This window comes from Agelaius phoeniceus, chromosome 4 (genome assembly GCF_051311805.1).
Source record: "Agelaius phoeniceus isolate bAgePho1 chromosome 4, bAgePho1.hap1, whole genome shotgun sequence".
NCBI classification, from domain to species: domain Eukaryota; kingdom Metazoa; phylum Chordata; class Aves; order Passeriformes; family Icteridae; genus Agelaius; species Agelaius phoeniceus.
The window spans coordinates 52,143,245-52,252,187 of record NC_135268.1 but is presented as its reverse complement, the minus strand read 5'-3'; the positions used below and the strand labels follow the sequence as shown (position 1 = coordinate 52,252,187).

The 108,943-nt window shown below is 39.4% G+C and overlaps 1 protein-coding gene across 10 annotated transcripts; it reads left to right on the top strand.

Annotated features, from left to right (window-relative positions):
* The first annotated feature begins 4,532 nt into the window (after positions 1-4,532).
* Positions 4,533-105,531, top strand: TBC1D1 (TBC1 domain family member 1). Of its 10 annotated transcripts, none has more exons than XM_077177616.1 (22): positions 4,533-4,701; positions 12,243-12,765; positions 53,032-53,565; positions 56,599-56,688; positions 57,681-57,785; positions 58,387-58,519; positions 59,929-60,020; positions 61,621-61,731; positions 65,163-65,291; positions 66,354-66,440; positions 67,526-67,815; positions 68,854-68,982; positions 71,363-71,482; positions 72,706-72,845; positions 83,540-83,725; positions 87,521-87,682; positions 89,516-89,674; positions 92,678-92,922; positions 93,358-93,517; positions 97,758-97,927; positions 100,627-100,797; positions 103,728-105,531. In XM_077177616.1, exons 2-22 carry the CDS (start codon positions 12,349-12,351, stop codon positions 103,923-103,925), a joined length of 3,828 nt encoding a protein of 1,275 aa, XP_077033731.1. In that variant the 5' UTR covers positions 4,533-4,701; positions 12,243-12,348; the 3' UTR covers positions 103,926-105,531. The 10 variants fall into 10 exon arrangements, with proteins under 10 accessions (XP_077033731.1, XP_077033730.1, XP_077033738.1 ...); XM_077177615.1 differs by lacking the exon at positions 4,533-4,701 and adding an exon at positions 4,813-4,946; XM_077177623.1 differs by lacking the exon at positions 4,533-4,701 and adding an exon at positions 5,201-5,673 and having other exon boundaries at positions 68,824-68,982.
* The last annotated feature ends 3,412 nt before the right edge of the window (positions 105,532-108,943 follow it).

Here is a 108,943-nt window from a genome sequence, read left to right as displayed (position 1 = left end):
CAGTTTGGCCTTTGATGAGCTACACCCAGGGCTGGAGAAGCTTTGTGGGTCTGCTAATGTTAGAAGTTTGGAAGCGAGACCTGAAATGTGCCCATGTATACTGAAACATCCTTAGGATGGCTTTAGAGCATCCTCAGAAACAGTACAGACATAGATGACCTAATCTTTATCATTTTGTCTTCCTAAGGTCAAGAAATTTACTTGCTCCATTCCTTTCTCTATTCCAGACAGAAGTTCACAACTTTGGGGGGGTGGGGCAAAACAAAAAAAATAGCCAAACCCACAGTGGTTTTTATCAAGCTGCTTGAGCAATTACAACAAACTACAAAATTACAAGAGAAAACTTGTTATTGCTAAAGTCTTTACTAACCTTGTCTTGCATCAGAGAAAGAGGATCTAGAACTGAAATAAAGAATCAAAACAAAGGCAGCAAGACTTTAGCAAAGAGAGAAGTTAGTATTGCAAGTCAGAATGGGTGTTAAGCTACAGTTTCTTCAGAGCCAGTCTAATTCTTCACTAGAGTGTTGTGTAAGATAATGACGCCTACTTAGACATTGTTAATCCCAAGACAGAAATTGTAATACAGACAAATGTAATTTGTAAAAAAGCAGCCTTGAACTGGGAGCAGGTGCACTAGTATTTTATCCAGAAATGGGAATTGCCATGACTGGAATAAAGAGTGCTTGCAGCCCAGACTGAACTTGGGTGTAAGGGAATTCTTGGCTGTTTCTAGAGAAAGACACATCCCTACATTACCAAAAACATTTAAAATTAGCCTGTTTTTTGTAACAGATGGAAACACAATTCTTGTGACAGTTATAAATATTGATTCTATAGGAGATCAGGCCTATGGGACTAGAGGGAAAGACTGAGAAGAATTAGCACAGTACTCAAAACTCTGCCAAAAGAAAACCCTAAAACAGTAATGCTTTAAGAGTAGACCAGTGGACTTCACTTGAAGGTTATTAGTTTTTTACAAGTCCCAGTATCATAAAATTTACTGAATAAATTAAAATTCAGGGATGCATTGGAACAGTTTGGCTGGAAGGAAGTAAATACATATCATCTAAGTAGTATGAACTTAGTCCACTGCATATTGTGTAAAAGTATTGTTATGATAGTCAAGTATTGAGTTGCAGAAGGATTTATTTAATAATTTTGCTGTATACAACAATTCATACAGGATAACTGGAATTAATTCTAAAAGAAGGTTTATTATATGAGGAATTTTCATTTTGTACAACATGTCCTTAAATATGTAACTGATTCACCCACAAAGTTTCTGTAAATAAAGTTTTTCTCCTTGCTAATCCTTTTAAAAATTCCAGTGGTCATGGGTTTTATTTTCACACACCACCAATAAGCAAATCTTATGTCCTTGATTAACAATCACTGTGCATAGCAACATTAAAATGATATTAAATTAACAGTTGTTAACCACCAGCATAAGTATTAAGAAGTTTGGGGATTTATAGGATTCTGATGCTGAAGGCATCTGGATGCCATATGTATATCTAATTAATTGTAAATAATCACCAGTAAAACAGTTTCCTGTCTATAAGTACAAAACTAATCAAAAGTAATTAAGCTGAATTGCTTCCCTCCCCAGTACATTTTTGCAGTATGTAAGATACACATTCACCGTGGTATTAGTATTTCTGATCAACTTCCAAGTAGAAGCCAACATCACTCTGCTCTATAGCAATTGCCAGATAACTGAAATGAGGTCATGGACCATCAGAACATTGTGAATAATGGGATAAGACCATTAAACTCTCCAATTATATCCTAACACCCACCTAAATAAACTGTAGTATACATGATTGCATAGAAACAGCAGCTTCCAAACAAAAAGGAGAAGCTTAAAATACATAAACATTGGTAAGTAATTTTCAAAAGTACGTATGGGAATGAAAGAGAGAGGGGATTAATCATGACATCTGAAAGCCTCAAAACTACAGAGACAGCAGCAGGCAGGATCTGTAACAGTAGCTCAAATCCTTCTTGAATACTCATCAGTGATAATAGAAAGCCTCTTGTCTACAAAGATAATCGCTAATTAATGTCACTGGCATGTATTGCTACAGCATATGCAGTGGATAAATGTGCTATAATAACAGTTGTGCAAATTTTGTTTATGAATTGAGGTTATATCTATAAATAGCATCTGGAGATACAATGTCATTGGATAAGAATGTAGGACTTCATCCAGAGCTCTCTAAGTCAAAGCACTGCAAAATAGTTAGTAACACCCCTTAATAATGTACTAAACAAATTTACATGACAGAAGTCACTAAAAAAGACTTTTATATAATAACAATAGAAAAATCATCATTATGGGTAACATAGAGGGAAAAGCACAGAAGCTTACAAGGCAACTGAAACACAATATAGGTGCCTACATTCAAATTCACAATCCAAAAACATTACTGCTCAGCTGCTGCCCAGCTATGGAGCAACTTGAACTCTGAAAGCATCTTGGGTGGAAACTTCCTGTTTGCCTTGTGGTACTTCAAAGGGTACAGCACCAAGTTCTGCCCTCACTCGTGGCCTGGCACATTCAGCCTAAATTTATATTGCTCTACAATCCTAGCCCAGCTGGGACCAAGTGAGTAGATACCTCTGGTCCTTAACCTACAAAAGAAGCTTCATTACCCACATGTTCTCACAGAGTGCTCCATACAAGCCTGTATATTCAGGTTCTGTACAAAAGGCAGTGGTGGGGTTTTCCTTGCATTTTTTTTAGAATGTGACTGGACAAAGAGAAAATGGTTTAACTGGTGTTATTTTTACATCATCTTTGCAGGATGTGGAAAGCACTGCTTGATTTTCCTCCTCAGTCTGAGGAAGTTAATGTGGTGGTATATGCTTTAGTTAATAGGCTACTGTAAAGAAAAATCTAACCTGTGAAGGAAAAAAGAACAGAGATCTACTCTTTCAGAAAATAGAAAATTATTAGAAAGTCTGGTGCTCATAGCTTTCACATGAATACGGGGACGCCGGTCCCTAGAACACATAAAAGTGTTTAAGCTTTAGGGACTGGAACATAAAACACTCATTGTGGTTCTTTTTTATTGCCCATACTTAGTTTCATCAGGAAACAGAGAAGGAATGCTGTCCAAAGTAGCCTGAAAGGTGATGATTAGGTAACACGGACTGCAGGCAGGCTGAACATTCTGGGGCTAATTTCTTTCCCAGTATCAAAGAGGAGAAAGAAGAAAGTATTTCTAATTGTGACACTCTAGTATTGACTTCTGTTGTTGTGCAAGGATTTTCCAAAAGCGAGAAATAGTCTTGTAGAATCCTTCTCTGTTTCATTATAATTTTTGAAAAGCAACAGTGAAGCAGTAAAAAAAAGTCTTTCTAAGATCATTAGCTGATAATTGGGGAATGCATGAGCCTTGGCTGAAGTGCAGGAGCTGTCTGGGTGGGAATTGCAGTTCACCTTCTGATAGAGCATGGTTACCAGAGGCATATAATGTTCAGACAGGCTTAAAATGAGCAAAAGGGCATTCTTGACTCAGGTACTGATATTGGGTAATAACTGGAGTAAGCATTGTCCTTAGCTGAGATGTTTTAAAAACTAAGGCACTGATTGCAAGGAAATGGCATTCCTGTTTCCAAGGACCGTGAAGGGGACACCGAAAATCAAGAGGCACTCATAGGAATTCCCATGTCTGAAATGGAAGAAGCCAACCTTGACCTGAGCACAGGCTGGGAACAAGCTCTTTGGGTGAACTGCTACTTACATACCTCAACTCACTTTCCAGCGAAGTATTTTACTGTGCTAGGAAGTACACCCAGATGCCAAAGGTCATGGAGACACAATGGATTTTGTATCTACACTTTGAAAGTAGGAGATGTGCTTGAATAGCAAAATCTGACTTGTTTTTCATAATCTGGGGCAACGTTGTGCTTGCATTTGACTGCTCGACTTTTTCCCTCACAGCAACAGAGCAGATTTCCTGTAGAAAGCCCTGATTCTACAAATGTGCACAGGATTAAAAGAAAATCAGTGGTCTTACTGCCAAGAAGTAGCAGTTGAAATTGAAAATTAATTGAGTGCAGAAGTGGTTTGCACAACGGGGATGTAGGATGCCTTAATCTTCTCCACTTGCAGAGAAGTATAATTGAGTCTCCGGATCCATTCATGCCTTATCATTTCTGGCAACTGGAAGACCAACTAATACTTACTCTTACAATGATTTTATGCATATGCAAGTGTGGTTTCTTTGAGGAAGCCGTCGAGGTGACTCAGGTAAGCTCTCTAAAGGCTGCCCTGCGCCCAGGGCCGGGCCCACAGCCGAGTGGGGACTTGACCGCTTCAGAGCCCGCGAGCCGGGCCAGCTCCAGCTTTGTGAGCCGGGCCAGCTCCAGCTTTGTGAGCCAGCTTCGCTCGCCACTTCAGCTGACCCCGCCATTCGCCCACTGCCGCAAGGCGACAACGACACGCTTCCCGCGGGAGATCAGAGGCTGTGCCGACACACGAGGCAGCGCCGCCGAAATGCACATCGAGAGGAACTTCATGGGCCAGGGGAGGAGGCTTCAGCTGCCCGCTGTCGCGACATCGCGCCCCCCTGTCGCCGTGCCGTCCGCCCCCCGGGGCCGGGACCCGCCGCCTGTTGCTATTTTCGCCCGCGCTGGCGAGCGGCCCGGCCGGGTGTGCGGCGAGGCTCCGTCCTCGTCCCGGCCCGCCGGCAGGTAGGGGTGGGCGGGCAGCGGCGAGTGGCAGGAGGCAGCGGGCAGGGCAGGAGGCGCTGGGCAGTGCAGGAGGCGGCGGGCGGGCAGCAGCGAGGGGCAGGAGGCGGCGGGCAGCCCCTGGCCCGGCCCGGCGCCCGTTACCGGCCCCGCCCGCCTCCCCGCGCGGGAGGTGCCCGGGCGCGCCTGGCAGCCCGCGGCCGCTGCCCGGCGAGGGCACTTCCCTGCGGCGAGCACATCCTGCGGCGGTAAGCAGCGCCCGGGCACCCCCGGACCCAGGCCTGTCAGGGGGCGGCGGTGGGGCCCGCCGTGCCCCCACTGTGGGCCGGCCCGGGGCCGAGCAGCGTTTTGGGAGGGTGGGGGGAAGGAGGAAGAGCAGCTCTCGGCGCAGAGGAAGTGGAGAGTTGTGGCGAGGAGTGCGGCACCCGCCGCGGGCGGCCCGTGCCTGCACCCGCGCTGTGAGGGGGGAGCCGCCTCCGGCGCCGGGCGGGTCGGGCCGGGGCCCCGCTCCGTGCTGCTGCGCGCTCCCGGCGGGTCCCGCCGTCGCTGCTAACGGGGCTCCCGGCGAAGGCGCAGCTCTGGCTGCGGGAACAGCGCTGTTGCCGGACGGGGCGGCCGGGCCGGGGACGGGGGCGCCGGTGCCGCTGTTCTGGGAGAGTTGGCTCCTCATCAGAATAACCAAAAGACCGGCTTGAATTTAATCTGTCAGTGACCTGAGGTGCCTTTAGCTCCTTTTCTCTCTTGTCCGCTGTTCCCTCGCCCATCTATGCAAAACAGGTGGGTGTAACTCCTCCCAGAGCCCGCTCGGTCTCAGGGCACCAGGCGGCTTTCCCCGGGGAGAGCGGACCTTTGGCACCGCGGCACGGCCGAATGTAACTTTCAGTCTGCCCACGGCGGCGCAGTGTCCTTATGGCCCTTTAAATTCGCGAACTAAGCCTACAAAGGAATGATCTCTTGAAACTGCGTTCACGAGAGGTATGAAACGAATGTGGTTATTTATAGCGCACTTTGAAAAGATCGAGGCCTTTGTGTGCTGTGTTTTATTTGGGAGAGAGGCTAACATGGCAGATCTGCTGTAGGAACCTTTAGTAGTGCAGATGGTGGGATTTGTGTCTGCGTTAAGCCCAGAGATTGAATGGAACATCGTGGGTCAAATTTAATAAATTTTATATTTTCTGAATAGCGAATACCTCTGAGCTGATGCATATGACTATACTTTTAACAGTACTTTTAACACACTTGGTAAGTGCTGAAATAGAAATTTGTCACGGGTTGTTATATAGGAATGCTGAAAATCATAGGTAATACACAAAAGTAGAAATATTTGCAGGTGAGAAAAACGACAGGATGGAAGGAAAGTGAAACACATTCAGTGATATGTGGATGACTTGACACTTTTTTCACTTTAATTTGGTTAACTGCAAAGTCACATGCAGGCATTTTGGCTGTGGATATGCAATTGAATAAAAATGAATTGAATGGTATTCATAATGTAATTTACGTAGCAACCTTTCTTTTACAGATTTTTTTTTTTAGTGCATTACATTCATAGAATAGCTCAATATTTTGTTCAGGTTTATATGAGGCTGAGTCAGAAGACTTCAATCATCAGCATATTAATTTCCATGGACTTGATTAAGGAAATAGCAACAGGTGTTAAGGGCAGGAACAGTCAGCTATTTTCTTCATTTGATAGTTGATTTTAAATGTGTATACTTGTAATCAAGAACATACTACCATTTTGTTGCAATTTTTTTATTAATAGTCTATTTATAAAACTTACTTGAGGAGTGATATTAATGCTGGCTATACTGGTAAATATTTTAGGTGTGTTTATTACTGGAACTAGTACCAGAGTATATGGTTATGTTATTCAGCACCCAGTCTTGACTTGCTAACAGCATTTAAGCATTAAGCCTTTTAAAAATCAGCATTTAATGAAAAAATAATGGAAATTAAAACTAATTTCTCAGGTAAATTGGTTTCTGGACTTTTGCATGCTTTTGGCCACAGCAAACCATAGCTTCAGAGGCAAACAGCAGATAATAAGTAGCTAAGAGATAAAAAGAATATCCTTGCAACAAGAGGTATGTGTCATGCTTCCAAGTGCCCATTTGAATTAAATAAAAAAACTTTTTGAAGGCTGTTCTCAGCAGTGACTCTGCCATGACATACTTAATATATTTCCTCATTTATGTTTTTCTATATATCCTGCTAGGTGGATAGAGAAATCTGTCAGCTTGAGCAAAGACAATGTAAATTTCAGTTAGGGATCAGAAAGAGAGGGAGACAAGTGGTATTTAGTTCTGGCTAATGTTCCAGAGTTCTGGCTGCAGGCCAGGGCTCCTCATAATCCTTAAGTAGTATGATATTTCTGCTAAAATAATCAGTGGTGAAGTGCAGTCAGTACCAGTGCCTCTGGTTCCATTTGTCAACAGGGTTCAGTGCTAATGCTGTGCAGAGAAGAGCTGAACAAATTTATGCTATTTAAGACCAGCTGTTTTTCATAAGAGCTTGCTATAAGGTTGCATTTTTTGCTTAGCTTCTTGAAGGGGAGGAAAACTGACTTACAGAAACTTACATAAACTAAAGCTGCTGTTACGTCCTGAGCCTGACGTGGAGTAACTGCGCAGTTGTTACTCAGAAGAGCTGCAAAGGTCGAGGATGATGGCATCTTTCTGTTCAGCTCCCAGGTCAAACCCCTCATTTATTCATTGCTGTGTGAAAGCCCTGACTGCTTCCTTGCATGACACATCTTCCAAGCTCGTGAGTTCTGCTGTGAGTCCCAGCACTCCAACTGCTACCAAAGCAGGGAAGGAACTGGAGCAGGGGAAGGGTTGCTTAAGTCTGCAGTTACCAATGTTCTGAACAATAGTTTAAAACTTTTGGCTGCATGTCTGTATTGAATTTAGTCTGGTTGAGAAGAAAGGACAAAAGAAGGATGACACTTCACCACTGTCAAAGTTTCTGCATTTTTTTTATGGGGGGGTGGTGGTCTTTTGGTTTAGAACATTCTCTCTCCTCTCTGTCTTTTTTCTGTATCAGTTTGAGTCTATCCCAGATTTGCCTGGTGTTCCCCCAGGTATACAAACCTGATTTTCAGTACCTCACTTTCCCAGGTTACTAACACAATAACCTCACAAGATTCTCCTTCCTAACCTCAAAGCTTACCTGACTTCATCTAACCAACTGGCACCTGGAGCCAATACCTTGCCCTTGAGAGTGAGTGAGTTTTTAGGAATGCTGTCTTGCATGATCCAATGCTGCTTACACATGTACCTTCACATGGGGTCCAGAATAGCAGAAATAATGAGTTGTGTAGCTCTCCCTTTCATGCTGTCTTGCCATCACCCTCACTTCTCCCTGAAGGGATCCCTTTTAACTTGGTGGCATAACACGGTGAGAATGTAACTTGATTTTTGAGAGCAAGAGACTAATATATTTTTTTTAATTAGGTTAGGGTTTTAAAAAACACACTATCAGATTTTGCTAGAGCAGGACCATCAGTGTAGTGTTGCATGCTTTCTAAGCCCCCCCACTTGTGAGAAGTGGCTGGGTTGATCAGAGCAAAAGAGAAGCTGAGGGCAAAGGGCACACATATGTTCCCATGTGTATCTTCCACATTAATGAGTCAGCCTGGTGTTCCCAAGTATAGAAGGTAGGGATAGATAGATTAATGTGGTTTGTGAAAATATCTTATGTGTTACAGTTTGACTGGCTGTTTTTGTGCTGATGGAGCAAATACATCTGAATCAAAGCAGGCTAAAGAGTAGGAGCAATAAGGTTCATATTCTCTATATCTCTATAAACTGTGTCTGTTTATATCTCTATAAACTGTGCAAAGCTGTCAGCTGAGGAGTGCCACTCAAGCTGTTCTCAGTTTTGAGTGCACAGGCAACCAACACCCTTCAAAAGATGCTGGTGGAGAGGAGAAAGAGGAACTGTCCCAGTTATGTCTGTGAGCACTGGGAGAACAACTGGAGACATCCAGTGTGCTAAGCACAGCCCAGAGTAATGAAGCTGAATGGTGCTTAGAGCTGCCAAAGGAACATCAAAGTTGAGGTAGAAGAAAACTAGTGGAGAGCTGTATTTTTATATCTTGTCTATTCCCTTTTTGGATTAGAGGTGAAATAAACATTTAATAAGCATGAGTTAATCAGACACTTGGGAGGAAGAGGAAACTTGTTTGAGCCTACTGTACTAATGCGTATGGTAAACTCCCATGGCACCTGCAGAGCCAAATTTCAGAGGGGATGAACTGAAAGGTGGCAATCAGAGATGGGTAAAGGTGCTAAAATTCCAAGCAGTGGAGTTAGGGCAGACATGGATGGGCTGAGAGCATGGCTACTCTTTGGGCATAATGTGTGCCTAATTTTATGGCTGGGAATAGGCCTGTTGAGAAAAACAAAACTATTTTTAGGTCTGAATTAAGCATATACATAAATACTTCATGGTCTTGAATTAAAACCTAGTCCTCAGGGGAAACTTGAAGGACATTAACACCAGCAGCTTGAAATTGGCATAATTTCTGGTGGGATTTGTTTACAAGAAGTGACAGGAGGGGAAAACAAAGAAAGAATGGCTGGGAAAGGGAAATGGAACATGCAGAACAGTAATATACAGAATGATACGGGTTAGATAAGGAGACTTTCTGGTGCTGCTAAATTTATGCTCTGAGAAACTTGCACTTTCAGCCTCTCCTAAAACCTAGCATTTTGACTTCTACTTAACTGATTTGATTTAGTAGTAAGTGTTTTTCTTTGGAAAAAACAAATTGGAGTATTTATGCTGTTGACTTTGCAAGGTGTTTATTTTTGTTAAAAAGAGATGAATGCCAAGAAGCTTCACATTTACATTAAATACATTCCAGCAGTACAATGTTTGTTTAAGTATGACACAGTATCAACCTTGGGTTTTTTATATACTGTTCAGTCCTCAGAGCTAGCATGCAAAATAATGTAATATATTGTGATATCCATTTCTCTTTGAGGCTGCATTGCCTCATAGATCTAGGGTAAAAGAGCAAAAAGAAACTTGAAAAGTTGCTAGAAACAAGGGTGACTTTGTTGTATTTCTACATGTCTTTAATTACATTTTTTTAAGAAGGGTTCTCAGAAAACACAAATAAGAAATTGGCTACAAAAAGTATGTGGCTAATACATCATTGTCTGTATGGTAGCTCAGTTCTCTTGTTTTCAACTAAGAATGAAGTTTTCTAAGGCTTTCTTATCTGGAGATTATTATCTATACCACTAAGTGACAAGAGCAGTAGAAGCTAAAACCTCGATTTTTATGTAGTTTAGACTACACAACATGGTAGTTACGAATGAATCCAATCTTCCCTGCAGTTGCTGAACTATTTTTCATTGTTGCAGTTAAGGAGAAAAGGTTTGTAATAGTTCGTGAAAGAAGAGATCATTCTGATACTTGGCTGAAGGAAAACTGTAATGGTAACTGTGTTTAGCAGTCTGTGTTGATAAGGTGTAAAAATGCTTCCTGCAGCTGCTATCCCATTTAGAACCCCAGAATCATTGATGTTGGAAAAGATCTCCAAGATCATCACGTCCAGCATTTGACTGAACACCGCCAGGTGGATTAGATCATAGCACCAAGGACCACATTCAGTTGTTTCTTGAACACTTCCAGGAACAGTGACTCCACCACATCCCTTAATGCCATTTCATTTAGGATGTAATGCATTTATATCAATCTCAAAGATGCTTATTTTCTTGCTCATTTGTGAAATAAACAAAAAAGCCTCCCAACTGTAGTATACTTAAAGTGAGGCATACAAATTCTTGATTTTCATGGCCCTTTTTCCCACACCTCCCATGCCCAGATACACACAGAGAGGTTTGTGAAAAGACTTTAAAAAATTTGATCTACACATCTAGAATGCTATTTATTATTAATTCGTTGAATAGTATCTTGAAAACTTGCACTCTTGCTAAATTTGCTATTCTTGGAACTGGTAATGCTGGCACAGTGTTCATTTGTCAAAAGATGAAAAAGTTTCAAAAAAGTAAATGTATCCAAAGATGATTTCTGCAGCACTCTTGTTTTTACAGTTTGCCAATTACTGCAGAAACATTTTTCCCCAGAGGGACATTTACAGATTAGTTGCATTTTAAACAGCTCAAAATTAATTTCAATCTTGAAATTTTGGGGGCTTTTTTAATCCTGAAATTTCCCTTCATTTTCAACTAGATGAAAGACTGTTTGAACCTCAGTCTGAAAATGTTATTACAAGAGCAAAAGAAGGACAAAGTTCAGTGGAAACTCTTGAGAAAAACAGTGCTGATTTTGATCATATTTGTAGATGAACAAAGACAATAAATACTGTTACCAGAGTAAACAGATGGCACTTATTCAAAACTTGTTCAAATGTAATTAAAATGTTATTTAAAGATATCTTGGTACCATTTATGTTGTTTTTAATAGGTCTTATCATGGGAAACTCTCATAAGACTCTTGGTAAGTTAGTGTCCTGGTATTTAAACACAGGCAATTACAGGCCTGTCAGCCTTGCATCAGTCTCACACAATATAATGTAACAGCTGAAGCTAGGGGCAATTAAAGAGGAGTTAAAAGAGGGTATATAACAAATGCCAATCTTTGTGTTTTCATGGACTGCATTTAGTGAAATGGAATTTATAAAGAAATGCAATTATTGGATTTCATTACTAAAAGTACTAATACATAATAACAGTAGTGGTCGTGGATATAACAGGGTTACAGCAGGGTTGTGTGTAACTTTGATATTTGATCCATTTGATATTTTAAGAAATGAAAACTATACAATGTCAGTCTGGCTAACATTTAAGTATTCCTGTCTGGCTGACCAGTGTTAAAATGCAACCATGAATTGTGATTGTCATCTGGTTCCAGAACGCTGTAAGGATTGTTGCTTGTGACTGCTGTCTGAAAGGTTTTTTAGTGATCACTCTGTTGACTGTTGTTAGCATTTTTACATGACAGTCATTTCTAGGGTGTTATTTATTGAAAAAATCTGATTGAAATAATCACTGGGCAAACTATACCTAAGGAAACAGCTTCATGTTAGTAGCCAAATTCAAAGTCATCCACCTATGGACAAGAAAGTTGTCAAGCTGACCCTTTTATTTCCCCAGATGTAAAGGTGTCTTAGCAGGCAGTGACTTCAAGTGTCATGAAGGTCAGAATAGCTCAGCTGAGTTCTTCCTGTGATAACAGGATTGAAATAGGCCCATGTGATCTACATGTGCCTGTCCATGAAACAGTCACAGGCTAGAAAGAATGTTCATTGTAATTTAGTTACTCATTAGATAGTTGAGCTAAGGTTATAAAGCAAATTTTAAATCACCACTGTCTCTTTTCCAAGCAATGTATGTATTACAATTATGTTTGCTGGATCTGAAATAGTAAGGCCCAGTGTAAAGAGGGGGAACTTGCTAGATGGGCCATGGTGGCTCTCTTCTGATGTTAAGCTATTAATTATTGGTGTTATTGAGAGTTGGTTTTTCATAGAGTTCCAGCACCTACATAACTCTTTCTTTTCCTTTCAGAACTCTTCTGTTCCTTAATCAAAGGAGCCATCCAGCATGCAGATAATGTCATTCCATGGAACTGAAATATCAGTGAATTAGTCCAGGTTCCCTAAAGGACTGCAAAATGGAGCCAATAACTTTCAAAGTTAAAAAGTGTCAAACACCTAGTGATTTCTCAGCAAGTTTCAGTCTCCAGCTCGTGGGTTCTCTCCCAGTGCATTCCCTAACCACTATGTCAATGCTGCCTTGGATTGTGGCCGAGATCCAATTGCTCAGTGCAAAGTCTTCCAAAGAAGAACCCAGCGCCAGCCAAATTCGACTTTGTGTTTCACCAGCCAGTTTGCGGTGTGAGCCAGACACAGGGGAAACCCAGCAGTGGGATCCTTTAATTTGTTCAAGTTTATTTGAATACAAGCCACAGCAGGTGCACAAACTGATTCACAACAGCCACGATCCAAGCTACTTTGCTTGTCTGATAAAGGATGAAGCAGCAAATCAGCAAAGTATCTGCTATGTATTTAAGGCTGATGATCAGACAAAAGTAAGTAAAAAGAAAAGAACTAAAGCAAGCATCCCTGGAGTTGCTTTTGTGCTGTTTGAATCCTTTCACTACACTGTAAAAGCTTAAGGTTGTACTTGCAATTAGAGATGAGATCTCACTACGACTTACTCACTTTATTTGAAGTTAATTGCTCAGTGAAATTGGAGTGAGCTGCTCAATATGTGTAATGAAAGGTGTGTACGTCTCCTACAGGATTAGGGCCTGAATTTCATCAGCTTAAAAAACATTTTAGTTTGGGATATGGACTGAAATCTTGACCCTCAAGTTGGTGAGAGCTTTTCTGTTGATGTCACTAGGGCTAGTATTTCACCCTCGAGTCACTGTGAACTTTATCTAATCCTGCACTCAGACCTCTCAAATTTCTGTTTTCCTGATGTGACTGGGAAACAGAGATACCTCCTTTCTCAGAAAGAGGAGAGGGTAGTGTGGAGCCTCCATATGTATCATATCTCTAACAACAGGACCCTATGGAAACCTTTTCCTAGCTCTTTAATTCTCAAAGCCTGGCAGGCAGTTTAAAGAGTGGGAGAAAGGCACAGTCTTTGCACCTCTGTGACATGCAGGCTTGCTGCTGCATGGTGTGAGACAGGAATTGGGTATGCATGTCTGGCAGTGGGTGAGATTTGGCTTACTCTGCATTTCCTAACCAGTTCCTAGCCACTTGTGTCTTTGCTGAAAAAGTGGAACCTTTAAAACTGTTGATCTCTTCTGCTTGAGAGAAATGCAAGACACTGACTCTCATGAATGAGTAAAATGAGTAAGATTTAACACAAAGTTATTGTGAACTACTGAGGACAAAATGGTGACATATCCTTCACCTCTTGAATGTCAGCTCTGGTCTCCATAATGTTGGAAAACAGCATGCTCACTTGACTCATAGGAGGTGTCCTGCTGAAGAACCCTGGAGGTATTATGTTAATGTACACCACACATGGGATTTATGCCAACCTGCCCAATAGCAAAACGTTGTACAGTTCCAAATCCGTGGTCTCAAGCTTACAGCTCAAAACATATGGAAACAGCTTTAGTTAAATCCTCCCAGATAAAACTGCAGTTCCAGTAAATTAAAAGGCAAATACATTGTAAATCATAAGCATTCAAGTGAAAAATCCTGTCAAGTTAAATGTGGAATACCAAGTCTATGTATGTAAGAGCAGAAATAAGGAATAGTTATTTCAAAACTTGGCATTGGATAGCAGCTGGTGAATGCATTTTTCAGTTTGCTTCTGCATTTACTTGTGCTTGTGATTTTCCAGGATTATTGTGAAAACACAGTACTGAATACCTCCAGTACATTTTCTTAAGCATTTTCTTTTGCAACAAAAGATTCAAGTACTTTTTCTTCATGTTTGATCAAATTCCTGGACATGTTTGAAATGATCAAGAACAAACTAAGTCTCTAGTTAAATTTGCAGCTGTGTCTGCATGTTTTTGGAGACAACACCCACAATTTTTGTATGCCTCTTTTAACTACTTAGTTCTAGGTTCACACAGATATCCATCCTTTTAAAAACTGCCTTCCACCTGGTCTCTTAACTTGCCTCGTGTGCAAGAGTTGTTTCTCTTGACTTCTTTGCGGTCTAAGTAGACATCTAATCAGCATTTGTGGACCTATGTTTTAACAAAAGGGTAATGGAAATGCCAGATGTTCTTACCATCTAAAGTGAAGCCCTGCCTCTTTTACTTAAATTTTGCATGATTTCTATGTTTTAAGTTCTTTGTGCTTTGTAGGGTGTTGTTACTTTGCCCTGAATATGGTCATACAATGCCTTTTAGGTAATTGATGTTTGTGTATTTATCAGGAGGAGGGAACTGATGTTACCTGTTTTGCAGATGCCCAACTCGAAAGGCTAGGGAGTGCACACATACCTTTGTTACAAACTGAAGGTGCTGTTGTTAAAAACCAGTGAGTTGGGATGAAGGATTTAGGATTGTTAGTACAATTTATGTTCAATTTCAGAAGAAATAAATTTTAGAAATTGGACTTTTGCAGCCTGTGCAACTCAGCAGATTCCTGTGCTGGCACTCTTGTTTGTAAGAACTCTTTTTTTTCTATTTGCTTCAGGTCTGTAGAAGAATCACAGCAGTCCAGATACATTTAGTCACAGAATTTACATGTTCATTACAATCTTTAGCGAACAATCTTGGACACCCAGACTTTTGTGATAATTACTAATTACAATAATATTTTAAACTGCAAGAGCCACAATTCTTTGTGCCTGCATATATAAATCTGTAGTTGGGTTGTATTTGACAATTATAAGTCACATCGGACTGAGGATTTGAAGTAGAAGGTAATTTGTGGCTTTGCAAATAAGTTCTGTTGTATATCCTCACCTTAAGATAAGTAGAATAAAAGGGGGGCAGAAGTATGTCTGTGGGAGAAGTACAGTAGGAAGATTAGAATGTTAAGAGAAAGGCAGTTGAGTAGAAGACTAAACAATTAAAGCCTTTAAGAGGAGGATAAGAAACTTGAAAGTCATGCAGACAAGCATAGCACTGGAGGTGGTAGAAAGTACAGAAATCCAGGAATGGTCAGGCTTTTAGCATCAGTTAGGCTGCAATCAATTAACTGTAGTTTTACTCCTTTATAAATACAAATTGAGCAAGAACATACATCTGCTTAGTGAGGGATTATTTTACTGTTTAATATGAGAGTTTTGTTAATGTTGCTGGGTCATATTTAGCTCAGCTCTAGAGTTGATGGAGGTGCATGCGATGCCATGCAATATTTTTCCTGAATACAAGGCTCTTGGGTTCGTTGTTCCTGCATTACCAGCACAGCCACTTTAGAGAAGAAATCGTAGACAGGTAATTAACACTAAGTAATGTCAGGATTGTTTGCAAGGAATTCTTTGTTATCCTGCTCTGTAGCAGTGAAAGAAAAGGTAGTGCCCCATTGTGGTCTTTGTCTTCCCTCTATAGGATCTGCTGTAATTGTTTCCACTGTACCATCATGGCAATGGGTGGCTCACTTTCCCTGCTGGCTAGCAGTAAGTAGGGAAGGATGAGATGGCATTACTTATAAAGAAGCATGTGAATATGGAGATGATTTCACTCTACTTTGTGCTTAAAGGATGGGTTGCTGTGCCTAGAGAGAGCTTCTCTTATGGTTTAGAGTCTTCTTTCCAAGTCAATTTGTCAGACATGGGATCTGGAGTGTTCCTTCCTTCATATATAACTTCAGTAAGTTTCCACTAGTTACAGATAGTGGAGTTTCTTACCCTTACACCCTCATTCTGCAGAGATTCTGATGTGGCCTCATGATTGAATAATTTCTGCCTGAGGGTGGGGCTGAAGCATTAATGAATATTCTTTGTAGGTGCTCAGGAATGGAGCTGGATTCAATTATATTGCCTGCAGGGAGCTTATGAAGGCTACTTACAGGTCAGGTGACTAATGGTGGGGGAAGCTGTGGAAAAATTAAATTTCCCCTAAATCTGTTTGCAGAATAGTTCCTTTAGGATAAGAACACAGCCTTGCTGAACTTCAGCCTTGGTGAGAGTGCTTGGCTACTGTAGGAGTGCAATGGAAATGAAACCATACGTGCTCCACCCTCTGTGTCTCCGCAGTAGCCTCTGGTCTGACATTTGCTTACATACTACAGAAGTGTGATGCTATTGATATCACTGTTGTTGTTGAAAACTATGTACTTTAAAAAATTACTGGCATTTTAGTCCTCCATTTGAGATGTGCTAGTTCTAAACTGTTTGGAACTGCAGGTGAGGTGTGCCGTTTCCTTCCTGAGCTCATTCTCCCCAGCTTTCCTTCTGTATGAAGCCCTGTTTTATCACATCATTCCCTCCAATAAATGAAAGAGATAAATAATGTGAGGCTAAGGGCATGCTGTAGCAGGGATTCCCCCTCCAGCAGATGCAAAGTAGCCAAAGCATTACGGAGGATGAGTAATTTCTGTTCTTATTTTCAGCTTGGAAAAGTAATTCCAGATGTCATTATGTTGATCCTTCTTTGGTGTATCGAATAATTTGTTTTACTTAGGTATGTTTAATCTTACTTGATAGATGTTTGGGCTGGCAACTGGAACATGGGTCACTAGTTTATCTGACTCATGCCCTGAGCTAGTTTAGATTTAAGGCAAGTTAAGGTTGTGCTGTCCTTTATTATACTTTTATATTTATTGTAAATGAAGATTAACAGTTCTAAATTTAATGGTTTCACAGAGGTCTGAGTCAAAGAGGACATTCAGTATCTCGGCCTTTTCCCATGTCCTGTGCTCCATTCAGCAGCAGGCGCACATTTTCCCAAGCCTATCTTCTGTCACCTACATAGCTATAAAGACTTTTTTGTTGCCTTTGGTAGAGTCAATTCCAGGTGGACTTCAGCTTTCCTAATCATGTCTCTGTCTTGGGTTGGCAAATTCTTATCGAGGCTCTCTGGAAACTGGCTGGATTGACTATGCCCTCCTGTGTTTTTCTTACAGCAGATATTTGAGTGGTTGAAGTTCCTCATCAGGACCAGGGTATGCTAATGTGAGGCTACTCTGAGCTGTCTGTAGAGTGCATCATCCACCTATTCTTTCTGATCACAGGGTAAAATAAATTCCTGTATGCGGAGCAGAAGTTGGGAGACACTGTCATTTTTTAGTTTATTTTTTTAGTGAAGCAGATGATCAGAATGCTTGAAAGTTTCCCCTTTTTTATTCTGTGATATGAACTGGAGGTTTAGAGAATTTGAGGGAAAGCCTAGAAACTTGAGCCTGATGTCTTGCAAGGAAAATATTTCTGTGACATTACTAATGGAGAACTGGAGTATGAAGAAGGGTAAAAAGTTCAGGTCAGATTTTTAAAGGGTTACATTTTGTACTGGTGTTTTTGTTTGTGTGGGTTAGGGTTTTTTTCGTCCCCAAGAGTCTGCGCACAAGTTGTCATAACAGCCTGTAATATATGCTTCTGTTTACCAGAGCAGTTAATGCTGTGATGGCAAAACACTGGGTGGAACTTCTCTGCTTAATAGAAGAATATTGCCTGTGATTTAAACAGGATCACAGCTGCATAAGACATGCACAAGTCTGTGTGCTGCTTCTGAATCTTCTCTCTGTAGTGTCATCAGTCAGGGACAGCTTTTGGCCCAGGCAGCTGCAGGAGTGTTACTGTGAGAGTTGCATTGTCTGTAGGATTGCAGCAGATGGGGACACCTGCTCGAAACCTGAGCCTGCTGATTGACTTCACCTGTGCCAAATCTGCCCCAAGGCAAACACAGGTAGAACCCATCTCCTTACACTGAGGAACTTTTTGAAATGTAGCACCTGGCCTGTTGTGGAGCTTTTTAGTTACAACTGTGATGCCTTCTGTTGTCTGAGGTCTTTGTGTTTTTTCACCCATTGCTTCAACAGTTATTTTGCTTTTAAACAACCTTCACCTACTTTCATGAGTTAAAATAGCTTATGCACTTAAGTAGATGATGCTGTCTTACCTGGAATGCAGCACTCTGTTACATGTTGTTTATGATCTGATTATGTGCTGAAGAAGCTGGTTTCAGATAATCAACACTTGGCTCTCTGTGAGGCTGCACAGAGCTGAACTTCACATTATTCATCTATAAAAGGAATGGCAGGGGCCCAGTGAACTCCTAAGCAGTTGTTGTGAGGCTTGGCTTCATGACTGTCGATTCTTACACAACGTGTTTTTACTTTGGACTTTAAGGTATAGCCTCACTAAGTATCTATTTTTAATAGCACCATTTCCTTTCTTAAAAGAATTCAGGGAAGATCATTTTAAAGGTAGAGGTGATCTTTTTCTTCTGTATTTTACTGCCTGATGAGTCAAGGGAGATTAAAACATGGTCCTTCTTTTACAAAAAACATAAAACACTGAAATAAAATTAAGTAACTGGACCAATGTCAGTGCAAGTGAGAACTTAATTTGGCTGTTTTCTGCCTCCTTATGCACCTTTGGGGGTTTTGATTGAATCTGTGTAATTGAAAACTGCTAGCACTGCTTTTTGATTTAGGACATCTCTCCTGTCTCCCACATACTAACTGAAGAAAATGTAAAATACAGAAGGAGAAAAAAAAATGCAGCAGAACAAATGAAAAATCAAATACATATTTGTGATGTGCACATACACAGTCCAGTTTATAAAGTAGGTCAAAGTTTAGCTGTGTAAATCCCAGCAGAATATCCTGTATAATGTGAACAACCAGCTGTGCTTTCAGTACTCTCACAATTAATCAAGCTTTACAGGCTTCTTGAGTGTGAGTGTGATGACACCAGTTCTATCCTGGGATCTGTTTGAACAATCCATGTATGTGAGCTATTCTGTCAGGGACCTTCAGTGGCCAGTGACTCGGTCCCTAGCAGCGTTATTCCAAGCCTTTATGGGGCTCTTGTGAAATCTTTGAGTGACTTTGTGACATGTTGCATCAGCTAAGTGCTTCTGTGTTCACTCTCATTTTATAAAAAAATACTGTGGGATTTCCCTAAACCTTTTATGATTGCTGTATGGAGGAAGTAATTTGTGCAATACCAGTGCTGCTGAGTTACAGTCAGAGATAATGTCTGATCAAGGAAGCTGAAATTAATCACAAGGTTTGCAAAAAGAGTTGCCTATTCCCTCTCTTACAGCAGCAGCAACATAAAAATTATATATTCTTGTGATTTCTTATCTTAGTGTAATAGTTAACTGTATAGTAAACTGCATCAGATGGCATTTTTCATGTATTTTTCAACTTAAATAATACTGAAAGTAGCTGTGTTCTACTTATGATGTTACATGCACTTGATTTTAGGGTAAGAGTTCATGCCAAAGCTATTTATTGTCCAAGGCTATTAAGGAGTAAGGAAAAGTTGTTCCTTCACTTTTTCATGGTGGAGATTGTAGCAGAAATACAAAACAGTAGAACTGAGGCAAAAAACATAATTAGTGGATTTATGATGGCCTCTCATCTGATTACTAACCACTCTTTTTGTCTTATTTGTGGCCTATGATGTCCAGCACAGGTAACTGGAGCCGTGAATTTCTAAGCATCCTCTGTATCTGTAGAAGAGTTTTCTTTAAAAGCTTCTCTTCACACAGAGAAGAGCTTCTGTACATATCTCCAAAGAGAAGCTCACTCTTACATCTTAACCAAGTTAGAGTCAGCTTTTCATGGCCTTGTAATCCTTTGTTTGCTGATTTGCACAGTCCCACCTTTCCCCCTATTCTTTATACTGTGGTATCACTCAGTGATGTGTTTCAGAGTAATTTGAATATTCCAAAGGAAAAGTGATAAAGTTTCAATGAAATCAGCATCCTAACATGATCACAGAGCAGTTTCATGTGCAGTGTGTGAGAGTCAGAGCATAGCCACCTAGAACCTGACCTCAGATCCCCAATTCATTCAGTCTTAAACTGCTGTGGGGTTTTAGTTCAAGTGTAATCTGTGATGGTACACTGAGAAGATTTTATAGCTGTCCTCTGTCAAAAAAAGGCAATTCTGTTATTCTTTTCTCTTCTGATCCATCCCTTGATGTTATTCCTTGGTGTTTTCCCTTGTGCTGGCACTAATGTTTGTCCAGCTCTGTGTTGAGCTGCTTTAGGGGCTAAGGTATAAGAAATTAATTTCATTTTTCTCCAAAACCCATTTGGTGCACCTTGCTAGATCACCATAGATGTTTTTTTGTCAAATTTCAAGTAGACATAAATTTGGCAACTAAAGTGAGCATAAAATATTTTGGGACAAGGATTTCATAAGCGGGTGAGGGAAAGAGAGTGTCACACCAGGAGTACTCCAAAGGGATTGGGCTGCTGTGGAGCAGAAACCTCTTGTTCTTTCTTTGTAAGATGACATAGATCTTAAAAGTAAGACTGTAAGGATGGAGGTGCAGGGACACTTGCAGGCTTCTTTGGCCTCTGCACACAGAGCCACCTTCTTTGGAGCATGGTGCTTGTAACACCAAGGTGGTGGAGTCAATCCCCATATGGGCCATTCACTGAATAGCTGGACCTGGTGATCCTTGTGGGTCCTTCCCAACTCAGAATATTCTCTGAAAATGTCACTGACATTGAAATCTGTCCTGCTAATAATGTGTGAGAAGTAATCACTGCATACTTGCCTAATGAGTCCAAAGTAGCCTTGCTCTAAAAAGACAAACATCAGAGGGTGGGTGGGCTTCAATTGGGATACTGTCTATCCACATATTGCCCAAACACTAATCATTTTAAAAGTCCTCAGCTTCACAACTTGTAACAATAACAAAATATTTAGCAACAAAGTTATCCAGCTCACTTTACTATGGTGTAGTAGTCTGATTTCTGCAAAGGTGTTGGATGCAAGGTGCAAACAAAGTGAATGGGTCCCTCATTGCCTTGCAGCCTCATCAGTCCTACCGCTTCAAACGCCCAGCAACCAGGCAGTGCTGGGCAAATCAAAAAGCCCAAACCAAACTGAGAGACTTGTGCCCATGGAAAAGTTCTGATTGAGAAACGGAAGGAGTGTGGAAATAAAAGTTGTGTATACAGAATTAAGAGTTCAGAAAATACTGTTTGATTTATAGCAATATTGAATATAAGCTGCATGCACACTACTATATAAAGAAATACTTAATGATGAAGGAGCTCCAGTGTATTTTCTCAGTTATCCACTGCTGAGGCTTACTGAAGTTAAGACTAGAAGAAGTTTGGAAGTTTGACTGCTGTTTTGTTGATCTCTGAACTCAAGCCAGAAAGTCTAATCTAGACTCACTGGATGGTTTTTATTTTTTGTTTAATTACTTAACACTCTTAAGTAATACAAAGTATGCACAGTTGTGAAGTTCTTAAATTAATTTTGTGGATACTTGGTGCAATGGTAGCTGTATGCAATTTAAAGCCGGAAAGTAGCTATATTAGAGAGGGGGGAACTGCTTTGAAAATAACAGTTTTTATTTTAAAAATCAGTCTTACCTTAAACAGTGTTAGTTGTTGTGATGCACAGTACAATAACATATTGAGGACAGTGTGATTTAGTTAGCAAAACCGAGAAGATCTTTTTTGTCAAATACATGAATAAACAAAGGCTATATCTGTCATGTAGGTTAGTACAGTCTCTACAGACAGACTCAAGAGTGGTTCTGGCTCCTATCTGGTTGATACCAGTTATCTTTCCTCAAGACTAATAAAACCAAAACCTCCTTTTTAATTTACTTTGCAAGTTTCATTAGGAAGCTTGGGCTTTAGCTCACTTGGAGCTACTTAAACATGGACATTCCTGTTCAGGCAGTTGTATTTTCTTCTTTTCAGATTTTAAAATGGCCTAAAAGACAAATGCAAGCCATCCACATTCAAATTTGAGGATGCCAAGTCATAAATTTTGATACTGAGTAAATCATCTTCCTGAAATAGCTCCTTATGTTTCCATGCAGTTGACTTTTCATTTAGAGTTTTGCCTTTCCTGGGCTGACATTTATGCTGTGCCCTCAAGGTCATCAGATGGGGGCTCTTTGGCTGTAGTGGAGCAGAAAACCAAAGCAGAGGAGGCATATATAACTGCTGTATTTACTTTAGCAGCACAATCTCCCATCCTGTTAAATGTCAAAGTGAATAATGGTAGAAAATCATTGTCGTAAAATCAGTGCTTTCCCTTGCCTGGTGTAGACACAGTTGTTCTCTATTTCTGTTTTTTTTACCCTCTCTGTGGACGTCAAGTTATGGGAAGGGCTGTGGGAAATATTTTCCTAAAGAATGATTTGTGTGACTGGACAAATACAGGCTTAAATGGATATGTGTGTTTGCCCTAAAGGTTGATCATGGAGGATCTGATACAAGGATTGAGTGGATAATGCCAGCTTATACTTGGTTTGTCCTTTGTATGAAGCTGCTGGTCAGTGTGGACTTCCCCTTTCTTTCCCACCCTCCCCCCCACTTTTTCCAGAGTGACAGTAATTGAGATCTATTGCTAGTCATAAAAACAGCTTCACTGATGATGATTCTTCTTGCATTGGTTTAAGTTTGGTCCTTCTACATAACTAATTGAACACGTTTCATGTGCAAGCTTCTTTAAAAGACCCCCACAAAACTAGCTTCACACAGGCAGAATGTGCTTCAAAATTGTATTTCTAGTAATCATTATGTGATTTGTCGTGTTACTTTGTTCCTTATATGCTATGCTTCTACTTACAAATGTGCAGAACTTGCAAGGAAGGGAATAAAAGCTAGATTTTATAACTTCTCATTTGAGATTTTTGAAAGCTATGTTCAGCACAAAGGTGTAAAGCAGAGCTTGCACTGAATATCTGGTGGTGTATTTGCATCTAAACCTGTGGCTAACTGAAATGGAGGTGTTTTTTTGAGAGTCAGAAAGCAAATTGTACATAAATCTTATTTCTGAGTCTTTGAGGCTGAGATCTGTATGCACTTTAACTTCAGGCTAGGTCCTTTGAAGGCAATGGATATACTTGCAGCAATGACTTTGAACATGCTTGTAGATACTTGCTTGGTTAGCACCTATAATACATAATATATCATTCAGCTTGGTTTTAGCCCTAGATTTTTTTCAATGACAGTTATGTTGTTCACATAGAAAAAGAAGGTTTCCAATACCTATAATTAATTCATTTAGAAAGATTTTTAATGAAACAGAAATACTTTTAAAACCAGACAAGAAAAATTATAATTCAAATACAGGAATATATTGAGGATGATTAACGTGGTTGATTCAACACCACTAATACAAAACTTAGGTTTCTTTCCTTATTTAAAATTCCAAATAGAAGTATGCCATATGTCTATGAAGCAATAATTTACTAAAGTTTTAAGAAGAGCAAAGCCCCGTTTATCACTTATAAATCTCTGCAGACTATGAAAACCATGTTCTAATGTGCATCTCCTAGTACAAATAGTGTTGGTACCTTCAGAGGTCTCTCACTGCAGCTGAATTCAGAGGCATTTCTAGGAGTTTTGTTATCATGTTAGGATGGCCTTTGTTGGATCAGCTGTCCAGCAGCAATGAGGCACTTCAGTTTTCCTGACTTAATGCAGATTTCAAAGCGACACAGTAATGGGTACTGACACACTGGAACGAGGCACTCTGATTCCCAAATCAGGACTGGGATTTAGGAGAGAAAGCAGTTGCTTCTGAGGAGCTCTCTGCAGTATCTCTGCTGCTGTGGAGCACTGTACAGTGTTCCTGACAGTAGCATTTGTAGCCAGGCCGGTAGGAAGCTTTTCTAATTGCAGGAAGAGAACTTCATTGTTCTTGAAAGGGATTATTCCCCAGAGTGCATAACTCCTTTTGTCCCCCCAATCCCTTCGCAAGTTTGCAGCTTCATCAGGGTTTGAGATGAGGTGTTTAAGTGCCACTTAGTGGCTGTCCAGAGCAAATGTAAGAGCCTGCGATTGCTGTGACAGTTTTCACCTCTTCTGCTTTCCACCAGCAGGAGAATTGCTCACCTTACCGTGGAGATAGTGAAGGCTTAATCTAAAACTGGTAAAAATCAGTTGAAAGATACTGGTGGGTTTTCAGTTAGAAAGTTTCAGTAGTGTAATTTCCATTTTACTTTTTTTCCCAAATTGTCCACCTGAAGTTCTGTTTGGGTTCTCCTCGTGAGCTTTTTGGGGTTTTTGTTTTTCATTGGGCTGTTTTTTCAATATTTTTGCAATGCCTCTAAAAATATTGGAATGAGATTGTATTTTACTATGTAACAAGAAGCAGCACTATGTAAAGTCTGTGGAACAGAAATAATGCTGTTTCTGGAGTTCATTCTTGTGTGTTAAATTTCACTAACATTGGTTAGTGTTTGACATCAGCCACTGTTCTGGGGTGTTTCAGCTCCCCTCAGCAGAATATCTGATAGATGTTAAACCATTAGCTCTCGGTCATGTTAGGAGCTTGCTATAATAAAGTTTTTATGTGTGCAAGGACAAAAGTTTATATTCTAGAAACTTGCAGGACTTCTGGATATTCTTTACATGTATGTTATTAACCACATACTGAACCAGATACATCCTTAAGACACATAAAGGTATAGTAGCAACTTGATCTGTGATTTAAGTGGGGGCAATTCTCAAATGAATAGCTTTTACATCTCAGAGTGCATGCATTGCCTGTATGCAGGCTTCCTCTTTACTGGGAGGAGGTTTTTCAGTGGTGGTTCTGCAGAGAGTTCATGTACTGCAGAAGACATGCTTCAAGTTTTTCTTTAGAATGGAGCTGTCTTTTTTTTTCCTTGTCTTTCAGTTTTTGTGTTTAATAGAGTATCCATAAGCGTGCTAGATTTAGAAGAGTCAGAAGAGTTCCCAGGAACCTCAAATAAACAAAACACAGATTTCTGATTACATTTCTTGTTAAAGTTACAGAACAGAAACTGTCAAGGTCTCAAGATAAACCTCTTTGCACATGTTGAGACAATGTACTTCCAGCAAGCCATATAAAACCTAGATATGTGACAAATTTTCCTTAGCCAGATAACCCTCAGTGACCTGACTTTAAGTACACACGTTTGCACAGGCATGTCAGCCTGTTCTGGAAGTCTTGATGCCAGCTTGAAACATCAGCTGAATTAGACTTACAGACTAGACTTTTGTCTTTTGTTGTGAGCAAATTCAAAGCACTTGTATGGGGATGACATTGTGGATCTACAGTGAGAGAAAGTAATACTTGATTCTTATTAAGTTCTTGTTGTTTGACTGTATATCACAGCATTTGGCATAAGAGAAAAAGCTGGAAAGATTGATTAAAATGAGCCTTCATTCGACTCATAAATTATAATTGAAAGTAATCGGACATTTGAGAATTTAATATACCCTGCATGAAATGTTCTGTTAATTGTCTTTATCAATGATCTGGACGAGGGGATCGAGGGCACCCTCAGTAAATTCACAGATGAGACCAAAGTGAGTGGGAATGTTGATCTGCTGAAGGGCACAAAGGTTCTGCAATGGGATCTGGACAGGCTGGATAAATAAGCCAAGGCCAGTTGCAAGAGGTTCAGTATGGCAAAGTGCTGGATCCTACACTTGGGTCACAGCAATTCCAGGCAATGCTATGGACTGGGGGCAAAGTGGCTGGAATGTGGCCAGAGCTGGCTGAGCATGAGCCAGGGTGTACCGAGGTGGCCAAGAAGGCCAATGGCATCCTGGCCAGTGCCAGAAGTAGTGTGGCCAGCAGGACCAGGACTCAGCACTGGTGAGGCACACCTTGAGTCCTGTGTTCAGTTCTGGGCTCCTCACAACTGGAAAGACATTGAGGGGCTGGGCCAGAGAAGGGCAAGGGAGCTGGTGAAAGGTCTGGAGCACAAAGCTTATGAGGAGCAGCTGAGGGAGCTGGGATTTTTTGGCCTGGAGAAGGCTCAGGGGAGACTGGATCACTCTTTTCAACAATCTGAGAGGAGGTTGTAGTAAGGTGGGGATCAGCCACTTTTCCCAGGTAACAAGTGACAGGATGAGAGGAGGTGACTTCAGTTGCACCAGGGAAGGTTTAAATTGGATATTAGGAAAAAAAAATCCTCAGTAATTGGGTTCTCAGGTATTGGATCAGGCTGCTCAGGGAAGTGGTAAAATCACCATCTCTGGACGCATTCAAAAATGCGTGCATGTGACACTTGAGGATATGGTTTAGTGGTGAATATGGTAGTGCTGAGTTAGTGCTTGGACTTGATGATCTTACAGGTCTTTTCCAACCTAAATTGATTCTATGATTCTAAAAGACCTGCTCAGATGACTTCTGAGGTTCACTTATCCATTTGAGTCTTTGCACCCGTGAACACATTCAGATATGTGAGTTAAGACTTAAAAATTATTCAGATATGTGAGCTCAGACTTGCAAGTTGTAGCAGTATCTGAACTTACCAGATCACTTCAGTGAAGAATTCAACTTTCTAGCCCATCCATCTAGTTTTGTGCAGGTTTCTCCTGGAATGCCAGAGTTCCCTGTTGCTACTAGGAATACCCAGAAAGGAGGAAATGGGAAAACTGACCCATGATTAGTTATGTATTTATTTATGTATTTATGTACTTCAATACTGTCAACTAATATTTCAGACTTTATTCCTGAAAATATGTACACATTTCCAAATTTGATGAGTCTTACATGAAATGCTGCTGCTCTCTCCCCTTCTTGGTGACAAGATGGTTAACAGAGCCTGTGGTGAGGGGCTGTGTTGGGTCTGTGGATCTGTGGTTTTTGGAAGGCTGACTCAGCATGCAGAGGCTCCCATTGTTCTGGCACAGGGCCGGGAGCGCAGTCAGCACATGTGGGTGAAATGTGCAGCAGTGACTTACAGTAGTATATCCTGAGCCCTTTGAAGCAATGTAGCTTTATCAAAACCACAAAAGAGCCATAAGGACAAATCCTGCTGCTGTATTTTAAAAGCCTCTCTGTTGTGTGTTATATTTCACAAATGTTTTCCAGTGTGTTTTTTAGGAGTTAAGACAGAATTGTCTTCAAGTAACTAAATGTGGAATGTTGTTTGTAAAGAAACCTGGAATTGTAAATTTCTGAATGGAAAGCCAGCTGTACCATGGGAAAAGTGATTTTTCAGATTGGTAAAGACAGTGTTTGAATCTTGGTTTGAAAGATGGTTTATTGCCATTTTGTGGCTTTTGCTGTAATTGAAAGACAGTATGATTTAGCCAAAAATACAAAAGCAAAAGAGTCCACATCACTGGCAAAAATACACTTGATGGGTTAATAAATCTGCAGAAGAGGGTGGAAAGGGGAGAGATTAGAAACAATAAGTTAAAAATGTGTGCAAGGGATCACTGCCAATAAAATTTTCCACTTTCAAGACGCCTGAGAAGGAATATAATCAACAGCACAACATAGCCAAGTAAAAGTCACAGATAATTTAATAAAAAGGCAGATTTATGTGTTCCATACAAAGTTACTGTACATGCAGACTATTAAGTTATTAGGTTCCAGTGGTATTCCCAATTTCATATTACACTGGAACTACCTAGGGAAGGACTGTGCTGTGGCTTGTAACCAAATGGAAGGCTGGTGATGAGAAGTGATGCAGAGCAAGGGTTGGGCAGGCAGCTGAGTGCACTTCTTAATCAACTGCAAGGGGCTGCAGTAGTTCTCAGCTGGCTGCTACAGTTCTTCCACCAGGGTTTTGTCCAAGAGCACCCGAGCAGGGCAGCTTAGGGTATGAGAGCAACCTTACAGACATTAAAATTTCTTCAGCTTGATTCTGGAAGAGAACAGGACAATATGGTATTTGTTTCCTCTTTTTGTTATCTCTGCTTAAGATGCATAAGGATATAGTAACAACTTGGTCTGTGATTTTAGTGGGGGCAATTCTCAAATAAGTAGCTTTTACACTCATCTGCTTATCATATGTGAACTGCTATATTGCTCCATTGACTTTAGCTAAGTTCTGGACCCTACACTTACTGAGAGATAAACCTGAACTGATAGTTCTTATTGTTAAGCAATTCCCAGGAAAACCAATAAATGTTTTGGTTTGGCAGTAGAATAGTTAACACTTAAAGTTTATTTTAATTGTTGGAGTTTTTTCAGTTTACTGAAATGGGGATTGCTTTAGGGAACTAGAGTATAAGCCCATTTGAATCTGTATACTGTCTTTGGGGATGGTGCCTGAATTAAATAATGAGTAATCAGTGCTGTTAGAAATAGATTTATTAAGTAAATTGTGGAGAACTGAAAAGACTGGCTACTTTCCATGGCTCTCCATTCTGTGGAGCTCAATATACTTCCCATGTCTCCTACTGTTGCAACTGAGGTATACAAAATAATATGTCTAGGACAGTGGGACTATTTTTGTATCTATAATTAATTATGTGAACAAAGAGCTAAGCTATAACTCTGTAAAATGATGCATACATTATTCCTTATTTTGTATTACTCATTACTAGAATTTTCTAGTGGGCTACAGTAAACTAACATGGACTACACTAAACTAACATGAAGTGTCATGTAATGGAAATAGACATTCATAATATATATGTCTCCCATAGCATATGGGGAATTGATAAAATTATAATTATGTTTTGATTTTAACCAGTCAAATGAGAGGTGTCATGTTCTGTTCATAGGTTTTCCTCAATGTTTTTAGACATTTTTTACTCTATAACTTATCTGTTATGGAAGTAGAAGTGTTAGTAATTTGGAGGATTTTTTCCACTGTGAGGTAATGCTTCTTTACAAAGGAAATGTAACCTGTCTTCAAATCATTTGTCTTTTTCCCATCTGAGTTAATCATATAAGCTTCAAGATCAACAAGCACTTTAAGTATAACTTTTAACTAATTGCATTTTGAAAATGTTTTTTAGACTTTAAGAGGTTTTTTTATTCTCCCGAGACCCGTGGTGCTTGTAGGAAGGAAGGAAGCAGCAGGAAGTTGATAGAAAAGGGTGCAAAGTCCTTTCAGGGCCAAGTGTCTAGTGCCAGGGGACATTAATGGCAATTTGATTTTCACATGTTTTGCATCCCGGTGCCGGGAGAGTTTTAAAATAAGCAGTCTTGCATAAGTAATATTTTATGGTTTATCCAGTTGTATCAGGGTGTGTGTGCAGGTGTATGTCATCCTTGTGGCATCTGCTGCCCTCTCCCCAGAGCCACCTCAGCATGGACAGCTCAGCTAAGTTATCCCTCAGCTTGGTGACGCTGGCAAGACCAAAAGCTACTACCCTACAAGGAGGAAAAACAGGAGGTTTCCAGCTGTTTCAGCTGCAGTCAAGACTTAGCTGATTATCTCAAAGGCTTGACCTGTGTGTTTGTCATTGCACACTGGGAGCATTCCCATTTATTTTGAGCTCTGTAATTTGGTTCTGCAGTTTTCTAGTTTGCTTTACCTGTTTTCTGCTCTTCCTGCTCATTTCACAGCTTCCAGAAAACCCTCATTACTAAATAGAATAAATGTATGGAACCTCTGATGTCTCTTTGTGGCAATTCCCTCTGTGCTCTGAGTTTCCCCGTTGTGCATTTGCCACATCATCCTTGTGGGTTTTCTGCATCCAACTATTCAGATCAAAATGATCTCCTCACAAGATATCTTTGTAAATCTTGCTTGGACTTATCTGTTGATTCCGGCAGTGTTTTTCCACTCTTTTATAGAGATCTGATAGTTTGATTACAATTAGATCATTCAGCAGTGTACATTTCATCTTGGTCAAATGCAAACATATAATTATACTTGAGTGGAATTAGTCAGAACCCATGGCAAAGTTCCTGACAGCTTTAAGCTTTCTTTGCTGTCTGTGGGAAGACAAAAAATACTCAATCCAGCATAAAGCTTGCCAATCCAAAGTTTGCTCATCAATGTTTTCAGAAGTGTTTGAAGTGGTACAGTGATTTCAGTCCAGATGTGCTCTTTGCATCAGATGACCCTAATATTTATGAATGGGCACCAATGGACCCAAAGCTAGATTGTGTTACCATTAAGCTGATTATGTATAGCCTTGGTTACCTTTACAGAATGATGGGTTCCACATGCTGTGAGTAGTATTTTCTCCAGTCCCTTGTTTGACTAAGGATTTCATGAAAACCCTTCCACTCTGAACTGGAAGAAAATATTTAGTATTTTCTGGAGCAAATACTAAGAAATTATCCATTCCATTCAAGGTAACTGACTGATCATCTCAGCATCTGCTGTCACCCACAACTGCCTTCTAACAGGGCGTAAGAAAAGCAGAAACTGTTTGCTCTAGATACAACTTTTCAAATGAAAAAAAGAATGCCTAAATACTTTCTGGTCCAAAACAGACCCATGGGAAAGAATCTGAAGATGATGGTAGCCAATCAGGAAAGCTGCTTCAACCTTATGAGGTGTTTTATCCTCTAATACTCTCATGACCTCACTCCACTTATGTAACCCTGCCTCTAGGATATGACTTGCCCAAGGAAGTCTTCAATTCCACTGTCTACTGAGTGAGTAACATGGCCTGTGTGCTCTAACACTTTTCTCCTACAGGTGTAAGATCACCTTTCCCTTCCACATGTTGCTTTCCCTCAGTCCTCTTGCTGAGGTGCAATTGAGCCTCAGCACATGGTAACCCTCTTATGCTCTGACACTGTTGGAGAGAGAAGGGATAGTGGTGGTAGAGAAGAGGACATCACCAGCATGACTTTCCATTCCTGAGTGAGAAATCCTAATATCACTTGAATCAAAGCATTTTAGCAATTACAAATCTTGTGGTGGAAAATACAATGATATGTAAGCTAAACCTACAGGAGAGGTTGGAAAGGACTCTGGTGCTGAATCAGTGCCCAGCAGCCTTGTGAGGAACTGTTCTCTTCTGTCTGCTGCAGGGGCAGTGAATTGCAAGTTATCTCTGGGCACTGGCCCAATGTCAGCATTTTTCATATTTGCTACTGGTTAGCAAATAGCCAGAAAATTTCACTCACAGTACTAAGAAGATTATCCAAATCTGTGTAATTTCTGTTTCCACTGAGTATCTAGAAACCACCAAGAATGTCATCCCAGGTGCTTTGGTGGAAGCTGGATTTCATCTTTAGCATGGGCAGTGGGCTCCTATGCACTTTAATTCAAAGGGACAGCCACTACTAGCCTGTGGTTAGGTGTTGGGTCTTGCTGTTGTCTTTCATCAGGGGGCTGGTGGAGATCTGGTTTGGTGAAGTAATTGGTTTTATGATTAATATTTCATTTTGTATTGAGAAAAATATTTGCTTATAATTTAGCCAAAAGAAGTAACAAAGCTTACTCTTCTCTTCTCCACAGTATCTATTCAGAAGCCACTGAGTTAGGCTTGATTGAATCTTTGGCTAGGATGAAATCCAGAGGATTCATTACTCTTTTGTGTTGATGGATTCAGATAAATCATTTTTTGCATCTTGCATTGTATGAAGGTGCCATAGAAGTCTGGTGTTTCCCTAGACACCTTTGTTTTGGCATGATTTATTACAGCTGCATCTAAGAACCAAAACATTATTACATTTTTGAATTCACATCACAAGCAGTACTCTCTCATTAGTTATTTTCTTTTTCTCTTTTTTCTCTGATAAAGTAGAAACCATCACACCTGGAACTTTCGGGAAAGGATGCGACAGTACAAGAGGGAAATCCTAAAGAACAGTGAGAAATAAGTGATAAAGGATAAAAATAGTGGGTGTTTTTGAACAAAGACTAAATATTGGAAAGTGATAATTAATGGCAGGTGTACTTTTTTCTTGTATTTTTTCCACCTGAATTTATCAAGACTTTCTTGTGTACAGGAAGGAAGGAGATAAGTGAAAGTTGCAAGTGAATGTGGACAGAGGGGATAATTCATGAGAAGAATAACTGCCAAAGTATGTTTAAGAAGAAAAAACTTTACATGGGAATGGGATCTGCTTTAAAATCTCCACTAGTGGTAACACAAGAGCAACAGGAGAGGCCAGTTCTCAGGTACCACAGTTGTGGCTATACCCTTAATGCAAGTTCTTGTGAGATATCATTCAGTGATGACACATTGTGAAGAGTCACAAAGATATTTATGGTCATTAAACCTAGAGAAACTGAAATCAGAGGAAAATTAGTCAGGAATACTCCTTTTTTGAGTTGAAAGGTCAACTGTACCTTCCTTTCTTCTTAATATTTCCATATGTCTCCCCTCTCTTTTTATATCTATTTCATTCTCCAAATGGCTTCTTTAAATGGAGAAAACTTCGTTGGAGAAAAAATCATGGGGGTATTTGTGTAAATTTATGTAGGACATCTGTAGAACAGAAAGATCACCTTTCTGACGATGGAAGCTCTAAGTTGTGTCTTTGAAGTATTTTAATTGTTGCTATTTTAAAAACAGCCACAAATATCTTGCTAATACTTTCCATGATAACATGAAACAGCTTATAGGACTGAGGGGTTTGTTTTGATTTTTAAGAGATCATAGACTTGGATAAGATGGTGTCAAGTGCTACCTACTATTTATGCAATACAGATGTTATTCCCTGACCCTGAATTTTTCCATTTCCCCAAAATGGGTATGTCGTATTTTTGGAGAGAGTTATCTACACAAGCCAAACTTAAAATACTAAAATACAGAAGTTCTCTTTTTAGAAATTTGAACATTTTGAAAAATGAACCCAGTTATTGTTCCCACTACATTTCTAAATGCATCTTTTTTGGAAGGTAAGCATCAGAGTGACCTTTTCATTTACACTGAAGAATTTCATGCATTACCAAGTGTTTTTATAGCTGAACACTTAAGCCTCACTTCCAGCTGTTTCCCAAATGCCAGTGTCCCCACTTCTCCTTCCTTCAAGGCCAGCATCTAGCATCTTTTTTTAACAGATGAATTAAAGCAGAGAGAGCAGTTACGTAGCATGCCTGAAAGTCATGTTAACAGCAGAAACTGGAATTCATTCATTGTTACTCTATCTCCTAATTCAGTATCTTCACCACAAGACCACTCTTCTACCCAATTCTATAGAAGCATGTAGAAGTTTTCAGAGTGCATTTAAGATACAAATGTCACTATAACTACATGCAACAGATTTCAAAGTTAAGTAGTGTGAAGTGACACACTGGAGATGGCTGTTTGAGCCAGTTGCAGACAGGGTGAGAAGCCAGATATTCTGACTGACATCAGTGTGTAATGTGGACTCTTGGGCAGGTGTGTGTATTGTTAGTTTAAAATTGTGTAAAGATGTCAGGAAGGGGGAGCTGGAAAAACTCCCAAGCTGGCAGGACCTCCTCACAGAAAGGGGAAGAAATACTTACTTAGAAGTAATATTGTTCACACTCAGCATTAGAGAAATGAGACTCTTGAGACTCTCATGCTGCCATCAAATATAGCGGTTATGCTGTTCAACTATGTGCAGCACATAATGAGGAGGAGCATTCTGCCTTGCCCATGCCCTCAGTTACTTTATGAAATAAAAGTAGAGTTCTCTGAGTTTAGGGCCCTGAGAACAGATGTTATTTTTTCATGTATGTACCCTGTATATCATGAACAGTAGCAGCAGTGAATATTTCTCCCTCTATCATGCCAGTAAGCCTTTAGAGACTGCTACCAGAAGGGGGATCAGTCATATTTTGTTACTTTTTGGGCTTATGGCTAAGAGCATCTGTACAATCAAAATGTCCATGGCCACGGCCAATATCATAATGACAGAGAGAGCCATTGGCCATCTTTGTGAATTATCTCTAATCTGTAGAAGTATTAGAAAATGGAACTCCATTCTCCGTTTATGAATATCTGAAATGCATTTGCTAAGGTTTTCATTTCAGAAACTGTAGTTTGGGTACAGCCTGAGAAGAATTGCCTTTGTGTTACCCCTTCATCCATCTGTGGCCCATTACAGAGATGCAGCAGTGCTCAGGCACTCACCAGCACCAGTTAGGAGGTGAAAGAGCTCTCTGGCTGCTGTTCCCTTGTTTGCTTTGCATGAACCAAACCCAGGGCTGTAGGGTCATGCAGTCTGGGGCAGATGCCAAAACTGCCCCTTTTCTGCCTCAGTGAGCTGTGAGATTGGCTCTGCTTCTCCCCAGCCCACGTGTGTGGATGTCACTCTTCCCCTCCTGGTTTCATTTAATAATTCAAACAACTGGAGCAGTGTCAGCTCTGACCTGGAGATCATTCCATTGGCCATAAGTGTGCAAGTGCAAGCATGTGCAGGGCACTCTCACAGTGCGGTAGCTGTCTCAGTGAGAGTGTCTTTGGGCAAAAAGAAGAGTTGAATTTGGCACTTCATCATCTAACTTTGACCAGCTGAATTTTCATTCAGAAGTGCATAGCAGACCCCTATGCTTTTCTGTTATGATTGTGCAAATCTAGTTCTTCATGTTGTTTCTGAGGTGGTGGAAAATAAAGGGCTTTTTGTTTTTAGCCTAGTGGATTATTTCCTGTGAACTCCAAGCCTTTTTTTTTTTTCCTGGTTCTGTGCCCTTCCTCCAAGCTCAGGAAAATTAGTTGTCTCAGGCAGTCCTACAGTCACTGAGTAGGAGAGGAGGATATTCACAGCCAGCTCAGCCGGAGCAACGACAGGAATGAGCATTCCTGGCTGAGTGGCAAGTAATATCCCTTTACCTGCCGGAAGCATGTACACCACTGCCTGGCCTTCCACGACAGTCTGATTTCTGGAAGTTGAGCTGCTAGCATGTGATGTCAAATGCCATTAGCTAACACGAATGGCAAGACAGACTGGAAGTATAACATTTCACAGTGGTTTCAAACAGATGCTTTTTCGCTCGATCCTTTAATGTTAGGAATAGCTTCGATGCCGGGATGTTCCCGGGAAGTTTTAGGTAGGAATCCCGCGGTCAGCGCTGCACTACGTGGCCGGGCAGCGCGCGGCGGCGGCCGGCGGTTGCCTGCGTTGCCGGGCGCGCTGCCGCAGGGCGAGCCCGCTCCCTTCCCGCCGCCGGGATCGGGCGGCCGCCGCCCGGGCGCGGGGAGCCCCTCCGGAGGCGGAGCGCGGCGGGGGCGGGACGCGGCCGCGGCCCTTCCTTTCCCTTCCCTTCCCGCCCCGCAGCCCCGCGGCTCAGCCGGCGCCGCCACGGGCAGTGTCCCCGGCGCGCAGGGCTCGCGGTGCCGCCGGCCGGCGCTCGGCGGCGGGGACCCTCGGGAGTCCGCGCGGGCCCGGCGCATGAGGCGGTGGGCGCGGCGGGCGGGAGAGGCGCAGAGGAGCGGCCGGAGCCGGGGATCGCCGCGCAGGAGCCCCTAGGATGTCACCATTGTTCAGCTGGGTGGCCAAGGTAGGCGGCGCGGCGCCCGCCGCCCTCCGCGCTCGGGAAGTAAAGTCCAGCCTTAGGGCTTGCAGATGTTCGCGTGTAATTTCCAGGCAAGTCAGTCACCCCGGGAAGAGAGCGGAGCCCTGCTGTATTGTTCAGCCAGGGAAAAGGAGGAGCACTCAAAGTAAAGTCAACCTGCAGTCTGACATGGCTTGGGTTTAGGGGGCTAAAAGCGAAGCTGCAGACTTGTTCTGCGTTGCTACGGATCTGCAAAAGGGGAGAGCTGAAATTAACTGCTCGGAAGGCCCGATCTTAGTGCCTTTTGAAGTCTAACGCTACTTTTGCACTCTGGGGAATGTGTAACAGCGCTCCCACTGTTTGTTTTGGAGTCTTTTTTTTTTTCCATGGTTTTTGTCATGCTCTGAATTTATGAAGAACAATAAGTTGGATTTTAGTGGGACACTTACATGTTTTACTATGACAATGCATGTGTCGTGCTGTCTTCTACATCTGTGTGTCTAGGGCTTCAGTAGGATTTTCCACTGTAACTGGAATTACATATGGATGCAAAGCGGTAAAGATGGTTAAAGATCTCTAGAATATAGTTTTGAGCTGATGTTTAAAAAATTCTATAGTAACCGTCATTATGAATTTAGGATGAGCTGCAAATGATGTTCTGTCTCAAGGCACAGTTCAACATGTAGGAAAGGACAAGTGTGTGAAACAGCTGTACGGCAGTCAAGAATTGTAGGTTCCTTGAATAAATTAGCTGGGGGAAAAACGTATATCTTGAAATTCAACAGACAGTGTAGGCTGCTAGGCAGACAACATAAAACCTGATTCTCCCTTCTCTGTTGTCAGGTGTAAATGGTCAGTTGCTTAATTACTTCTGCATATCTGTTCCTGAATATTTAACAGGTGAAATACCAACCCTCAGAAGATACTAAGAGGGAAGTGCTTGATCTGTGACTGTAGTCTTTGTTCAGATTCTCAGATAGAAGGATTTTCTCTATTCTGTTTTAAAAAGAGACTGACTTTTAGACACACCCTGAAAAATGGAAATGTATCCTTCTGTCTTTCCACTTGCCTTTTTTCCTCGGGGTGAAGACCTGTTGGGTGGAGCACGTGTAGTGACCTCTCCTGTCACTCCTCAGGCTCTGTCTCCTGCATAACCTCAGACCCGGTTCCCGTGCAGTCTGCAGAGTGATACCGGCTGATGCCCGTCCCGGCTCTTTTAATGTGCTGGTCTCCTGTGCAGGTGGCTGCTCTCAAGGACGGGTGATGCCATTGAGTTGCCATTGAGTACGTACTTCAAGGATGCCCCAAAGGCATGGCTCATTTCCTTCCCTCGTTGTTCACTTGCCGGCTGGGCAAGGCAGCTGGTCAGAGAGCAGTTGGTGTCGGAGGAGGTCAGAACTTGCAGCACACGGAGCTCACTGTTTTAGAGAAACAATCTCTTGCACAAACGCACTTCAGAGTGCTTTTAGGAGTACTTTCTGTGCTTTCAAAACTAATTATTTCAATACTGGTTCTTCTCAACTACTTTGTTTTATTCTTTTGATGGCCATTAATTGTCAGTACTAATTTGGGAGGGGGAAAGCAAGGCAGTGTACTGCCTTGATAGAAATATAAAATGAGGCTCTTTAATAGACAAAATTTTCCTGCCTGCCAAAATCTGATCAGTTAAAATGTGGGAGCTATTGCTGTGGGCTTCAACACAAATGCAAGCTATTCCAGTATTTATAAGATGGTGGCCCATTCCAGAACAGGGAAGGACTGTAGGAGGAGGAAACTGCCCCCCTCAAAGGAAAGCTGTCCCCTTGCATCTCTTACTTAAAAATGAGTGACCTCCCACTTAAGTAAGTCACCAGGCCTGCAGATATTTACATGTGAAGCAATTTACTCCCATGTGCTATGAAATTGACTTCCTGGTGTTTGTATAAACATTACCTTTTAATATATCTTGTTTACACATTTTTACCTGCAGTTTCACCCAGCTTGTCTGTTACCAACATACAGGCTCCTCAGGGCTGAATTTTGCAGTGCTGCCAGGCTCAGCCATGGGGTCCATTCTGGGCTGGAGGATAAAGCCCCACTTGAGTCATATGTGGATTGACATTGCCCCCATTGGCCATATGGAGGCTGGCTGAACCCCTGTATATGGTTCTGTGGGTAATGAATTCTAAAGAACTTACTTGTTTTACTCTCATACAATTATTTAAATAAAAAAGAATAGTTATACCTGTTTTTCCTGCATGGTTTGATACAAAGTTAGACAACTGACTTAAAGGAAACCTTTGACTAAGCACCTGAAAGCAGAGTCTCTTGGAAGTGTAAACTATGTTTGCACTGCTCTGAGTAGAAAATACAGTTTTGTGCTTTGGCAGATACACCAAGACTATTCATATTCAGTATAGATCACTGAAGTAACTGTTACTAAAAGTAATCATTGTGGGCTTGAAAAATGTCACAAAAAACACATGCAGAGTTTTAGTGGCAAACTGACACATTATTAATTCATTAGTAGGAGGTAATAATACAGTGACAAGTGTTAGAAATAATTTTATTTCTGTTCCTATAATATTTAATACAGCTTTAGTAAAAAAAGAGATTTGTCTTAGTTCTTTACAAATTGCTTAATTTTATAATGCAAGTTTCTATTCAGAAGCAGCTTTACAGAATTAGAGAATTGATTAGAGATTGATGAAGAAATTGAAACAGTTCTAAGTGCAAGAAACTGTATAGAGAGTTTTGAGTAAATGTGTCCTCAGATTCTCAGCTAGCTATGAAATTTATATAGTTTGTCTGTCTAGTTACAAAAAAAGGCACTGTGTATAATTTAATAGCTGTGTTCAATTAGTTTTGTCTGAAGGATTATAAACTGACAAGGAACCAGTAAAGAAAATGACTAAGATAAAATGCAAAGCAAAGTTACACAATTTAATTCAAGGTTTCTTCTATAATTATTAAGAAATGCTCCCTCCTGAGGGGAGCTGCAAGTGATAGAGTGTGGTGCTGAAGCTTGAGTAACCTCCACTTATTGCCACCAGCACTGGAAGAAAAGGGTGGGTTTACAGTGTAGCTGTCCCCAGCTGGGTTGGCTAATCTTGGACCTTGAGGTGAGAAAGCCAAATGGATTCCTTCTCCTATGAAAGTCAGATTTTTTGGGTATATTCACAGTAGATGCTCTGAAATTCCCAACAGCAAAACAAGAAGTAAGTTTTAGTTTGGTTTGGTTTTTTTCAAGGATTTCTGAGTCGGAAGGGCCTATGAGCCTTCCGCAGTTTGGGAAGCTCTCAAGCCATCAACAAAGAAAGTTTCTGTCCTATTCAGTGCAGCAAGATGTGGTTACTTGGCTTGTGCCATGAAACATTACTGAAGAAGTAATCATAATAATATCAGACATGCCACTTATATTTCTTGTAATCCTAATACAGCTTTTTATTCTGTGTTAGAATTGATATTGCTGCTGTTTTGCCATCATTCCTACTATTCCTATTCTTTGTATAAGAGAGTGCCTAGTAGACCTCTGGAAGAGCATGCATGGGAGTAATGATATACTTCTTAGTTTAGGTCAGAAGCTACAAAAGAAATTAATTTGCCTTCTGCAAAGGAATGAAGAGGAATGAGAGATTAAAAATCATGATGGCCACGAAATGCTCCTGCTTTTTTTTTGTCCTTTTTAAGGGTGTTTTGAAAGGATGGTTTTGGCTTTTTTTGCTGGTCTGTTCTAAGGTATGTCACATTCATTTATGAGGATGTTTTGCTCAATTTTAACTGACGTGCCTCTGTCTTTTATTCCCCACAGCTTCCAGCAAAGTTGAGCACCTTTGGTCATCTTTAATCCCTCAGTGAATGATTTACATTTTAGCCAAACAAATCAAGTTTTGGTGTCTTCAGGAGCACTCATAACCAGCCATTTTAAAATAGTCTAGAGCCAAAAAACTTACACATGTGTTAAACCTGTCTTACTTTTAAGCTCATCTTACTTATGATAAATTATTTGGGTAGGTGAATAAGTGGTGATGGTATTCTATGGGGTGCAACTCTTGTTTGTGCTAGTGCATTTATCCCTGATAACCCTAATCGTAAAGGAATTTGAACACTTGCATACTGTATCAAGAATCAAGTAGTTAATAGAGAGCTAGTGCCAGGGAAGAATTGGGAATTGCTGAGGAGGGAAGGCTCAAAAGCCACAGTTTTGCTTGTGGAAGAATCTCCTTGAAGCCATTGACGCTGTGGGTAGGGCTGAAAGGACAGACCCTCACTTGTCTCCCAGGCTGGATGCGAGCAGTGTAGCAAAGAGAAAGTGCAGATTTCTGCCAGAGCTGTGTTTTGGTGCCCAAGCTTGCACAATGCCCTTGTCAGAGAACACTACGTTTCTGCTCAGTGTGATTCTCCAGGTCAGTTTCTGTTGGGGTAAAATGTTGTTGCCAATTGACAGCTTTCAGATAAATGCTGATTATCACCACATACCAAGAGTTGAAATGCTCTGCTCTCTGTATGCCAGTCACTCCCGCCTGCCCCTGCGGGGGCCCGGCTGATGACTGAGGAATATGCGCTCAGCATTGGAAATGAAGTCAGCCCTGTGGTGAAACCCCTCACTTACTCAGCACTTAAGTTCTCTTTGGAACTATTTGCTTTTTTCTTCATCCTTCCATTTCTTTTTGTGGATGCCAGGCTCGAATTGCACCTGCTCTGCTTAGGTGTTCCCCATTTGATGGGAGAGGGCTGGAATAAGGTCGCTCACATGGCTTTTGTGTGGCTGCACAGGTGTAGCAGGGCAGTGTCCTCTGCATTTGTCAGCTACATTAGGGGTGCTTAGTAAGGAGCAGAGCTTTCCACAGAGAAATTCCTGGCCATGTAGATTGCAGTTTAGCAAGGTTTTTCTCTTGAATCATTTATGCCTTTCTGAATTAATTTCTCATGAGTATCTTCTTTCAGGTTCATGTTGACCTTCAGATTTAACAAGCCAAGCCTGACAAGGTAGCTGAGCTTGCTCTTTTGTACAGGTTCTGTCCTCTGCAATTCAAAACAGAACTTTTAGCCTGTAGTCTAACACAGTTTGTTTTTCTTTGCTGACAGGCACTCTGGAAGTTGGTGCTAGCTGTCTTCATGTGGTTAACATGTTCTGAGCCAACCAGTAGCAAAACTACTAGTAAATCCTGCAGGATTAGGGAAAACCCCAGATTGTATCAAAGATAGATAATACAGCTAAGGGTTTGTTTGGGGTTTTTTTCCATATATACGTTTGTCTGCAGCACTGCAGTTTAACTTTATTTCCCTTACATTTGATGATTTAAAATACTGTTTCACATCATAGTCTTTTTTTGAAAGGCTACTGTAATGAAGCAGTCTTTTATGTGTACTAGAGGTGTTCATGAGAACACCAAAGCAGCAGTTCCATTCTGTGTCCCATAAATAGAAATATCCTTAGGGAAAAGCCAGGTAAAGAACCTCTTTACTGTTTGCAACTTCCCACCATCCTGCATGTAGAAGCTGCAGCATTTCTGAGAACCCTGTGCTTTAAGGGGTTGTCAGAATTTTTTTACTGGGCCATCAGAGGTTGACTAATGACTTAACAAGTAAATCTTCAATAGAATTATTCAATTAATAGCATTACAGCTTGGCTTTTTTTTTTTTTTTAATAGAAGCCTTTACAGCTCTACTGTTCAAGCTGAAATACTTATGGATGGCAATGACTCAGAGGAAAAACATTCTAGTCTCTGTTTTGGTAGTATTTTACATATCAGTTAAGATACACAAAATATGTTAAGAGATGCTTACTAATTTGTATAGGGAGGTGAGGCAGCAGAGCTGGGAAAAGCAGCCAGAACTCAAAGAGCAGAAACTGAGGCCGGGGAATGGCTTTAGCTACTGTGTATTGGTTTTATCACTGAGTTAACTCTACTGAGTTGTATTTGAATTGTTTTCAGTTATTCTTGCTTTTAAATTGAGTTAGAATAACAAATCATGAGATGCATTAATGCATAAATATAGAATTTTAATAGGAGTGTTTTCCCAGAATCACAGAATCAACTGAGTTGGAAGGTACCCACTAGGATGAAGCCCAGCTTCCTGGCCCTGCACAAGACACCCCCAAGAATCACACCATGTGCATTGTCCAAACACTTCTTGAGCTCTGTCAGGCTTGGTGCTGTGACCACTTCCCTGAAGAGCCTGTTCCAGTGCCCAGCCACCCTCTGGGCTTTTTTGAATATCCAACCTAAACTTCCCTGACACAGCTGCAGGCCATTCCTTCACATCCTGTCACTGGTCATCATAGAGATCAGTATTTGCCCCTCCTCTTCCCCTCATGAGGAAGTTGTAGACTGTAATGAGGTCTCCCCTCAGTCTCCTTTTCTTGAGGCTGAATCAACCGAGTGTCCTCAGCCAGTCCTCATACGGCTTCCCCTCAAGGCCCTTCATCATCCTCATCGCTCTCCTTTGGGCACGTTCTAACAGCTTTATACCCTTATTATACTGTGGCACTCGAAACTGCCCCCAGCCGTCGAGGTGAGGCTGCACCAGCACAGCAGAGCAGGACAATCCCCTCCCTTGCCTGGCTGGCCATGCTGTGCCTGATGCCCCCCAGGACAGGGCTGGCCCTCCTGGCTGCCAGGGCACTGCTGGCTCATGTTCAACTTGTCATGGACCAGGACCCTCAAGTCCCTTTCCATGGCACTGCTGTCCAGCATCTCATTCCCCAGTCTGTCTGTACATCCAGGTTTGCCCCATTCCAGGTGCAGAATCTGGCACTTTCCCTTGTTAAACTTCTAGATTTGGTGATTGCCCAGTCTGCTAGTTTATTGAAGTTGCTCTGCTGGGCCTCCCCACCTTTGAGAGAGACACAGCTCCTCCCAATTTTCTATCATCTGCAAACTTGCTTAGTATCCATTTTTTAAAGTAAAATCTTTCTGAAATCATGGTCTTCTTGCTGAGAAGCAACAGGGAGGTTCAGGCACCTTTGCAGTAGACCTGTTTCAGGGGACTAGCGCATAACAACAGTTTTCTGCTGCCTCTTTTCCCTTGTGCTTTCAAGTTCCCAAAAGGCCAGGCCAGTATTCCTGGATCAGCTGGCCAGGTGCACAGAAGCTGCAGTTCTTAGCCTGGATGAAATCCCCTGTAGGTTACATTTATGTCAGTAAGTGCCATACAGCAACATGTTGTTCAAGGGGGGCTGCTGGTGCTGAGGATAGGTTCTATGCCTCACTCTGGGAAGTGACTTTCACTTTGAATTGGCCCTAATTTGGTGCTCTGAACCAAATGCCTGTTTGCAGTGAAATGTATCGCAAAATGAAGGTTTAGTTCTGTGTAAATGGGTGACAGTTCTGGTGTTTTGAGACATCCCCATAATGTCATCTGTCACACAAGAAGTGGAATGGGAGAATCCACCCTCAAACACATTCCTGGTTCAAAATAAAATAGTTAAGTAGTCACACCAGATTATACGTGAGAGTCCAATTAGAGAGGCTGGACAAACAGCATACACGTGGCTTTGGCTGTGTGGACACACTGTGGCACAGTGGATGGCCCCGATGGAGGGAGTGGGGGCCCATCAGGGAATTTTTGTTTTATTGAGATATTGACCTTTTGGCTAGTGCTTAGTGAAAATATCAGGCCTGAAGAGGTTATCTGGGATTTCTGTGCCCTAGACTTCTGTCTGTTACTAACTGAAAAACTGTGAAGAGAGTATAAAAATGCTTGTTGCCTTCCATTCTCAGGGCACTGTGTATGTAAGCACATATGTTGATGGTCACATTTTAAAACCAAACCAAACATTATTCTGGAGTATCTGGAAGCTTCTTTCCGACTCAAAAAGTTGCTAGCTTTGAACATGTGAATGTTTCTCTTTATACCTTTGCAGCACCATCACTGTAATCAAAAGCATGGTTTTTTTTCCAGGGAAAACCTTTGATATGCAGCTACCAAACTGGATTTTCAGGTACAGATATTCTGTGAAATTGCAGGTTTGGGGAAAACAGGCTGCTTATGCATAGTTGCACAGGCACACTCCCTCCTACTGAAAATCGCAAAGCTGAGCTAAACTAAACAGCTCCTTTCTTTTTCAATGAACCATTTTGGGGAATTTATGTGTTTATTTCAAGGAGCTATATAGCCAAATATCTTACTTTTACCAGCTCTTAACAGTTGCCTCACTATATTTACTGAACTACTGGTCTGCTGCTGTAGTACCAATGAGGTGAGCTCACTGAAGCCGTTGTCATGGAAATTTGGATGGTTGGCACTAAATGTTTCATGCTGGTTTTGTTTCTGTGGAGCTTTTTATAGCTTCTAATCTCCTCAAATGCAAGTCATGGAAAAGAAAATTTGTAGAAGTGCTTTGGAGTTTTAGACAATTGTGTACAAGGGGCCTGTCTTTAATACAGAACCTGAACCAGTAATATGTTTTGGAATTTCAGATTTGGGTATGTCCCATTGGAATATAACCTACAGTTTATCATTCTGTGAAAGCAACATTTCTGCTTGACATACAGTCATTGAGGGCTGACCATTTTAGACTAAAGCATATTTTTTTGTATGCAAACAGTTCATGCAGCTGATGTGGTTTTGTTTATGAAATGTGGAATCATAAAAAAATTGTTTATTGTAGGTTGTTATAATTCCATCAGCATTTTTTTCTTCTGTTTTTTTTTTTTTCCTGTGTCAGCAGAGAAGGATGAAAACTGGTGAACTAACTGCTCTTTTAAGTGAAAGTCAGAGTAGTTTTCATGGGATGTTTAGTCATTACTTTCCCATCCTGCTCTCCTGGGAGTTGACCTGAGGCAGCTGAAATCTGTTACTATATGACAAAGCAGCAAATGTGCTCATCCACAAGCAAATCAGAATTTTGTACCAATCAGGCAGAATGCTGGAAAAAGCTGATCAGCTTCTTCGCTCCAGTTCCCCTGGGGCCTTTGTAAGTTTAATTTTCAAGTAAGATTCTTCCAGTTAAAAACATCATCTGTCCCTGTGCCGCCCACCAGCAGCCCCAGGAGGAAGGGCTGTGTGGCTGGCTGCTTGCTTTGGAAGTTTGTCAACTCTGTTGTCAGAGTAAGAGATGGTGTTTTACTCTGCTGCAGATAAAACTTACACATCGTGTCAACCAAAAGCATTCATAGGTTGACTTCTCCCCACTAACTTCCTTTGTGAAAACATCAAAATAAATTTTGAGGGGAGGGAGATTTTGACACACATTTGGGTCAGCTGTCAAAAACGTTATGTCAGAAATAACCTTAGTTGTAGTGAGGATACACATGGAGTTTTCTTCCTTTCTTGATTTGAGTTGGATATTGATTAGAAGGACAGGAGAATTTCAGGCTTTTTTTAATTTGTAAAGAAATTATATTCACTTTTGTCTGTTTTGCTAACCCCTATTTTGCCAGCTGTACCAATTTTGATAACTGCCAGAAGCCCAGGAACAAAGGAGACCAGGAGAGAGCCTGTATGCTATTGTACAAATGAAATTTAATCTGATTAATAATTCATAGAAAAAGTTACTACCTAATTTCCTTTTTTAAGTCCTGATATTGCCTTTCAGTTATAAAAGACAAATTCTCCACCCTGCCTCAAAAAAAATCAAAACAGAAAAGAACTCTTGTAACTGAAAGCTTTGACATGCCATTGCTGTCTTGTTCCATTTATAGCTATTTAAGAATAGGCTTCCTTCTGTTTCCCACCCCATAGCCTCCAGCAAAGTCCCCAACCTGTCTCAACCCTGTGAAGGGAGCTGCTTGCAGTTCCATCTTGCACCTCTCCCAGAAAAAAGGATTTCATCTCTGTTGATAATGAATGAGCACAGATATTTCTAGGTATTGCTTTACAACAGGTATTGCCTTATTGTGCAGTACTCACTTTGGAAAATGTGAGCCAGGAACTCTGTAGGTATTACCAGCAACTAGACCAGACTAGAAATGCTGTTTTCATTTGTGAAATTGTGTGAAAAGAAATCTTTGAAACAAAATATGGAGAAAATACTTCTGAAGATGTTAATGCCTTATTTGAAATATCTTTTCATTTATTTCACAGTTGTTCCATATAAGTTTGTGGTACTGAATGGAGGAGCTGATAAAACTGTGCGGGATGAAAATAAATGGTTTTTATTGTAAGGACAGAAAGGACTGGGCAAATATGAATTAGTGAACACCATGTAATAAGCACACCAGGTGTATGGCAGAGTACACCTGTATTCTTCCCAAAAGCACACCTTGAAGGAACAACCCCTTCCGAACCAATCAGGTGGTGTTGCATTTGGAGGTATTCTGAACACACACTGGGACTTTGCCAACTGCAGTTTGCTTTTGGGTCATGCATTTTCATGGGGAAGGGTCTGAAAGTAAGAAGCAATCCAGGACATAGAAGTTTATTTATGGAGAGTAGCCAGCTTTTTTTGTATTACAGGCTTCAAATAAGGTATGTCTTAAAAGCATATATAAGAAACCCTTTAAGTGTATCAGCAACAGCATGCATCTCTCCTGAGGAGAAAGCACCATCACAAAACAGAGCAGTCCAACTTCAATAGAGTACTGAGTACACTTAAGTTCTACTTCTGAGCTTGTTTACAATACTCCCATCAGCAGGTTCTGCAAATACTAGTTTGGTTTGTTGTTTTTTTTTTTTTTTTCCAAATGGAAAGAAAACCTTTTTGTGCCTCTTTAAATTACATGGAGTGCTCTCAAACTCACATGATTTTGCAAAAAGTGTACACTTTTCTGTCTGGCTGAGGAATCATGAGGAATGTTCTCAAGCTGAGATTTGCCTGTAATATTAAAAGGAATGTGATACTGTGAAAGTGGCATACAGTACTCATGACATCAATCTGCAGTACTTTAACAATATTCTGGAGCTAGCACTTGATGTGTGTGGAAAGTCGAGTCTCCTTTAGTGCTCTTCGTGATAATGTGTAAACTGTAAAGAGTATGCGTTGGCTACATGGAGCTCCATTCTTCAGCCTACTGTGCTTACTGTGTCAGTCATCTCAGACAATGCTAGTGGCACTCATCCAGGTCAAAAAGAACTAGATTTAAGCAGAGAACTCTCTTCTGCCCCACACAGAATATCCTCTGAATTTTAGTGCAGTTTCATCAGCTTTTTAAAGCATCCCTGCAAAATTTGAGTCTTAGCCTTATCACCCTCACTTATCCCTTTCTCTGTATAATGCCCATTCAAACCTTACTAAGGAAACCATGCCCACAAATAAATATGTGTATGACTCTTCTTCCTTTCATGGGCCCATGGTGATACTCAGCTGTTGAACTCTCCCTTATTAAGGCTGAAACAACACCTTTGTCTCGCTTTTTGTGGGTTTCACAACCCTTCCTAAGCAACACACCTGCACTGTGGTCAGTCCTGCTGGCTGTTACCCTGGCTACCCCTCTCAGCCCTCCCGTTGTGCTCCAACTTGTTCTCCTTTTCAAAGGACATTCCTGAGTTCCCTGGTTAAGTGAGACACCCAGTGCATCTTATGTACTATAGAGAGAAATGTGTTAGACCAATGTGTGTGGCTGGTGAAGCTGCTAAGAGTGCCACAGTTTATAGCTGGTTTATGAGCAGTGAGGATACAGCCGCAACATTTTGGTTTATATGTGTTGAGAAGTGAAGTCATGGAGTAAGAGTGACTTGTCTCTCTGTGCAGCTGCCAATCTGAATTACTTAGGGAGCTGTTGGTAAGAATGTCACTTTAGTTCTACCCCTGGTGCACTTGCTATGCACAGAAGAATTGATAGGAGCTTGCAAGGACAGTCATCAGCCAGGGACTGGAAGAGCTGTGAGCTCTGTTGTTCCCTGAATTAAATCTGGGTTTGAAAGTGGTTTTGTGGGAGGAATAAAAATCAAATAAAATCTGTTTATTAAGGGTCAATGGGTAAAAATGTTTTGAAACGAGAATTGAAGTTAATGACTGGAAAAAGACAGGGAGGTGTAGGAGACTGTAGACCATTCTGTAAGCAAGATAACAGAAGAAGAAAAAGCCTCTGAAGACATTTGAGATAAGGCCTGACTATAAAAAGCCTTTCACTGAAATAGAAATGAACTGAAAAATTTATAACTCTTTTCTACCTTGAATTTCTACTACTATCAGAGACTAAGAAAATTTTGTCTTGGTATTCCTTTGTGGACTTAGCTGGATGTAACCCCCAGCATCTCATCAAAGTTTGAAGTTGTATCTAACTTGGAAGTTTGCCTTGCTTTATGTGGGAGACTCCACCATCAGAGGTCACTTCCAAATTAAGTCATTCTGTGATTTTGGAAGGAGAATTAATTAAAATGCTTTTGGTTTAAAAATGCCAAACTTTATATCCTATGAGTGGAGAAAAGTGTTTGAGAAGTCAGGTGACTACTACTGTGGGTTAAGGAGTGGTAAGGACAGGAAATGCTGATTTGCATTGATTTCTGGAAAGTTATTTTGCCACCGGTGTGCTGAAAACAGACCAGCTGCTTTTTATTACATATCAAGCTACTGAAAGAAAAACTTCTATGCAGTCTTTTAAAAAATGCAAGTAAATAATGTGCTATATTACCTTTTATCTGTGTTGTTTACAAAACAACATGTTTAAAAAGAATATGTTAAAAAAATTATTTTAATTTCTTCATTCTACTGCTTTTACAAATATTCCATGATTGTAAATAACTTACAGGTGACAAAAATATTGCTATCTGTCCTGATACAAATAGACAGCTTCTCCCATGATATAGCTTCTCCCATAAATAGCTGTGTACCCTATCTTTTCTGTAGCAATACTCTCTACTAAAATCAAGAAGGAAAGATACTAACAGCAAAGAGTATTAGATTTCTTGACATATTTTATTGAGCCTGCTCTATTGATCAGGAAAGGAAAGCAAGTAAAAGTACTTAAAAATAATTCTGATGTCCTCTCTAGCTTGAGTAAGCTAGCAAAATTCAAGCAAAACATCTACCTGTTTCAAGAGTTTTGTGAAAGATTTTCAAGGCTTTGTTCTAGCTGCGGTGGTATGAGACCTTCTGAGGTTCAACCTAAGAATCTGACCCTAATGTTTTTCAGTCTCCAGCAATTTCTAGACTCTGTTGCATAAGACCAGTTCCTGTCAGCACAGGTCTGGCTTAGGTTAAACAAAACCCCCTATTGTCCTTGAAATCGTTAAGCTGGTGCTTGAGCCTTATGCAGAGACTGGTAGGTATAAACAGGTGGATTTGTACTGCAGGTATAAACATTCCATAGCATCTAGAATAATAAATTATCCCACTTTTTTCTTTTTTCTCCTAGTCCTCCTAGCTGATGTGTTAGCAGTTCTTTTTCTGTGGCACATTTGCTTTTTTAGCTACTATGTATAAAAGAAACTAATCTTTTTTTTTAGTCTGGTCTTACTTACCAAAAGTCAGCTGTTGCATTTAGCTGTTACTGGGCTCTTTTCATTAAAATAGTTTCTAACTCTTTCTTACATCTACTGACAGGATAAAGACCTTGACCTCTTACATGCTTGTATGTAAACTTTCAGGGTGACTGCTAGTTTCAAGGGGTAAAAATGCAACTGCAATTTATGTGAGGGGGAAGAGCTATTCTTTGTTCTTCAGATGCAGCAAACCCATGCATGCTTAAAAATTACTGCCTTTTGTATTTATTTGGTGCATGGCATAGAAGCTGTAGCTATTTGTCTTGTAACTGAGTAACATGCACTAGGAAGTCCTAGGTGTTGGTTTGTATTTTGCTTGAATAGCCACAAGCCAAGTCATAAGAATACTCAGCATTTCAATTCCCTGCTTTGTCTCTGCAAAGTAAACATTTTCATTATAGCAGAAATAATGTGGTCTGCTTTAAAAAACCCACAAGTCCAGTGTTATTTTTAATGGTTATAGATACATGATCTTTTTCTGACTCGAAACACAAAACCTTTTCCCTAGTACATTTCATTTGTGTCTTCTGTTCAGCAGGCGTATTTGGCCTGAAGTGATAAGAAGGTAATGCTGTGTTTGGTAAAGGTTCATTGTTGCTTACACTGATGTTCTGTACATAGTTTTGTGGGTTTGGGGAAATAATTTTAGGTCAGCAGCAGTGGTTTTTCTGACTACAGAAATAATCTTTATCCACTAATTATATATTTGTATTAATAAACAACTCAGAAAACACTTAAGAATAGAAGTATGCTAGAAGAGAGGATTTCCATGGCAGGAAGAAATCCTAACTGTGTGCAACAGACTTTTCCCACTGGCTTAGCAAGTTCAGGTTAGAAGGCACAATTACCAATAGGTATGTATAAAAGCAGTTGGTATCTAAATCCCCAGGGTGACATAGGGTGGCCCCTCAGGAGGTCATCTAGTTCAGCCCCCTGCTCAAAGCAGGGTCACCTAGAGCAGGCTGCTCAGCCCATGTCCAGTCAGAGTTTGCATATCCACAAGGATGGAGACTCTGCAATCGCTCTGGGCAACCTATGCCAGCTTGTAATTAAGTTACCTTTGTAATTAAACAAAAAAGATAAATATCTTATGTATATAATGTATCTTATGTAAACATATTGTGTATCTAATTCTTGTGTTCAGAAAGAGCCCACAGCCTTTAAAAGACTCCAGGCAACATTAACTTAATTCAGGAGCAATTTCATCCTTGCTGCTTTTTGATATAAATTGAAGAGCCATAAAACCTGATTCTGTTTACATCCTAATTAATTTTTGGTGGTTTGCAAGAGATGTGGTTACTGATCACCCAGTGGCATGCTGCTTAATCTGGAAATGTTCCAGCTGTGCTTAATAAACATTTGCCAAGATAAAGCCTACATCTTTATTCTAATAACCTGAAATAATTATATTTATTTTTAACTACTGTTTACTTCATGTTTATTTACTAAGCATCCAGGCCTGTTCACTTGGAGAGCCAGTGTCAGAGGATACAGAGGGCAAGTGGATTGTTCATTTTCCATATTGCATAAAAAGTCTGGAGTGGTACAGGTAGATAAAAAGAGCACAAATCTTGATCAGGCAAAGAGCAGTTCCAGGGCAATAACTATTTTGGATTTGTTTTTTTATTCATCATGGATCTTGTCTTTACTAATAAAAATAGATAAATGTTTAACATACGTAAGTATCACAGGAAAGTGAGGTGATGATCTGCTGCTTCTGCTGCTTCTACATCAATTGCCTAATCATAAGTAATAAAATTTTATTAGCAGGCAGAAAATTTTTTTAGGTCTGTAAGTGAGAACAGAAGAGTCTGTGTTTTTTAGTAAGTGTAGCACAGAAGCCAGCTGTTACTTATCAATGACATGATTCAAGCCCTAGCATGTGTGAAAATAAATAAATAAATACTCCCCTTGATTTTTCATCAAGAGGCCTGCTTGGTCTCCTCAGACACAAAGTTTATTAACTACTGCAAAGTCCTTCTGTGTGATGTAGTGTCTTTCCCTAAGCACTGTCTGTATATAAAATATAGCCATTGTTGAATAGCTATTTTGTCAGTGTTCAAGGTGTTTGTTAACAAAAAACACTGAAGAAGTTAAATTCAATAAGTGCATAGATGTGCTGGATCCCTAATGCCTTGTCAGAGCTTTAAGCTCAGCTGTAACCCTTGCAGCACCTGCACTGCTGGAAACTGTCCTTACAGTCATTGACATGTGTATAGCTGGGGGAGCTTAACTGTGGTTGAGATAGTGGTCCTCTTTTGGGAGCTGATGTTCCTGGCTTTACCAAAGTAAGCAGAGTTCAGAATATGCCTCAGTCCTTTGCTGCTGCCTCTGCAGCCTCAGCAAAAGTGGAGGTGCTATTGCTGGTCTCTGCATGTATCCTGGGCAGCTCAGTAGTAAAATTGCCTATGGCTGGTGAGTCCTGGCACTCCCACAAGAGTAAAACATGTTTATTAAAAATTGCTAAAAAAGTTGCAGCTTCAGATGTGAGTTGAGTGAAGTTTTACGTTTTACTGTAATTCTGATATGTTATACCACTCAGAATTGTTTCTTTGAAGGAGTGTTGAGTATATAAAACTGAGGTAGACCTTAAACTCACTGTAGAGCAAATGCATATTGTTTAAGGTACTAAAGATTTATTATACCCTCAATGTTGTTCTTGCATATGATGAAGTTCAGCACAAAGCTGCCTGAGCCCAAGGCTTTCTGACTGGTTTGTGACATATCAGAGAATGGACTTAAAAATTCCTGACCCTGCTTTTCTTGCCCATTCTTCCCTATTGTCTTTGCTGAAAGATTAGCTAATGATTCATGCCTTGCGCTGAAGGGTGAAGTAATGCTTCCTGAGTTCCTATTTTGTAATGTGTTACTGTTTTAAATCCACTAGCTATATGTCTGTGAATATCTATCTCTCTCTCTATTTATCTATCTATCTGTCTACCTACCTACCTACCTGCCTATCTATCCATATCTTTATCTTTGTTTCTTTGTCTATAAAAGGAATCATATTGAGGTCTTTATGAGCACCCAGAATATTCATTCAATTTTCACAGTTCAGATTTTTTTCCCCTCAAAGTCCTTTGCTGTTTCCTCAGTTGGTTTATGCACATTACTGCATTATGATTAAGCAATAGGTAACTGTAAAAATGTCTGAAAAAAAACAGAGGCCAAGTCTCCAAAATATTCTCTAGGTTTAGGGATGCCTTTTCTCATAAGGGAGGTGGTTCTTCTGGGCTGCTATTTTAGTCTGCCATTCCCGGGCTTCCTTCTGTACTATCTGCAACCAAAAATTTGTAAGTAAAGCGAGTTCCAGTTGATGCTTGACAGGGGAAATCTGTTTTGTCAGGAAATTAGCACACTTTGCATGGATTTTTCTCAAAGTAAATTTAGTAAATAAAACTGGCAGAATTAGCAGTTGTAATCATAGATGGTGGCTTCACATTTTTCGTTACCGCAGGAGCAGCACAGACTGCAGAAGAACCTTAATCTCCTGGGTCAGTCAAAGCAGTGTGATGTAACCAAGCACTGGCCTGGCAGCAGCTTAGCAGAGAGCATATGCCTATCACTACCATATCAGCAGCTGAGACCGTTTACTGTCCCTCATGTGTCACATGGCAGTTTGGGTTCAATTACAACATCTGTGATCTGTAGCAGACTGCTGTCTCATACAGTTGCCCTGCAAGTCATACTGTATGTGAGGTAATATTATTCAAGAGTGTCATCTAGGATAGCAGAATAAAAATGAACATGTAAAATAATGAATATAGTTATTAAAAATTACAGCTACTTACATTTTAAAAAACCCCACCAAACTATCATAACAATGTAATATGCTATTATGAAGGGGAAAGCAAATTTGCAAGAGACTCATTAACCTACATGACATGAGTGTTTGAGTAAGAGAAGGGAGTAAAAAATAACAGATTCAATAACTTTACCAATTAATCAGTCCATGGCTTCTTGTATGCTTTTTGAAGTACTTTTATCTTTCATTTTGGGTTGGAATGTGTCACATTATGAAGGTTGCTTCAGTGGCAAAAGTTTTACTGAAGATGAGAAGAGCATTGCAAGGGATAAAGTTCTTTTGAGAAAGTGTTGATGATGATGAACTCCTGGCAAGGAGACAAATGAGAAATTCCTCTTCTCAGTGTTTAACCACTATAATGTGTCTCTTGAATAAATGCAAGATGACTTCAACTAGTCTTTTATTTTTGAAATTAAATCAAAGTGTCCTTCCAGGAAAATTACAACAGGCAGCCTCTTGATTTTGCAATTTGTTTGTCATAAAGTGCCAGATGCTAATGTGTATTTTTTCCCCCTCTTGTAGGTGCCTGAGATTATAAGCTCTATTCGACAAGCTGGAAAAATTGCCCGTCAAGAAGAGTTTCAGAATAATCTCTCAGATGTTGAAGACCCTTTTGCCAAAAAGTTTGAGGTGCTCTTCTGTGGACGGGTAACAGTAGCACATAAAAATGCACCTCCAGCACTCATAGATGAATGCATTGAGAAATTCAATCGTGCAAGTTGTACAAAAAATTCAGATTTCAGCTCATCATCCCAACAGCATGAAACTGCCAATAACTTTGGAGGTTTCTCTTTCAGCAGCAAATTGCGGTCTGTGTTCCAGCCCTTGGTCAATGAAGAGGAGGAAAAAAGGCCAATTAGGAAATCTTATTCTCAACCTGGACTTCGTTCCTTTGCTTTTAAGAAGGATTTCCAAGAGGGAAGCCTTAGGAGTAACAGCTTTGTCAGGTCTTTTGAAGAAGATGCAATTTCACTGAACCTAAAAAGTCAACTCATCTATGGACACAGTGTTGTGCAGCCAACTGACATTGCAGAAAACCGGACTATGTTGTTTACGGTAAAGCAAGATTTGCTGCTTCGGGTGGCGTTTTCACGTCTTGGAGTTTGGAGTGGCAGACACCAAAGCAGATGTTCTGACAGATGGCAGTTACTTCTTTGATAACTTAATTGCAATTACCAAAGCCTAACTTAAACTTGCCTGTTTCTCTGGAGAGTATTACTTGTTAGTGAGAATTGGCTTACATATTTTAAATAAGTTTATATTAAATAGTTTAAAACAGTACTACCTGAAACCTTGGGCTTCTAAAGAAAGCTTTTAGAAAGTTACTGCAAGTTAGTAGGTAGTTGTGCAATTGCAGAATGCAATTACACTAGCTAGTAACAGCAGAAATAAATTTCCAGGGGAATGAATTATCTGTAACTAGAGCAGAAGGACCAAACCATGACTGGGAGCTAGTAGACTTTGTCCCATGATAAGCAGTGTAATTGATGAAGGTGCTCCTGCTGCCAGCATGTTTGTGTAATGGTGGAGTAGTAGCAGAATAGCTTCCTATGCTACACCACATGTGCTTCCACTCCTGCCCTGCTTTGGTGTGGTTAGCAATGCCCTTGCCTTGATAGGTGAGCAGCAAAACTATTTTCTAAGAACTGAGAAGCAAGTAAGGAATGTGGTATTTGCTCCTCTTACAATCCTCATGATAGATAAGCTGTATGTTACTTAGCTTGTGTCTTCTGAGCATAATACAAACCTGGAGCTGATTCTGCAAAGACTGACTCTCATAAGGTCATGTTGGATCCATCAGCTGCTGTTGGAGCTGGGCATTCTTAAGGCCAGTAATGGAGTGTGTGCAATTACAGGGTTTTTAAAGCAGAGAAAGAGAATCCTTAAGGAGGATTGCCACTGTGTTATAGCTGTAAAAACTAGCATGCAGAAAATGTCATAGTCACCTATACCTGAATTAAAGCTTCTGTTTGGTTGTGGCAGGCTGAGATCAAACAGTGAGTGCAAGAAGGTGGAGAGATGTTTCTTCCCTAGTAAAAAGAAAGCCGTCCATGTTCACGTTCTTCCCCTGAGCATGTATTTCACATAGAAAATACAGTACCCTTTGTAATAATAATGCCGAATTTTAAATAAATCGTTACTCCATTATTGATTCATGGCACATATTTTAGAAATAGAGAGATTATAGTTGGGCTGGGTAGATCCAGATCCTCTTACTCCAGTGAGTGAATTTTTAATTTATATTAAATAGATGCAGCAGTTTTCAAAGACACCTGCAGCTTCAGTCTGAATATAATGTCAGTCACCTGCTGGCAGCCACATTTCCGAATTGTGAGGCTTTGCTGATCTGGCTTTATGTCTTGGGTTGTTTTGTGTCCTTTCTGTCTGGGAAAATATTGTTTAGTATGCACAGCTGTATTCTTTTCCTATTCAGCCAGTCTAAATTCAGCTGAATATAAGGAAGTGAAGTAACTCTAGTTTGTGCCTTCAGTATCCACAGGCAGCAGATGATGGCAGAGCTGGGTTTGTTGGTTGTCTTTCCCCGGTGTTCAGCAGGCTCCAAGTCAGGGAATGCAGGCAGCATGGCTGGGTCTCATCAGTTTGTGTGTGGCTACATATGGAGTGCTTACAAATAGCTTAGTATCCAGAGGAAAAAAAATGGTTGGTATATTCTCACTTAGTTACTTAGATTTTGCCCAGGACTGAAGCAAAGGTTGGTTGATGCATGACGTGTGAAAAATATTCAGATTAATTATTTGGCACCTCTCCTCACTTGATTCAAACAGTCCTGATTTTCATATCTTCTTCCTGAAGAACTGCTTTCCTAGCCAGTTTCTTAGGATTTGAGGAGGGGGTATTTTTAGGTTTTTCTCCTGGCTGTGCATATTGAGGGGGAGGGGGAGGAGATTAATTGTTTTGGGTTTTTTCCTCTTGTTCAGTTGACTTCAAATGATCACTACTGCCCAAGGGCCAAATGTGAAAGAATTATGTGAAACTGAACAATGAGAAGGAGGCTCTTGCTGCGGGGAGGGGAAGACAGCAGCAATCAGGAGCTGCTAAGTAGGTGTTGGGAGGAATAGCCCCATGAACAGAGGCAAGATCAGCCCCAGGGACAATACAAGGAAACCAGCAGGCATCTGGGGAGAACCATTGTGACTGGTTGAAGTGAAAGGAGAGGTAGAAGGTGAATGCACAGGGCCATTTTTAGACACACAGAGGTGGCACATCTGACACAATCTATTCACACATGAGATTTGTCCCTTCCCATTTCTTAAGGAAGTACAGTTACATTGGTGCTGCTGATGGTTTTGTGAGCTTCTTTTGGGATTTGGTACTTTGATTTGATTGAGGCAGGTTTCTCCAAGTCATACTCATGAGTGGATCCAAATTCCACCTGCCTTCCTAAAATCTGAGACTTGTTTTTAGCATTCTCTGACATGCTATAAAATATGGAAAATTTAGGTTTTTTTTGTTACTATCTTACAAAGATGTTGCTAGAAGCTGAAAAAATGAAAACAGTAGTTTCACCATAAAAATGCCCTTTGCCCATCAATACTTAGCATCATCTTTTGATTGTACTAATGGCCTACAGATTAAATTACATTAGAAAATATACTCCAGTAATGTCATTTGTATAGTTTTTGAGTTATGTGCCATAAATAAATAAATAAAACTCACAAAAATTATTAGGTAGACTACAGGAAGAAATACACGCTTGGTTTTAAATTTTAAAGCAGTCTCATTAGGTAGCTTCTGTGACTGTGGAACATTCCAAGACTGCCGAAAATAGGAAAAGGGAGTGTGAGTGTGTTTCTCTCAGTGCAAAGTAGGTTACTTTTGATACAATATTGCTCTCATCTGTTTAAACATTGTTTTCTTGGCTCATTAAACCTCAGTGCCATAATGTGCAGAGCTCTCAATGCCAAATCAGTGTTGTTTCAGTATTCTTTCTGGTAGTAATATGCTAATTGCTATAAATATACAGGTAGAAAAAGATTGGGGTCTGTATTCAGGAAACATTTTATTGTGGGACAAAAGGAAGTGTAATGTTACTTTTTAGCATCTTGCAATTTATTTTGCTCTTTTTAGATTGGCCAGTCTGAAGTTTACCTTATCAGTCCTGACACAAAAAAAGTCGCAATTGAGAAAAGCTTTAAAGAAATATCCTTTTGTTCTCAGGTAAGATTGTAGTGTATTCTTTTTATCTTTTTTTTGTTGTTGTTTAAATATTCTCTACTTGTGAATGCTCATGTAATCCTCTTTCCTTGCACGCCGCATGGGTTCTCTCAACAGCAGTTTCATTGATTGCTATTGAAAAGCTGCTAATTAATCAGTAATTTTATAAGACCATTATTCTTCTTTCATGCTTTGCATTGTGATTTCTGAGATGAAGACTCACTCCTGTGTGCAGTGGGTGAATAATATTAGCTAGAAGGAGCACACTGGTCAGGAACACACTCTTGTTTGAGATTGCAGTGAGTGTGATTCACAGTTGTGCAAGTCTTGGGATCTCTGAGCCATATTTTTCAAGAAGTGAGAATGAAAGGAGAAAAATTATATGGAAGAGTTATCTGAAAAAGACTTTAAAAATATGTTCTTTTCAAGAATGTAAGTTACATGTGTTTAAATGAGGACAGTCCTCTGCAATGCAGAGGTAGTACATGTGGGTAGGTGTGTGTCAGAGACTCCTCATTCGCTCCTAACCCCTGTTCCTTGTGCCACAGAGTTTGCTTCTCTGTCCTCTGCCTGAGTTTTTTTTTTTTTGTTTGTTTTGTAGGTTTTGTTTTCCATAAATTACTTTTTTTCTTTTTAATTTGATGATAATAACTTTCATCACTAAATATACAGGTACATATTCTAAAAATTTCAGAGTAAAATACATTTTGAATAGAATTTATTAATCTCTGGGTCTGCTGTATGGGTCTTTTATAATTCATCCATTAAAAAGAAAATGAAAAATAAAACAATGTCTGACTTAATTGAAATTAAAGTTTAATGAAGTATTAGGTTCTATAGCAGGACAGAATTTTAATGGCCAGATGTCTTTAATGTAGCTCTAAGAGAAATAAGTGTATGTAATGCTATTTTGTTATTTTCTTCCTGAAAGAAATACAGGTACAAAACATTGAAAGTGGGTATTCATTGTTTCATTGCTGTTGTTTCTTTCCTAGGGAATTAGACATGTGGATCACTTTGGGTTCATCTGCAGAGAGTCTTCAGAAAATGGAGGCTTCCACTTTGTTTGCTATGTGTTTCAGTGTACAGATGAAGCACTGGTAAGTGAAAGAAAAGAATAGCCAAATAGAATATTTGTCTTCTATTGCTCTATGCTCTGATTCTGCTGAATGTCATCAAATCCTATTCCACTCAGAAATACAAAAATGTAACTAATATAGCAGTCTGCAAGAGACCTTTTCATTTGTTTCGAGGGCAGAAGTTAAAATCCTCTTTAAATTCCACTAAATCTTCATTTCACAAACTACGTTAGACCTTATGCTTCTTTTTTGGGGAGAGTTTTCTCTTAGGGCACCTGTTCTGAAAGTCAGGACTACATTCCTGTGCTCTAAGTAAGACCAGTGCATCACAACTGCAGTAAGCTTTTTGATCATAGACAAGAAAGGGGTTTGAGATAGAGGGTAGGATCTTTCATTAGACCACAGTAATAAAATTGGGTGGTCTGGAAGAGGCATGAGTTCATGATGAGTTTTATTGTACTTGTGTGTTTGTGCACCGAACCAACATATGAACAGCTTAGGTTTTTAGTCATAAGCACATTCCCAAGCAAAGGGCAATATTATTCTAAAAGACTGTTGTGTTTGTGTTAAGGAAAACAGTAGAAGAGTGAAATTCTGTTCTTCTACATGCTGTTCTTTTCAGGTTGATGAAATCATGATGACATTGAAACAGGCTTTCACTGTGGCTGCTGTGCAACAGACTTCCAAGGCACAGCCCCAGCTCTGTGAAGGGTGTCCTATGCAAAGTTTGCATAAACTCTGTGAAAAGATAGAAGGTGAGGTTTAAAGAATTTTCTGGTTGAATATTTTTTGTGGCAGTTTCACTGGGGGACAGTATGTAAAATCCTAAGGAAATTAATGCTTAAAATGTCCTTGGGACTTGGGGTGTAAAGTTGAGAGCCAGGTACTTTTATTTAGAGGACTGTAGTGTCAGGTTTTCTGTAAAGTAAGAAGAATTTTCTAACAAGGGGTAAGCTCCTTTATTGTGTTTTAGTTGAACTTTTAAAAACTGTTTCCAAGTGTAAACATTAGCAAATTGCAGCTTGTTTTGCAGCTTGTTTGGCAGAAGCCTGTAGATAAGGAACCTCTGAAGGGTAGATGCTGCAAGAGCTGTGACCTGCTGTCCTATTGAGTACACTTAGATACTGGCATTATGCTATCACTAAGCAGGAACTGAACAGTATGCTTTTCATATCTGTGTTTGTCTGCTCCTTCATGGAAATGCAGAAATTAGAATTGTCGTTGTTGCCCAGGAACAGATGTTAAAGTCATAAAAAATCTCTTTATGTTTCAGCAAATTTCACTGTTAAATTTTGTTCATTTAAGTGATGTTTGAGGTGAATAAAGGGCAACAGCAGCTTGTCAGATCACGTGGCAGTGGCTTGTTGGACCAAAACCTGCCTAATTTGATGAATTTGATGAAACTGGACAACTTCCAAAACTACTTCCACTCTATTTTGGTTTTCAGCTAGCTGTGATTTTTGGGAAGTTTTTTAAAGGCCAATGTCCCTTAATGCCTTCAATTGTGCCATCCTGTTAATTGTATCATCTGCTTCTGAAGGAGATATTCCATGATCAGAAACTGAAGTGCACAATACTGTTGATGGTTTGCTGTTTTTCCACAGAAAATAGAGGAAACAAATTTAATCCAGGAAGAGAACAGAAAAAATAATCTGAATGAAAGGGTAGTCTGCTTTAGACTGTCAATAAATGTTTTCATCAAAAGGAAAAGTAAGACCTTCACTAACAAGCAATAAATTTCCTTGTTTTCAGAAGGGCCCACAACATAGAAATTGGAGAAAATGAAAGGGAATTCTGTTTATACCATAAACGATATCCAAGCAGCACTGCATGAAACACCAACAAAAGAGTCTGCTAAAATGCAGTAGATTGTGGGTTTATTTTATCTTGTGTGATAATGTAGTCTTCAGCTAAGAGTATAATCCTGGTCTGTGCTCAGTAAATCTCCTCATTGCAGAGTTCATGTCCCTCATTTTAAAGACATGAGTTTAGTAGTAGCTTTAAATTAACCTAGAGTTCTTTCTAATGCCCTCTTATGAAATCATGGAATGGGTCAGCTCAAATAATTGACAAGCTTTGGCTTAAATTGTCAGCATATTTATGTGATTGATTAATTCTGAAAAATTTGACCCTCTAATTTGTTCATTTTTGTTCTTCTTGGTAGGGTTGCCCCCTTCTAAGACTAAACTGGAACTACAAAAGCATCTAACCACACTAAATAACCAGGAACAGGCCTCTGTTTTTGAAGAGGTTCAGGTAAGCTTTGTTTCCTACAAGATTTTAAAGCAGCTGGTGTTTTTTGCTAACATCTGTGTAAAACACAGAAGTCATTTTCATTTTTTGTGAATCATTAATTTTTTTACATAATAGACTGTTAGCCAGCTTGTGCTTTAATTTCAGTTGTTTTTTTAGAGCTGTTAAAAACTTAGTTTTTGATGTAAATTACTGTTTTACTAATTTTTCTTCCCCGAATACTCCTTGCTTTCCATGGAGATGTTGCCTTCTCATTGAGTAAGCCTGAACACATTTTTTATGGGTGAAGGCAATAGCTTGTACTGTGAGGACATTCAAACTGTTACTTGGACCAAAACAAATTTCTGTAATATTCCCAGATGAGAAAATTTCTTGCCTAAAGTTTATCCTAGATCTTAATTCTTGTCAAACTAACTAAAGAAGTTAAACTTTCTATCTTCTTAATTAAATCTATTTTAGGACAGAGCAAAGCATAGCTGGATTAAAAATAGATGATGTGGATTGTAGGAAATGTCACTGGGATTGAAACGCTGTTGAAGATTAAGAAATGTCAGACTTTTTAAAAAGTAATGTTTCCTTCCTCTCCTGAGTCATTTCAGTCTCTTTGTGTTTTTCCACGTGGCAGTTTATCACTCAGTACCAAATTTGGAAGTTACTCTGTGGAACCAATTCCATGAGCTGAGTAATTTCTTAGCATAGGGTAGCTAGCAGCACTGTTGCCTTTTAGTGTTTTGCACACAGTCTAAAGCTTCTTTCTAGTAGTCACAGGAAACTGTTAATTGCTTCTGGTGAGGATCTGCAAACCATTAACTTGGTAAAACTGAGGGTAAAGTACAAATCTCCTGCCCATCTTTCTCAGCTAACTTTTTCAGTTGGACAGCCTGGAATGTTGCATTCTTGCAGACCCATGTATTGTTACCATGATTCACATTTTTAGGTAACTGTCTTCCTGTGGTACTTTTATTACTCTAATGTGCTACCTTGGCATTGATTCATACTGTATCCTCTGCATTATATCAACAGGCTTAAGGCAGCATATGTTTTTCAAAAGTTAAGTTTCTGGGATTAAATTCTTTAATAGATTTTTTTAAAATCTTCTCTTACAATAATTGAGATCGAAATAAAATGCAGCACAGATAAATAGGTTCACTTTGTGCACTAATTTATAAAAAACCTATGTCATTTCCCAAAAACTAAATGTCCAGTGTGAAGGATTTCTAGAAGTGTTGTGAATCCTATCTCTAGGACAGTGCTCCATGTGTGCTACAAACTCAGAACTACAGTGGTTCAGTTTTCTTTATATCAAAAGAAAATTAACAAAAATATTTTTAAAGCCTTTATTTGCTTGTGGCAGTTCAATATCTGTTCAGCTGACTTCTGTCTTAGGTGTAAATTCTGTTGTGTAGGAAGTGAGGTCAAGTGTTTTTGTGGCTGTATTGGTGCTTTGCCTGGAACACTGGTGTCCTCTGGTGGACTGGAGCAGTAGCATTAACAGACTAAATTTGTTCCTACATTCATGATTTATTACAGTGACAAGAGTGTAAACATTTGCAAACTGTTACACAATGCATAATTACTGTGCTTGTGGTGTTCTCAATTACAGAAATTAAGACCACGAAATGAACAAAAAGAGAATGAGCTGGTTATCTCTCTTTTGAGAAACATGTATGAAGAAAAACAGAAGGACCATGTTCATGTTGGAGAAGCAAAACAGGTAAGTAATCAGTCAATTTTAGTTCATGTAAGGAGAAGCTGTGGTGGCACCAGTCATTGGTTTCTCTGGGTCTGGATTGAAGGCACTTGAGGCAGTATTTAGTTCATGTTCAGACTCAGGTGTTTATTATTTCTTATCAGTAAAACAGTCCCACAAATGTGAGTTTGGCAGCTTTCCATTAGAAGGCACAAAATGGCTAACAATCTCTTGTTAAAAGGTCTTTTAAGACTAAACTATCCAATTAAGAACTGACACCTAGATTATTTTCCCTTTTTACCCAATAATTGATACCAAAGAGCCTGCAATGTGGACTTTTCTGCCCAATTACAAAATGCCATCCAAACCCATGAAGAAGAAGGAAGAAGCAGCATGAAGAAGAAACCCAGGATGACACCCTGTGCCCTCCATCTTGCTTCCATCCACAACATACTAAAAATCCCAAAACCTAAATTTCTCACCAAGTGATATACTTACACTACTCTCTATAATCTATTTCACACTTTTGTGGATTCTAGTCTATCTTGAAGTCTAGGAAACTTTCTCCATAAATAAGGGTCAAAGTCAGTGCTTCCCTGGGGGTCAGGGCACCCCAGAGCAGACAGAGAAATATTCCCAGTGCCCTGGTTTTCCACAAGAAGCCAGGAAAAAAATTTCCGTTCAATTTTTATATCTTTCCAAAGGCAAATTTGCATCGCTTGCAATTTGAAACTTCAATGTGTAAGCAGTGGTGAATACTGGGTTTGCTTATGCTTCATAAACTATTGTCATGTACCAAAACAGATATCTCAAATTTTGAGGTCCCTGGTACAGTCTGATTTCAGGCCTAGGAGATAGGGGTGCAAACAAGGCAGACTACTAAATTGTTTATTTATTCTCTCTGCCAAGAAAATTCAATATACGTGAGAGAATGTATAATGAATTTGTGATTGCTGTCACCTGATCTGTGGCATTTACCATCTTGCTGTCAGTGTTGAGTCAGAGTAATGACAACACATTGGATTTGGTCATAAAGCCTATTACATTTACTCAGGACTGAAAGTCATTTCTTGTGTGCAAACAAGCATTTGAAGGGGCCTTGAGATGATGAGGATTGCTGCAGAAACAGCAGGAGAGACTCTTAGCCATGTCCAAAGAGATGAGCTACCTTTTATTCTCTATCAGAGAATAAAATAGCCAGTGCTGTTTAACTGGCTATTTATACAGCACAGTTAAGGTTTTTCCAAAGGGATTAGTGGTTTTGGATGCCTTGGTTTGTGAGTAGCTACCTTGAGACAACTCAAGGAGGTTAGTATTTAAAAAAGGATTCCATCCATTCGCTGGAAACTTTCAGTTCCAATTATTTAGACCCTTTTAAAAGTCATGACTGTCCCTCTACTGTTGGTTGATAATTCCACTGTGATGATTGCTGTCAGCCATTTGTGATATAAACAAGGAACTAAATACATGGACAGTTATTAGACCTGTGAAGAAATTAGGAAAGTAGAAGCAAATCTTCCTTTACTATATTTTCACTTTGTTAATCTCTTCTCCTTTTATGGCTTACTAGCTAATTATTGACCTTCCTGAGTAAACAGAAGGAAAATTGCATATTTCACTCTCTGATTTATTGTATTGGGCATCTCACCAGAAACATGCTTTTAAGAAAAAAGCATTTCAGTTGTGGGATAAGAGCAAGAAACATTGCCTGAGGTCCTCTGTCATAATACCTAAAATATTTTTGTTTGGTGTAATGCTAGCAGATAGTCACAAACAGCTTGGAAATAGGGATATACAAAGCAAGATAAGATCTTTAGGTATGAAGTATGAAGTATTGAAGTATGTCTTCAATTATTTGAAAATTTATAAGGCCTCCTTCAATCTGTTTGCTCAGTTCCTGAAACCAAATTAGTTAATATGACACTTGTAAAGATGACAGTGTTCTAAGAAGAGAACTGCCTTCCCCATAATCTATCATTTGTCTCAGCATAACATCTTATATTTACTCTGATCATTTATCTCCAGGCCTCTGTAATAGCAGATAACTTTGAACACATACTGTTATTTGTCTCAGTAATCATTAACCCATGACACCCTGATGTCCGGTTCACTTCTGTTCTGCATATTCACTTTCATGCTTTTCATTGCCTTTTTTAAAAAATATATATAAATGAGTGGAGAAAAAAGATGAAATGTGATACTAGTACAAGTGTTTAGCAAAAACACTTGAAAATAAATGTCTTTTCATAAGAATGTAATAGCAAGCAGCATCTGATTTACTCTTGGAGAATAAAATGAGGGAAGCTGTAGTGGTTTAGGAATGGTACTCTCCATTCAGTGCCCCCACCAAGACTCTCCAAGCCAGGCACCTACTGTGGTGGGATGGAGAGGACAGTTGGAGGCACAAAAGGCAAAGATCACAGGAACAATTTACTGGAAACAGCAATGAGGTAAGAAAATGACCAGTAATAGCAACAATACTAGTCACAGAGGGTACAAGAAAAGAAATTATTCACACAGAATCCATCCCCTAGTAATTGACAGTACTGGAAGGCTCCCTCCTGACACATTTTTTTGACTGGAAGGAGCCCCTTCTCTCTCAAGAGAGACTCCTACCTCCAGCAATGACAGATGGTATAAAATATCCTTCAGGTCCTGGCCATGCCCCTTCCCAATTACTACAAAAATTAACTTTGGCGTGGCATAACCAGGATAGAAGGTAAAAAGAAAATACAGGAGCCTGTAAAGTTGTCATACTGGAAATAGGATGTTTTAAAATTACATCTAAGCAGGACAATTTGGTGATGGTTATAATATGTCATTCACCTGCCCAGTACTAATTGCACAGATTAAGCATTCAGATCTCTGAATTTAGGGACAAGTAGAGAGGGCTGTGGTGCCTGTCAGCTTCAAGATGAACCTCCCAAAACAGCACTGAAAACTGACCTCTGGTTTTTACTGCAGATATTGGGCTTGGATGGTAATATTTGTATCATAGTATTGTTTTTATGTTTGCTGCATTGGTATTCACCAGCACTAAAAATGGACTATAATGGAGAAAGTTGAGAGTCAATGATGAGATCTTGATTCATTTCTTGGTTAAAGAAAAGGCAATCCACGAGAAATCTCGAATCTGTTGCACTTAAACATTTATAATTTGTACAATTCTACATTGGCGTAAATGAAAATGTGTCAGTAGAGCTGTAAATCTGTATTAAAATGGCAATTCTTCTGAAGCATGCTAGTTCACTAGCATGTTTCCTTTAAGAGATTTCCTGTCCTTATTTTAGGATAGTTTGTTAAACTTCAGTACAAGTATCACTATAGAAAAATGCATGACAAGCTGAGGACACCAGGAAACATTATTGATACGGGTTATAGAAGTCTTCAAACCATTCACTGAGATTTTCTCCATGCTGTTGAGTATTTTGCATTTCTGTTTCTAACACTTGCAGGCTTCACAACCTCCTGCTGAGAATGCTGTAAATGAAGTGTCCAGCAGTGCTTCGAGATTCAGATTAGACATGTTAAAGAACAAAGCAAAAAGGTCTCTTACAGAATCTTTTGAAAGTATTTTATCACGTGTAAGTATCTTCATATTTATTGTCTTTGAACATAATGTCATTGCTTTGTTTATTTGGTAGAAAAGTCTTGTTTGTTAGCATTCCAGGCCTCAGCCCAATGGTTATTAAAGTCACAGTGACAAGAATATTTGAGTATCTCCTCTTGTTACTTCCCAGACAGCATTTCTAGAATTCACTCCTATAAAATCCTACTGCAGCTGTGCTCAGGATATGAAATATAATGTTAGTGTTGTTATATTAGCTGTAGTACTGTTCTAGTTTTTTTCAGTTTGTCCTGACTGGTATAAGCTGCCTATGTAAGCATAGCTGTACACTGGTTGCATTTTCACTGCCATTGCTGTTTTGATGCAAACTCTTGATTTTGATCAGATCTGGAGCCAGAAGTTTGGCTGAACTAGAGAGATAGTCACTGTTGTGAACAACAACAACATTTTATATTTTAGCTGGAATAAAACTTCAAAGAGAACACAAGCTTTAACTCTAGAACATTAAAAAATTATATGATTTAAGGTTAGGAAGTTCCATAATTGTGTTAGCACATCAGAATTCATCAGATATTTTTCTTAGTTACACAACAACATTACTCAAACAAATTATATAAAAATATTGTTCACAGATTCTACAGAAATATTAATGCTTTCTGATTTGTAGGCACTGAATGGTAATACCAGAAATTATGTTTTCCTGTGTGTTAAATTTACATGGGTTTAGTCCTTTGTAAAAGACATCCTTTTAAGTTTTCTGTATCTTGGTAAGTACCTAATACAGAAGGTACTTTACCAGTAGTTCCAGTACATGTGAAATATATGATTATGTACATATCATGGAAAGCACATTATTGCCCATGAGAATTCCTTAATTCTACAGGATCCTTCACATTGACAGAGACTATCCTGAATGAAGCTTCTGTTTCCCATAGGGAAAAAGGGTATTTTTAGGCATTTCAGGAAATCAAATTAGATACTGTCTGTGAAAATTACAGATCTCAACTGTGATACCCAAATCTCTTTGGTGTGCTCTATATATCATAATCTTAACTGCTGATGTGCTTTATTGCTACAGGGCAGTAAAGCCAGAGGTCCACTGGACAGGTCTGGTTCTGTGGATTTGGACACCTCTATGTCCAGTACCTTAAGCAGCACAAATAAAGTAAGTAAAGCCTGGGATAATCGTACATATTTAGACACTTCAAAAAATATTCCCTGAAACAACTAAGCAAGTATGAAATATGGTCAGATGTGAAATGCTTCAAGTTGCTTTCAAGCTTTTCATTCTATTCCCTGTGTTATAAACCAGAGAAGTGCTATTGAATTAGAACTGCCTTGTACTGTATATAACATATATTTTGTATGAATATGTGAGTATATGTGAAATAGAACATTATATAACATCATCTGAATTTTACAACAGTGTGCAGCAAAACAAGTGCTATAATGACCATGCTGCTGTTCCTAATATGACTGGTTGTAATCCTGAAAGTTCAGACTATGAATGCAGGACTGAATTAAAAGAAGCTTAAAACTAAGACAGAAGGTAATTTCCCTGTTTGTGTGGTTAGAAAACTTTTAGTCTATATAAAACAATGCAAACAAACAGCATGGAAGGAGCCAGTCTTCTTCCCTGGAGGCAGCATAGCACTCTGCAGGCTTAGATATACAGCTATTGATTCTGCTGTAAATGCCTGCTCACCTGCAGACTCCTGACGCCGTGTAAACAAGAGTCTGCTCTTTCTGCTTATGTTTTTGAAAGAATGGCTGATTCTGCAGGAAACATACAAGGTGAAGAATAAAGAAAATGCATGGCTTGGGATTGAAAGAGGCACTTAGTCATAGGCTTAAGTTCTTTGTGTGAATCTGCAGGTAGACAAGAGGACTATTATATGGTTAGATTGGGTTGCTAAAGATACAGCATTCTGCAATGCCACCCTTTTCACTGTTAGCCAAATGTCACCATTTTGTTCTGACCTTGTTTCTTTTGAGTTGTATTCAACATAGTATAAAATACAATTAGTCTCAAAATTACTAAAAAATTTTCTCTGCAAAATAAAAACTCTGCTTTGTTGGTTGAAGTGATGAATAACAAGGACATAAAACATCAAACATCTTTCTTGGACCTAGCTTGATAAAAATGTGGTTTTGAAGCAGATCTCTGTGGGATGTGAATAATGACACGGTACTGCAATCCTAGATGGATTCTAAACCACATATTGATAACCTTATTTCTTCTACTGCTAGGAGCCACCATTGTGTGAAAAGGAGAAAGAGAGACTTCCTACACTTCCTGCAGAAAATGCTGTCAAGACCAGTGGATCACTGGATGATCTCTGCAGCAACACAGAGGATTTCTCTCTGGAGCAGTCTGCTCCATTGCCCCAGCAGAGCTTTCGGAGGCGAGCAAACACACTCAGTCATTTACCAACAGAGAGCCAGGAGTCTCTGGGGCCTGTCGAATCATCACCATCTGTTCCTCAGAGGAAACTTATGAGGTATCACTCAGTGAGCACAGAGACTCCTCACAAAAGAAAGTAAGCCTTATTAAGAGCAGGCTATGATTTTGTTTGTTGAGGGCATATTTGGGGATGATAATTGCATACCAGGTATGTCCTCTTAATGGATAAGAGATGCAGTGTGTCACTCCTTGGAGGTTTGTAGGTATTCTTTTTAAAAGCACCTTTAGCCCTCTGTGCTTCACAGGGGAAAGAAGACATGAGATGTGTAGTTCCACAGTATATGTCACAAACTACTTGATTCAGTTATATTTGTCCAAGCAATCATTTTTGTTGTTTTGATCTGTGAACAGTATAAATAAATGCTACTTCTTGTTTTCTATTTACAGAGAAAAATCCAGTAGCCTCTGTGATCCTGAAAACCTTACTAGTTGGTGATTTCATATGTAGCTTTGAAATAGCACACAAAAGTGACTTAAAGTGCCTAGTTATTGGTAGAGGTGGGGCTCCTGTCTAGCTTTTCAATGAGCCTATCTAGATTTTACTGACAAAAACAAACTACTACTTGCTTTAATATAATATTCTTCAAGCTGTCCTCCTTCAAAGGCCTGCCTCTGCATCTCTAGTCCCCTCTTAACTTTATGGCAGTTTTCTCCCTCCCTTCTATCTGGCTTTTTCCAAATACTGTTGAAATACTTCTGTATTTCACTTTTCATTCATTGGAACTCTTGATCATATGCCTGACTTTCTCATTGAAATCAAGGGGAAGCACATACAAGGAAAAAGAAATGGGGATGTTAGTGCCATTTTTTGGTGAGTTATAATTGGTCATATTCTGAAATGCCTTGCTGAAGCCTGTAAACAGGAATTTGGGACTTTGCTGATTGGGTTAAGAAAAAGTTCATGTTCTTACAGTTGCTGCATTAACTGTGAAAAACATAGGAAATGTCTCATTTACATATGCCAGCTCTGTTTCAAAGATTAGAGAAGGGATTTCATTTTTTTTTTCCCTCCTTTCCTTTCTTTCTGTGTTGTTCTCTGTGCTACCTCAACTCCATCGCTCTGGTTGGAATCCGCACTATATGGTGTGAACGAATCTGTCGGCAAATCTAAAAGTTCCTCTGGTCAACTTGCACGTTCTCCTACTCTAGCTCGTCTTAATCCCTCGGCCTCTTCACCCAACTTTCTAAAATATCTAAGGCATAATTCAAGTGGAGAACCAAGTGGCCATTTTGCACAAAAAAGGTGAGCTAGTACCTGCAAATAGTTTGGGGTAGGGTTTGTTTTCCTATGTCGTAAATATGAAACTCGGTAGCACAAATAATTAAAACAATTCGGTATAGACCAAAGGTGGTAGATTTTTATGGGAGAGGGACCTCATTAACTGCTCCACCACTGAATGTAGAGCTGGTGCTTACATAATTTGTTGTTTTAATAAATCAAATTCTTTCAGGCACTGGCTCTTTCTTTAGAACCAATTGTTCCAAAGCAGTTTGTTGTTATGCAGCAGACAGCAGCACTCCTTAAATTGTGTGAGGGATAAGTTGCCAAGAACCTGAGAGCTCACTCTGTCTGTCCTTCCTGAAGCATTTGGTTCTGTCCCTTATTCATGGTAACATAAAAACATACTAGTGTTCTTTTGTGCCTGACATTAAAGGCAAATTGACCAAGTAGTTATATAGGGCAAGAAGCATCAGGAATATGGAGAGCTGATGGGAAAAAAACCCACCACATACAACCCCACCACCATCCCCACTCCTCACAAAACAAAACCCCAAGAGCAAACAAACAAAAACCCAACCCATCATTATTCATGGTTACTTGCAGCAGTATCAAGTTATGCTTTTCCATGCCTTCTTTCTCAGAATTAAACTATAGAGAGAGTATTGAAAAAAAGGACATTAACACTTGTTTCCCTGAGAACCTGAAACTTAGTGGCTCCCTAAAATTCATAAACTGTGAAACTCTTTCTTAACCCCTCGTGCTAAAACTGCGTATTTCAGCTTAAAAGACTAATGAGACCAAATGTCCTCAGAAGCACTGTCAACAGTCACTGGCCATTGGCAAGCAATTTTTATCGCTGTTGCTGTTTATTTTTTGGTTTTGTTCTCTTGTGTGAAAGTTTCCTGTTTCCCCAAGGTGCTGATTTTTCTAAACCTAAGAAAATACTCAACTGAGGATACTGCTTCACCAGTTTCTTCAGTTGCACTTGCTGAGTACCAACTAGAACCTCTTAATTCAGCTTTACCTCAGAAGTATGATGTAGCCCAAGGCAGGAAATGTGAGCCTACAGAATTCAGTTCACTCTTCAATTTAATAAGACTTACTTGAATCTTGAAAGTTAAATTCTCAAAGCAATTTTTTCCAAGTGATTTGGTAATGATTCTGTACACACAGTTGCAACTTCTCATTTCCTTACCCTGTCTCTTAAGGGTATGCCATACTGAACATCTAAGCAGCAATACTGAAAATGGAAATTGATAGGAATGTCAAATGGGTTAATAAGTTTAAATCAATACAGTCAAGCTTCCCAATTCTGTAAGTGAAATTACCATGTAATTGTAATGGATTTACAATGTAATTGTAAGTGAGCCCTGTTTGCAGGGCACACCATCCTACAGCCTTATCTTCTTTATCTCAATACCAGCTACTAAAAACCTGCTTCACGTTATGCTAGTGATCATCCCAGAATATTCTGCCCTCCCCCACCCCCTTCCATTCACATCTTCAGGAAACAATGCTAAATGCCAGCCAGATAGAACATTATGGTTTATCAGAAACAATTATTTCTTAAACTTACTTTTTCAGCAGTAATTTCTCCTACTCATGTGATTTTTTTGTACTTGTCTCAAAAAAGGTCTTCTAGTATCATCAGCCAAGTAATTTTCTATATTTTCACTCCATGCCAAAACTTTTCATTATCTGAGTTGTTCTAACTTCATTCTATTGACCTTCTTCTGAGTATGTTTCAGACTTGTTATTTTAAAAGACAATTAAATAATTATTTTAAATGAAAAGAATTTCTGTTAAAACAATTATGTTGGCCAGAAGACTGTTGATGAAATTTGATTAGCACTCCTGTCTGTTGCATAAATAGAGCCACAATCCTAAATGACCAGTCAGAAGGCTTAGCTTTTAACTTTAAAGTTCCAGGTTTGTCTGAATGAAGCCCTGTTAATTCTTTACAAAATAGGTTTTGTCAAAGTCTTATTTTTCATTTGCCAGCACAGTGATTATCAGTGTCAACTTTTCCTAACCTTTTCCCCCAAACGTAGTCAGTCATTGAAACTCATATTTAAGAAAATGTAATAAAGTTGTCATTCCTTCTTATTAGATTAAAGGAATTTATTTGAAACATGCACTAAAAATTTTGTGATATAGCAAAGAATAATAACTTTACTGGAAGTACATTTATATACATTGGAACATTTTAGTTTGTCCAAACAGATATGTATCTCAAAGTAGAGCTTTGTTAGCAGTTTTAGTTCTGACTTTGGTTTCCTTGATATTCAGACCTTCAGGATTTAGCTGCCTTTTGTTTGAAACTTAGGAATGTGTATTATTTTTATTCTGTGGATTTATACTTCTTTGTTCTAAACTATACTTCTCCCAACTGCACTCTCAGCATCTCCTACCGTACTGCCTTAAGGAAAAAGCTTCATTCTTCCTCTTCTGTGCCAAATTTCTTAAAATTTCTGGCTCCTGTAGATGAAAATAACACCTCTGACTTTAGGAGCACAACAAGGTAGGGTTCTCTCTTAAGCCTAGAGGTAAAACTGTATTTTCAAAGATTTCTTTGTCTGAAATATTTCAAATGCTTCTTGCACTTGCAAAACCTGATTTGTGCAATGGTTCACCTGCGTGTATTCTGCATGTAATTGCTGTCAAAAGAATTAAGCTATCCCAGACTACTCTCCCATTAGGATTGCAGATTTTAGTAATTTTTGATGTTGCAATGGTCATACAACTTCCATCTATGTATTTCTGTGATTATTCCTGACATAGGAGAGTTTTCACTTAAGATAATATATGATTCATCCTAAGCAATGTCAGTGTCCTCAAGCTGGAAGGAGAGGATGACCTGTAAAATGCTCCTGCCTGTTGCTGCCAGAGCTATCTGGATTTCATTTATCCCTTTCAGCTTCTACAAAGACTCACGTAATCATTTAGCTAATAGCTGGAATAAAGCAATGAATAGTTTAGAGTTCTAACAGATGAAAGTTATTTGTGGGATTTTTAATAGGAAGACAGCATTGTTCCTCACTAGTTCATTTTCTATTCTGAGTAAAAACCTCTGTATGGCATGTGTGGATGACATCAAAGGAGTAATATCCAAGGTTCTTGGATTTTGTTCCCAAGTTTGTTGCATATTTCAGAGGCTAACAGAAAGGTTTAAAGTTTTTCTCCCAGTCTGTGTTGGGAGGAGATATATTGCATACCCAGTGCACAAAAGGTTGGAAGTTCAGTTGGTGTTTATATAGCTTCTTGATGAGTACTGATAAAAGGCATCAGCAAGTCTTTGTGTCTCCTATGAATAATTGCTACATTTTGTGGATGGCATGTAAATAGTGTGATGGTAAAGCTGCATTATTGTGTGTGTATCTTTAATACATTCTGATTAATATACTGCTGCAAAGAAAACTGAAAATTAATTAAAACTGGAAAGAGTAGACTGTACAGAGCTGCCAGCCCCTGTCTGTGAACACCAGTGCTGTTTGCAGCCATGTGTAAGCCTCTGCCACAAAGCAAGTTTCACCTTCCTAACACTGCGAGCTTGGCCCTGCATGTGCACAGCACACTGCACCCCCAAGGCAGTGCCCAGGTGTTCCCTAAGGCTGTGTGGCTGTTCCTGGCAGGCCAGGTGGCCTCCTCACACACTGTTCTGTGCTCTGCCCTTTCAGTTCCCTAAGGCTGTGTGGCTGCTCCAGGTGATCTCCTCACACACTGTTCTGTGCTCTGCCCTTTCAGTGACTACGAGTCCAAGCACGGCCAGCAGGCCCTGGATGCCGACAGCCCTGTGAGGACTCGAAGGCATTCCTGGAGGCAGCAGATATTCCTGAGAGTGGCCACCCCTCAGAAAGCCTGTGACTCTCCCAGCAGATATGATGGTAAAGCCTGGGTTTGCTGCTGTGAGCTTATTGGTGTATGTAGTGTGGGAAGTGTGAATCATTGTGTCCACCAAGGGGGACCTGTTTCCCTGGTGTTCTGTTTGTACTGGCATTGCAGTTTGCCACCTGCTTTTTGGTAATGCTCAGCTCATTAGCTGTTGAGTTTTTACATTTCAGCTTCATATGTAAATTGTTCCTATTGTCTCATGTTAACTAGCCAGAGAAGAAATTATGTTTATGTGTACTATTTTAATGAGTTCTGGGGGAAAAAATGCCTCACCAAGTATTGTGCTGAGGAAAAGAGGATGCTTCTATTTCATCTCTCTGTGTTGGAGTATAGAACTACAGACTAGAAAAATCTAGGTGTACCAGCAGGAATTACATATATTTTATGATCTCATTACAGTTCTGTAGTGCATGCTTTGTCCTCATGTATGCAGCTCTAGTCTCTGACATTTCCACTTGAGTCGTAATTATCCACTGTTCCCATAATTATTCTGTGAAATTTTGTAGAGCTGAAGAACCACAGACTAGAGGAAAAGCACTGTGCATAAGCATGCATGTGCATCATTTTGTGCATTCACTTTATGTAAGCCAGATAGTACAGGACATGCTGGGGCCAAGAATCCCTGAGAAAATCCTTTGGCTCACTAAACTTTTAATTTCATAGCATGAGCTTTGAAAGCTATAACTTCTGACTTACCTCTAAGGCCATTGTAAAATGAGAAAGCATAAGGAAACAGAAATGAATAGTATCTTATAGTAAATGTAGTAAAAAGTAACCATCTTAATGTCACTGAGATGTTTTTCTTTCATCTTAAAGTGATATCTTGATTAACTGCAGTAGGCACGTAACAGAAGTGTTTCTATCATTAATGCACTGCTTGCAATGTAATTTGACTGACAGTGAGATAAGCTGCGTATATGGGCACAGATGCCTCTCAAATTTAGTGTACTTCAATGTGAAGTGATTTCAGGAGCATGTTGTGTGAACATAGATGTGATATGCTCTGTTGTATTTAAAGGCATGTTATATGAAACTTCTAATTTTACAAGTGTGATGTCTCTCTTTGTGACTGGAAATAGTCTTACTTGTTTTTGAAAGCCACAAAACCTTCCCCTATTAAATAGGAAAATAAAATCTACCTAAATTGCCTACCCAAGCATTTCCTCTGAGACATAATAGCTGCAAGATACAATCTTAACAACCTACAGCTGGGTAAGCAGAATAGTTTGGGAAACAAGTGCAGCCAAAATGGAAAACAGGATGTGCTATTAATAGGAGCAGCAATTTAAAATATTTGGCCTTTTTTCTTCATTCATTTTCTTTTTTGTTTCACTGTATATACTCAGTTTATGAACAGAAGAAAACTCAGTGTCAGTGTTTGGTTTTTTTAAATTATTTAAAGCAAATACTGGGTTTTTCTATTTGGACTTTTATGCATCTCCTGGAACATTTCTGGCAGTGAAGAATACTCACTTGTTATCCAGTCTCTGTAGCTTAAAGAGAGCTGCTGTACAGCTGGTCCTACATTGGACTCACCACCACAGTTAACTAAGAAACCCCTCTAGTTCCAAAGTAAAAATAATTACCTGTCATTCATTATCTTGTTTTTCTTTCATATTTTGTCTTTTTTAAGTCTTTCTAGTCTTTTCAGTCTTTTAAGACTTTTAGTCTTAAAAGACTTTTTTTTAAGTCTTTATAGTCTTTTAGTCTTTTAATAAGTCTTTTTAGACTTATTTCCTTTAATTTCTACAAACAGCTGATATATCACCAAAAGATCCATTTCAGCCAAACTGGACAGAGGGCAAAGAAGGTTTTAAAGATAACATACTTTGTCATGTTCTGCAAAAGTAAGCATGAAGGGAGGGAAATAGGGGAACATCTGTGATTTATGGGTTTCCCTTTATAGACACAGACTCCACTGACGAGTTTCTTCCTTGAGGTGCCATGGTCAACACCCTGCTACAGAGTAATCTGCAGGAGAGGAGTAAGGAAAGAAGCTGGCAAAGGGGATGTGTTTAAAAGCTAGTAAGTCTCTCAGCCAAGAGAACCAGATCTCTGTATCTCAGAGATGATACAGTTTTTCAAGTTTAACCTAGGCTGCCTTACTAAACTTTGTGTTAAATGTGAAATCCACCAGGGTGCCTGAACTGTGCATTGCTTTGACCACATGTGGGCAGGCGTTGTCAACAAAATGAAACTGCTCTGTGGCTGTAATTTCTCTGGGTTGTAATGAGTAAATTGCACATAAGAATGTGTAAGTTGTCACAAGAACTAGAGACAGCTTTAAGCTTTATATTCGCAGAAAAACCTAGTCTCTGACATTTGTGGTTTTGTTTGTATAGACAGGTGGTGAGCTGAATCTCTAAGTGCATCATGTCCGTTGCAGCTCTCTGTGTGGTTAACACAGCAGGATATGAAGGTGTACTTACTAAAAGTTAAAAAAAAAGAAACCCCAGAGAACTGGTACATGGCTTTTGCTGAAATTTTGATCTTACACTTTCGAGGTACTGAACTTGATAAAAGTCTCATATCCTGAGTTTCCACTTGAAGCTTGAACAGCTTAAATAGCACTGAGTCCCACTGCCTTGCACTTCTGAATCCTTTAATTCTTTAGGAAGTGCTCATAAATAGTTTGAGCTAAAACTTCATCTTCTGTAGCTCAGGTGGAACAAAATGGTTGCTGGCTGTGCTTTGGGGGTTGCATCACAAATTACCAGGCAGAGAGCACAGTTTGTTTTGCAGTCACCATGATTTAAAAGGAAGGATTTACTATACATGAAGGAGAGTATTCTGTCCTAAATCAGTAGAAGAAAAATGCTGCAGATAGATATGCTAGAAAGATGGGGTTTTTTGCCAGTTGAGATTCCTGCCTTGCCTGATGATTGGAGTAAAGTAGCCATGCAAAACGAGGCAAGCACTCTGAGACAATACAAAGCCTTGTAGAGAAACCATTACTTTTGGTTGTTGTGGGAACAAAGCCCCACACACACACTCTTTTCCAGCCACTTCCTGCTTGTTGGTGCTGCCACTTTCCCCTTCCCATAGTATTTTTCCCTGCTTCTGTACATAACTTTACAATTAAGCACATCAGAGAACTATTGTCACTATAGGACACAAAAGAACACAAGCTCACACCACTGTTCTCAAGATGAAGAAAAAAGGGCAGTTTATTTTCTGACTCTAACATTTACAGTTTTCTAAAAGTGACAGCAGATTGGAGGGTGACAGTGACACCTCTCTAATGACACTGGTCAAACCAACAATCTATCAACTCTCTCTTCTTCTATAAAAGAATGCCAAACAATGAGTTATTTACAGAAAGTGTGTGAGAAAGTTCACTATAAGAATGTCAACATCAGAAAGCTTAGAAAATCTTAAAAAACCAAGGTGACAAACTATTATGCAATCAGTCTGCCTGACTGGTGAGCCTGAAGATGAAGCTGATGTCCGGTTTGAAGACCTAAAAAAGATTTTCTACATGGGTGAAAAGATTTTTAGGACTTCTAATACTTCACAGCTGGTAGCTGGAGGATGAAGTGCTGACTGATGCCAGTTCCACTGTAGCAAGCTGCAGTTCAAATGTTCCAACCTCAGCTCCTGCTGTTAGCAGCTTCCCCTGAACAGTTGAGATCCTGCGAGTGCTGTGGAGCACCAGGGGGCAGCGTTCTCTCACTGGCACCTTCTGACACAGTGTCTCATCCTTGGAATTCTGCTTCTGTTGTTTATTTGTGGGAGTGTAATGAGTGTTGAATCCTGAAAAGTGGAGAGATGGAAAAAGGGAAGCAGAGTCTCCTTACCAACACTTTGATCTGTTTCAATACTACATTTATTTTGAAAGAATTTTTTTTATTCTTTTTCTAAAGCTCTGTCTCTCCTACTCATGGTCTTAAACATTCTATGTAATAAATGTGTTCCTAAATTATTTGATTTTTACCTTTATACCTCCCCACCCTACTTGCAAGCAGATGTTCCTACTTCTGTAGCATCACTCAAGAGCCACATTTTTTTGGCTATGCAAGTGGTCCAGGACTCTTTAGTTCTCTGTTCACCCTTAAAAAGGTGAAGAGAGCAACAACTCAGTAATCATTTTAAACCAGATGAGGTATGAACACGCTCAAAGGCCCTAATTTTCAGTTGGGTCAGTTTTCTGATCCCACTCACAGTATTACACAAGCAATAGAGCAGGCAGGGACAGGTGTCTGGAAGGTGAGGGTAGGTGCCCTTACTCTGCTCAGGAGCAGGACATCCTTAAATCTGTGTAGACTTCACTTTGCACTGCAGTGCAGCAAGGTATTAACTTACATGTATTCAGCATCTACCAATCTCTGTGCAGTGGACAGTTTTAACTACAGTTTTCATATAACATATTGACTGTTCAGAATTGGTCATAGTAGGAGAACTGTTTTGCAGATTGTCAGAAACTCCCAGCACAGTCAAGTCAATTGCTGGATTTAAGGGAGATGTGAATAGTTTTTGAAGGAAACAGTGGGAAAGTAGTGGTGCTTGTTGGAGCTTTCTTGGTGAGGGAGGTGTGTTGGAAGTAGACAAGAAGATTTTTGTAACAGCTATGTCAGTTTTAGGTTGGAGAATGGGTGATTTGTTTTAATGTGAGCAATGTGTAATGAAGTTACCTGTTGAATAGTGAAAGAAGTTGAAATTCAGAGCAATGAAATGCTTGTACCACTTAGCAGTAGTCAGCAAATAAATTCAGATAAAAAATTAACTACATTTCATTTTAGACCTTGAGTTGCAGAAAAAAATGGTATAGAAAGCACAAGTATTTCTGTACAGGAAAATGAACTTGATTCATTAATTAAAATTAATTTGGTTTCAGCCTCTGTCAGATAGAGGTGTCAATCTGTTAAATCCTATATGCTGAAGAAAAGTTTGAATTTGAAGAACTGTTATTCTTAAACCAGCTGTAGTTAACACCTACCTATCTGTTTATGTGTTTTGTGGTGTGGGCTATATCTCTTCATTATTTAAGCAAATTTTTTAAAAATCATTCTGTAGTAGCATTGCAAATACTGTAAGCTGTTGCTTTAGCATTCTGCGTTTAAGAGTGTTATGGGGTGTGAACTATTTGTAATGTGTTTGCCAATACTGTTTTAGCAGCACAGTTATTATTAATTAAAACCAGTTGGTTATAATTGATTACTCAGTTCTGCTCCTCTCAGAGCAAATATGTGCTCGATCTTGATTTGCAGCACAGAAGTTTGGCTACAGCCAGTAAGTACATGATTCATGTTTGGTGGCTTCTGTGCCCATTGAAATATCAGGGCATTCCTTTCTCAGGGATTGATAATATTAGCAAATGAGATTAATTTGGAGGTAGTGAGTACTTTTTAAAAAGTCTTGGCTTTAAAAGAGGAGCAAAGTCCAAAGGATCTTTCAGAGCTGATTTTAATCATCACTGTTGAAATACACAGTTTTTCAAGAATTCCTCATTCAGCCATTGCTTTAAGTTGTATGTCAGATTAGAAGAACTTGTTGCTTCTTGTGATTCTGTATCTGAAGCTTTCTGATTACAGAAGGCTCCTGGTCATTTTACCACATCTGGTTATGAAGTTAAATATTGCCAGCAACTGTGTAAAATAATAGGAATATTATGTTTGTGTAATATAATAGGAATGGAAAATCTGAAAAGAACTAAGGATGTTGTTGATGTCTTTTCTTTTGGCAATTGAATCTTAAATGACTTTGAAATTCTCTTGTTTGTTTGCCAAGCTAAATTTTGTAAAGTTTAAAATGCAACAAAGAAAAATAACATAACGTAGTAAATAAAATGCTTAATGGATTCTTCTTTCCAGATTCTCACCATATGTTGTCTGAATTTTTAACCCCAGAGAGTGGATGTGACTGGTAAACACTGCATGTAGAGAGCCATATGTAAACAGTTCTGTAGTGAGGTCGGTGGTATTGCATTGTTATTGAGCCTCCTCCCTATCAGCCCTTCCTTTCTACTTGAAGCGTTGGAGTTTCTAATCAAAGATGCATCTTGTCTTGGTTTTGACAGTTGAGCTTGGTTAGACTAAGTGATTCTGAAAGAATGTTTTTTTAAATTTAGGCTTTTAGGTTGGTTTGTCACTTAAACCTTGTTTAATACTAAGGTGGATTGATTAGGAAAATATTTGATAAACTAATTTTTTCTTAGTGATTTACAAATGAAATATCCCTGTTCATATAATTTCTGATCAAATATTGTCTGTTTTAATTACTTCTGAGGTCATTCACCATCTTTCCATGTACAGACTTTCTTTAGTGTAGGCTCTGGTAGTAATATGTCATGATACTTCCTTCTTAATATTTTGTTCTTTGTTTTTGTGTCATCTTTCCATTTAAGAGTTTTGTGTAATGTGTTTGTTGAACCTTTTGGAGTGTAGGGATACTCTTCACTTTAGGGTTGAAGCACTGCCATGTGAAGTGAGCAGCTGAATATTAATAAATAGTTGAGCTGTACAAATTCCATCTCAGTCCACTGTTCCTACTGGCCTTGTCCTTTGTTGGGTATTGTAAGTAGTGGAAGCATAAGAGGAATGCTTTTGAGGTATGTATGGATGTGTTAGAATATTTGAGCAACATTTCCATCTGGTTCATGAGAACTGTCGTCTGAAATTCAGTATCTTGAAGAAGTTCTCACAAGACTAGGAAAGATGGTGGTTTTCCCAGTGAAGTGCAGTTTCTCAGGGAATCCTTGGGTTTAACCCACAGACTTGTGAAATTCCATTGTGCAGAAGAACAGTTCTGAAGTGTAGTCCAAATAAGAACCTCAAATGGAGAATTACCATAAAATTACCATTGATCAAATAGACTAATAGTTATCAAGTCACCTTGCCAAATCCTGAACTTTAGAGAGCGGAAGTGCTATGGGCTTGTAGGAGTAGTTTGTATGGAGGTAGAATTTTATGTGGAAGCAAAGGAAGCAATGTATTTGGAAGGGGTTAGGGTCGGGTCAAACGTGGAATAAGAGTCAACAAAAGCTGACTAAGTTGGCAAATGAACAGGGAAGCAGTCTTTCAGTGTGTGCTGAAGCATTCAGTTCCTGCTTAAGTGCACCTCCTAATCTCATAAAAGTTCTGAAGGGTGCACACTGCTTGGATGTTAACACATGGCAGTTTGGCTCAGTGGAATGTGAGCTCCCAGTTAGATGCAGTTGACTTGCTGTTCTGTTTATCTTTGCTTTCTCTGCTACCCTCCAGATCCCCAACACAATACTCAGTTCCTTGTCACAGTATTTCTGCTCTTGTCTGTTCTGCATCTGGAAGCTGGGTGGTATGTCTCTCTTTCACCTTGTATGTTCAGGGATGTGGGTTAGTGCTGACTTACCAAATGTCTGGTTTTTATTTTGCTTTGAGGGATTACCTTCACATTGCACCTTCTTCCCTCTCTTATCAGCCAAACAGCTGATTCAACTCTGCAGACTTCTGACAGGCCCCCTGAGCAGTTAAACAGGTTCATTTTGCTTTCTGTAAATCTTGCCAGCGTGCAGACAGGAAGAAAAGCAGCTTTTGAATGTCTTGCATTTTATCAGAGTAGACTTTAGACTTTCTGTTAAATGTCCACAAGTCATAAGAAGCAAAAGAAAAAATAGAAAAGGAGCTGCTGCTTGGAAGGCAAAATCAATCCTAGGATTCTTCACAGAAGCATTAGAGGTAGGGTTGATAATCATAATTGTTCAGCTTATAGAATTTTGTAACCTTTTGGCTTTCTTTTATAGCCTTAAGCATTATTTTTTTTAAATGAATTCTGATTTTATCAGATTAGTCAGCAACAAATGGGAAATTTTCAGCCTAAATGGAAGCCAGACTGTGGTCTTCAGTAATTCATGCTTTGCAGCAGTTCAGGTGTTGCCACAGTTTGACCACTGGCAAACAACAAATGAATTATGTCTCTGATAAACTTGTGAATTTGGTACTTGAAGACCAATCCCTGAAATTTGTCCTGAGGAAGTGGGATGTGTACATTAAAGACAGGAAGATTCTAGATGTTGAATGTGTTTTTTCTTGCCTTAGGAATGCAATGTGTTTAATCAGTTTCCTTGCATGTGTTCTGCCAGCCTGGGTTTTTTTTGGTTTAGGGTTTTTTAGCAAGTAGGTAGCCATAAACTTTATCTGGACATAGTCTATTTTCTAACATATTAGTGCATATATGCAAACATAAAATCAGAATACACATCTGATGCTAAAAGAGATACATAAACCACTGGGAGGATGTGTAGAAGAGACTTGCTTCACCAAGATGTGCCTGCATTCCATATTGGCTGCTTTGAGAAAGGAACATGAATGTAAGATGTGAATAGACCACAGACACTGTACAGTAAGATAAGGGGTTTCCTATCTAGATCAGTTTTACTTTTTTGCCTTGGTGTATGGTGAGCACTTCAGCTGATTCCTCTCTCTTATGGTGTCATTATTGTATGCAGCCTTAGAGGAAACTAACAACTTCCCTTGAAGATTGTCTTTTTATTTCTTTATTATTTTATTCCAAAAAAAGTAAGTGAATTCTACCAGCATTATCCTTAAGAGCATTTCCCTTTAAATATTTCTTAATATGCGCTAAGAAAAATTGGGATCAAAGCTACTATATTTAGAAATTTTGCATAAAAATGTACAGAACATTGTTGAGAGTATAGCATGTGCGTCAAAACCTACAATTACATCAAAACCAGCATTCAAATAAGAATAATTTTGCTTTCATGCTCAATACAAGTTGAAAGTTACTGAGTGTGTGTATCTTCTCTGTGTGCTGGCATTTGCCTGTAGCTCTTTCATAATTGCAGATCTTAGCCCATTAAAGTCTTTCCATTTACCTGTAAAGAAAAAAGGTTAACGTTTCCCAGTTTCTTTTAATGAATATAATAGTCTCTTCATTCTATTGATAGTTTTCATAACCAGCTGTATTTCTGAGTGCATCTGTCGGTTTTCCTATTTTCTTTGCAAAAATGGTGATTGCCATTAAAGTGTCAAATATTTGACCTTTGCCTAATTCTCATTCCCATGATGTTCATTGTTCTTTGAAATGCTGTAGATTTCGTATGTGTGGGTATCCACATCTAGACCCAGAGTGCAAGATTGTAAAGGTTTAAATTGTTCTGCTAGCTGAAAATGTTGCACTCTTTTTTATGTGTGTATTTTAGCCCCAGACTTTGTGGTGGCAAGGAAATAAATGTTGTATAAGGAAATGAGTGGTATTTGGAGCCACTCTACTTCTGTCTGATTCTTTGAGAGGACAAGACTGACAGTGGCAAGACTTAGAAAAGCAGAAGTGAGCAGCTGTGAACATTTCCATTCTTAGTCATTTGAGCTCATTTGTGCAAGTGCCTTAGATCAAACAAGGAAAGTATAGCTGCATATGAGCTGCATGAGTCAAAACAGAGTGACAGTCTGGGCAAGACTTAAAGGGGGGAAAACCTTCCCATTTTGTTAGTTTTGAAGAGATGAGATGATGTGTGTGTTTAATTCAAAATCTTTACCACCATGCTAGGCAGTGATAAAGACGTGGAGCACAGAGCTGCCATCAGAATAATTGCTTCAGGAATGCTCCTTCTGCAGGAGCTGTTTGAAGTAGCACACAGAGATGTACTTGTCCATGGCTGGCAAGGCTGTGAATGGATTTTGTGGCACTAACTTTAAAGCACTGTCTTGCATGTATAGCTCAGGGAGCCATTTCGTAGCCATTCTGGTTGGGTGAAGAAGTGCTGTTGCTATGGCCTTCTGTTTGAGATTTGGTATGAAGAGATAGGTTGTTTTGACCATTCATTTTAAAGTTGGTGAGTAGAGTAATTTTTCTCCTAGATACAAGTTGTGTCAAAGACTACTGAGCCTCCAGAGAAGCTGTATAGAACTATAAAATTAAGTGATACTGCAGCAGGTATTAAAGTATAACAGCTTGTGCTTCTTACATTGATTACTTATGTAAAACAATGTTATACACCCTTTTCCTAAAAATAAATGATTTTTCAATTTGCCTGAGATTTATTTAATGTTCACTTTCTTTTGTAATGTTTTCAGTCTTAGAATTGCTTTGCATGCTTGACAAAATAATATATTTTGTGGTAGGCCATCTGAAGCCAAAAGAAAAGTGCGAAGGTTATGATATGGTTAATGAAATGAGAAGTGAAAACAAGCATGTCTTAAGTGCCTGTCTCTCTTTCCACCTATTTACTTTAAGAACTGGTAATCATCCCATTGTATGGCCTTAGGCGGTGGTGTGTTTGTGCAGCTAAGGGTGTGTGTTTTCTTTGTTAAACATGCTTTAGAGATTATTCTTCAAATTATGTGGGTGTTATATTTGATTTTATCTGCTATTTGAGTCATGCCACGTTTCAGCTGTAGGTTATGTTTTTGTAATTTCTCAAACTTGCCTTTTCCTTTTAGTTCTCTGCAGGTAAAGTTCTAATTAGCAAGATGTGATCTTGGCGTGTGGTACAATGTTTTTACCAGGTTATAGAAAAAAATATTCTAGGCTTTAGCCTGTATGATTCTTATTCTGAAGCAGCTTTTAAGTCTGTTTGAAGCTGTCATTTGGGAAACCTTGCTTGGTATTGCTACCTCCTATCTATCTATCTAGATATAGATGGATACATGAGTTAGTGTGTGTATCTATAGATGTATCTGTATATGTGCAAACTGTCCATTCACCTGTTCAAGACATCCAGGTAGTTAACAACAGCTTCTCTTTTTCAAAGATTACTGTGAATTGGGAGATCTCCCACCCAGATCCCCACTGGAACCAGTGTGTGAGGATGGCCCCTTTGGACCGGTGAAAGAAGAAAGGAAGAGGACACCCCATGAGCTTCGGGAGCTGTGGAAGAAAGCCATTATTCAGCAGATACTGCTCCTCAGAATGGAGAAAGAAAACCAGAAGTTACAAGGTTGGTGAAGTTCTTGAGTACTACACCCTACTGCAATACAAATTCACCTTTCAGTTTTGTCTGTGGCCTTGGTAGTGGACTGCACCAAGCCTTAATGAAACATTCTAGGAACCCACAGGTAAATCAGATTAGCAATATCTCCCTCAGCACTCATTAGTGTAGGTCACAATGTATGATAATTTTTTTATTACTTCACCTTTTATTTGTTTACTTGATCTGAAGGGACACTCTCTTTACCATGGCTGGGGTTTTTTAGGCTGGTGTCTAGAATCCCTCACAAAGAATTCAGCATGATCAGTATCATGAACTGAATGCTTTTCTACATTCCCATCCACAGGTCCTTGTCTAAGTATTGGTCATTGCAACATTGTGTTTAGCTAGTCTTGAGGTTCAAAGGAAGAAGTTCTTAAAGAGGCTGTTGTGGACATGAAACTATGGATTCCTGCAGTAGTACCCATACTGTGCAGGCAAGGTTTCTGCAGTGGTAATGACTTAGATCAGTTCAAAGGGACTTAAGAAACTGTAATTTTCAGTTGTTCTTAACCACAATTTTTCTGTGAATGACTTAGCTGCAACAAATCCATTTTGGTGGCAGTTTTTACACTTAAAGAACAGGTGTATGCAGTATCACAAGTGATTGCCTTTGAGAGCTGCTCCTTTGAAAATATGAATGATGAGGACAGAAATTTTTATCTGGGTGATTTTAGATGTTCAGGAAGGGAGTAGGCACCTGATCCTTCAAAAGGGGAGGCACCTGGCATAAAAATGGCAATATTTCTTTTTCTTTCTCAACTTGAGAAGGACAGACTTCCAAGAAGTGTCTAGAAAGAGGGCCCAGCTGTATGAAAAGTTCAGTACACCAAACATGAAATCCTTCTTTAAACTCAGGCTAAGACACATGGCTGGAAGGACAGAACACCTCTTGGATATTGGATATGGGCTGCCAAAGCACTCAACCCACCTTTAGGCTGTTTGCTCCTAGCAGTGTAGCTCTCCTGTTTCAACCCTATTTGAAGAACACCTGACACCTAAGTTTCCTAAGAACCCCACAGGTGGCAAACATGTTCCCAGCAATGTACTAGCTAATCCAGTAAAATAAAATATGGCAATGGATACCGGATATACAGTGTCCTTGGCCAGAGGCTGAGGCCACTGGAGAAGAGGTGCTAAGAGAAATTATTTATGCAATCTCTTCAAGCTTAGAACTGTGCTGTTGTAAATGAGCTTCTGTACCTTTTTTATGGTATTTGGAAATAAATTTTCTCTGTTTTGTGTATTTGTACTCCTGTTTTTTTTAAATATCTCTTGTATTCAAATTATCTGAATTTACAGCCTGCAGTCAAATTTTTGGCAAGTGCAGGTCATTAATATCCATACATATTTTAGCAAGTTTAACTGGATGCTCCAATTTTGTCTGCCCAACACAAAAAATTGGAAAACCATCACACATGCGTTAAGATGAACGTGTCTGAAAAGCCAGTTAATGAATGAGTGAGGTTGGCAGAACTGAAGGCCCAGCTGTGCTGTGTGCCCTGTGGGGTGAGGAAGGTGTCCTAGGTAGCTGCTGCATGAAGAGCTCAGATGGTGAGACAATAGTTGGAAACAGCAGAGGACTGTGCTGCAGTGAGCACAGCATCTTTACTAGTAGTGCTTATGTGTGATATTGGGAATTGGGTAGTGTCAGTATCTAGATAAGCTTGTTGATAAAGGCATATTCTCACCTCAGCCCTCACAAGTCACATTTTTGCACATAGCATAAGAAGACAGAATAAAGCAGGAGAGTCTGAAAAGTTGCCAAGAACCAGAAAACATTTATTTGCAGAAGATGAAACATTAAAAGATTTCTCAAGATTTTTTTCCCTATAACCTGAAATTTAAATGCGTTTTTTTTTTTTTTATATTCATACAGTACCATCTGTGTTTTAAGGTTTTTAATATTCTGATTTATAAATGTGTTGGTTTTTACCTGACAAAAATATGAAGAAGTTGACAAATAGTTTTGAAAGACTGAATTACTTTCAGTGTGAACACACGGCTATAATAAAACTATGAGTGGATGCATTTCATGTATTTGTAGTTAATTACTGAATTAAAAATTAAATATCCTGAGTCCAAATCTTGCAAACACTTAGGTAACCTCACAACTCACATGAATAACCTCATTGAATGAAGTCATTCACATGTGAAAGCAACTACAGGATAAGCAGGTACCCTTCCCAGATATAAACAGTTCTTTTCTTTTCAGTTTTTAAAATCTAGATGCTTGTGTAATCAGTGGGAGTACAGGACCAGATAACCCTTTGTGACTTTAGAATTCAATTATCTAAAAAACCTGAATTGCAGATACAGATCTCAGAACAAGTTAAGTTTAGTGTGTTGATAGTGAGTTTAGTGTCGTTTGCAATGTAAATGTCAGGCAATCTTTAAGTGTTTACTAAATTTATATAAAGGAGTTGAAAATACAAATAATGGAGAGTTAAATTATCAAAAGATAATATAATAACATTTTAACATAGATTGTCTCAAGACTGAAATGAATAGGAGTGATTCTATGAATTCATACTGTGAAGTCCTCAAAAGTAGCAGCAGGCTTATGATATATGGCAGAATGTCCTCAAAATAAGAGTATCTTGTTACCATTACAGTAATGCATCATCACAACAAAGAAGTACTGTAAATACATCAAGACAAATTAATTTTAAAAGTGACCATTAAAATGGTCACTTCATGATACGCTATTTCATAAACATAGTTTAAAATCATGTTATTTGTAAGAGAACTACCTTTTAATTTTTGTTTAATCCTATAGAATGAACCTTTCCAGACTTTTATGTATTTTGAACTTTTGCTCTGCTTCATTTTTTGTAAGTAGAGAGCTGCTTATGTCCTGGAACTAGGTGCATTGAGTACTCAGCCACATTACAGCCTAGTTAAAAATTTGAAACCTGTTTTGTTAATTTCTCCATAAATTTCCCACTGTTTGTCTCTCCTCAGTACTGTCTTTGTAACTTCATCTTGGTCTCCTTATAGCATTTTCTTTCATCATTTCATCCTTTTAGAAATAGATGACTGACATATCTGTATCTCATATGAACTACACCTTTTTTTCTCCTCTTCTATTTTTTTGGTTTTATTACCTGCACAGATCCATCCACTGTCACAAAACATGCTTAATTATTTAGTTTACATGATTAATATTATAAAATCCTGTTTTCCAGGCACATGATAGTACTAAAATGCCCCCACAGGAAAAAAAGTTGAAAACTTTACCAAGACTCCCTTTGAAATTCTCGCTCTCCTTCTAAACTTTGGAATTACACTCTGCTACAGAATCATTTTCATTTCTGCCATGCTTTTTGATGCTCTCCCAGCTATTGTTTTTACTTAGTTACTACTATTACTGTATGCAGTAATAGTAGTAACTGTATGCATAACAAATAGATGACTGAATTGGATTTATGTTTTCATTTGCTGAAAGTCTTCTGCACTGAAGAGCTGGGAAAATGAAAATTCCTGTTATGAAAATCATATGTTTATTTCATTAGTCATCATATCTCATGATTCTTCATATTTAGGAGTTGATTAGAAGTAGGGAATTCAATTTAACTGGCCAAACACAATTTATATTGCACATAATATCTTTCAAAAACCAAACAAACCGATCCAACCCCAGAATCATGGAATTATAGATATTAAATGTTTCAAGTAGTAGCACAAGACAGTTGTAAGTTAAATTAATCCATTTTACAAATAGTAAACAATATTAACTGCTACATTCATTATATCACTTTTTAGCATCTGAAAACAATTTGCAGAACAGACGCCTGAAACTTGACTATGAAGAAATCACACCATGCTTAAAAGATGTAACTTTGATTTGGGAAAAAATGTTGAGTACACCTGGAAGGTCAAAGATTAAATTTGATGTGGAAAAAATACACTCTGCTGTTGGACAAGGTAAACTGTTTTTTGAGTTGTTGAAATGCATGTAAATTGTATCTGAATAGAGTGGCCACTTAACCACTCCTTATAACCATATTCTCTCTAGTGCTGTTCCTCAGGCTGCTGACTAAACAAGTAAAAAGTTTTGGTACCATCATGGTTATGCAAATGCAAGTACCAGTCCCTTTCAGTGGTTGCTGCAGTTGTATCACTGGAGCTACAACATACATTTTTGAATAACATCTGCCCTTGTACTACCTCAATACATTACAGTTTTTGCAATCTAATTTTATAAATTAAAAGTTACAATTAAAGAAAAAAAGCCTGGATAATGCCAATAAATGACTGTGTGAATAACTGAAGAAGCCCTCTGCACTGTTCTCTGGAAATTCTCTATTCCAGGCTGTGTACTATGTCTGTGCACAAACAGTAGACATAGTATCTCTGCAGAACTGTCTTTTATCTGAGGTCAAGAACTTTCTCTGAGTTCAGGAACTTTGTCTTTGCAAACACCACTTACAGTCATCCTCACAACTGCAGGGCTCACCAACCACCCTTATCTCCACTGCAGCAAAAGTAATACAACCTAAAGATGTTTTTTAAATGTTCTAAGAAATTGGGCTGTTACTCAATGTTGCATTTGCCATGGTTGGACCCAAAGGCCTCAAGCTGAGTGCTATGTGGACTAATGGTGAAGACAGGTACTCCAAGGAGCTTTTTATAGTTCTTTACAAAGCTTTCCAACATATAAAGGAAGTATTGAGATTTAACCACTATCAGAAGTTTAATATTTTAAACATTGCACCTGGCTATGTGCAATTATACAAGCAAGGTAAACCAAATTGCCCATTTAAAATAACTGGGTAATTCTAGATTTTTAACAATATCAAATCCTAATGTGGTTTTTTATCTTTCCATGTAACTTGTATGCTTGAAGTAAATCTTGATTTCTCCTATTGTTATTGTCCTCCATATGTTACAAATATACCAAAAGAAAAAACAGTCCTAAAAACTTCTGTAAGTTACTTCAAACTGTATTGTCTGTTTCCAGCACATTATGGATTAGACAGAACACTTCCCCAAGTGAAAGTGCATTGATTTCTTGTGTACCTGATTTAATAGTGAGTGATAATCTTGTGCTGAATTAATTTTACTCTCAGAGCTTTACATACCATTTAAAAATGAAAGCTGTCATTATTTATGTGAAATAGTTAAGTAACATCTGCTGTTTTTACAGAGAATAAATTCAAACTTTAAAACATTTTTATGTGTACCAGTCATTAAGCAAGCCAATAGCAAAACTAGAAATGCAGTATTTGCTATCTGATTATCTGCCTTGTGTTGTAGTCTCTAGATCACGTCTCATTTGTACCTATTTATATTTTTGATATGTGTGCACTCTACCTTTCTAAAACCTACTCATAACATCAGAGTCCATGCTATATTTGTGAAAAGTGTGGATTAGTTCTATTGCGGTTTTAGTTCTAAAGTACTTTATTGTGTACTTTACACAGAAAAATTTGAGATAAGCATATTCAGAGAGAAGTATTGCAGTTCTTGATGCCTCTTCTAGTGCTTCTCAGACTGGATGTAAGCATTAACCCTAGGCAGTTCATAGTATTTCTCTCTGCTTTAAATCACTCCTGTTAAGGTGCTGATGTCTTTTATTGGTTGGGGAACTAAAAGCACTGTAGTTCCATCTACTTCTATGGTCCACTGGAGGTAGCCAATAGGGATCTGCCTGACTGTATATAGCAAATAGGCATCTTCATTTCCTCAATCCTCTTAACTATAGCAGAAGCCTCAGTAGGAGTACAAATTACTGATTTAATTGCTTTCTCTGCTCAGGAGTACCACGTCACCACCGTGGGGAGATCTGGAAGTTTCTAGCTGAGCAATACCATCTTAAACATCAGTTTCCAAGTAAACAACAACCAAAGGACACACCTTATAAAGAACTCCTAAAACAGCTAACTTCCCAACAGCATGCAATTCTTATTGACCTAGGTAAGTACAGTGGTGGTCTAAAATTAAAAGAAGGGTTTGTGATCTCTGTGAGATACTTAAAGAAGGTAACACACAAAATGCCTTTGACTATTTAATAATAGGCTGTTGGTAAGAACTGCTTTTAATCTGGTGTGAGAAACCAGGAGCTGATGTTTTTTTCCAAGAGGATCACAGCTCTTGTGTGTGAGATACTCCCACACTGAACTCAGAATTCAATATGCTCTTCCCTAATAAAGGTAAAAAGTCAATGTCTTGCAGAGCATAGCACTGACACTTTGGTTCCGAGGAGCTGTATGGGTCAGTTTAAGAAGTCCATTATCACTGCATTTGATTAAATGAATTTGCAATGAAAAACTCCATCAAAGGAGTTGCAAGTTGCAAGGAGATGCACTGCAAGTAACCAAATGTCCTGATAAAAATTTTTGGGGAAAGTTGTACTTGGACTGATCTGAATGATTAATACCCATTGCATTATTTTCTCTTACATCTTTTCTCCAAAGCAGTAGTACAAAATTGTCCCATCATAATTCTGCTCTTTGTAACTACTCAAACAGTATTTAAGCATTTTTCACTGCAAGTGGATCTACCCCCTTTCTTGCCTGATAAGGAAGGATTACCTTTACCCAGAGCTGTCTGGGAGCCTTCATTTATTATTTTATTAAAAACTTAATGTGCTGACTGTCTTCAGTGGGTGCTAAACTGTGAGAAGATTTGTCAAGTTTAAATGGTGACCTAAGCTTTAGATTATAAAGAGGCTGTTTTCTCATTTTTTGCAACACTTGGTAAAGTAAGTCAAAAAACCAAAGCAGTGCATAGAAAGTACATAGGAATGTGAAGGAACAGGTGTGTTTCTGCAGAAAGTGGCGTGAGCAGAGGTGGGAGTGGGTGGTGGTGCTGTCACCTTCACTTTCCCCTACTTGGCAGGCCTGCCTGGTTTTGACTTGGCACTGGGAAGGTAACAGTGCAAGGAGCTTTAATGCCAGCTGGGAAGGGGCAGTGGCAGTGTATGTAAATTGCCTCCCTTCAGATTTTGCAAACCAATCTAGGCATTCCCCTGGACCGAGCAGTGCCAGACAACAATCTTTTGTGTTTGAGAGAGACATTAACATACAGCCAGAGATCATTTACTAGCAAATACCCTATTGGTCCAGCATACCTGGTGTTGATAGCCCTGGCAGTGAAGGGTGGGACACTGAAGTGGTTCAGTAAGAGGTGAAAAGTTAAAAGTTTTGTGCTGGATAAATTAATTGAACACCTTAGCAGAGGGATAGTGCTGGGATGACTCCTGGACAGTAGGGAGCACAGTCAGTCTGAGCTTGGTTGTCTCAGATAGCAGACTGGGGCTTACTGGCTCAGCAAGCTGTTCATATTTTCTACCTGGTTCTGCACACAAATACTTCTCATCTTAGCCACGTGCTCTTCTTGTAGAAACAAATGACTGCTTATATTGGCAAATTGGTAGCTTCATGGTGGTTTTCATGCAATCTGCCATTTCTCCAGGGTGCTATTTACCAGCCCACTAGCTGAAAGAGGGATTGGGCCCTGTCATAACCATAAGGTGAATCAGGAAGCTGAAGACTTCCTAGTGCTTTACATTGAAGTACTGCTGTGCTGCATGGTAACAGACAGCGTGAATGGATAGGCAGCTAGAAGGGATTTGCATGTTCTGACTTGTGTGCCTTCAGGCCATCAGAAGCATTTTCTCTTAATCTTTAAGAATCCTTCTGAGAGCATGCACTTAATACCTTGAAAGAAAAAAGCTATGTTCTCACTATATAGTGGTTGTAATACTTGACAACCTTTCCCAAATTAGGATAAGTAGGTCTTGTTAACACAGTATGAGCCAAAGCTGTAATAGTATTGCTCACACTTAGTTAAATTGATGCATCCTAAGATGTAAATAGTGCTTCCTGAGGCTGTGAGTGTGCATATGGATGCAGAGCTAAGATATAGCAGCTGTTTTGCTGGCCCAACTTACATGTCACAGTGCTAGCATTGTAGGAAACCATCCATCACTGGGTGTTTGCTGAACATGGTAGGAAAATTAGATTTTGTTTTATTACATTTTAAAAAGCAAAGTAATAGGTACTTACTAGAGCATTCTGGGGCTCTAGCGGTATCACAGTTCATTTAGTCTCTTCTGGGTAGGGCCAGAGATCTTTGCTCCAAAATAAAGGCTAAAATTCTTAGTTAAGCCAGCATCAGAGCGCTCAGAAGCCTGTCAGTTTGTGAGTTTAGCAGTTCTTCTCCTCCTCCATTTACTGGTTTTTAGAACTTCTTAGCGTTCTTATTCTTGCTGAGCTTGTAACTCTTTTTCATGACTTAGCAAGAAACGAGCTTTGCTGCCTGAGTGAGGCAGTGCAGGTCTGCCTTTAGACTGTGCTTTAGTAACTTGTCCTTCAAGCAAGGGAATGCAAGCTCCTTCTCATTTGAAAGGCAGAAATACTTATTCTGTAACATTCAATTCTGACACCCTGGCCAGGGAGACTTACTCAGAACTGAATGCCTTGTCCCATGTGACAGGCTAGAGCAGCTTCCAGATGGCAGAAGGACTCTGCCCCAGGCTTTGTCTTGAAACAGGAGTTCTGATATTATCTGGTAGCAGAGCAGCATTCCAGGAGCTAAAGGGTGGGGTAGTATTTAACAAGTGGGCAACCAGAAAACAAAATCCACTTAATACTAGAACAAAAGAGGTATTCAGATTTCTCCTCTGTTGAGGTATTTCACAGAGGAAGTTTGATAAGGGGAGGGTTTTTCCTAAAAGTGAAAAATTTGCCTTTGGAAGTTTTTAAAAAAATCTATAACAAAACAGTGGTAGAGTATAAGAGTCAATTGTTCTGTATTGTTAACTTTCTTATGGTCTTCCTGTGGGTTGACTCAAAATCTACTTCTCAAAAGAATCTACAGTTTTGAAAGACTGTTTCATTTGACAATATGATATGGTTTTGGGGGTTATGTTGTTTATTTTTTAGTTTCAGTCACTAACTTCAGCTCTTTTCGCAGGGCGCACATTTCCAACACATCCGTACTTCTCAGCACAGCTGGGGGCTGGGCAGCTGTCACTCTACAACATTTTGAAGGCCTACTCACTTCTGGACCAGGAAGTAGGATATTGCCAGGGCCTTAGTTTTGTAGCAGGAGTTTTGCTACTTCATATGAGTGAAGAAGATGCTTTTAAAATGCTGAAGTTTCTTATGTTTGACATTGGCCTGAGAAAACAATACCGTCCTGACATGACAATTTTGCAGGTATGATTTCATTTTTTTTAGGTAAGAGATGCTAGTGTTAAATAATAATAATGCAATACAGCTAGCATTGTCAGAAACAGAACTTAAATTGAATTCTTAAAACTAGGGAAAGATAATCTAGGAAAAGAATACATCATCTTAAATGCATGCTTTTCAAATCAAAATACTTCTAGGGAAACTATGGAAAATAAGAAGACTTCTGTTGCATTCAAATGAGGTTCAAATGACCCTGCAAATGAGCCTGTTGTAGGCTCAGAGGTGACCCATCCTGTGTCTTTTAGGTGGCTTCCAGGTATTTCTTGTTTCCACACAATTTCATCCAAACATCAATTGACAAATACCTTTCTCTGTTTCTGACAAGGATGAAGCATGGACTTTGCTATTATGAATGTTAAAACATGTTGATCTTTAGTGTCTTGTTCTTATTCCATGCAGATCCAGATGTACCAATTGTCTCGACTTCTTCATGACTACCATCGAGATCTCTATAACCACCTGGAGGCTCATGAGATTGGCCCCAGCCTCTATGCTGCTCCCTGGTTTCTCACCATGTTTGCCTCCCAGTTTCCCCTTGGATTTGTATCCAGAGTGTTTGGTAATTCTTCATAAAACTTCTCTCTGTTCTTTCTGAAGTCTTACATGTGGAATCTTGGTATTCTTATAGCATTACTATCCAAGTAGATTCAGACACCCAGGAGAAATATTTTGCTTACTGTGAACAGAAGAAAGACAACAGAGGTCATCCTATGGAATGTGCAGTATATCAGTAAAAGTGGAAGAGAGAGGAGGAAAGTAAACAACAGTCCCTAATGTCTTTTCATCCCCATTATTACATTTTCCCACCTTGTAACCACTTCTGGAGAGGATGTAAAATTTGATGCCATGAAGGCAGCCATTGTATTATGACAATGACACTTCAACACTAACAATTAGTTATTTTCAATCTGAAAAGAGATGTAACAAAGACATCATCTGAGAAGTATATCCATTTACTCCATTATCATAATTTCCAGCAGTGTCAGCAGAAAATTAGCTTGAGCATTATGTTTTAAGACACATACAGAGATGGCCCTTGCAGTGTAATCATGGATTTACTCTGCAGAAATACAAGACGTTTAAACTAGTGTTTCTTGTCCTGACAGTTTTAGTTCCAAAAATGTTTGGAATCATCTGGGGTTTAGTTTCTAAAGTCACTTCTGTTGCCTATTTTTAATATCTACAGAAGCTTTCTTTTTTAATTAAATTCCAGTTAAGAATTTACCTTGATGCTTGATCTTCTGGGTGTATATTTCATAGATTGTTTGATGTCTGAGAAGATGCTTTGTTTCCTTTTCAGTTGTTTGTTTTTCCACTTCATTATGTGGTACTGGATTGTCCATAATGAGTGGGGTGGATTGGAACTTTCTCCTGAGTTCTTCTCTTCTAGTGAGAAGCCAGTTTCATTTTCCTTAGTCATTTAAGAAATGCAATGAGGAAATTGTTCATTAGCAGATTAATATTGACACTTTCTTGACTTAAAAACAATATGGTCCTGCCTACCACAAATAGGAATATAGAGCTCAGGAAGAACCAAAGAGAATCCTGTCTAGTTTCTGTTTAAGGGCATGCTAAAAATAATGCCAGAAAAGCTCACAGTGAAAAGGATGGTGTATAGAGTAAAACTATATGTCCCATGATTAGCATCCAAACTCCAGGGAAAACAGTATGTTTTTTTTCCTGGAAGAGTGCAAAGCAGGTTAATGTGCATCAACAAGTATGTAGCTGACAGTAATAATCTGTAGGAATCAAATTAGGTGCTGTATGCAAGTGTCATATACTGAGTTTATAATTAGCTCATCTTTTTGTTAATCTTTCATAGCATTGTACATGGTAAGAAGTGTTTGAATGGGGCAATTGACTGCAGTGAGGTTGTAAAAGTGCCTTCTGTATCCAGTATATTTGGAGTTCTGCCTTAATACACAGATTAGTATTTTCTCTGTCATTGAAGGATTGTAGAGCTTTAGAAAACAAAGACTTTGCATTAGAATAGAAGGCACAGATACATGATCTCCACACATCTGATTTTAGATCAAGAAGAGAAAAGCATGTGTGACGGAAACTGTTGCTTCTTAGAAACCTCTGATGTTTTTAGAATGTTCAGTGTGACCAACACTTGCAGCTTTGTATTTCATATTTTCCTTAAATTCAGTATTTCCTTTGTATTTAGTAATTTCCTTAAAACAGTATTTACTGGACCTATGTTGGTTAGGAACACTGGACATTCTCTTACATTAGAAAGTAAAGTCTTATCCTCACCCATACTAAGGACTCTGAAACACAACTTTAAACAGAAAAGTTTAGAGCTGTCACTCTGCCAGTGGCTGTCAGTAGCAACATGGCAAGTTAAAATCCAATCATTTTTGATCTATATATTCACACATTCTTGCAGAACATACATACACAGATTTTCATTGCTCAGTTATTAGAGCCCTTGGGAGAAAAGTACGTTGATGCTGAAGTGACTGAATTATAGGTTGCTAACAGTCTGAGAATGCACTGCCATTTTCTAGCATGTTATCTTCTGAACCCCTAGTTGAAACTAGCCCACTCATATTTAATTATATAATTGTTACAGACCATTCTTTTGGATTTCCATAGAGCATGCTTTTTGCAGACATCTAACAGGCAATATGTAAAAGAAATGGGCTAGACTGTTTTATGCATCAAATAGCAAAACTCCTTTTAAGTTTTCATTTATCTGTCCAAACTTGGAACACTTCTGAGCAGGAGCTGATGAAAGTAGAGTGTTACGAAAGATGCGTTCTTTATTACCCCTGCTTACTTATTCATAGAGGAGATTTGATAGAATAGTGTTTATTTTGTTTCAAGATTGTAGATAAAACTTAATTTTTTTTAATCTTGTAGGCTGCCAGTCATGCTGACATTAATTTGGGTACCTTCACTGTGTTGTTGTTGGCTGGGAGCCCGCTTAATATGAAGCATGGGGAGTGGATAACAAACAGGTCTTTGTTAAGTACTTGCTGTTTTAAATGAGAGAGGGATTTCAGCCGTGTATTACCAGCTCAGTCATACAGACTTTCATTAACAACTTTCAGGTCACCTTGAGTTAATCTTCATGTCATTATGAGGCAGGTGCTGAATCATAAAAACACATTCTTTTTAGCTTTGCTTTTTTCACTTTGTGTTTCTAGCTGTTCTTCAGTGTTTCCTGTGCTAATATAGAGCTTTCCCTATGAATAATTTTCCCATACTTTTGAGTTTCAATAGAGAATTGAGGCAGATGCCTTCTGTGTTACCACTTTTTAATCATTTCTACCACTGGAGTTCACATTCAGCTCAACACAGCTGATAAATGTTGCACCCCTTCTAGGACAAATGGCAAGAAAGGGTGAGATTTGTGGTTAGTTTTTACTTGTGCTTTTGTTTCTTGGAGAGAGAGAGTGAAATGAGTTATGGCTTCAACATTGCAAGCTAAAGAGTGCAAGAGGGGAATTTCATTATCATACAAATTTGGAAATAGAGTTTGGTTTTACTAAGAAAGGCTGTTAGCCAGTGCTTTCATAGGTTCTTCACTACATCAGAGATAACTGTAGTTTTGCTAGTAGTCCTTACAATGTGGTGGGTTTTTTCTATCTCTTTGCTTTACTCTTCTTCTTTTCTTTCTTTCTTTTTTTTTTTTTTTTTTAGTATCAAGGCTTTTTTTTTTGTGTGTGTCACCGTGCTACTTCTTATGTGAAGTGTTTGTGTATTGAAGTATTGATAGTGGCTGCATTCACAGCTTCAAATACAAAGTAGGGAAAGAGAGAAGCCCTTTCAAAATAATTTTATATTTAGGAACTATAATAAAAACCCCACAGTATCTTCTATTCCTTTATCACCTCCATCAGTATTGTTTAATTTATTAGATGCTTCTGTCTGTAGCAAGGTGAGCCCTTCCATGAAACCAGGAGCAGATTCTGACTGTAGCAGGAAAGTCAAGTGCAGGGCAATGCTGTTTGTACAGACTGGGTTTCTTGTCTGATGCCTTTATTGCAGACTTCTATTTCTTTACTCTATAAATACATAGGCACTTTGTAAAAGAAAGGAAAGGAAAGGACATTACATTGAAAGGTCACTGTATATTGTGGTTTCAGTGTGCTTGGTATGCCAGGTGCTGTCATTGCAGGGCCACCTGCAATATTTACACCTAAGCTGTATGACTAAGATTTCAGGGTATTTATTAATATCCTTATTAGCCTATTAACAGAAGTGGTTGAGACACATACTAAAAATAAACACATGCACCTGAAACTTGAGGCTACTGGAAAGTGTGCATTTAGCCTCATGTGCTAAATGTTGTATTGTGGTTTTGTGGCTTTTTCCACCACATGAGAGGAAAAACGAATTTCAGATCTTCAGTTGTGTCTTCAGGTATAGGCTTTTTCCCTGTTGTATTAGGATTTTTAAAGGGCATTGGGATTAGATTTCTCTTCAAATTTATATTCCTACAAACATGAAAACAGCCCACTCAACTATTACATGCACAAAAAGTGGCAACATTGATAAGCTTGACTACCTAGTTTATTGTAGATTTAGCTTAAACTTGAATTGCTTTTTTTTTGGTGAAAACTCACTAAACAAATTAGTAAATGATTGTGTTAGTCAGATGTACTATTCACAGTAATAACCTTGATCTTATAAAACTTCTAAAGCCAAGAGCACATGTCCAGCACAGTGTATCTAACGTCCAGGTCACTCCTATCAGAAGTTGTTGTCCTTTGACTATTTTTTGCTTTGATATTCTTGTCAAAAGATGTGCTTGCTTTATATAACCTGTTTTTTCCTTGTTTTCACAGATATGCTCTTTCTTCAAGGATCAGAGGCTATATTTAAAGTGGCTTTAAGCCTTTTGGGAAGCCACAAGCCCTTGATTCTGCAGCATGAGAATCTAGAAACTATTGTTGATTTTATTAAAAGCACTCTCCCCAACTTGGGTTTGGTACAGATGGAAAAGACCATTAGTCAGGTATGAAATAAACTGAACACATGGTATGCAAAGGAATACTCTTGTTAAGTTCTCGACAGAAAAAGCAGAACAGCTACTACTTCTAGCTGAGAACTCCCTTGTAGTTTGGAAGATGTTGAAAACTTCTGGAAGCAGATGACTTGTAAACCAAGATGACTTAGTAGCTGTGTATGATATTGTAACCATTGGTTATTGTCACATTATGAAACCTTTATTGAAAATTAATTCTTATTTCACCAAAGCTCGCCTTCCAAGTCTCATATCAGAAGCAAAATTTGACTTTCAAGAGCCTCACAAATGTTAACCTTACTTAATGAAATTAGAAGCCTTCCCACATGCACTCTGTCTCTACTGGCTTTTATGATGCTGGCCCAGTGTGTAACAACAGCACCTTTCTAATTCTGTCAGGAGTACATGGGGCAGTGCAGACTGTTGCAGTGAGTAGTGACTCTAGACAACAAAACTTGGAATCCCTCATGCAATTATTTTGAACAGCAGACAAGGAAAATGATGCAACATTGCTAACACTCCAGATGATACTTATGTATTATAAAAAAAATGGAAATTATTTCAATTAAAGCTTGCCTGTTTAAAAACCCTACATGTTTTTTACACTTGACATCTAAACTGCTTCAGACAAATGGAAGATGGGCTGTAGCCAGTTTTTCTGAGAAGGCCTTTTGTGGTCCAGAACATAGGGGCTGCACTGTGCAGAACTGCAGATGCTGACCCCCCCTCAAGGGCTGCCAGAGATCAAAGCCTGTGGGTTGATAAGGAAAGCAGCAGCAGCAGTGCTCTGCAGAGGGCTGGTGAGGGGCTCCCCCTGAGCCCTGGCAGCAAAGCTTCAGGGGGACACAGCTCACATTAGGGCCAGAAAAAAGGCTCCTAGTGCTTACTGTCAAAGGAAAGGAATGAGAGCTAGAACGTCTGTGCAGGAGGAAGGAAAGCAAGGAATTTCCAAGGGGCAAAGGGGGTTGTGTGTTACCTGCCAGGCTGAAAAACTTGCAGTGTTTAGGTGACCTGCATAAAACCATGTGCTTTGAGCTGAAGAAGGGAGGGAATGCTCTGTTTAGGCAGCCCTGACTGCTCTAAATTGAAAGTGGGAAAGTAGAAGTGAGTAGAAAGAGGAGCAGTGGGAAGGTAGGAGTGAGTAGAAGGAAGAGCAGTTCCCCACTTTGATCAGGGCTGACTCTGAAGAGAGCAGCAGCTTGACCAGCCCACAGTCCATACACAGCTCCTGAGTTAATCCCCATGCTCCTCATCCTTCTGCAGCATGGCCTTTGGTTCCATGCCTTAACGTGCCTTCACTTAGCTAGGTTTCAAATCAAACATTCTCTTGCCTCATGGTTCCCTTCTTTCAGATTTCATACTCTGGTTATGACAGCAGGGCTCTCCCTCCCTCCTCAGGAGCACAGAGGCTAAAAGTGGCAGAGGTCATAAGAGGAACTAACTGAATTGCACTGCTTGTTTTATTGAAATTTCAGCAGGGTGTCTTCTCCAGAGATGTTCAGATTCACAGAAAATGAAAACTCCCTATGTGTAATCAAACTCAAATTAAAATTGTATTTCAGCCTTCTGTGCTTAAATGCTCAGTATATACATTTCTGCTGCTATTTAACTACGAGATAATTTTTTATTGGACACGTGACAAAACTTTTCATAATCTGATGTTTTCTTTAGCCAACAGTTAAAGTTTTGTAGACAGAGCAGATAAATAAAATAGGCAAATGTCCCTGTTACTTTTAACAGGTATTTCAGACGGGATTTGACATTTGACTCATTTTCAAAATGAATAAAGTACAAGAGGTTTAAAAATAAAGAATGACCCTGGAATTTCCCTTCTTGGGCTATTTTTCAAATACATTTTTAAATCAACTTTTATTTCTTCTATGTTCTATGATTGGCACACTTGTCCTTTTCATTTAGTACCTTCTTCACTGCTTGTAGTGGAAATTGGAGTCATATTAATGAATAATTTGTAGGCAGATGTTTGCCAAAACCTAGAAAAAGGAAAAGAAAATAGTGAGTTTTTTTCCCTTGGGTCATTCTGCTTCTCAATTTATTTATCTGCTTTTAAAATAAAAGTTTTTCTTAATATTCATGGATAAGACTGAGCATTTGTTTCAGTGATTCGTATTTAACAATAATAGAAATCTATTTTGATGTTACATTATGTTTTTGTTAAGTGTGTTAGTGTAAGAAAATTTATTCTTTCAGTCTATAAAAATACTATAGAGTCATAAATAAAGATAGCAAAGTCTACTGTTTTTCATTTAAGGCTTTTATTTTACTTAACCTTACACATGTGGCAGGACTGTGGACCACACTTTTTCTGAACTGACAGCTAATTCTGGGTATGACTAGAAGGGTTTATGCCAAACTGAGATGTATTAAATTTGAAAAGGGGAATACCCTACAAAGTCCACACCCTCGAAACCTTTAGTGTACGTAGTTTTGCTGAAGTCAGGCAGCAAATCAGTAGCAGAATTTTTAAGTAGATCCAGTGCCAATGTATTGCGCTCTACTGCCTCAGGCTTGCAATTTCCACAACAGAAAATGTGAATGCCAAAAAAATAAGGGGTTTTTTGTATGCATTGATTAAATATCTGAGTCTAGATCTAGATCAATAGATTTTAAAGCCTTGAAAGAGCAACGATTTTGATCTGCACAGCACCTAATAATATTTTTCTATACAACAGGTGTTTGAAATGGATATTGCCAAGCAGTTGCAAGCTTATGAAGTTGAATATCATGTGCTTCAGGACGAGCTTATAGATTCATCTTTAAATGACAATCAGAGACTGGATAAATTAGAAAAGGCAAACAGCAGCTTACGCAAACAAAACTTTGATCTCCTGGAAGAACTGCAGGTAAAATTAATATCTCATATAAATTAACATTCTAATTTTCTAATTTATGGACCACTTCAGAAGAGCCTGTCCTACTCCACATCACAGGAGGGATTGGTGTTTGGTCTAGTGAATTTAAAATGTAGCCATTTAAAAAGTTTTATTTAGTTTAGCCCTCAAAGTTTACATGCAGAAGAAATTCTGAGAGAGGGGTGGTTAGAGCATATACTTGCAGTTAGTGAAAAGTTGATTCAACACACTGCCTCTTCTCTTGTAATTAAAATCATATCTTTAGAAGATAACTGAAACTAAAGTGCTTTTTCAACTTCATTTTTATATTTTCAGTCACTGCTTTATTACAGCAGAAATACTACTCTGACAAAAATGGGTATACTAATTGTAATGTCACAATTTAGGATACATTAGAGAAAGGATACATTGTCTAAAGGCATGCATTCTATTGCAATTTTTTAGCTGTTTTTCAGATTGTTTAAACATTATGTGAAATAATAATTTCTAAAATATATATTCTGCAGCTTTTTCAGAGGCAGCATACCTATTCTTTGTAAGGGGTTATTCTTTGCTTATCTGAGTAAGAAGTCAGTTTTCTGGCTGCTTTATAACAGGATGTTTGCTATAGAACTTTTGACTGTGCATTTAGTTTGATGGAAAAAGGGACTTCAAGGGTAAGAAGCAGACATTTCAAACCTCTTGATTATTGTTAGACATAAACTTTGTAAGATAATTGGTGAGGGAAGTTTAGGTGTCTCAGAATTGGTTCTTTTTTCCTGACTAAAGCCAGTCAATCATGCAGATTTAGATTGCCCCTCCTAACAAAAATTTGCTTCAGCTGTACATTCTGATCCTGTGAGATCTGATCCTGTTTTAGGTTCTAGGTTGAGCCTTAGAGAAGTCAGAAGGAAAGGCACTCTTCTGCAAGATATTTTCATAAAGCTTTGGGCAAATATGGACAAGGAAATTGTTGGATACAGTAAGGGGAAGATAGATTTCTGGGATGATATTCAAGATGTGATGTCCTGTAAATACCTGTATCAAGGATCTTCAGCTTGGGAAGTGTGAGCTGGACAGTGGACAGTGTGGTGGATCAAGAACTGGCTGAAAGGCTTGTGATCAGTGGCACAGAGTCCAGTTGGAGGCCTGTGACTAGCAGTGTTGCACAAGGTTCAATAATGGGCCCAGTATTATTTGTCTCATTCATCAAGGATTTGAATGAAGGGGCAGAGGCCTCCTCAGTGGGTTCACTGAGGGCACAAGGCTGGGAGGAGCAGCCAATACCCCAGAGTGCTGTGCAGCCCTTCAGAAGGGCCTCAGCAGGCTGGAGAGATGGGCAGAGAAGAACTGAGTGAAATTTAACAAGGGGGAGTGCAGGGTCCTGCAGCTGGGCAGGAATAACCCCAGGCACCAGCACAGGCTGAGGGCCAACCTGCTGGGGAGCAGCTCTGTGGAGAAGGACCTGGTGGACAACAGGCTGTTCATGAGCCAGCAGAGTGTCCTTGTGGCCAAGAAGGCCAATGGAATTCTGTGGGGCATTAGGAACTGCATTGCCAGTGGGTCAAGGGAGGTCATCCTGTCCCTCTACTCAGCCCTGGTGAGGCACATCAGGAGTGCTGTGCCCAGTTCTGGGCTTCTCAGTACAAGAGAGACATGGAGCTCCTGGAGCAGGTCATCAGGATATGAAGAGAAGGTGTGAAGTGGATGGAGCCAGGCTCCACTCAGAGGTGCAGAGCAGTAGGAAAAGAGGGAATGGGCAGAAACTGATGCATAGGAAGTTCCACCTGAACATGAGAACTTTACAATGTCCTTGACTGAGAACTGTCACAGGTGGCCCAGAGAGGTTGTGGAGTCTCCCTCACTGGAGATATTCAAAAGCACTCAGGACACAGTCCTGAATGACATGCTCTAGGGGACCCTGGTTGAGCAGAGAGGTTCCAAATGGATGACCACTAGGGATCGCTTCCAACCCTATCCACTCTGTGATTTTGTGATGTTCCACCCACTCCTGTCCCTGTAGACTTGACAGCTTTAAGCAGTTTATTATGAAGCTCATCTCCACCTGAGTACTGGCAAGTCAGCAGCTAGAACAGCAGGGAACTTCAGTATCTAACACTGTAGTGTTGGAGCAATCCCTTTGTCTTGGAGGTGGGCTGCATCAGACCTTGTTTCATAGGGTGGAAGGTGACCCATTGCTGATAGGAGGGAAATGCATCACCAGATAATGTCAGTGGGTCAGTATCATTTGTCAATACTTTGTCCCCAAAGGCTGAACTTTTTAACCCATCATAATTACATGATGGGTAGTGGGCTCATCAGAAAGGGAAATACTTTCCTGAAAGCAAAGACCACCCTGTTCTCATCCTGTCTCCAAATGTTATTATCCAGTGCTGAAACTTCCAAACAGATATCTGACATTGTCAGAGTACCTACAGGTCTCACATGATGACTGAGCCATCTAATGCTTTGTTTCACCATGAAGTAGAACACCAGTATGTGCAGCCTTTTGAGGGGGAACTTCTGAAATTTTTCACAATGTGTTTTCCATTTGCATATTGCTCTAAATCCTCTTCCCCTTTGCCTTCCAACCTGGTGTTCATTGGACTCAATGTTGAGGTGAAATGAGGGTGCAGCTAACATGTTGAGTTGTCTTTGTTTTGCAAAGCAACAACTGTGGCTAGCCAAAAATATCTCCCAACTGACCCATACAGAAGCTTATCTTAACCTGCAGTTCTTCGGTATAAAATTTGCAGATTTGGCAACTTTCTAATTTCATTGCTTTGCATTATATTTTGAGTTTAATTTTTCATAATTTCTTTAGTATTTTATATATATTCATGTATCTCAAGAAATAGTTTAAAGATGGTTTCAGTCATCAATAAATTTACCATTTTTTCCCTTCCCATACTTTCTCCCCTCCTATCTTTTTACTTTGATAGGTGGCTAATGGAAAAATCCAAAACCTTGAAGCTACAGTAGAGCTTTTATTGACCAATGAAGGCAAACTGAAGCAGACCATTCTCACTCTTGAGCAGGAGCGAGCAGCTCTGCTGAAAGCTGTGGAAGAGATGCAAAAAAAGATGGGTGATACAGATGGGAAGCCTCTTCTTACTAGACAAGAACTGGATGCTGACTGACCTGCACAGTTGTAAGGGAGCAGAGAAGCTGAGCAAGAAACAAAGGGAAGAACTGAGTCATTTTGTCATGATCCATGGGGATTTGACATTGTCGTGTTTGTTGTACACACCTTACTGTGGCAAAGCAAGATAAGGGCATGGTGGATTTCCATATTAGAGAAGCTGGTTGCCTGGGGAAAGACTGTTCTCTTCCTAGTATGTAGAAATACTGTGAAGAGTAAGATGCCACACAAGAAATAGTAAACAGGAGAAACTTGCTAGTGTGTGCAGTCGTATGCAAGACACTGTAAATATGGTATGGATTCTTCAATAAGTGCTTCTAAACCTAAGTGCTTTGGGTTTGTCACACTTTTGTTTGTGTCTGGATCACCACCGAGTTAATTAGCACATCCTTTAGAAGGTCTTTTGAAGAAATATGTCAGTGTGAAACCTTTGAATGGATGACTGTCCCATTGCAGCTGTGCAGTGGTAACATTTACAGGTGATTTGTATTGGACTTGAAATTTTTGTTGATGTAATTCCCCTACAGCTTGGCTGGGTTCTGTTAATTATGTTGTTTACACCTCAGAAAACTGCTTCCTGATGCTTGAAGGTGTGAATCCATTGAACTCCAGGGAGCTGGACATTATCATATGTAACTATGCATAACTGGGGGTTGCCTTCCGTTTTTTAAGTATGTTGGTTTAGTATATTTCTTCTTTAACTACCATTAATTTAGTGTATTGTTAGTTAGCATTATCTGATAAACATACTGTATATAGTAATTGCATTATTCTTAACAAAATATACTGACATTAATTTGGTGAAGCCTGTGACTCTTGCAGCATCATTCAAGGATTTCTATTCAGACTCTTCAAATTTCATCTTATTTATTTCTGATCTGCTGTGTGATGTAAGACATCGTTTTTTCTGGGAAAGTAATATCCACTGTCATTTTTTTCTCCCTTTATTTGCTACTCTATGCCCACCCATCCTTTAAGAAATCTAAAGACTTTTTCTGAAGAAGTGGAGTCATTTCAGGAGCTTGATGGTGTGCCAGATATGCTTAAACTGTTTCATAAAGGGTATAGAAGTTCTAATTAGGACACCCTTATTTTGCAATGCATCTTTCAAATAAGATTACATATCTAAAAGAGTAAGTCTCACTTTTCTTAATGCAAAAGTAGTTTGCAAGCCAGTTAAAGCAACATTGTACAATAATACCCATGGATATGCTGTTGTTGGGTTAACTTCAGAATTAGGAATATTGCCATAGTTTTTTTCAGTCACTAAGCACTGAGTTTATAGGCACTGGTGTTTTGTTATAGTGGAGATTCACCCAGGACGTGATTTTTATATGTTTGGTTTTTGCAAGTCCACTTTGTATTCACTTAGTATTGAAATTCCACATACATCAGTTATTATTAATCCATTTACCTCTTAAGCTTGTTTTTTTTTTAATTTGGAATTCCACAGTGAAGCTTATGCTTCATGTTTAAAATCTTGTCATAATGGACCTCATACTGTCAGATCACTCAGTAATGTTGCATTTTTACAGCATAGTGCCATAGTTCATTCACTGACTTTTTAACAAAAGCAATAAAAATAATAATAATCTATGCCTACATCTATGTTGTTACATTTTTTGGTATTCAAACACAAAATCACAGTTGGTGGGGTGCCAGTTCAGAACCATGTGAGATGAGACTTCCCCTGGAAGTACGGTGCTGTCTACAGTGGTTGTTCATTTCCATTCAGCTCCCTGGTCCAATGAAACAGTTCCTTCTATATAGTTGGAAAAGCCTAAAGTTGCTTATTACCTATTTACTAGTTCATGCTTTCTGAGAACAGTGACTCTAGTTCTCATCTAAGTGCACTTAGTAATGCACTTACACAAATTCTCAGTAAAAGGGTTTGGACTAGAAGTTGAAGGGAAGTAATACCACTTACCAAGCTGCCAACTTTGTAAAAGCTCAGGGCTTTTCCATCCAGAAGTATGAGAAAGAAATAATACAGCCCAGAGCTAGTCCCAGATACTTGATACTCCAACTATGCTGTAGCTGAGCATCCTTAAAAATGTGTAAAATTAGGTCTCCTATTTTCTGAGCACCAGAAATTGTCATCACATACCATCTTCTTTATGAACAGTAATTTCTGATTCAGAGAATATTTTTTTAAAAAGCCACCTGCAAATCAGGTGGAATTTGAATTGAATCCCTCAGCAGAAATAACAAATTAACCATTCACAGAAAATCAAAGTTGAAATAATCCACATTTTCTCCATATCACTTCTACAGATAAAAATCCCCAGCAGTGATGCCTAATCTTTGAAGAAAAGAAAAAACAGTGAAGAAAGAAGGAGGGAAGGAAGGAAGGGGTTCATTGGTATGTGCAACTTGGGCTTCCAAAGGTGCATGACAAATGCAGCAAGGGATGCAGTATAAGTGTGCTAGTGAGTTACATGGATGCAGTAGTCCAGAGAGAGACTAGCCTGAAATGTGGCAAGAACTGATGTTGACATGTGCAACAAGAAAAAGGCAGGATCTCTGAAACCTTTGCAGTGAGCACTGCTGCATGGACGGAGCACTGGCTGGGGTGTGTCGTGGTCACCAGTTCTGGTTTGGTTTTCTTCCAGTGAGTAACTGTGGTAGGTACCTGGGACATGCTGTGCTTCCGACTGTCTGATGTACTTCTTCTTGCCCTGGTGTCTATTTCCAGAGATCATTAATTCTTACAGAATTGGAGAAATGATACAGTGCCTATCGATGGAAAATCAAAGCACTTTCATAAAGGCACAAGTTCTCTTGTTTAGAGTGAGAACTGAGTCACAAAAAAGTGCAATGATTTGCACCAAATATTTCAATTTCTCACTGGTTGCTCACATCCAGTGCAATCTAGATCTTCTAAGTCATGTCAAACTGTCTTACTGGTTTTCTGAAAGATTGTTCCAGAAGGTCTGTAACATGTACTTGGTATGTCAGGCAATGCTCTGCCAAAACAATGTAAAGTGGGAAATGCAGGCACTGGAACCTTGACCTTTACTGGCAGCTATTCCTCCCTCCCAAAAGTAACTCTTTCAGTCCCACTAAAACATGTTGTGGCCTTGCCAGGTACCTCTGCAGGTACCCAGCACACACCAGCTCTTGTTTGACACGTGCTGGAGTGGAGGCACTGCCAGCAATTCTGAGCAGCAAGGACTGTAGTATAGCAGTCAATAAATATTATTGGATTTTTTTTCAAACACAATAATCTGATAGGAATTGCATTATTTAGGACTAAATCACAAAACTGCGGCTAGTAGGACTCTGAATGAAGGACAGTAGTCTCTGCATGGCAAAGAAGGCAACAAAGCTGATTCTTTTTCTCCTTTGGGATCTTATTCCATCATTCAGTGGATCAAGGAACTGAATCAAATTTTTTTACTTCAAGCCCACTACAATAGGTGCTGCATTTCCACTGTAATAAAACAGCCTGGTATGTCAGAATGGCAGAGCATACCACTTTGTAGCCAACCAAGTCAGGTGGGATACTATCAGTGCCCTACCTGCATTCCCCTCTCTCCTGGAAATTTGGCTGCTTAATTAGATAATGTACACATCTGTCTTAGAGGCTTTTCAGCATTGGGCCTCAATGCCTGCTGGCCTGCAACCATTCAACAGAAAGCTGGAAGAAGCCAGCTGCTTCCCACACTGCCACCATCTTTTAGGAGATGCATTTAAACTGCATTTCCTGTGCTTGGTCCTTGCCTGAGCTATGTTGCAGGCACACCTGCATCTGGCTATGTACCCTTTTTGATCCTGGCCTATGGGCTTGGCTTTCTTGCTTGAGCTCAGCCTTGACTGGTCATCTGAACTGTTGACCTGCCTTGCTATTGTTTTTTGAGTACTGTGGGACATGCCCCTTGTCAGTAAGTTGTTCCCTTTGCCTGCCTGTCACGCTCAGCCCCTGGCTCAGTGTCCCCTTCAGAGCAGCCCTGCCCTTGCTGCTCCCCAGCACGCAGCTCAGGTTTCATATCTGCACTGCTGCTGTTTCCGGGCCTGGGCTGGCCAGGGCTTGTTTAGGTGTCTGTGCATGCCACTGCTCTTCCCTGAACAAGCCAGCCTGTTCTCTTAGAGCCTGCTTTGGCACCTCCAGCACAATGGTTGCTCTGTGTAACACAGCCCTTTACTAGTCTCCTATCCATTTCAAAACTCTATGTTCACATTATTTTCCACATCAAACACTGCACCGTATTTGCAAACATAATTTTGGTGTTGATAACACCAGAAAAAATGCCTGAAATGAATACATTTTGACTACAGCTGGATGAATGCCATGGTTGCTTGAGGCACCTTAGATCATTGCACAGCATTTATATGGTGTCACACCCTGTGACATGAAGCAATTTTTCTTCAACAGAGCTTTTCTAGAGCAGCTGCGTGGGAGGGAGGAGAGCTCTGGCAGCCAGGCCAGCCATGGGGACTGCAATCCAGGCACTGCCTTCAGAAGGCACATGTGGAGCTTACTCCCACTAAGTTTTACATAACCTAAGTTAGGGTGGGTCACTAGGCACTCATTTGCTCATGTAGCTGCCAGAAAACATTTCTTTCATCTAGACAAACCTGAGGCTGCAAGAACTTTCTGTGCCTCAAAATAGGCCTTTTCAGCATAACCCAAAGCAAATTAAGAAGGGCTTCATTATGTACAAGATTCTAGTTATTCTTTTGTATAAATGCACTTTTCCTTCTATCTAATTGTATCGTATATTTTTATGGTGCTAGAAAAGTATTGGGGCTATAGATGCTACAAGATGATGAAACTCCTCTTGCAGACAGAACAGAGATGATTAAAACAGGGCTTCTGGAGAAGCTTGTACTAGCTCCCCATCCCTGACTTTTCTCATGCATCGTTTCAGAACCAAAGACATTTTAGAAAAATTTCATTACATTTCTTTTTTTGATTAGGAACAACTGACAAAAATGTTCTGACAATAGCCATTGATCCTAGGTTCAACCAAATGCCTGTTTCTGTCATTCTCTAGAACTCTTCTGTAATACCTT

What these genes read in the sequence shown, in the direction of transcription:
- TBC1D1 (XM_077177623.1), top strand. Translation starts at nt 12,349, where the DNA reads ATGGAGCCAATAACTTTCAAAGTTAAAAAGTGTCAAACACCTAGTGAT. An exon ending in AAATATCCTTTTGTTCTCAG is followed by an intron (nt 56,689 to 57,680) that starts GTAAGATTGTAG and finishes TTTCTTTCCTAG; the next exon opens with GGAATTAGACATGTGGATCA. An exon ending in TGCAATTCTTATTGACCTAG is followed by an intron (nt 89,675 to 92,677) that starts GTAAGTACAGTG and finishes CTCTTTTCGCAG; the next exon opens with GGCGCACATTTCCAACACAT.